Source organism: Ostrea edulis, chromosome 6, assembly GCF_947568905.1.
Source record: "Ostrea edulis chromosome 6, xbOstEdul1.1, whole genome shotgun sequence".
Classification (NCBI taxonomy): domain Eukaryota; kingdom Metazoa; phylum Mollusca; class Bivalvia; order Ostreida; family Ostreidae; genus Ostrea; species Ostrea edulis.
The window spans coordinates 51,592,816-51,703,381 of NC_079169.1; the positions used below are offsets into that span (position 1 = coordinate 51,592,816).

General features: G+C 35.0%; 1 protein-coding gene and 1 long non-coding RNA gene across 2 annotated transcripts; one reads left to right on the plus strand and one right to left on the minus strand.

Annotated features, from left to right (window-relative positions):
* Window positions 1-13,291: 13,291 nt before the first annotated feature.
* On the minus strand, window positions 13,292-19,480 carry LOC125648470 (uncharacterized). The gene is made up of 3 exons (XR_007360311.2): window positions 19,397-19,480; window positions 17,195-17,251; window positions 13,292-16,142 (listed from the first exon to the last, which is right to left on the minus strand). It is a non-coding gene; the product is annotated as an uncharacterized LOC125648470 (long non-coding RNA).
* Window positions 19,481-19,520: 40 nt separating this feature from the next.
* Window positions 19,521-101,787, plus strand: LOC125647484 (uncharacterized). The gene is made up of 42 exons (XM_056139872.1): window positions 19,521-19,581; window positions 24,717-24,809; window positions 25,035-25,148; window positions 27,152-27,199; window positions 30,835-30,906; window positions 32,120-32,182; window positions 35,605-35,649; window positions 37,815-37,889; window positions 41,146-41,217; window positions 43,179-43,247; window positions 44,440-44,502; window positions 44,963-45,007; window positions 45,274-45,342; window positions 48,694-48,774; window positions 49,961-49,996; window positions 51,437-51,502; window positions 51,958-52,029; window positions 52,116-52,157; window positions 53,222-53,314; window positions 53,509-53,595; window positions 60,430-60,502; window positions 63,527-63,648; window positions 64,348-64,443; window positions 65,336-65,398; window positions 65,858-65,902; window positions 66,165-66,233; window positions 70,301-70,381; window positions 71,572-71,607; window positions 73,054-73,119; window positions 73,575-73,646; window positions 73,733-73,774; window positions 74,839-74,931; window positions 75,126-75,212; window positions 82,082-82,154; window positions 85,795-85,916; window positions 86,612-86,707; window positions 89,651-89,723; window positions 93,835-93,956; window positions 94,646-94,741; window positions 99,532-99,701; window positions 100,032-100,151; window positions 101,593-101,787. The coding sequence occupies exons 2-42, from the start codon at window positions 24,764-24,766 to the stop codon at window positions 101,704-101,706; spliced, it is 3,189 nt and encodes a 1,062-aa protein (XP_055995847.1). The 5' UTR covers window positions 19,521-19,581; window positions 24,717-24,763; the 3' UTR covers window positions 101,707-101,787.
* The last annotated feature ends 8,779 nt before the right edge of the window (window positions 101,788-110,566 follow it).

The following is a 110,566-nucleotide window of genomic DNA, read 5'->3' on the forward strand; positions in this document are numbered from 1 at the left end:
GGGGCTTTAAATGCAAGGTGAAGATAACGATGTTTCCTATTTAGTCATTTGTACTATTTTCTATCATTTCTAATAAGGTGAAATTAATAACATGACGCAAATTTTAAGGGTTTTTTAAATAAACATTAAGTTTTCCCAATGAAGTAATTCAAGAAATCAAAAGATTTTGTTATTCTTATCCCTGGGATTGGAAGAAGTCATTGCTTTTTTTATCGGTTAGTACATTTTTCTAAACAAAATACCACGATTTACCTTAAATTTGAAAATTTTATGGGGTCGCCCCCCCCCCCCCTTAAATCCGCCACTGAGACAGAAAAACGGGCAGATATTGTTGGATTTCATTGCAGTGATTGATATATGTAAATGATTTGAACTGCTGCACTTACGCTTAAACTGAATTAAGCCAAGAAAACTTAACCAAGATGTAAGAGCTCATTAAAACGTAACATACATTTAAGCCTAAAAAGTATCATGACCCTAGCCCAAGTACTCTGGATGAAACATTTCAGCCAAATAAAAACGTAACCAGATGCGGACGGACGCAAAAGGGCAACACTTTTTCCAAATGTGCCGCTTACTTTGTGGCGGGCCATAGAAAATAATCTACACCAAAACTGAAAATGTCCGATGATATACAATAAATTAAAAATTTATAGACTTCTATTATAAGAATTCATTCTTTTTATATAAATCTCACAAACTTTAATCCATCTACCACATGAAAGGTGAATACAACGAAGAGTTATCAATCTCATAACTCGTATAAGGAATACAAAATAGAGTTGGGCAAACACGCACTCCTGGGTGTTACAGAGGTGTCTGGGAAGAGTAACTATTCCCTATCGATCGGTTACACCCATCGTGAGCCCTATATCTTGATCTGTTAAACAGAGTAATCCGTAGTCAAAATCAGTGTGCCAAGAACATATATATTGGTATTCTAATGTATCATTAACATTAAGCACATCTATTTAGTGACTATAGTACTTCAAAATATAAGTCCTCTTGGACTTGAAAGTTTTAATACTACAACTCACCTTACCTCCATGGATTACCATTTTCCACTTTATAAACTTATGATTTTCATCAATGTGTCACAGATAATGTGGACATGGAAGACAGTAGTGCCGGCGATTGATTGTAACCGTCCGTCGAGTCTGAACCCCAGCACTATCCATGAAGTGAATGGAAGCTCGAGCGCTGGATAACACAGGCCTTGGGGTGACCTTCCATCAGAACTTCACCATCGCTTGGGTGTCTTTGTTTGATCTCCATCACAATGTCTACCAGATCATCATCACTGATATCTGAGAATGGTATTCTCGTTATAATCTAAAACTCTTCATTCTTCTGTAGATTGTTTTAGTACAAGCATTAAGATATTGCGCAATCTGTTTGGTGTATCTTCATCGAGCAGCATTCGTAACCTTTTCTATAATAATATCTTCGTCAGCCATGCCTCTTGTTGGGGCCATCATTACGTTTAGTACCCGGTACTATCTTTATTTTCAAGTATTGCAATGAGCGGCCTCCTTACAAAATTGTAATGAGAGTTTGCATATCCATATTTGGATTGCATACAAACTTCTGTGACAACACTGATTTTTGTGACACAAAATTGAAATTTGTGTTCAATTTTCACTTTTTTCCAACAAAACTGAATTTCGTTCACACAAAAATGGATTTTGAGTTCAAAGACACATTGACGTCTCGAAATCAACATTTTGTGTACAAATTCAATTTTATCTCACAAAATTGACGTTTGTTATCTAATTTGCAAATTAGATAACAAAAGTCAATTATCTATACAAATAAAATTATATTTGCATACCCAATTGACAAAAATGAATTTGTCTACAAATAAGAATTTTGTCAAGGCAAAAATGATTTTTGTCCCCTGAAAGATATTTTCGTATTACAAATTCATTACGAAAATGAATTATCATAAAACAAGTATGTTTAACATATGTTTGTAAGACAAAAATAATTTTATCATGTTGGAATTGACTTTGGTTACAAAAAAGTTTGGTCTGGGAACGGAACGCTTTGATTTGAGAAAGGAACACGATAATAAAAATAACACAACGCCGATAGAGTATACTCAATTATTATTTTTTTTATTTCTTCAGGAGTATATGTACTTTTTATTACACTACTACTTGTATAGATTTTTCTATACCTATTTCTAGGTTACACCCTTCATTTCAAACACACCCCTACCATGGTAATTTCCTTAGTCATTTCACGATTTTGTGCGATAATACTTCATCCATACAATAAATTTAAAACTTCAATAATATTTCTTTCACTTCCAAATTATTTCACTCTTGATAATAGTCAATCACGCAGCGCCTTGACATGTATGCTTCTGCCCAATTATGGGTAAACTGCGTCCGGGTTTCGCACCCGTGAGTTTGGTATTCTCGTTCCATATACGGGACGGCGAGATCTTCTTTGAATTTGAAATTCGTGTAATAAAATAAATACATACATTGAAATCATATGCTTTAATTTTTCATTTTAAAGATCTTTATCCAATCAATACAATTTCTTTTAAAACGAAAATAAATTAGAATTTAGTTAAGAAAAAAGATCATTAATTTTGTATTCTTTATAGGATTTATGACACATATCACTGTTCGTTGTCTTATTTTTTTAATTGAATTATATCAACACTAAAATACCAAACATATTTCTTCAAGTTTAATACCAAGCATTGTGGAAACAGTGGCGGATCCAGAGGGGCGTGCTCCGGGGATTGGAACCCACCCCCACCCCTTGTCAGAAATGTTTGCTAAAAAGAGGTTAACATAACACATTTTAAGGGTGGACCCCCTCCCTTTAAAATCCAAAATTAATATTAGGACCCCCTTCAAAACTTCCTGGATCCGCCCCTGTGGAAAGTTTGTATGCAGTATTTCTAGGTACAAAGTCAATGAAATTTCTTATTCTGTCCATTGAGCTGTCAAAATAACTATTATAGCGTGTAGCAAATTAGAGTAGATATTATCCTTCTATTTTCATGAAGAGTGAAATATTAAAAACAAATACCCGTGCTGTTTCTTAAGATCTTTCAATAAATGTTCTATACAATAATAAATAACAATATAAAGATATATTAATCCTATTATCAATTTATCATTAAAGTATGTATATAAATACATATTAATCATGGAACTAAGATTTGAAATTTCATATTCTCTCTAGATGAAAATTACCTGGTCGCCGAATTCTGTTACGACCGAGCGGAGAGTGATTTGAAAATATGAAGAAAGCCCGGTTTGTATATACATGTAGGTTGAGATAAATCACATGTTCCCGTTTAGGCTTGAGCTTTCACAAGATCGGACAAGACGAAAAACTATCTAAAATCTAACAAACGGGTACATCTTTGCCACATGTTTGGGATTGGCTTGCAGTGGGATTGCCTCTCGTATTATATGTAGAGGTGGATAGTTTATCAATCAGAGTAATTTCGCAATACGTTTGTCACAATTTTAGTTAAACATCGTTTAACGATCTGCATTATTGACATTGTCAGCAGAAAAATTAATAATGAAAATCATCGATATTGGTAGTCCTATCCCTTTGAAAAGTTATACACAAAAAATGAAATGCTGCAACAGAGCAGTATTAGTTGTATATCGCAGAAAGTCTGTTTTCAATGTGTACTTTTTGTCACAAAAAAGAAACAATATTGAGCATTTTTCTGTGGGATTGTTTGTTCAAACATATATTCCTAGATGAGTTTGAACTTTAAGCAGAAGATAAAACAAACTTTCAATTGGTTTTTACCAAGAAATCGTTTATTTTAGGTATCCTGGATATAACAAGAGTATTTAAAATATTGGTTAAAATACTATATTTATATAACAAGATGTACTGAGAAATAATTGAGCATTCGTTTTACAATATCCTACTTAAAAGCAAAAATATTCATATTTTACAAAAATGGGGAAAAGGAAATATTTGATACTCAATGGAACAGATGGAACCTAACCATTTCATAAATCCTTAACTCTCTCCATTTCTTTCTCCTCCCTCCCCCTCTCTTTCTCTCTGTCTCACTCTTTCAATAGAAAACCTTGGATTTTGATTTGTATTGTATCTACAGGTATTTGAAAAAAAAGAAAGACTATTTTCAGATCCTCCTTACAGACTAGGTATTCGATGAAATACCTAAATTATAAAAACTTATTTCATTTCCTTACTTCTCTAAAATATTAAGTGATCATGAACAGAAGTTACAAATGAAGACAAATGGTTTTGGGTCCCCTACCGACGAACTTGAAGGGGACTTTAAGTTTGCACTCAGTCCGTCTGTCTGTCCGTCAATCCAGTAAATCAGTTTTTCGCACATTTTCTCTAGGGGCTGTAAGTCTCGTTTCTCGTCACTTTCGGTGAAGCGTTTCCGGTGACAAACAAATCCGATTCAGTATTACGAGTATAGAATTGGGCCAACTACACATCTGAAAAACCAACGCTTATGAGTAACTTAGAGAACGGTGTGTACCACAACCATTTATTATGTCCCTGTTTAACAAGTTTACGTAAATTATCAATGCAGAGGTTCAATTGTTGATGGAGAACAAGTTGTATAAAGTAGCCAGGTAACTGCAAGTATACGTTCATCTTCATGAATGATTATTCAATAAGTACGCAACTCATTTATACTTTTAATTCAACTTACTTCTTCTCTTTTAATTCAAACAACGAGGCCTATTATTGTTCATAATTAGACATACAAATGTACAATGTAACTCAAGTAGATAATTTTGTGATGTGGCTAAAATTGAAGGGGGGGGGTTATGGTTATATTATGACCTATTACTTCACTGGGTTTTTTTAATTATCATTATTTAAGCAATTTGGAGAAATTGGTAATATTAAGATAACTTTATCATATATGGCTTGATTAAGTTTGTATATATTTAGCAAGAAATTACAGGACAGTGGGGAGGGGGGGAGGGGGGGGCAACTTCTTGTCTAAAGATATCAGGAGGCAAACGCTGGAGAGAGTAATTGCAAGGGTTGCTCCTTCCAATAATGTGGTAGAGAATTTATAGAATGTGTATCTTCTGTATAATTAATGCCTGTTTATTGTGGATTCTCTTTTTATAATCTTCACTGTACATTATATATAAACTTTTTCTTACAATTAGAATGCAGTATTCTCTCCCTGTTTTGTTTTGAACATATTTTATTGTACATACATGATATACAAAAGGATCAGAAACAAGTTCAAATAACTTACGAGTTCTTCTCCTTAAAAATATAACAATATAATATTGTAGAAAATCATGTACAAAAAATATAAATTGAACATCAATTGAATCTTTTGGTTTCATGAATAAACGACTGAACATAAGAAGATAAAGCATTATTACCCCAAAGTAGAAGGTGGACATCCATAAAACTAGATCATTTAACCTCAGCAAGTTATCCATTAATTTATATCTAGCATTTGAATATTTACTGCAAATAAAGAAGAAATGATAAGCGTCTTCTTTCATACCACAAGAACATAACGGAGAATGAATTATATTCAGAAAACGAGTACCATAGGAAAAATATGCCGGTGGTTTGGGATTGTTGATATTTTTGGAGCTAACACTAAAAATTGCTTAACTGAAGTAGCTTGTCTTCATTCTATATCAAATGAATTCCATTTTGATAAAGCATCAGGTACAAATGATTTCTTATCAAGTTCAAGTCGGCATTTTGGTATTTTATAATTGTCTCCATAACGGAGATTGTACTTGAATGTATTATTTATTTTTCTTGGGATTGTTTCTTGTAGATACTCAGGAACATCATTATTATGAACTCTGAACATGGTAACTAATTTAGCGGTTGTTCGTCTAAAAGACAGAGGCTCTAAGCCAGTTTCTAAATATAAAGAATCTCTAGATGCTAATATAGGAAGGCCAGTAATTATTCGCGCTGCACATAGGTGGACGTTTTCTAACAAATCATGATCATATGCATTACAACCATCCCAAACCACTGAGGCATATTCTAAAGCTGGTCTAATAAAAGTAGTGTACATTTTTAATAGAGTGTTTCTTCCTAAAGTAAATTTTAGCTTTTTAAGAAGTCCTAAATTTTTGTAAGCCTTACTTGTTATTGTGTTTATATCATGTGACCAACCCAAATCACGTGAAATGAACAACCCTAAATGTTTGTGCACTGGCACATATTCCAACTGACAATTTTGAAAAAATAATTTAGGAGGATCAATATCCTTATGCAATGTAAAACTTATACGGTACCAATTTTGATGCACCAGATGCGCATTTCGACAAATAATGTCTCTTCAGTGATGCTCAACCGAAATGTTTGAAATCCGAAATAACTATGAAGTTTTAGAGCTAAATATAGCCAACAACAGCGTGCCAAAAAAGTGGCGTCAAATTCGTCCAAGGATAAGAGCTATGCATGAGGGAGATAATCCTTAATTTTGAAATGAATTTCTAAATTTTATAACAGCAATTAAATATACATCCGTATTTTCAAGCTAGTAACGAAGTACTTAGCTACTGGGCTGTAGAGACCCTCGGGGACTAACAGTCCACCAGCAGAGACCTCGACCCAGGGGTCATAATGTAAAACTTATACGGTACCAATTTTGATGCACCAGATGCGCATTTCGACAAATGTCTCTTCAGTGATGCTCAACCGAAATGTTTGAAATCCGACATAACTATGAAGTTTTAGAGCTAAATATAGCCAACAACAGCGTGCCAATGTAAAAAATACAGCTTTTGTTTTAGAGGGGTTAAATTTTAACAACCATTGTATAGACCACTCATCTAGAACACGAAGATCAGATTCAACGTAAATTCAATTTCATGTAAGTTCTTAGATGCATATTGAATGGAGTTATCATCAGCAAATAATCTACAAAAAGACAGCATATTATCAGCAACATCATTAACATAAATTAAAAACAATAGTGGTCCAAGAAGAGAACCTTGGGGTACCCCTGCATTTACACTTGCACTTGAAGACAAATGGTCTTTATACATAATTTTTTGGCTGCGGCAAGAAAGATAATCAGAAAACCATTCAAGAATATAACCTTTAATCCCATAAGTTTGTAATTTAAATAGAAGACCTCTGTGCCAAACTCTATCAAAAGCTTTAGATAGATCACAGAAGACCATGCAACAAGATTTACTATCGTCTATGCTTTTTGCAATGCTGTGATAAGTTTCTAATAGTTGAAAAACTGTAGAATGACCTGGTAAAAACCAGCTTGGTATTTGTAGAATAAGTTGTTTTTATGAAAAAAATTATATACATGTTTAAAAATTATTCTTTCCATAACTTTGCTAACACAGTTTAAAAGGGACACGGGTCTATAATTACTAGGCAAAGAAGGGTCATCCTATTTGAAAAGAGGTAGAACATGTGACTCTTTCCAGAAGTTAGGAAAAGATTTTTCGCGCAGAGATTTATTGAAAAGCATACATAGTGGTTTAGAAATGACATGTGTTATTGACTTTAGCATCCTATGACTTATACAATCGGGCCCAATAGCCTTGTTGACAGGAAGATTGGATATTATATCTATGACCTCTTGTTCTTCAATAAAAATATCAGTAAGGCTGTCATTGCCTAAGTAATTTGAATTGGGCAAAATGTGGTTTGTGTCGTCAATATTTGATATTGAGGAAAAATATTTATTTAATACTTCTGCCTTTTCTCTATCTGAAAAAGCTACCATATTGATACCGTCATCGGAAATATATTGGATGGGCGGAATTTCATTTCCGGCTTTAACCTGGAACACGCTTTTAATAAGTTTCCAGTATAATTTGTTATTATTTTTTTAGTAGTCATTCAAATGTGTTTCAATGTTATCATAGTAATTTAAAATAGCGTGCTTTTTCGTGTTATTAACTTTATTTCGAACTTTCATGTATTCTTCCCAATGTTCTTTCTTTTTTTACTTTAAAGCTTTATTACGTAATCGGTCTCTAGTCCGTATTGTTTTTCTTAATAAAGAATCGAACCACGGTTTATCATTCGGTCGAATTGTAACTGTCTTTTCAGGAATACATTCCTTCACAAAAAGATAAAAAAAAATTCGAATTTTTTTTGTTTTTGCTAGTTCTATTGCATGCGCGTCATTGATAATTATTTTCCTGTCATATTCTTGTATCAATGTATTTTATTTATCAATATTAGCATTTTTGTATACCCAAACTTTGCGTTTGTAAGCACACTTTAAGTTATATTTTAACGAGACTGAAATACATGTGGCTTTGTGATCACTAATTGAAGATCCTACTTCGAGAGTACCAGGCTCGACTACATTTAAAGTGTTTGTAGCTAAAATAGGGTCAGTGCGTGTTTGCGTGGTGTTCGAGACTCTCGTGGTCTCGCATATTTTGTTAACAAGGCTATTGTTGGATAATATATCTCGGAGTGGATGATATAAAGCCTACGTTGAGATCACCTACAATTATTATATTTTCGCTAATTTCTTGGACTTTCTCAATGGACCACGACAGATTGTTCCAGAATCCACCATCTGAATTAGGAGGACGATATATGTAGCATAAAAAGTAATTACAAGTAAGATTATCAATTTCAATCCAAATGCATTCAGTATAAGGGGGCTCAAAATCATAGCGACGATTCGCCTTAAGCATATTTGACTAATAAATCATAACTCCACCTCCAAAGGAATTTCTATCTTTGCGTAAAATGGAATTAAATCCATCCAATATTAAAGCGTCATTAGGAATTGCATTGTTTAAATGAGTCTCGGTAAAACATAGTATGTCAAAGTCATGCACAAAAGTATTTAAATAGGTTGTTTTGTTCCTAATGCACCTTATATTTAAATGAATAATATCTAGGACATAGGCGTAGCTTGGGTTCGAATAATACTAGTCTCAGGTCCGGGGTTGACTTCAATATCTCCACACAATAGACTGATAGAAGGATGTATGTACAAATAAAATTGATAACAAAAATTAACATAAAGTGAAAAATTGCTCATAAAAGACAAGCAGTGCACAAAGTTTTTGCATATCAACATTGACAAGGTATATAAGTATTCAAATATAGAGACATGAAAAAAGGCACGTTTAAATACACCACCACTAGCTTAGTAAAAATTTCCGATTGCGGCTCGGTACTGTTCTATCGAGTCACCCATTGTCAAAAATGAAACATGTCATATAGATGTGTGAACAATAAATTCCGCAATCGGATGGATATTTGTAGGGTAATAGTACAGACAACGCTAAATGTTCGGGACGTATACATGAGAGGAACCAACAACTATACTTTGTTGGCACCGATTCAAATGCAGATATGAAAAAATACAATAAAGTAATGCAAGTGTAAATTATGAATGCAAAACAACAAAAGTAATTAATGATAACGTGTGTAATAACAAAAATAACAAAATAAATAAAAACAGAAACACGTGGTTTGGCATGAAGCCTGTTGTTACATGCACAAGTACTACATATAGTGTGAAGAATAGCATACCTAGAAAGAAAATATGAGTGTATGACCTTTTTGAAGAAGAATAAAAAATAAACAAATAATATGCAGGCCTGGAAATGAAGACCAATTTAGAAGCAGTTAAATAGGCATTGTATTTAAACATACACAATATTAAGTAATGTGTGCTATACTACCTGAAACCTAACATTAATTGAAAATACACAATCGACTAATACTTGCTGTGACCATGGAGTTGCGTTAAGATTTCATATGAATACAAAAATAAAGATGTATTAGATTTAGATCAAACACGTTGTATGAAATGTCAAATTTAGTGTGATTAACACTCGAGAGTTAGTCCGGTGGAGCGAGTTCATGAAGTTCATTCACATAACAAATTATGTGTTTCCGCCCCTTATCTGAGAGTTTTAGGAATATCTGTCCATCATTGGTCCAGAAGGAGTAGATTTTCCCAGCTCGTTTGGCACGGACTAGTTCTTGAATGCTGGACTGTTTGTACTGAGTTAGATCCTCCGTAACGAAAATGTCAGTGTTCCTGCAGCTACGTTTTGCTGGGTAGATTTTGTTTTTAATCTTCCAGTTTTTGAATTTGCAAATGATCTGGTTGTTCCCTTTTCTGTTTGCTTTCCCGATTGGGTGGGACCGAGATCTATCATCATCCTGTAGTTCGATACCTCGGCGTTCTTTACAGATTGAAGTCAGCATTTCGCAAATTCTATGGTCGTTATAACGATCTAGTTCGTCAATACAACCTCGCATTGGGTCAAATGCTGTCTGACGTGTTTCATACGTAAGGGTTAATGTACGAGTATCGCTCCATTCCTTAAAGTAATGGACCGAGGCCCCGAAGGGGCCGAGATCCATTGCTTTTAAGGAATGGAGTGGTACGAGTACATTGACCCACTTAAAATCCACTGTAAACATTAATAAAAACTAAATTTTAATCATGTCTTACGTTTTTCATTCTTTTGTTGCATGCATTTATATCTACTTGTATAAAGGTTGACCTACTTTCCGAACTCTCCATTCCTGAAAAATAATGGAGTGTTTGAACAAAATAATGACGTAGGTGGATTTTAACGATTGTTAAGCCGTTTTTTGGCACACTGATTTTGACTGCGGATAACTCCGTTTACCTGATCAGGATATAGGGCTCACGGCGGGTGTGACCGGTTAACAGGGGATGCTTACTCCTCCTAGGCACCTGATCCCACCTCTGGTGTGTCCAGGGGTCCGTGTTTGCCCAACTACCTATTTTGTATTGCTTATAGGAATTATGAGATTGATCACTGTTCGTTATCTTCACCTTGCATTGACATAATAACTTCCATCTGTGCTCTTGTCTTGAGGGACGTGACAGTTATGGAACCTCAAGGAATTCCTCCTACCGTATTGTTCAAGATCATCCACAGTATCTTGCAGTCTCCAAATCTGCTGTTGTAGATCTTGGTTTACATCATGACATTCATTAAGTTGTTTAGAGAGTTTGTCAATTTGTTTACTCTGAATATCAATAGTGTTGGTTTGATCTTGTATTGTTTTGTGCAAAATGGCGAAGGCAGATTGTACAGCCTCTGCAATGACTGGTTTTAAACTTTCTGCTATTATTGGTACTAGTTGGTTCATGAAAGTTTGTTTCTTGAATGCATTAGGTATTAATTCAGGAAGACTATACGTTTGTTCGTTTGATTTTATCAGCGGTGGTTGAAGGTCACCCTGGGGATTTGATGACGAGTTTAAATTTTCATTCTCGTTATCGTTCATGCTATTTCATTTCACTCAAATTTGGGAGAGACGACGACAAATATCTTCTTCTAATAGATTTTGTCTCCTTTTCTACCGGACTACTGTTTTTACGTTTTGAATTGCGTTTGGATTCCACTTTTTTCCATTCACCAGACTGTTCACTGTGAGGACTACTCATAATGCACCGATTGCAATGTTTAAATCATCTATAATGCACAGATGGAATGAAAGATGATAAATTTAGTTCATGTCACACTCAAACTATAAAAGCATTTCTACTCACACATGTTTTCTGCAAGAGAAAAAAAGCACACAGATATCATTAAACCTGCTTCTTTCTTCCTGACCTGTCTACCCGACTGTCACCTCCGTCGCCATTTTTTTCTCCCTCAAGTCCAGCCATCCTTACTATCATCTGATACAGTGCCAGCTTTTATGCAATATGAATTATTGTGTTTCGATTGTTTGGACTACAGCCGACTGCATGCAAAAATATCCGGACCTTCAAGGACTCTTAGTGGACAAAGAAAATAGCACATTTTCGAGTTACTGCCGCAACGCGTGTTTAGTCTAGATTTTATACACCATGATCATGTGATTTAAAGATTTGGTTAGCCTTCGTTACTTCCGGTAAAATAGCGTCTGTTGTCAAGAAATGGAAGGATCTAAAGCGAGATATTACTGCTCTGCGGAAGGCTGTAGCGCGGACACGAGAAAAATAGGGAAGTATGGTTACATAGAGAACATCACGTTCTATCCCTTTCCAACACAGAAGAAGGATCCAAAGAGCCGAAAAGCGTGGTTAAACTTAGTAAAGCGAAGTGATTACGACCCTCCTAAACACCATAGACTGTGCTCCAAACATTTTGTAGATGGAAAGCCCACAATGGAAAATCCCTACCCTACCCTATTTCACTACAACAACTATTAAGCAACCCTTAAAGTGGAGAAGTGCAGGGTCTATTGACAAGCGAAATATCGAGCCATCTATTTCACAGTCTAATGATAAGGTGTGTGAATATTTTACAATGGCCACTTGCAATGTCATGTAAAGATTCATTCTCGTGTACTTTCTGAAAATGTTAAAAGTTCGTTACGCAAATTATATTATTAACATCTACAATGGATTTTATCAGTATGGTATAAAAGAAATTCTAAACACGTTTTTGGAATTGGAATCAACTTTAGTTAGTACCCCCTTTTTCTGATGAAATGGGGATAAAAGGCCTGTTTAGGTGTAGTCCTCTTCGTTGCACATTAAAATGCTATATACTGGAGTGGCCAAGGCAGTGCAGAGGAGCCAAATTATCAGCAAAATAAAGGACAGAAGAAGAGCGGACCTGCAAGAAAGCTATCAAAGTTTGAAGATTTTTTTACTTACGCTGGTTCGTCTTCGTCATGCTATCTTTACATTTACTTTAGCTGATATTTTTGGAGTTTCTAATGCACGTGTATCCCAGATTTTTACAACTTGGGTAAATTTGATGTACCATGTTTTGACGCCTTTGTTAATCTGGCCATCTACACCAGTTATTAAGAAGTTTTTACCAAAGTCATTTAAGCTTTCATATCCCAATACTGTTTGTATCATTGACTGTACAGAATTTTTCATACAAAAACCTAGATCCCCATATGCTCAGTCTAGAACTTATAGTAGTTATAAACATCACGACACTTATAAAGCTTTAATTGGAATTATGCCATCTGGTGCTATTATTTTTGTGTCAACTTTGTGGGGAGGAAGTACATCTGATAGATGCATTACTAAGTTCAGTGGTTTTCTTGACTTTGTTAAGCCAGGCCATGAAATCATGGCAGATCGAGGTTTTTTGATACGTGATTTGTTGTTAAAAAGGAGAGCTAAGCTTGTAATACCACCATTTACTAAAAAATGTAGCTGGGGAAAGGGTAAGAGATTATTGCAGAATGACATTATCAAGACCAGAAGTATAGCACGCCTGAGAATACATGTTGAGCGTGCCATTGAAAGGTTGAAAAAATTTCATATTCTAAGCAGCACTATGCCATTGACGTTGAAGTCATTGTTTACTCAAATGTTAAAGGTGTGTGCTTTTCTTTGCAATTTAGGAATGCCATTAGTTAAGAAATGAATAAAACTCATTGTATTTTTTTTTTTTTTTTTTTTTTGTTTACTAGGGCATTTACAATGTATTTTTCAAAAAATTTCTTGGATGTGTTAACAATTTTTTCATACAATTGGTTGTCAAAATATATTCTGTCAACAGCAACGCCCTTTTTTGTATACAAAATGAAATCACACCATGGTTTCTTGCAAACACCCAACTGACCTTGAATTTGAATGTACCAGGAGGAACTCTCCTTTAGTCTCACAGAATTGTTCTTGTCTAAATACACATGATAATGATGATCAGTACATGCTTCTTCTGGTGTTTTGTTTGAATACATGTATGAACATTTTCAATTAATCCATCCCCACAGCATTTACAACTAACTAGACCATCAGGAGAGGCCCCTAAAAATGGATGTGACTCATCAACAGGTAATCCACTGAGTTCTATCTTTGATTTTTGATGACTTTTTTTTAGGTCACCTGAATCATTCACTATCTGTTTTTGTCCGTCGTCGTTCGTCGTGCGTTAACATTTGAACATTTTCAGCTTCTTCTCTGAAACCCCTGAACCAATTTCAACCAATTTTGGCATATATCATCTGTGGGTGGAGGGGAACAAAAATTATGAAATTCGTGGTCCCTGCCTGGGGCCTGAGGGGTGGGACAAAAACCATCAAAATGAGTGTAATTTTAAAAAATCCTGGACATCAAGAAGCCAAACTGTGGGCATAATAATGAGCGTTGAACCCTCTACCAAAATTGTGAAATTCATGGCCCCTGGGGTTCTTGTGTTAGGGTGGGGCTCTTTTGGTCATATAGTGAAAATGTAGAAATTCTTTGAAAATCTTCTTCTCTGTCTCTGAGTATTAAGTAGACAAACTAATAGTATGGTAATGATGAGCAAGGATGCCTCTTTAAAAATTGTGAAATTCATGGCCCCTGGATCAGGGGTTCTGGTGTGTTAGGGTGGGGCTCTATTGGTCATATAGTGAAAATGTAGAAATTCTTTGAAAATCTTCTTCTCTGTCTCTGGGTATTAAGTAGACAAACTAATAGCATGGTAATGATGAGCAAGGATGCCTCTTTAAAAATTGTGAAATTCATGGCCCCTGGATCAGGGGTTCTGGTGCTAGGGTGGGGCTCTATAAGTCATATAGTGAAAATGCATTATTTCTTTGAAAATCTTCTTCTCTGTCCTTGGGTATTAAGTAGACAAACCAATAGCATGGTTATGATGAGCAAGGATGCCTCTTTCAAAATTGTGAAATTCATGGCCCCTGGGTCAGGGGTTCTGGTATTAGGGTGGGGCCCTATTGATCATATAGTGAAAATGCATTTTATTACTTTGAAAATCTTCTCCTCTGCTGCTGGGTATTAAGTAGACAAACGAATAGTATGATAATGATGATCAAGGATGCTTCTTTCAAAACTGAAATTTATGGCCCCTGGGTCAGGGGTTCTGGTGCAAAGGCGGGGCTGATTGATTATATAGTGAAAATGCAATATTTCTTTGAAAATCTTCTGTTTTTGTCCGTCGTCGTTCGTCGTGCGTTAACATTTGAACATTTTCAGCTTCTTCTCTGAAACCCCTGAACCAATTTCAACCAATTTTGGCATATAGCATCTGTGGGTAGAGGGGAACAAAAATTGTGAAATTCGTGGTCCCTGCCCCTCTGGGGCCTGAGGGGTGGGGCAAAAACCATCAAAATGAGTGTAATTTTAAAAAATCTTCTTCTTTACTCCTGGACATCAAGAAGCCAAACTGTGGGCATAATTATAATGAGCGTTGAGCCCTCTACCAAAATTGTGAAATTCATGGCCCCTGGGGCAGGGGTTCTTGTGTTAGGGTGGGGCTCTTTTGGTCATATAGTGAAAATGTAGAAATTCTTTGAAAATCTTCTTATATTGGTTTTATCTAAGGAGTAAATAACCCTTTTCTTTATGATGTCTCAGACCTAGGTTTTTTTTAAAAAGGATTATTGATTGAACATAAAAATGACACATGTACTTCATGACCACATAGCTATTCAATGTTTCTTCCATCCAAAAGTAAAATTCTTATATTTAAACACAAACCTAATTCAAACATTGGAAGGTTGTTACATGATACTCAGGTGACCTATAAGACCCCTGGGCCTCTTGTTATAATTCACAGAATATAATTGACGTGCCACATTTTCATATTGTTTTCCAAAGTTCACTGATGGTGTATCAATATGGGCTGTTGTGCCCATAACTCTCTTTGAAATGTAATTTTCCTTATTTTCAGTAAATCTGAAACTCAATATAGAAGAAAAATTTGATGCTGTAATTCTACCTTTGCGATGATTGAACCACTCTGGATTGTCACTTTGATCCTTTGTATTTTCTTCTATTTCCTGTATGACATCTTTAGTAAAAATACCTTTCAAAGCATCAAAAATAATTGAAGGATTTGATTTTGTCACATCTAAAATTGTTGGAATATTTAAACAATTTTCATCTTCAGATTGGTCACCTTCATCATATAATGTTTGTAGCAGTAATACATTTGTACCTTTACAAATATTTTTTAGCTTAATCTTGATTTCATTAGAAGATGGGGGTGTTCTTGGTTGATTTATAGTTTAGATGGGTGGGGGCTATCTTTTTGGGCACACTTGTATCTGTTCTTATGTCAATTTCATTTACTTCCATGGGGGTAGATTCATTCCTGGGTGTGTCCCATACACATTCAATATCGGTTCCTACTTCAGTTCCTCTATCTTTGTGTCCAGTACAAAAGTCATTGACAGCAAAGAGAAGTGCAACACAATGTTTGCATGTTCCATTATCACTACAAAAGATTTGAGAATATTCATGAAAATGCATTTTGTTTTTAAAATTATATTTGTGCATTATGAATTATTGATAGAATGTTATCATTTATGTTTTATTAAAACATATTGCACTGGAAAATTGTATTTTTAAAAGTTTCAAATGCAAAGTAGTACATTGTACTACTGTAATATTTCAAATAAACAAGAGGTACTGTGAGCAATGCTCACTAAGAATACCCCCCGCTTACCCCAATCTCCCAAAGGGTGTTGGTAATGGGTATAAACTACCTCTTTTCTGAGTGTAAAAAACAAATGGCATGACAAACCGAACCATATTGCTACTTCGATGTCCAGTGCGCATGACCTTTGACCTTTTGACCCCAAAATCGATAGGGAACATCTTCATCCCATGGGTAGTCCATATGTATGATATGGTGACTGTAGGTGGAAAGGATAACGCTTTAGAGCCCGGAAACCATATTGCTACTTCGATGTCCAGTGTGCTTGACCTTTGACCTTTTGACCCCAAAATCGATAGGGAACATCTTCATCCCATGGGTAGTCCATATGTATGGTATGGTGACTGTAGGTGGAAAGGATAACGCTTTAGAGCCCGGAAACCATATTGCTACTTCGATGTCCAGTGCGCGTGACCTTTGACCTTTTGACCCCAAAATCGATAGGGAACATTTTCATCCCATGGGTAGTCCATATGTATGATATGGTGATTGTAGGTGGAAAGGATAACGCTTTAGAGCCCGGAAACCATATTGCTACTTCGATGTCCAGTGCGCTTGACCTTTGACCTTTTGACCCCAAAATCGATAGGGAACATCTTCATCCCATGGGTAGTCCATATGTATGATATGGTGATGGTAGGTGGAAAGGATAATGCTTTAGAGTCCGGAAACCATTGCGTCTACAGACGGACGGACGGACAGACGGACAACCCGATTCCAGTATACCCCCCCCCCCCCCACAACTTGTTGCGGGGGGTATAATAAATATAGTGTCCACCATTTAACTTGATTTGTTTATTTCATGGAATAATTATGATGAAGCTCTTTACCGTCTTGGATTACTTTAATATCAGTTGCTTGGATATTCTTACCAATCCATGATCAATCTGTAACATGAAAATGACAGTGATGATGATGATAAACACATAGCCACCAATCAGAGTACAAAAATGCTTGCTTTGAAATATCAAGACATATTATGCACTGTGATCAACAGCTACAAAAACAAAAGGAACTAAACAGCAAATGAGAAATGGCTAAAAACAAAAGATTAAAACAAAAATGAAATATACACAATGGATGATTGGATGAAATAATACCACAATGGAAATGATATCTGCACTAAAATAATTTATCTCTCATGGTGCTATATATTTTTGCTTACCACTAATATAATTTATTTCTGATATAATGAAATATGACCAAATTTTATACAAGAAAAAAACTTACGCAACCCAAGTACAACCCCCAGACATACTGTAAATGTATTACATTTGGCTGTGTATTCTATTTAGCGCCTTTGGCGGAACTCAGCTTCCACTAAATCAAGTACATCGCTAAATGCCATCCGTAAATTTAGATGTTTAAAGTAATTAAAGAATGCGCTAAATCAAATCTACGCTAACTTGTTGAAAAAACGATTTCCGCCAAATATCGTACACGCCAAATATAATACGTTTACAGTAATTTGTCCTGACTGGTGTACCAACACCCATACTTTGTAAGGATCCGATGTTTGTCTTGTTTCTGGAATGCAGTCTGATTTAATGTAGAGGTAATTATTCTGAAGTATTTCAGACATCTGTACATTTTCAATATGATTCGAAGAAAATAATCTGAATCCATTTTCGTTTTATGTATGATTGTAAACGATGATTGTCCCACTTGCAGTAAGTCATAAAAAATATTAAAATATCGCAAGTTTGAACATCTGGCAAAGAATTGAGATTCTTGTTCCAGGTGATGCCTTCAGTGGGTGATGGAATGAGTGTATTTATCCCGTTTTCTTCGATAGTTCGACGATTAATGTCCATCACTTTATCGTCACCGTGGGCGTAGTCAGAAGTAGATATTACCTCAAGTTTCAGTTCGATTGCCAGCTCGCACAACTTAACTAAATCAAGTTTTCTACAAAACGAACATGAAACGCCGCGATCCGAAAGAAAATACTTAAGTTCTGGTACTTTCCATGAAACAAAAAATCGACTGAAGGAGTTGTTTGCATCATTTTAAAACTTACCGCTATATGTAGATTTTAAACCGGAAATACATAGGGCTAACCAAATCTGAGGGCGCGTGTAAAATTCGGGCAAAAACGGTGTTCCAGCAGTAACTCGAAAATGTGCTATTGCAAAGTGATAGAATTTTATATCTGCAACTTGATTATTTGGACAACAGCTGACTGCAGAATTATCCGGGATCATAAAGGACTCTGAATGGCCACACAACATTAACAGAATTATACTTTCAATATTTTCATCCCTGAATGGATTCAAAATCAACATGTACATGTAATAGTTACCCCATATGATATTGTTGGTTATGTGCAGATACCCGATGGGTGTGGTCATAATGACACGAGGGAGCGTAGCATCTTGCATCCGGCCGTCATGTTTTCAAATGCTGACTACTCCCGTATAAGGGAATTTGGGCGGACTTATACATATGGACCAATGAGAGTTTCTGTTGCATTTCGCAATTATATTACAAACAGATTCAATTGTGTCGTCACACAACGCAATACTATATCGGCCAAAGCCTTTTAAAAACAAATAATGAACATACATTTTTCGGTGATAGAAAGTCATTATGATAGAAATATATAGTGTATAAAGTGTAATGTAAAGACATAACAATTGGCATCATATTGTAAACAGGCGACCGCGCTTCCTAAAGCTATAATAAAATATAATCAATAATAGTAAACTATGGTACAAGTCACTTACCCCATATCATATTGTTGATTATGTGCAGATACCCGATGGGCGTGGTCATAATGAATTTTAAGTGCAAAAAGGTCATGTTTAAAACACTGTAGCTCAATAACAAGCATTATGATCTCAGTTTTTCTTTTCAATTTCCTAAATCTAATTTGTTCAATGTATAACTCAAAAATGCACTTTCCAAAAAATTGACAATACTACAAATCTCAGGTGCAAACCTCTTTAAATTACAAATCACGTATATTCTTATACCATTGCCACAGAACATAGAAGACGGATTTACATGTTGTCGAATCTTATTGCACTTACAGTATGTCTGTATGCTCCATTGGAATTAATTGTTCGATTAATGAATATAGTTTAAACCATATTTACTCATCTCTCTCGCCACACACACACGATAAGTGATAAGAAAGGACGGCGCTGTTATAAACTCACGTAAGGTTAGTTACCATCTGTGAAGAGGTGACGTGTCCATTATCATCTCTAAGGCAGTAAGTATTAATCATGCTTCAAGGTTTGAATACAGTAATTAAATAACAGAAGCTATTATCATATTTGCAAGGTTACATTTCTTTTTCATCAATTTGGATTTACATTGCACAATATTACTATGATAGTTTTGATTACGATGGCATGCAATGTAAAGGTCAGAAATTATTCTCTTACGAACCACAAGCGCTCAGGTCATGGATTATGTAAATATAGACTGTAGAGGAAATTCGAATTATGATGGTGACCTTTTTTGCATGTTATGGATGAATTTTCATATTCAGTAATCTATTTTTCTTAGATCCCGTGGGGATCCGGGTTAGAATTGGTCCTCAGTATCCCTTGTTTGTCGTAAGAGGCGACTAAATGGGGCAGTCCTTCGAATGAGATCGCAAAACCCGAGGGCCCATGTCACAGCAGGTGTGGTACAATTCAGACCCCTCCCTGCTCAAACGCCTCTGCATTTATATTTTAAAACAACATTTTTCTCGACCTCGGAGGCTATCCTACAACATAAACGAATTCTCGATTTTTTTTAAACATAGGTCAAAATCCCTTTGATTCCTTGCATATTAAGGAACATTGATTGATTGAATACTGTTTAGCGTCCCTCGAAAATCTTTCACTCATATGGAGACGTTACCATTGCCGGTGAAGGGCTGCATATTTAGGCCTATCCTCGGTGCTTACGGCCTTTAAGTAGGGTGGGGTCATTATTGTACCACACCTGTTGTGGTACAGGACCTCGGCTTTTGGCTTTTGCGGTTTCATCAGAAGCGTTAGCCGAGGCTTTTATATTTCAAATAACATTTCGAGACCGAGGAGGTTATCCGAGAAATCAAGAGCTTTATTTCTATTCTATTACGGTCTAGCAATATACAACTGATCGTTTACCTAACAGCTACGAATTAGGTCACCATGATATCATAGCAGTTTCTGAAACGGAATTTTTCCTGACGAAAAAGGTGATAAGGTAGAGTATACTAAATCTATTTTGAAAAACATTTCAAGTATTTAGTTTGATGTTAACTGCTTTGATTGATTGTATCTTGTTTAACGTCCCTCTCAATAATTTTTCACTCTTATGGAGACGTCACCAAGACTGGTGAAGGGCTTCAAATTTAGGCCATTGCTCGGCGCTTACCGCCATTGAGCAGTGAGGGTTCTTCTTCGTGTCACACCTACTGTGACATGGGACATCCGTTTTTAAAGTCATCTCCGAAGACCCGTGACATTCACACCTAATGTCGAGCGTTTGGCGTTGGAACTGTCACCATCTGCTTTAACGACTTCAGTCTGTCGCGGCCGGGATTCAAATCCCGGCCTTCCCCATGCGGGGCGAACGCTCTAACCTCTAGGCCACAGCAGCGGTTTAACTGCTTTGAATGTACAGTCCAAGAAACTACACGTGGAAGAGGGTTAACTTGTCTGTGCATCGACATGTTTGTTCTACACGTGTATCAATCTTGGAATGAAGACGATTGATTTATATCGAATGACAAATGTTCTTCAGCTTTTTGTCACTTTGTTTGTACACTGAGTGGCCAAAAATATTGCAACAAACATGGTCGACGTCGTCGCCGTACACGTCGTCTTGGTATTTATATTCTATTTTTATCGGGATAGTTGCGTGTTGGAACATAAAATCCTGGGTAAGCACCAGATACTGGATATAGGTCTATACTTCTCCTTCCCATCCCTTCAATATTAACGAAATGTATATTCCAAAAGTTTTCTTCGTAAAATCGAATAAATTTTGAATTTGTTATTATAAGAGATATGATACAACTGTTGAAACTCAGTCCATAATAAAAGATTTTAATACCGTAAGCTTTACAATACCCTATTTGTTTCTACTGTTTTATCTTAATCTTAGGATCTCATCAGTAAGCACGCCCTCTAATTCCAGTGTAACGGCAGTAACTGCAAAAATGAAAGTCATTTTGGTGACACTAAAAGACGAAAATATTGCAAACCTGATGAATTATTGTTTCTGTTTCAGCATTCTAGAATTTAACAAAAATAATGCTAAATTGACATACACTTGATTGAAAATCGTACTACTGAAGTATTTATTGAATATTGTAATTGAAATGTTAAGCAGAGGTATCATATGATGCATTCGTTGATCAGCTTGCCAAGTGTCAATTTTTTCTCAGAAAAAGAAACAATTCAATATCTTTAAAAAACATGAGTCACAAAAGATTTCAAATCTGCTAGACAGAATTTTAAAAAAAGCAAAACGATTGTTTAAATGATTTGGTGAAAGCATTTTCAAACAAGACCTGTATCAAAAAGAAAGAATGGATAAACATAAACTAAAATCAGCTCAAACTTGTCATAGGACAGATATGAGGAGGAGATTACAACACTGAATTCTGGCTGTGCAGATAAATGGTGACATATATGTAGAATTATCTGAATTGTATAAATTATAGAGAATGCTACAACCTAGAAATAGATGGAGAAAGCAGTCATGTATTACCTGAAGACGATCGAATTCAAAATATTATCAAGAACGTAATTACAGTGTTAATTAACCGAACACTCGTGATGAAATCATAAAATGTATAAGTGCTTTGAAAAACAATAAGTCAAGTGACCATGACAAAATTGTTAATGAATACAAAAAATGTATTGTATACTATGTAAAATTGTTATGTAATATTCATTAAACTTTTCGACTCGGGATTTAAACCCTCTCAATGGACATTTGGCAATATTATCCAATGTACAAAAACAAAGGAACACCACTGATTCAAAAACTTATAGACCTATTACTATAAGCTTAAAGACTAAATCAATTAAATGTAAATACAATCAAACTTATATACTTATTACTATGATAAGCTCAAATGAAAGACTAAATCAATTAAATGTAAATACAATCAAACTTATTTTATAAAATCAAGCTGGTTTTAGAAAAAAATTACTCTACCCTGGACCATATCTTTAACATATACGCATTAATTGAAATTTCAAAATATTACTGGAAAAAAGGGTTGTCTTGTACTTTTCGTAAATTTGAAAACGCCTTTGACTCGGTTTGGCGGTTGGAACCTTGGGAAAAGTATTATTGAATATCATAGATGACAAGTGTTTCAATGTCATTACACAGTTATATAACAGTATTCAATTAAGAGTTGTCTCAAATGGTTTAAGTTCTGACCTTGTTTTTGCACTGCAGATGTCAGACAAGGGGAAGATTGATGCCCGTTCCTGTTTGCATTACATTTAATTGATTTTTTGTACTCTAATAATGTAAAAGGTTAATCATCTTTTCCACGAAATTGGAAAAAGAATTTGATTTGTATCTTACATTCTTTGTTTTATTATTTGCTGATGATGTCAGAAACATCTGATTTATTGATTGGTTTTTTATGTCGTTTTGGCAATATTTCAGCCATTTTACGGCGGGAGAAACATCTAACATCTGAAGATCTACAATATCAACTTAGTATTTTAATGATCATTGTACATGCTGACAGTTGGCATTGATAAAACCAAGGTTGTAATTTTTTGGAAAAGATAATGTGAGAATAAAAACGCCATTTACATTAAATGGTGAAACATTAAAATTTGTTGATACTTTTAAAAATATAGATTGTACTATTTTGTAAAAATGGCTCATTTAATACAAATATCAAACAATTATTTAAAAAAGCAACAAACGTTGTGTATGGTGTTATTGGAAAATGTAGAAAACACAACTTTACTTCACTGTAAATTGTACATTAGAAATGATAGAATCTGTACTTTTGTATGGGGGTGAAATATGGGGTTATAATCAATCATCATTATTTGAAAAACTACATGTAAGATTTTGATTTTGTTAACATATTTTACATTTAAAGTCACAAAATCTTGGTAGATATCCTATTTCGATTAATATCAAGGTGAGAATGATTAGCTTCTAGTGTAAATTAGCTGCAACACAAGGTGATGATTGATTGGTGTTTTCCGCCACACTCCACAACTTTTCAGTTATTTGGTGGCGCCCAGTTTTTATTGGTGGAAGAGAGAACCCAGATACAATGTACCTGGGAAGATACCACCGACCTTCCGAAAGTAAACTGGGATTCGAACCCGCCCCGACCAGAGGTGAGAGGCCTTGTGATATTGAGCGCGATCCTCTAACCACTCGGCCACGGAGGCACAAGTTGATGTATTATAATCAAATCTGTTTAGTGTTTTAAGAAATACCCATTGCATATTTAAAGAAGAAATTTTTTTCTAGTGTGCAGTGGGTTAAGTCCAAAATAAAACGTACATCAAATTTATTTTTATAGCATTATAGTATATATTAAGAAAAAACTGATACACCCTGGTAGATATTTTATTGAACATAGATGTCACGGGTAAACTATGACAAACGGGATGACGTCAGCTTCTCCATCATCAACTACCCATATTTATGTAGCAACATTCCAGTATCACCAGCGTATGGTGTTTATATCGCTCAACTAATTCAATGCGCGAAAGTATGCTTTGCGTGTGATCAATCAATAAAATTGAGACAGGCTACTAACAAATAATATGATGTTATAGGGGTTTCAACAGTCTCGTTTAAAGTCAGCATTTCGCAAATTCTATTGTTAAAATGATCTAATTTGCAAATACAAGCTGTCGCTGGATCGAATGAAATATGATACGTTTAAGACCAATTGGTAGGCCGCTCTTCACATACTGATCATTGTTCACTTGTTCATTACAGAAAACTAACAGTCCACATCAAATGTCACAGATCATAGTTTAAATTTCTTCTATAGTCTTGAGTTACATTATCCATCTCCCAAGCACCTCCGCTAGAAACAATGAGATATTCTATAATATCTGCTTGATAACATGCATTTTGTTTTCAAGATTCACTAGTATTGATAAGAGATGGTTCACAGAGAGTTATTCTGTAAATATGGGCTTATCATGATCAAAATGAAATCCTCGTTTAATCCTATATCTTGATTATTGTAATTATCTCAGGCTTGTCTATTTTGGATAAATAAAGTATTCTGTTCTGTTCTAGAAAGAGCACCTATGTTTTTTTATATGAATTCTAATTTCTTTTTGAATAGTAAGCATATATTCACAACAGACATTATTCTGCAGAATACAAACTGTTAAACTCATTTTTTTTAAGGTCAACAACAGAATTTAACAGGGTCGTGTATTTCAGTGTTCGTCAGCATGGTACAACAGATTAGCATAGCGACACTACTGATCAGTCTTTTAGGTATGATTATATAACGCCTACTACTGAATAATGTATACTTTCCACGCCTACAAATGAATAATGTATACCTTTCATGCCTACATATGAGTAACAATGTCACTAAAGTTGTCTTATTACTGGCATACCATATGGAAATAAAGTAACAACGAAAATTACATACTTTGAATCAAACACTATTCTAACCCCTGTGTATACTCAGTTATCGTTTCTCATTTCCGATTGAAGGTACCTGCACTTCCGGAGGGCAGTCCTTGCACCAGACCGAGGATAGGTTGTCTTATCATCTCTCTGTGCGCGCCACCGACCACCATCGGTGTTTAAATATCAACGACTACAAACGTTAGTTTCTACAAAACTATTATTAAACCTGTCTTCGCCAATCATATAGGTTAAATCGTTTATAACAGATGACTGTGTGTTGTAGGGTTTATAACATATTGACTCTGTGTTGTAGGGTTTATAACAGATACCTGTGTGTTGTAGGGTTTATAACAGATGGCTGTGTGTTGTAGGGTTTATAACATATTGACTCTGTGTTGTAGGGTTTATAACAGATACCTGTGTGTTGTAGGGTTTATAACAGATGACTGTGTGTTGTAGGGTTTATAACAGATACCTGTGTGTTGTAGGGTTTATAACAGATGACTACGTGTTGTAGGGTTTATAACATATTGACTCTGTGTTGTAGGGTTTATAACAGATACCTGCGTGTTGTAGGGTTTATAAAAGATGACTGTGTGTTGTAGAGTTTATCACATATTGAGTGTGTGTTGTAGAGTTTATCACATATTGACTGTGTGTTGTAGGGTTTATAACATATTGACTCTGTGTTGTAGGGTTTATAACAGATACCTGTGTGTTGTAGGGTTTATAACAGATGACTGTGTGTTGTAGGGTTTATAACAGATAACTGTGTTGTAGAGTTTATAACAGATAACTGTGTTGTAGAGTTTATAACAGATAACTGTGTTGTAGGGTTTATAACAGATGACTGTGTGTTGTAGGGTTTATCACAGATGACTGTGTGTTGTAGGGTTTATGATAGATGATTGTGTGTTGTAGGGTTTATAACAGATGGCTGTGTGTTGTAGGGTTTATAACAGATGACTGTGTTGTAGGGTTTATAACAGATGACTGTGTGTTGTAGGGTTTATCACAGATGACTGTGTTGTAGGGTTTATAACAGATGACTGTATATTGTAGGGTTTATAACAGATGACTGTGTGTTGTAGGGTTTATAACAGATGACTGTGTTGTAAGGTTTACGACAGATGACTGTGTCGTAGGGTTTATGACAGATAACTGTGTTGTAGGGTTTATAACAGATGGATGTGTGTTGTAGAGTTTATGACAGATAACTGTGTGTTGTAGGGTTTATAACAGATGATTGTGTGTTGTGGGGTTTATAACAGATGAATGTGTGTTGTAGGGTTTATAATAGATGACTGTTGTAGGGTTTATAACAGATGACTGTGTCTTGTAGGGTTTATAATAGATGACTGTTGTAGGGTTTATAACAGATAACTGTGTGCTCTATTGTTTATAACAGATGACTGTGTGTTGTATTTTTATATAACAGATGACTGTTGTAGGGTTTATAACAGATGACTGTGTGTTGTAGGGTTTATAACAGATGATTGTGTGTTGTAGGGTTTATAATAGATAACTGTGTGTTGTAGGGTTTATAACAGATGACTGTGTGTTGTGGGGTTTATAACAGATGAATGGGTGTTGTAGGGTTTATGACAGATGACTGTGTATTGTAGGGTCTATAACAGATGACTGTGTGTTGTAGGGTTTATAACATATGACTGTGTGTTGTAGGGTTTATAACAGATGACTGTGTGTTGTAGGGTTTATAACATATTAACTGTGTGTTGTAGGGTTTATAACAGATGACTGTGTGTTGTAGGGTTTATAACAGATGACTGTGTGTTGTAGTTTTTATAACAGATAACTGTGTTGTAGAGTTTATAACAGATAACTGTGTTGTAGAGTTTATAACAGATGACTGTGTGTTGTAGGGTTTATAACAGATGATTGTGTGTTGTGGGGTTTATAACAGATGACTGTGTGTTGTAGGATTTATAACAGATAACTGTGTTGTAGGGTTTATCACAGATGACTGTATGTTGTGGGTTTATAACAGATGAATGTGTGTTGTAGGATTTATAACAGATGAATGTGTGTTGTGGAGTTTATAACATCTTTCTGTAATATTCTTGAAGGTTATAGGAATAAATATGGTATACAGAATATTTATCATGTGCCCTGGTTTTGGGTACAAGTAGTTTTTCACGTAGTCTTAATAAATATCCTAATCATAACCGATGTCTTTTCAGATATCTTCGACGATGCTGTGCAACAGAACTGTGAGCCTTCCATTGCTTGTAAGGACAATTCACTCTTCTATTACATACAAAATGTAAAATACGTCATAAGTATGTTACTAATTAGCTGAAAATTCATCCAGGTGATTTTTTTATGTACATAAGTCATTTCATTTGAATGTATCAAAATGTTGATGCAGGATAATGGAAATATCCTATGTGCGTGATTGTGGGGAACTTATATATCTGTGTGATATAGCCGTCTATCCGTGTGTGAATATACATATTCCACGAACTCAGCGACTTACTTCGCGGCATTGTTGAAATTCTTGGCAAATGTATTTTCCGGGGGGGGGGGGTTACCTTTTATTTGAATTTAGAATAAATAATGCTTATTTATATTATACGATGGTTTTCAACGCTTGTTTGTGTCTCCTGTCTGTTGATACAAGTAGTCTATCATGTTTATATCCGTTTTCTGTTTCTTTGACGCTGATTGGTGGTCTTTTTGTAACGTCATCCTCTTTTACATTTTTTAAAAATTTATATGGATAATTTTCTTTTCAGATATAATTTTGGGGTTGAGACCTGATTTTATTCTTAGTTCTTTTTAAGCCGTAAAAAGCCAATAGTTTGTATTTCTGATTTTTCCGTTGTTTCTTCATTCTCTATTATTATATATAAATGTAGGGTGGGGACCACAATAGGAGAACAGAGTTTTATACGGGAATTTATTACATATTTACCCCTTTATCCAGTGGATATCACTCACACGGTATTGTTCATATCCCATAGTATTTATACACCGCGTGACGTTATGTGCACAGGGACAGAATTCCCAAAACATTATTAAAAGTCAATGAAAGTGACATCTGTGTTGTTACATTCTTCAAAATTTGAAACAATGAATTTATGTGTGAAGTAAATTGTTGAGATCGAGGAAAAGGTCTGTTGTTTTCATTATTTAGCCTACATGTTAACATGAAAATCTGCAGCTCGGCTTTGCATACAACCCCTAATTATGTTTTGTATCGATCATAAAATGTTGTCAATGATCAAGTAAATAAAATTAAATGAAGAAAAACGATTAGGTGAGATGGACTGAAAGTTTTTCTTGAAACTCAAAATGAAAACGCTCTATTGAACACCAACACCCCCCACCCCACCCCCACCCCCCATGTCAGAACTGAATGACGTACATGTACTGTGTATATCTTTCTGAGTGTTAGAAAACCCGATAGTTCACATTAAGAAGCGAACACACAAAGATCGTTGATCACATACTTACCCCTTTTTCTAGTGGATATCAACTTTCCAACTTAACGCGGGATATGCCACATTCAACTGCACACAAAACCATTCCACCACAGATACAGGTGTAAGAAACACAAACACATCTAACAATGATAGATTGATTGTATCTTGTTTAACGTCTGCTATTCACTTATATGGAGAAGTCACCAATACTCTAATGTGCCACACCTAATGTGACACGTTTTTAAGGTCATCCCTAAGGACCCATGACATTTACACCTGATGCCGAGCGTTTGACGATGGAACTGTCACTACATGTACCAGCTGTTTTAACGACTTAGGTCTGTCGTGGCCGGTATTCGAACCCCGACCTTCCGCAACACTCTACCTCTAGACCAAACTCCATGATCCTCCATGTCACAATTTATTTATTTTTTAATTCTGAATGACGATATACATGGTGGAAATTTCATCGTCAACATTCACACAGGCGACTATGGGCAACAAATCCAAAAAGAACTGCGCGTCATCTATGACACAGATTCGGATGTCTGACATTTTCATTTTTTCTCATTTAAGAATTATCTTTATGTGAATCAAACATCGTGACAGTCAATATTTATTTTTATTTATATTTCCCAACGAAATATTGTAGCGGCGTAATGTTAACGTTACGAATGTAGTTCGGGTTTTGGTAAACAGAAGAGGATTTTTGAAATACAAATTCGATAGTCTTTTAGGATAAAATATGCGATAGAAAGAATCTCCCATAGTTTGTGGTTGGATATGATTATTAAGTTGGATATGATTATTATCAAACTCGTTGTGTGTTTTCTGCCCCCTAGCTAATAATCATATCTAACCACAAACCGTGGGAGATCCTATCTATATAGGAAATTAATTTAAACAAATCATTTTCAAGAGAAGATACACTGTAGGTTTCGCTTGATCAAATGCAGATGTCCCCAAGTTGTGCGGATTCAAGTCTTTACCTCATCCGCGCCGAGGGGCATATCTATTTGTCCTGTCCGTCTGAAAATGAACCTTCATAACTTTTGAATGGTGAGCGATAGGACTCTCATATTTCATATGCTCATTCCTTAACATTTTGAAAACTTGAGTTTTGACCTTGGAATTTGACGTACGTGTAAGACAACATAACCTATTCAATATCTCCTGAACTATTTAAGGAAGGACTTTCATAACTTGCCAATATATTTCTTATTGTAAGGCCTTATATTTAATGTTTGATATTTGACATTGTACCAATGTGATCTTGACCTTGGGGTTTAATCCAAATTTCAAATATTTAATCTTACTAACAACCTTTGAATAGTGAGCGACAGGGCTCTCATATTTCATATCTGCATTCCCCGTGACAAAACCATTTTTCCTAACCTTGTGACTTTGACCTTGGAGGTTGACATACTTTTTAGAAAACCTAGGCTATCAAATATCTCTTGAATTATTTAGAGTAGTGTTTTCATATTTTGTATGTAGATTTTCTATGGCAAGACCTTTCATTTGATTCTATGATATTTGACCTTGTAACTTTGACCTTGGACTTTGATTTCTTGCTAACTCAATATGAAGACCTATCTTTTCATACCATGGTCATCCTGTGGGGATCCGGGTTAAAAATAGGTCCTCAGTACCCCTTGCTTGTTGTAAGAGGTGACTAAACGGGGCGGTCCATCGAATGAGACCACAAAACCCGAAGCCCCGTTACACAGCAGGTGCAGAACGATAAAGATCCCTTCCTGCTCAAAGGCCCTAAGGACCGAGCATAGGCCTAAATTTTGCAGTCCTACACCGGCAATGGTGATGTGATGTATCCATATGAGTAAAAATTATATCGAGAGGGACGTTAAACAATATACAATGAATCAACTTACCATAATTTGTGACCTTGACCTTCTCCAGAACAGCAAGGGCATGTTAGTCATAATAGTGTAAAGTGTAAATTAGGTTCGGTTATATCATGCCCCTTTGGGGCCGATTTTGTGACTCCTTGTGGCTACGTTAGGGCCACATTACGAGGTCAGAATTTCTGGGAATAAAATTTGAAGAAAAAAAATTATGAACATTGAAACAGTCGAACAGCAGTTTTAAGGTGACTCATGTGAGCAATGTGGTCCATGTGCCTCTTGTTATGTATCTCCTCAATATGGATTGAGCAAAATTCAAGTTGTGGTGTGACGGGTTGTATTATGTACAACAAAAGGAGACAAAGATCCCAAAGTCCAGTGGCGGATCCAGAAAAAGAGGGTTGCGACCCAAGTTTGTATCTCTTCCTCAAATAAAAAGGGGGATGGGGTGAAGACATTAAAATGGCAAAAGATTACCATTTTAATTAAGGATATTCAACCAAAGGGAGTACGACCCTCGTAATCCCCCTCTAGATCCGCCACCGCTGTGTCCATTTCCGTTTTCTGTTCCAGTGTTCGATAAACTGGACAAGATACGACAACGTCACCACGAATGTTTGCGACCTTTAGTGATCAACATTAAAAGTAAGTACTGTCGGAAAAAGCCAAGTTTATCACCGCAAAAAAGTAAGTACTGCCGGGAAAAGCCAATTTAAGTTTACCACCGCAAAATCTCGCACACACAGATGTACCTGTTTAGGCACACAGTGATGCACCGATTAAGAGTAGGGCAGACGTGGATCTGTACCTAACAGATGTGGGATCAGGTGTCTAGAAGGAGTAACCATACCCTGTTGACCGGTCACATCGGCTATGAGTCGTATATATTTTGATCAGGTAAACGGAGTAATCGGTAGTCAAAGATAGTATTTAAAGGACGGCCTAAAAATTGGTATAAAAGAGGTCAGACAGCATTCGATCCAGTGATAGCTTGTATGTTTATAGTAAAACAAAATTTCAGACAAATGGAAATAAGTAACTGACAAAAATTACAGGGTATAGTAAATGTGCAGAGAATCCTACAATTGCTACCCCTACTGGAGCCCATTTGCATACGCTTACCGTAATCTTTTCTTACGGAAAAAATTGAAAGGGGTCCGTGTTTACCCTCCTCTTAATTTTGTATTTCTTTACTGGAGTTATGAGATTGATCACTGCTCCTTATCCTCAACTTCTTGAATTTGCCTATGTTTACTAGTTCTTTGCAAATAGACAGAAATATGTTTATACATAGTTATTCTGCTCCAAATTAAGACAAAATTTGAAATGCACCACAAGTATACACAATTTATATTTGCTGTAATGGAATTTCAAGGTCCTTTGGTATTAGAAGAGTGTGACCTTGAAATAACCTTGATACAACAACAAGAGCTGTGACTCATTTCTCTGTGGCAGAAGAATTTATACATTGTATAATCATTGTACCGTGCAATATATTGTCAGACCGTTTCTTGGCACACTGATTTTGACTACGGATAACTCCGTTTACCTGATGAAGATATAAGGCTCACTACGGTATAGTGACCGGTCGACAGGAGATGCTTACTCCTCCTAGGCACCTGATCCCACCTCTGGTGTGTCCAGGGGTTCGTGTTTGCCCAACTATCTATTTTGTATTGCTTTTAGGAGTTATGAAATTGATCATTGTTCGTTATCTTCACCTTTCATTACATCTCAACGCATCCAATGAATTTGGGAAGATCTTATCTTTGAATAGACGTGGAATAAGTGTTTGCCTAATACGGTGTTTACTTCCATTGTCCTACACACTACAGTATTTCATGTTTCAAACTTTCAGAGTTGAATCTAAGTTCCTGTCATTGTCACTCGAATGGATTTTCCTACAATTTTGTGTCCGTGCGTGAGTATTGTTGCCATAATCTTTGATATAATTTGATGCAACGAAATTATTAAGCACTAAGATAATTAAACTTTTAACAAGAGGCCTATGGGCCTTATCGGTCACCTGATTATTAGTTAAAGGTATCACTAGTGCCAATGGCTATGAAATCCTGCATATCTAAGTTAAATTCTAATATTTAGCAACAGTATAAAACAAGATGTGTTCATAAAATTTAAATACCATCGAAAGTGTCTTTACTGATGAAAGGCTTTTAAATTACTTGACATAATATATATGACATTAACACGATATGACAAATTTGGACCTCTCTTGAGTGAAAACCCTATAGTTGCAAAATTCATAATTTTGTTACATCCTTTCCTGTTTTTCCTAAATAAGCAGTTAGGTTTTATACGCCCATCGAAGACTGGACGTATTATGGTATGGTGTCGTCCGCCCGTCTGTCTGTCCCGACCTTGTGGGCATGATACAGACCGAATCGTAAGCTCCAGGATTTTACAACTTGGTACATTTGATCACCATGATAAGAGAAAGGTGTATATTGTTTTTCAAGGTCAGAAGTCAAGGGTCAAGGTCTCTTTGATCACCATGATGAGAGGAAGATCCCTATTAAATGTAAAGGTCGTAGTATTACTTAGTAGGAAAACTTTGTAGGCAGGATACAAATCGAACCGTAAGCTGCAGGATATTGCATCTTGGTACATTCGATCACCATGATGAGACGAAGATTTCTTTTGTTATTCAATGTTATAGGTCAAAGGTCAAAGTCGCAGTATCACTTAGTTGGAAATCCTTGTAGGCTGACGGATATTGAAACTTGGTATATTTGATCACCATGGTGAGAGGAAGATGCCGATTACTTTTTCAATGTCAAGGTCACATTATCACTTAGTAGAAAACCTTCTAGGCAGTATACAAACTGAACTGTTGAGACTAGGACCGTCAAACTTTGTACACACATACTTTATGTCAAGTGAAGGATGCCTATTGTTTCCATAGGTCAAGGTCATAGTCGCAGGATACAGACCTATTCCTTGGGGCAAGGACCATTACATTTGGTACACATACATCTTATGCCAAGTGAAAATATTACATAGATAGTACATGATTGGTCTTGTTTTTTCGATGCAAAGAAAATATGTGACACCCTGATGATTGCTGGTACTATTTGCAGGCAAGTTCTACAAATCATGGTGTAAGAAAAACTCCCTACATTAGCTTTTCACGGACGTATTATGTACCGTTGGCGGTACTCTTGTTATACCGTAACAGCAAACATAAAGAAGTCTTTAAAATTATTAATAATTTTGGCCGCACTTAGAACCAAAATCGCAACTCCCTGGGATCATGAAATTTGGGAAAGGTCGACCTACTCCTTCTGAACATCTCTTTAGTTTCAATTTAGTATCAATAGCATTAAAGAAGATATTATTTAGATGTTTTCCACATTTATACTATATATTATTATATACTTTCAATTTCATCTCTTCTTTTTTCTTTAAAAGTTTGCAGGCATATATCACACGATATATGCCCGGAAACATTCCGGCCCGCAAACATTACGTCACAATCAAATTTCTACGCTGTTAATTTTCAATTTTTTCGTGTTTTTCATCTTTTACTCAGTTAAACCGATAAAGTTATTGTTAAAAATAAAATTATTGTTAGTTTCTTAATGAAATTGAAAGTATATAATAAAAAGGTTATAGACTTTGTATGGGAAATATGACGACCTCGTTTTTTGTCGCGAACTGACCTCGCAAGCTCGGTCCGTCTACGCGCCAAAAAACTCGGTCGTCATATTTTCCCATACAAAGTCTATAACCTATAATTATTATACCTCATATAAAGAATCACTAGTAAAACAGAATCTGATTGGCCGAGAAGGTCACGTGACCGTCGTGTTTGCCCTGCAACAAAACATCGTGTTCCACCCCTTCGGATATCTCTTGTTCCACTTTCGTCCAGTTAAATGAACAAACCCGAGTGTTCCGAATGACGCAGGCAACAACAAACACAGCCTCGTGCATTTCCATATATTTAACGTCAAGGTAAACGAAGTTTATTGTGACGTCACAATAAGTTCGAGTCATTGTAATTTGATAGTTCGTAAGGCACAAAATATGCGGGTCTCTGATATACATTTACATCGCTTTGTTGTGGTTGGTAGAAAAAGCAAGCAAGTAAATCAGCATCCATGGAGAATGGAAATAGAAAGACTGGTTATCATATCACTGTAATTCGTTGTTTGTACCTTCTAATACGTTGACGTCGCGGTGTTACCGTTAGTGCGATCTCAGCTACATAAAATGTATAGATGAGCGGACTCCAATTTCAAATGCATTTTTATAATCTTGCTTTGTTTCGGTATAATAAACAATTTATTGCATGAATGTTGTCCTCGGGGAATATGATTTTTCTTGGGTGAATAAATCTTCATATCTCCCTCACTAACGTGCAATAAATGTATAATAACCACCCTGGGGTCAGAACCTCTACTCCAGGAATCATAAAATTTACAGTTTATGTAGAGGCCTTCTTAGTCTATGTACATCACTATGTATTTAGTTTTTCTTACACATATGTAGTTGTATAGAAAAAGATTTTTGAAAATTAGTCAATTTTTAGCAGTTTTTGCCCAACTCCTAACTAAGGCCCCAGGTGTGTGGGAGTCCTGAAATTTACAACTTATGCCCCCCTTGTCCTAAAGATGCTTCATACCAAAATTGAAAGGAATTGTATCGGTACTTTATCAAGAAGTTAAAAATGTTCTATTGTTCACATATATTATTAATAACTGGCCATTTTGGTCCTACCCTGATACGAAAATCCTTACCCCTGGGATCATCAAATTTACAATTTTGGTAAAGGACTACCTCTTGTTTCTAAATATCCATTTAGTTTCAATTTAGCATCCATAGCACTAAAGAAGATTTTATTTAAGTGTTTTACACATAAACCCTACATGCCAAGTTTGGCCTCCCCCTGAGGTCAAAACTTCTACTCCGGGGATCATAAAATCTACAATTTTGGTAGAGGCGTTCCTGCTCTGCATCACCTTGCATTTAATATTTCTTGCATATGTGTGGTTGTGGAGAAAAAGATTTTTTTTTTCGTTTTTGCCTCACTCCTAAGGGGTACAGAAGTCCTGAAATTTACAATTTATGTCCTCCTTGACCCAAAGATGCTTCATACCGAATTTGAAGAGAATGGAATAGTACAGTGTAGTAATCAAGAAGGAAGTTAAAAATGTTCAATTGTTAACGGACAAAGGCGGACGACAACCAATTGCAATAAAAACAAATATTATTTTAAAAATGTGATGTTTCATTAATCTAGTTTCGAATCGTTTTATTATCGCAAAAATTATTACAACTTCACACACACATACACACTTTCAATTGTTGTTATGAATTTAGGTAATGGGCGTTTCCAAGAGTGTCGAAGAGACGAACACTATAGAGGTGAGTGTTAATTGCATTGTATCTTATATTACTATAAGATATTATCACTATAAGTGATTGTTACTATTGAATAGTTTCATTGTAAATTAGTGTTACTATAATTAGTGTTACTAGAAGTGAGGTCCCATGGGGATCCGGGTTAGAATATCCTCAGTATCCCTTGCTTGTCGTAAGAGGCGACTAAATGGGGCGGTCCTTCGGATGAGACCGCAAAAACCGAGGTCCCCGTGTCACAGCAGGTGTTGCACGGTAAAGATCCATCCCTTCTCAATGGCCATAACTGCCGAGCATAGGCCTAAATTTTGCAGACCTTCACCGGCAGTGGTGACGTCCCCATATGAGTCAAATATTGTCGAGAGGGACGTTAAACAATAAATTCAATCAATTAATCAACTAGAAGTGAGTATTCCTATAAATTGGTATAATTATAAGAGATCATTGCTATAAAACAGTATTACGATGAGACAATATGACTATACGTGAATATTCTTAAAAACTAGTATTAGTATGAGATAGAATTACTGTAGGTTATTACAATAAAAGGTCACTATTAGTATTACTATAAGAGATTATAAAACAGTATTACAATAAGTGAATAGTACTCTAAGTGAGCTAGTATTACTATAAAAGATTATTACTATAAGAGATCATTACTATGAGATGAGTTGCTCTAGGTAAGCATTAATATGAGTGAATATTACTATTAATTAGTGTTACTCTTAGAGACCTCAGTATGAAAATTCTCCGCATCGCGTAATCTGATTGCTATATATGAATGTTGCTATCTATGTGAATATTGCTATATATGAATGTTGCTATATGTGAATATTGCTATTACATGAATATTGTTGTATGTGTATATTGTTATACGTGAATATTGGTATATGTGAATATTGCTGTACTTGAATATTGTTCTATATTAATATTGCTGTGCATGAATATTTGTTATATTGATATTACCATACGTGAATATTGCTTTATGTAAATATTACTATAACACTAACAGCATCACAATGATTATCACTGCCTATCAGTTGTACATTGTGCTTATAATCGGTTAGCAGATATACATCACGACTGCTGTATATTTCATTTCTTGCCACTTTATGTTCGCCGGTCTTATTTGTTTACAAGTAATAAAAAGGTTACATTAATTATCCCAGTTTACAGAAGCAAGTCAAATTTAAAAGTATTCATTAAATAAAATTCACATTAACAGCAGTGGTTACGCTTGTAAATTATGTATTAATATGCTTAATCGTTTTCCCAAACTTGATGAGGAAATACTTATACGGAGTAAAGTGGGTGTGTTGAAATCTGAAAGACTAGAGCTGATCGAACAATTATCTTTTTAAAAAGGCAAAATAGTGGCGTGGTTACGCATATTATTATACCGGTGAATTCAAAAAGAAACGTCAATGAGTTACAACAGCTAAGTGTCCAGTTTGTTCTCAATCGGCAATCCTCGGATTATTCCGCTACGAGCACGCAATGACCTCAGAATGATATTCTTTCCACCAAAATACCATGGAAGCTCACCATGGAATTGGTTGACTAATGAACATAAATATTCATGAAGACGGGGATTCTTTTTTAAATCATACAACCACGGCATTTGACATAGTGTAAACGGAGACAATAGGTGTGGTGTGCAACGATGGACTATAGTATGAACACGAACAATTTAGTTACCGACGAATGATACTTGTGTACGCGTACACGTCATCAGTAGATTAATTAGTCGTAGATTGTATTACTTAATTAGCCGTGTGGTATATTAATTAATTAATCGAGGAGTATATTAATTAATCAGCCGTGGATTATATCGCTTAATCACTCGTAGATTATATATTACATGTAGTTAATTGGTCGTGGGAAAATGGAAATATTATTCAATTATTATTTTTATGAAATTTTACACCCGACCTGGATGTTATAAAACTGTTACCGTACTTATACTCAAACTCAGTTATGTTTGTTTTGAGTACAACTTTGAGCGTGAAAAATCTTGAGCATGTACTCTATTTGAGTATGAGAATGATTTTATAAAAGTTTTACATCCTTCACTTTTGAGTATCAGTGCGATTTAGAGCATTGAGTTTGAGTATGAAAACGTGCTCAAAAAAGTTTTATAACCTCCAGACCCGATCTGTTTATTATTATAGCCGGAGTAGGGAGGTTTTTGACGGGTCGGGAAAACTTTCAAGATGATATCGTCCATTGTCACAGTCAACATATACGTAAGTGATATTTTTTAATTCAGATATTCCATACAAGTATAGCTTTTTAACAAAGCTTGCCATCTTTAGGAATAACCTTATGCAGTATACCGATATAAATGTATGATATGCTTTAAAGGGGCATGGACACGGTTGGAGCTGAAAATTTGCCAATTTTTTTTCTATTTTCATTGTTTACAATGCTTAACTAAAGTATTTCTAATGGTCAGCTAAAATTTCAACATCAGTTTTTGAGTTGCACGTGAGCTACAGCACTCACATTTCTTTGTTATGTAAACAAGGCTCGCGCTGTGTTTTTTGTTTACATACAGATTGCTTAATAGAAAAAAGCATGTTTAAAATAAAATGAGATGTGCTAAACACTAGAAACTATCTAATTGTGTTCAGAATTAACTTGTATATTGAAAATTCTGCTTTAAACGAACTTTTATTACTATGATTTAACCTATGTAAAGAAAAACAAGGCACGAACTTTGTTTACATAACAAAGAATTGTGAGCTCTGTACCTCGACAACTGACATCCAAATTTTTGCTGACAATTAAAGATACCTTAGTTAAGCATTATAAACATTGAAAATGAAAAAATAAAATTTTGAAAATTGTCTGCTCAAATCGTGTCCATGTCCCTTTAAAGGGAAAGGCAACCCTAACCACATTGTTGCCTTTATGAATAAAGTATTACATACTTACTGATATCGTAAATGGCAGTCTTTAACAACAAAAACCCTTGCTTAACAATTAAATCAATATTAATCCATCTTATATTTCAAATTACCCGCCGCTAACAGAGCGGCTATTGACGTTTAATTTATTACGTCACACCGTCGGTTCCTGTTTATTTCATCAGTAGCACTGTAAACATGACAAGTCACAAACAGTTAAGTTTGGAGTCGTATAGATTTGAGCCCGTCCTTTCGCAAGAAGAATTTAAGAAAAGAAAACGTTCAGTCGAGTCGCAGACCAGGTAGATGGTACTCGTTTCTTCATACATGTAAATGTCTCAAACCTCAACTTGTCATTACGCAAATGATGGATCGACAGTTTACATAGTATTTTCTTTTCAAATAACTTTGTTGGGTCAGGAATTTCGGGGTGGGGGGACTTTTTTCACATCTCCCCTTCGCATTAGAGTAATTAACTGCTTGACAAGAAGGCATCCACCTATTTACAATGTATTCGTAAAATCTACCACATGCACATTTTTGATGATCTTAGAATCTCATCAAAACCGGAATAGACGGTGTGAAGTCAAAATAATTGATTTTTGTGGTCTTTAATACAAGAGAGTTCCGCATCATGGTAGCCTCTATAGATGGCGGGAATTTCAATTTTTAACGTTTTCAAATTAGTACTGACGCTTATCTAGGCCGTATATCAACAGAGTATTATGACAAATCTTTATCATATAACTAATCCTATTATTTATCATGTAACATTTAGGGGGGCTGCCTTTCCCTTTAATTATTCATATTTTTATTAAATGACCACATAATCAAACTTTTCTTAAATGGTAAATCTTATATCAAATCAAGTTTAAAAAAAAAAAAACACCTACTAGAAACTACTGTACAATGAATTTTCTAGTTGGACCTAGAAGTAGACATGCTATTTTGTACTAAAAATAGAAAACATTGTTTCTTCTCAACTTCAAGAAAACAATAAAAGCAGATGTTCAGCTTGTTTAATTTTTCACACAGAAAGAAACGAAAACTAAAAGTACTAAATAGCTGGAAACTGCCCAAATTTTATCAAGAAGAATTTTAACGTTTGCGTGCAAAAAGAAAGGACCAATTCTGTTATTTGTTGGGACGTTTTTGATAGTTGGTATGAATAAGATAAAAATGTCAGTTTCATTATATTGCAGTTTTTATTCGTTCTTCTCTTCGTTTCCTCTCGTTTTTAAAGATTGAAAATCCTGTAAAATTATTAAGTCGTATGAAAATTAGATCATCACGAAAGTATCTCCCTTGCGTAGAACACAATTTCAACCGATGAAATAAATTAAAATTTTCACATCATACATTTTCTACCAATCACAAAGGAGAGGAAGTGCCTTGTCCGAAGACTGTAAAATACTTCAACTATATGATACCGTCATCCAAGGAAGACGTTGTCTGTTATTCCTAATGTCGTTCATTTTAGAAATAAATTTCATTTTTGAAAACTACATGAGGCATGAATCTTGAAGTTCATGACGTATGCTGGCGTGAAGCGTTGCAGTGTATATCCTCATGTATTTTTTGACTAAATGAAATTTTTCTTACTTTAATTTCTCTTGAAATTCCCACATAATTGTAGTATTGGCACCATAGGCAGTTGCTTCTTCAACAATAATGTGAAAAGGAAAGTTGAAATCTAGTGATCAGCCATTCCCAAAATTACTAGTCTGATTGTACGCACAAGTACTCTAATGTTGATATTAAAATTATGGAAAAAAGTTCCTCATTGACAATATCGTCGTGGTCGTTGGTGATCAGATATTCCAACAGTCTGTTAAAATTCCAATGAGCAGGAATTGTGCTCCTTTTTTAGTTGACCTGTTTTTATATCATTATGTGGCAAAATGTTTTCAAAACCCTCTACATGGCAAGAAAAAATATCTTTCTCTGGCCTTCAACTCGACATTTAGACATATCGACGAAGTTTTATCTGTCAATAATTTTCATTTTCATCCACATGTCGATTCGATATATCCCAGTGAATTCGAATAAAAGACACCACAGAGTCTTCCATATTTGCTTCGTACTTAGATATTTTATTGAACCTAGATGTTAACGGCAAACTAACAACTCACCTTTATGATAAACGGGATAATTTCAGCTACTCCATTGTGACTTCCCATAATTATGTAGCAATATTCCTTTATCGCCTACCTATGGTGTTTATGTTTCTCAACGGTTTCGATACGCAAGAGCTTGTTCTACGAATGATTAATTTTCAAATCGAGGCAGACTATTGACAAATAAGTCGATGTTACAAGAGTTTCAACAGTCTCGTTTGAAGTCAGTACTTCGTAAATTCTTTGGTCGTTATGACGATATAGTTTGCCAATACAATTGTCGTTCGGTCAAATGCTGTCTGACGTATACCATGCCGATTATTAGACCGTTCTTTACACACTGATTTTGACTGCGGATTACTCCGTTTACCTGATCGAGATATCGGGATCATGGCTGGTGTGACTGGTCGACAGGGTATGACTGTCATCAATTGGACGCAATGTAAATATCACTATGTTAGTCGCATCCATTTCAGTTTGGAGCACCCTGGATTCAATTCTCGCCTCTAGTACCCTTTGTTTTGAAGATTTTATCATTCACATGAGAGGTATGTATTTTGAACTTTAATGGTTTATTATTGCCCTACTAATGTCACTTAATAAGCTAATTAGTCCCCTACTGACGAAGTCGAAGGGGACTTTAGGTTTGCGCTCCGTCCGTCTGTCCAGTTTTCCGCACTTTTTTCTCTGTTCTTGCACACATTTATTTCATATTTGGTATGTAGCTTTGCCAAAACAAGTTACAAATCAAGTTCGAATTTCGTCTCGGTCCGTTTATTTTTCACTTAGTTGTGGCTCTTGGACTTAGAAAAATAGCATGAATTATCAGTTTTCCGAACTTTTTTTGTTGTGCTTGCAGATATTCATTCGATATTTGGTTCATTGCTTTCCCATGACAAGTTACAGATCAAGTTTGAATTTCGTCTCGGACCGTTAATTTTTCATTAAGTTATAGCCCTTGGACTTAGAAAAATAGCATGAACAATTGTTAGTCTGCATCCAAGTTTCTTATCTCTGTAGATAAGAGTACTGCACTCATTAAAACTTCTAGCATAGTAATACAACAATATAGCTAAATTATTCATGATCACCTACATGTCACAGTTTATTGACTTGGTTAAAGACCTAAACCTAAATATAAATTTGTCTTCTTTCTTGGTCAAGTCTCTACTCGAATAGTAGTTGATTTCTAACCATTCCTATCATGGTTCCCCAATTTTCCCTTTTACCATAACCTACTTATTATGGTACAGTAATTTTTGCAGCCGGTAGGGGACTATGTATTGCCATGCAATACTCTCAGAATGCCTGTTGTTATTACGTTAGTAGGACTGTGTGTTTATCGATTCATTTTGCTCTGTTTTTATTCTTTATTACTGTCAGTACTAGTATATCTGGAATGTTTTCTGATTTACAATGTCGGTACTGCACTCTTTTCTAGCACTCTCTCGTCAAAGAGTATTTATGTTATCAAGTAAGCTTTCTTCAAGGAGATGTTACGTTTTCGTACAGCTCACGTATCTTACGTTTCTTATCAAAGGTTGCTGATATAATTTCCGTAGGATTTTTGCGGGAGGCTTTCAATGAAATATTTCTTTGGTTTCGGAAACCTTTATTCTTTACCTTTACACTGTTTATGTGTGAATAGCGTCCGCGTTGGATATACACATTCCTCATAATAAAACCAATGTAAGGGTAAAACTAAAACTTGTTTCAACGTTTTGTGTTCTGAGATGGTATTTTCGTGAATAATCAGATAAAAATTAAATTGGTAACACTGTTAGTTAAAAGCAAATTGTCAAAAAGCATTGGCGGCTCGCTCCGGGTGAGACTGGTCAACAGAGGATGCTTACTCCTCCATGGCACCTGATCCCACCTATGATGTGTCCTGGCTTGGAGTTCTTGAAAGATATCAGACTTACGTTAGAAAAGTTGTCCTTGATTTGAGCTTTAAAATTTGAGTAAAATCTCTTACTTAGTCCAAGTTTTGAGTGACGTTTTTTCTCAGGAAACCCAGGTCAAGGGTCAGTGTTTGCCCTATTCTTAATTTTGTATTCTTGATGAGATTGACCACTACATTATTTTCACTTTTCATAATGCCGATAAAGTAAAACATGTATATGATTAACCGTACATGTACATATGCTTGGAAGAATATTGCTTGGTCCTTGTACATGTATGCTTCCGAGAACACAAACGACAGTTAAAGTTGAGAAACAAAATGCAAACTGATTCTCAATTAATTCAATACATCTCACTTCTAATATTAATTGTTTTTGCCAAAAGTGAAGGAAAAGTTGCAAAAATGTGCATCTTTGCTGGAAAAACAAAATAAACAAAACAAAGAAAAACTATATGTGTAAAAAGTGATAGATGCTGTACAAAAGGGAGGTTGATTAACTAATAAGAACATAGTCAAAATGATTACCGTTATAAAAATGATTGCCAGTAACCGCACACTGTGTTATCTGTAAATTTTGTTTGATCTAATTAACGTGGATATTTTTAGAGGCCTATCACACCCACGGGGAGCCTCGCTGTCATGGCGCCTGTTCCACTATCACCACAGCGTCAACAAGTGAGTATATTTCTCCATGTTCTGTTTGTTACATCATGTGTTAGCTCAATTCACTGCCACCATTACGTGTTAAAGTAGCTATAGGTATTTACTTTGTTATGGTTGAATTAGAAGCTAAAATTCATACCATAGTTACTTTAAGGTGGCTCGTTACACTAAAATTTTATTTAATGACCGTTTATGTACCTGGTATGAAGCATGATTTCACCTTCGAAAGAGAGATACAAGCTTTCAATTAATTCTTATGATTTTTGTACGATTTTGTTTTATGATAGAAAGGTGTTTGTTGTAAATAAGAGATTTTAAACTCCAAACTTGGCTTTGATGTTATGCATGATATCTGATAAAACCTGCTTAAAGAAGACAAATGTTCTAATTTTTTTTTAACCCATGACTAAATTCTTCAAGAAACATGTCATTTGGAAAAAAAGATATATTAGACCAGAGAAAAAAGTATCGATCCCGATCAAAATTGATAGAAATTACTATAATAATCATATTGTTGCTAATTTTATGTAATTTTCATCAAGAAATTCGTTTCCTTTATCCATCAATTTAATTGTAAACCATTTTACATCGAAGGGAGGTACTTTGTTCTGTATGACTATTTTTTATTGCATACAGTGTATGTGTTTCGATCGAGTTTGGTTCAAAGAAAAGTTGCATTATTCATGAAATTTTGTTATTTCATTTCAATTTTCTAAAGTTGCATTTATCTGATTTTTTTCTCTCTTCTAAATAACATGTTTGTAGGGTTGTTGTTTTTTTTTAAAGATTACGCCATAATTTTTTTTTCAAAAATCAAATTATAACGTTTTCAATTTTCATAAATATTTTTTGTTTAAAAAGTCGTTCTGATTCTTTCAGGCATGGTTTATTAGATATTTATACCGTGCATCAAATCATAGTGAATTTTGGACTCTAAAATCTCTTATTTGCAAACGAACCATCTTTTTTTATCATTCAAAGAAATATCATATATAATAATAGAGACATTTTATTACTCTTTCGATGGTGAAATCTTCCTTCACACAAGGTGTTTTAACGAGCCATTCAATAAGATGTTGGTGTAATGAACCACCTTAATCCCACACTAAAGGGAGGTAACAAAGTTTGTCATGTGATACATCGTGTCTCGGTATACTTGTTAGAACAACAAATATATTGACTCCATATCATTGTAATAAATAAGGTACAGTGGTTCCGGTTACTCATGGTAGCAGTCAACAGCTCCTCAATTCCACAGCCTCTGAACGTAAGAACGCTACGTCATTCTAAAGAACACCTCCCGTGATTTTACTCTGCTCAGCATCGACTTTTCCCCTGTTCTGCCCTATTTTTTGGATAATAGGCACTTGAAGTTCCCTGACTTTTACTCCGGCCTAAGTTTTACTTTCCTTTCACTAACGCTATTTATAAATAGCCTGATGTCTCTATATGAGTGAAAAAAAAATTTAAGAGGGAAGTTAAACAATATACAATCAATCATCGAATTATTTAGTATCTCTTCCACAGAGCTGAATATCTTCTCAAAATTCTTACTTTTCGTTGCAACACTAAAACATTAGACACTGAGTAGAATTTAAAGACCATGAAGTGAAGGGAAGAAGTGTTGTATAGGAAAGAACATGTACATGATCAGATTATTGGTCGAATTGGAATTGTCAGAGATTTGTTTGATCAGCATCTGATTATTTATTTTTTTCATTTTGTAGTTTACAAAGCATATCAAACTGGGGAGTGTCTTTCTCAACATACAGGTATATTTTCACTTTTCATACAAGTAAAATTATTATCACTAATCATCGGAATACTATCGATTTCAATCAGCAATGGTCTTCGTGACGGGGAAGTAAGTTTGTTACGTCTGTACCAAAAATTATCATCATTTTGAGAAACTTCAAGAATGAAATCTATAATACTTTTTAGACACCTTTTATGGTACAGTATCAAGTTTCAAAGATGATTGATAGTGCACTCTGCGAAAGTATATTTAAGAGTTAAGAGAAAAATAAATTCATTTCAGTATGGTCGTTTCTCCATGGCAACTTGCCGAGTGGAGTGAATATGAACACAGTTATCAACCACATGGCAGGTAAAATTACACGCTGATGACAGTAAACCATTTTTATGCTCCCCTTTGAAAAAGAGGGGGCATATTGTTTTGCAACTGTCGGTCGGTCGGTCTGTAGACCACATGTTGTCCGCTCAATATTTTGAGAACCATTCACTTGATGATAATGGTATTTCAAATGTGGGTTGGTTATGAGTGGAAGATGACCCTATTGTTTTTCAGGTCAAAAGGTCAATCTACTCTGGACATAGGAATATAATGCCCGCTCAATATCTCGAGAACCCTTTGCTTGGAAGACATCAAACTTGGCACACTGGTACATCCTAAGGAGTAGATGACCCCTATTGATTTTGAGGTCATATGGTCAAGGGTCAAACTGGGCATAGAAATATACTGTCCGTTCAATGTCTTGAGAACCCTTTGCTTGACAGACATCAAACTTGGTACACTAGTACGTCTTCAGGAGAAGATGACCCCTATTGATTTTGAGGTCACATGGTCAAAGGTCAAGGGTCAAACTGGACATAGGAATATACTGTCTGCTCAATATCTTCAGAACCCTTTGCTTGACAGACATCAAACTTTAAATAGTACACTGGTGTATATTCAGGAGAAGATGACTCCTATTGATTTTGAGGTCACATGGTCAAAGGTCAAGGGTCAAACTGGATATAGTAATATACTGTCCACTCAATATCTTGATAACCCTTTTACTTGACAGACATCAAACTTAGTACATTGGTACATCTTCAGGAGAGGATGACCCATATTGATTTTGAGGTCAAAAGTCAATAGTTGAACTGGACATAGTAATATATTGTCTCCTATATTTTAAAAATTATTTGCTTGATTGACACATACCAAACTTGGTACACCGGTACAGCATAAGGAGTTGATGACCCCTATTGAATTTTAGGTCACATGGTCAAGTCACTCTTGACATAGGAAGATATTGTCTGCTTAATATTTTGAATTGATGATAATACTATCAATTAAATGAGGTGTGTGTATAACACTTTTCAATTTTGCACCATGGAGGGGGGGGGGCATATGTGTTTTACAAGCATCTCTTGTTCATGAGAGTAATCTATTTAACATGAGAGTAAACCACTTATCATGAGAGTAAATTATTTACCACGAAAGTGAGAGTATACCATTTGCAGATGTACCATGAGAATGGGAGAAAACTACATAACATAAGCAAAACATTTTGAAGACAGTTTACCTTGGGAATTTACCTTCCAATACAAGTTAATCATTTACCCTAGAAATAATCTTCCAACACTGGTTAACAATTTACTCTGAGAATAACCTTCCAATAATGGCTAAACATTTACCTGAGAATAATTTTCCAATACTGGTTAACATTTCCTCTGAGAATAAATTTCCAATACTGGTTAACCATTTACTCTTAGAATAGCCTTCCAATAATGGTTAACTATTTACGTGAGAATAACCTTCCAGTACAAGTTAACTATTTACTCCGAGAATAACCTTCCAATAATAATTAAACATTTACCTGAGAATAACTTTCCAATACTGGTTAACCATGTACCTGAGAATAACCTTCTAATACTGGTAAACAATTTACCCCGAGAATAATCTTCCAATACTGGTTAACTATTTACCCTGAGAATAACCTTCCAATACTGCTAACTAATTCCAAGAGAAAACATTCCAATACTGGTTAACTATTTACCCTGAGAATAACCTTCCAATACTGGCTAACTATTTCCAAGAGAAAACATTCCAATACTGGTTAACTATTACCCTAAGAATAACCTTCCAATAGTGATTAACTATTTACCCTGAGAATAACCTTCCAATAGTGATTAACTATTTACTCTGAGAATAACCTTCTAACACTGGTAAACTATTTACCCCGATAATAATCTCCCAATACTGGTTAACTATTTCCAAGGGAAAACATTCCAATACTGGTTAACTATTTACCCTGAGAATAACCTTCCAATACTGGTTAACTATTTACCCTGAGAAAACATTCCAATACTGCTTAACTATTACCCTGAGAATAACCTTCCAATACTGCTTAACTATTTACACTGAGATAACCTTTCAATACTGGTTAAGCGTTTTCCTGACATTAGTTTTCCAATGATAGTAAAGCATGTACCTTGAGAACAACTCTCGAATGACCGTCAGTCAATTACCATATACTCTAAGAATAATCTTTCAATGATGGTCAATTATCTACCATTAAAACATGTAAATAAGGTCATCCTCGGGTGGGTGACCATCTTTGGAAGATTACTCCCAGGGTAAATTTGAATGGAAAACAATTAAGAATGTATGTGTGAAACTACTTATTTTGTTTTATTATTTTCGCTTTTGTTGTTATATTTGCTATCTATATGTTGTTTTTGTTTTTATAATTTTTGGCCGGAATGCAGAACGTGCAAACGTCTTATAGAATGGCGGATGAGCGTCCCCGTAATAGGGTACCTACTTTGTGTAATCAATTTCTCTCACATCTCTTACTTGTTGCTGTCCAAAGCAACCCGGCCATTTCTATTCTTGATAGATTTTTGTCGCAGTTTTATTTTGTATTTTTGTCGTTGGTGTTGTTATCACATTTTTGTGGCTATCATTTTTGTTGTTTTATTAGTGCTGTTGTTGTTACTTTTGTTGGTGTTGTTGTTGTTACTATTGTTGTTTTGTTGGTGTTGTTTTTGTTACTATTGTTGTTTTGTTAGTGTTGTTGTTACTATTGATGTTTTGTTGGTGTTGTTGTTACTATTGTTGTTTTCTTGTTGTTGTTGTTGTTACTACTATTGTTGTTGTTACTATTGTTGTTTTGTTGGTGTTGTTGTTACTATTGTTGTTTTGTTGGTGTTGTTACTATTGTTGGTGTTGTTGTTACTATTGTTGTTTTGTTGGTGTTGTTGATACTATTGTTGTTTTGTTGGTGTTGTTGATACTATTGTTGTTTTGTTGGTGTTGTTGTTACTATTATTGTTTTGTTGGTGTTGTTGATACTATTGTTGTTTTGTTGGTGTTGTTGTTGTTACTATTGTTGTTTTGTTGATACTATTCTTGTTTTGTTGGTGTTGTTGATACTATTCTTGTTTTGTTGGTGTTGTTGTTACTATTATTGTTTTGTTGGTGTTGTTAGTATTGTTATTGGTGTTGCTATCATTGTTGCTATAGTTGTTGTTGCAGTTACTATTATTGTTTTCAGTGTTGCTATTCATGTTAATTTTTACGTTTATTGTTGCTTTTGATATTGATAGTGTTGGTGGTGTTGTTGTTCTTATTGCTGTTGCTGTTACAGATGTTGTTGTCGTATATGTTTTTGTTTTTCTTGTTATCATTGTGGATGTTGATAAGTCTGTGGTGGTTTTTCTTTGATAGATCTATATCCGGAGGGAAGAGAAGGACACTGCGTGTGTACAAAAAAGTTTGACCTAGAGTTCCATAGCTTTCGCCATGATGGTGAGAACTTTTAAATTGGCTTAACAATAATATTATATCCATCATCATAAATCATTGCCATAACAAATAACATAATAACTTTAATAATTCACAGCAAGTATTTCACCTACATGTGGTTTTAGGATGTATAAATTTCATTCTTTGAAATTCAACATCTGATCCAAACTTCGATATTTTATTGAATATACATGTAGATGTTAGTAACAAAATGACAACTCAACTTCAAGACAAACGAGATGATTTCAACTTCTCCATCGTCAATTTTCCATATTTTTGTACAAATATTTTATTATCACCTACATATGGTGTTTATATCTCTCAACTAGTTCGATACGCGAGAGCCTGTTTTGCATACGATAAATTTTTAAATCGAGGATCGCTACTGCCAAAGACGTTGGTGCTACAATGTTCTCAACAATCTCGTTTAAAGTCAGCATTTCGCAAATTCTATAGACGTTATTATGATCTTATTTGCAAATACATCCTGTCATTGGGTCAAATACCGTCTGGTGTATTTCATGTCAATTGTTAGACCATCTTTACATCCTGATTCTGATTACGGATTACTCCATTTGCTTGATCGAGATAAGTGGGCTTACGGCGTTGTGACCGGTCAACAGGTGATGCATACTCCCCCTACGCACCTGATCCCACCACTGGTGAATCCAAGAGTCCATGTTATAATAGCCATATTCTTAATTTTGTATTCCTTCTTGGGTTTATGAGATTGCTTACTGTTCTTTATCTTCACTTTTCATAGAATTCTTTAGTTTTCCCAAGCAATTCATAGCAGTTAAACCGCTGCTGTGGCCTAGAGGTTAGAGCGTTCGCTCCGCATGCGGAAGACCAGTGTTCCAATCCCGGCCGCGACAAACCTTAGTCGTTAAAACAGGTGGTGACAGTTTCATCGCCAAGCGCTCGATATCAGGTGTAAATGTCACGGGTCCTCGGAGATAACCTTACAAAACGGATGTCCTGTGTCACAGTAGGTGTGACACGCTAAAGAACCCTCACTGCTCAATGGCCGTAAGCGCCGAGCAACGGCCTAAATGAAGTCCTTTACCTTGATGACGTCTCCATATGTGATATACGTTAAACAAGATACAATCAATTGTTTAGTTATCAACATAACCGTTAACATTTCAGCTGTCATTTACATATCTGCACGTTTTTCTTTTGATTTCAGCTTATGAGAAATGCATTCGACACCACACATATAGAGGTGAAGCTTCCGTTTTTCAATATCATTATATCGAGTTTTAGTGCTATTGATTGTGTTTAGTATGGTATTGAGTGTTCTAATTTTAGCTCATCTGCTGCGATAGCTCATACAGTATGAATATTTCTGATCAAATTCTGTCTGACATCCTTGTCGTTCATCTTTCATAGTTTCGACTTCTTAGGAACTTCTAGGTCAATTTCAACCAGATATGATACAAATACCCTTGTGTACAGAGGATTAAAGTTTTGTTCAAATAAAGGGTCTTTTTCTTTCAAATGGGGCATGATTAGAAACTGATAAAAATAGGTTGGGGTGTCTCAAACTTTCTTAAGGACCACTCGACCACTAGAACCGAAGCATGATTAACATCGTCCTTTAAATTATACTTTGGATTCTTTAATTAGTGTTCAAATCTCGTGAGTTTCAGGGCTAGAATAGGTCCTCAGTACCCCTTGCTTTTCGTAAGAGGCGACTAAATGGGGCGGTCCTTCAGATGAGACAGCAAAAACCGAGGCCCGTGTCACAGCTGGTGTAGCACGATAAAGATCCCTCCCTGCTCTAAGGCCGTAAACGCCGAGCATAGGCCTAAATTTTGCAGCCTTTCACAGGCAATGGTGACTTCTCCATATGAGTGAAATATTCTAGAGAGGGAATTTAAACAATATATCGATCAATCGGATGAGACCGCAAAAGATGATGGCCCTGTATCGCAACAGGCATTGCACGATAAAGATCCTTCCCTGCTCAAAAGCCGTAAGCGCCGAGCATAGGCCGAATTGCAGCCCTTCATCAGCAGTGATGACGTCTCTATATGAGTGAGAGATTTTCGAGCGGGATGTTAAACACTATACAATTCACCAATTGTCGCTAAAATGAGGCTATAATACGAGCCCCATCATAGAACCATTGACATATCTAGAGGGGGGTAATCAATCTAATTGATATATTATTACAAGATACAACCAACCCGTTAATTGTTATAGATTGTTTGTTTATTTGTTTTACGTCCGGTCAAGAATTCAAATCTAAATCTATACAAAGAAAAAGAATTAAAATTATTCTACTTAATTAAGGACAAAGGACTACAGATTTCCAATGTATACGCATCCTTATGTGGTGTAGATTCATTGTCTTTATCCCATGACCCCGAGGCAGGGATGGAGCTACAATAGAGGCTTATAGATTTGCAGAGGAATGTACAATAAAAATGACCAAAGAAAGTTCTAGTAAAATACAAGCATCTTCATAGAGTGTAGATTGGATCTTGTTGTAACCCTGATAACCGGAAGTCAGAGTGGGGCCATGAAAGGGCATTACATTTTACACTCTGAATGCTTCCAACTTAGAGGTCTTTATCTCTGACTAAACAAGGTGAACATTGTGGCGATAGGATTGATCGATATTTTATTGTGACCATAAAGGAGTTGATTGAATTTTCAGGTATAATCCACCATCTACTCAACGTCACTCATGCGTATCCTCAGACCTGTCACTCTCACATTGCTGGTAATAATTATGATATTTTTTCGGTTGTTGGGCCGTTCTTTGCATGCTGGTACTGATCGGCGTGGAGGGCTCGCGGCAGGTGTGGCCGGGCGGCAGGAGATGTTTACTCCTCCTAGGCACCTGATCCAATGATCCGTGTTTCCCATACACATAATTTGTGTTCCTTGTGGGATTTGTGAAACAGACTATAAATAGACACATTGAGAATTTTGTAGGTTTGTAGTTAGGTTGTTGATGCTGCATTTATAGACATGTTTTCATTTTCAGATCCATATACAGATATTCATGTTTTTATCCACATGAATAAATCACATGCAGTACTATAGTACATGTAGATAGGTTATGTGTCATGAAATAAATAGAACTTATAAAAAGGATTAGTTATACTATATGCGTAACAATGCATTTTAAACTAAATATAATCAGCTGGTTATCCTAATATCTTTATTTTTCAGGTTGGAAGGATATTGAACATCTTCATAAGAACGATCCTACCTGCTTTTCAAATCTGTTGTTCCACATGCGAAGTAATAAAGTGCTTTATTTTCCCGTAAACAGTTCGGTACTGCAACTTCGTTTTCTTTGTTTACAAAATATCAATGTTCTATTTTAGGTTCTGTAAGACAACAAGGTGATCCTTGCTCTTGTCATGCAGGTAAATATATATCAAATCACCCGGATAAATTTATGTTAAATCTTCCAAGTAAATATATGTTAAATCATCCAGGTAAATATATGTTAAATTATCAAGGTGCATGTAAATATATGTTAAATCATCATTCCATAATCCAGGGAAATATATGTTAAATCATCTGGGCAAATATATGTTAAATCATCGTTTCGTAATCCAGGTAAATATGTGTTCAATCAGCCAGGTATATATATATGTTAAATCATCCAGGCAAATGTATGTTTTAACATCCAGGCAAATATATATTAAATCATCGTTCCACAATCCAGGTAAATATATGTCAAATCATAAAGGTAAATATAGCATAAAATCATCTTGGTAAATATATGTTAAGTCATCCAGGTAAATAAATGTTAAATCACTCAGGTAAATATATATATTAAATGATCCAGGCAAATATACATTAAATCATCCAGGTAGATATACGTGTATGTCAAATCATCCAGGCAAATATTTGTTAAATCATCCAGGTAAATATATGTTAAATCATCGTTCCATAACCCAGGTAAATATATGTTAAATCATCCAGGCAAATATATGTTAAATCATTCAAGCAAATAATTAGATAATATTTTAGAATATCTAAGTCACAAAGCAGTTATTGTAACACGAAGAAAAATTACTGGTTTTAAGATAAATAATTCCAATGTTATTAATTACAATTGTTTTGATTGGACAAAGATAAAGCTGAACGAGAATTTACACTTCAATAAATCCGAAAAGAGCGATGTATTCATAAGCGCCTGAAAACAAATAATGAAGTGCGGGGATATTATCCAAGCTTTAGAAATTGAACGAATTGGAATTATAAGAATCAAACATTCTTTTTGAAGAATGTATCGGCGTGTAAACCATGAACGTTATACTTACACACTTGACATCAACGTGCTCACACTTTTATTAAGTTTGTGAGTAAAATGTCCAGAGTTTACACATCAATAAATTCTTCAGAAAGAATGTTTAATCTTATGATATTTACAATGTTTCGAGAAATAAATCAAAATATTATTTCGGTGCACTGATGTTAGTTACTACAGCGACGTTCAAAACCACTACACAAACTAGCCATACCCCACACAGTCAGACCACCCACTCTGTAACGACCGCCGCCCCTAGTTCAGGTCAGTGGTTTCCTCCAATACTCAAGTCAATGCTATTGTGAAATAAAGGTTTAAAGCAAAGTAAATGGTAATGTGTTGGAAGTCCTGATAGAAACGCAGATATACGAATGATTTCTAAAACACTATCGTGAGGATTTTGAATTTTGGAAATAATAAATTGTCTAAGAACTTACCAAGTATAAACTGTCATACAGCAACTACCTTAAAAACAACGACCAGACAGACATCGCCATCTTCAACTGCGACTTCCGGCTCCTCTACATCGGTCTTCACTAACCCAAGTAAGTGTTAAATTCATCCAAATTGACATAGAATATCCTCAAAGTACTCATAAAAAGTACAAATAAAAAATGAAATACTTCTAAATTTTCCATGATGTTCAAATGTTGAAATACATGTGTATTACACCTCCATACATTAGCAACCACCACCCATTTTTTAAAAATTACCCAAAACAATAAAAATCAGGTGCAATTACCAATTTTGAGTATGCTGATTTCAAATCTGGATTCCTTTTACTCCAATTTCTTATAGAAAATGAGGCATAGTGTCTTAAACACTCCTACCGTCAGGTTGCCAAAAACGGAAAATGTTTCATTTCGCATCAAAAAGTGACCCAACTTTATTTCTTGAAACACCATTACCCAAAACAATAAAAAGCAGGTGTAATTACCAATTTTGAGTATGCTGCATCCAATTCTGAATTCCTTTTACTCCACTTCCTTACAGAAAATGAGGTATAGTGTCTTAAACACCCCTACCGTCAGGTTGTCAAAAATTGAAAATGTTCCATTTCACATTATAAAGTGACCTGAAAGTTATTTCTTGAAATAAGGCATACAACAGATAAGGAAAACAATTAATACTAAATTGTTCCATGAACATTCTTAGTTGTTTTGGAAAGAATGTATCTCACCTCTGGACTTCACAGATACAGGAAAGGAAGACGAATACGGAGCGGATCAACGATCTTAAATTTAACAGATTGGGCCATAGCCTAATCAACTGATGAACAGGAGCAAAAGTAAAATTAATAGGAAAACTGATTTATGAAACATCAGCAAGTCTTTTCCGAGAACTTCTGGTAGTTCTGTCGGGGGGGGGGGGGGGGCTGAGTTGCATCATTATCAGAATTTACCGAAACACTGGGCTGTCTGGACAGTCTGGGTGATGAGCTAGTTGCATCAGAACTGACAGAAGCAGAACTCTCTGGCCAGTTGGGGGGCTGAGTGGTATCAGAATCTATTATTTATTTATTTTTATTTTTTCAAACTTCAGAAATTTAAAAACTGCATGATCAGGTTTTTTTGTTACACTAATAATTAATGTCCCTTTATTGCGATGACTCTTCAAGTACAAACCATGATATCAACAAAAAAAATGATAGATAAATAAATAAAATATTTGTAAGTTACTTTATTTAAGTAAGTCACTAATTAAGTGTAACTAGTGGCAGTGCAACTTGCAAGTGAAAATTGCATCATCTGTAGCTTATGACCCCTTTTGCCTTGCCTTGTAATTAATATTATTGTAAATTTGGCAAATAGCATTTTTAACCCCCCAGTCCATATCCCACTTTTCTTTAAACGTTAAAAATCCAGCTAATTCAGTGAGGAAGAAATGTCACTACCAAATTTCGAATTTCCTCTAGACTATATCAAATTAAATACCGCACTGCTATCAGTCACAGATTGACACTGGTAGGGGTATGGGGACCTGGTCTGTGAGTGTGATGGAAAAGATTCTGATGAAAATAAAGATTCACTCATCATTCAGAAATGTATAAACATTGTATTAATGTATACCACCGGTACGTTGTGAGTACGTTAATAATGGGAGTTATCTTTCCCTGGATATCTAAATCAATCAAATACTATATGAACACGGGCAATTATCGTCCATGTTTGACCTCAGTATAATTTATTCATGCATAAAATGTATTAATATGTCACTCTTTGTTGCGTATTCCACCGTTAAGTAAATGTTTACATATACTCGAGCTCGCTCTGCTTAACATGCCAAGAAATTCCGTCCAGTCTGAATTCGTTGGCTTCAATAGGGCCATATTACATGCTGATTAATAGTAGCCGTCGCTTATCTCTTAATTGCGGTCACTGATTTATAACGGTTTTTCTATACCGGAGATTTTGCTAAGAATTTCTTGGCATGATATAGATAGGACCTATTAATGAAAAGAAATGAAAAATGCGTAAAATCAAATCATTGGAATTAAACCTAAAAATAGAAACTCGATATGTTCAGAAGGTTGTGATTTTCGTAACTTTTCATTGGGGGGGGGGGGGGCATGAGGGGGGCATGGGGGAGGGGGGGGCAAGAATTATATGAATGTGTTTTTCATAAGATTTATGAAAAGCCTATATAATGAGTAAATAATAAATACATGGAAGACACTTTTAACTGAGTTACGGGTTATGTTTTAAAAAGTTAATCAGTGCCATAGCTGTTTTCCTTATGGTCCTATCTTACAGGTATACCTGGTAAACACATTCATATCGACTGGTCTATATTTGTACACTTTCTGTTTGCCAAACACCCATAATTTTCAATACCCTCCGTGTGCCAAATCCCCTCTAGGGGTTCTTCATATCAGATAGCTTTTGTTAACTGAAAATAAATTGCTATATAAAATAACAAAATTGATGAATCATATTTGTTTTGCTAGACAGTTCAAAATCTTGATTCCGATATCACGGCGACCTTTCGCACGGGAGATGTAACACATAAGTTACTAGTTACAGATACATGCTGTAAATTTTTACGTTTCTCTTACACCAAGATTACGGTTTTTGTTCTTATCTTTTTAAAACAAGAATATTCGAGTCTCGTACGATATCAATCTCGACATAATGATTGATGTATTTATTTAATTTCCAATAGTTGTAGGAACAACTGTCACCTTTGTGATGTAATGTGGGTTAATTTTTTCTTCTTCTTTTTCTTGTCTTCAATGCAAGGTGAAGATAACGAACAGTGATCAATCTCATAACTCCTACAGGCAATACAAAATAGATAGTTGGGCAAACACGGACCCCTGGACACACCAGAGGTGGGATTGGGTGCCTAGGAGGAGTAAGCATCCCCTGTTGACCGGTCACACCCGTCGTGAGCCCCATATCCTGATCAGGTAAACGGAGTTATCCGCAGTCAAAATGAGTGTGCCAAGAACGGCTTAACAATCGGTATGAAACACGTCAGACAGCATTTGACCCAATGCGAGGTTGTATTGACGAACTAGATCGTTATAACGACCATAGAATTTGCGAAATGCTGACTTCAATCGAGACTGTTGAAATCCCTGTACCATCAACTTGTTTGTCAGTAGCTTACCTCGATTTAAAAACTGACCATACCCAGAACAAGCTCTTGCATATCGAATCAGTTGAGATATATAAACACCATATGCAGGTGATAATGGAACATTGCTACATAAATGTGGGAAGTTGACGATGGAGAAGCTGAAATCATCCCGTTTGTCATACAGTTGAGTTGTTAGTTTGCCGTTAATGTCTACTTTCAATAAAATATCTAAGTATGAAGCAGAAGTGGACGACTCTGTGGTGTCCTTTATTTCGAGCTCACAGGGATATATCAAATCGACATATGAATGAAAGCTATCATTGTTAATAGACAAAACGTCATCGATATATCTAAAAGTCGAATTGAAGGTCACAGCGAGATATTTTTTCTTCTCACGTAGAAGTTTTTGAATAAATTCTGCTTCATATGAATATAAAAACAGGTCAGCTAACAAAGGAGCACAATTCGTGCCCATGGGAATTCCAACAGACTGTTGGAAGACCTGATTACCAAAGACCACGAAGATATTGTCAATGAGGAACTCGAGCATATTTTTTATTTCAACTTCAGAGTACTTGTGCGTGGAATCAGAGTGGTGTTTAACAAAGTAAGTTTTTGAATGACTGATCACTAGGTATGAATATTTCCGTTTTCCGTGTTTGTTGAAGAAGCAACTGTCTATGACGTCAAAAAGTCTAATCTTTAATTTATCGTGAGGAATGGTCGTGTATAGTGTTGAAAAGTCATAGGTTTTAATGCTATTGATTTGGGAAAAATTCTGTGATTTCAAGTTTACTAAAAGTTCTTTAGAATTTTTTAGAATCCACATTTGATTAACACCACTTCTGGCATATGTAGTCGCACAGTAAGTTTGAAGTTTCTCCTTCACAGCTGTTAACATTTTCGTGAGGAGCAAAGATAGGGGCTTAGTAGAGCACTTACTGGATCCAGCAATTTATCTTTGTTTGTAAGGGTTTTTATGTAGTTTAGGAATCCAGTATAGGTACGGTAACTCATATTCATTCGACCCATTGACTGGAATATTAAATGTGTCTAAAACTGAAGCATGGTTTTGAAGAATTTCGTCTTTTGAAAGGGTAGTTGGAGTATAAGTATGATTACCAAAAGTGGAATTAATGCCAAGTTCGTTTAAAATACAGTTGTAATAATGAGCCTTACAAACAAAGACAATGTTGTTACTAGCTTTGTCAGCTGGAACCAAAACATATTCCTCATGTAACCTATCTAATTCTTTTATCACTTCTGGTTTACTAAACGCAGAAGGATAGATGGTACGTACTTTTGTTTTCATGTGTCTAATGCGGGATTTTAATATCCCTCTTATGCTTTTAACCCATTCTGACAATGTATCAAGTTCTTCTTTTTCATATTTAGCCCATCGTCTGGCATAATCTTCGACAGAACTCATAATAGAGATGAAGTTCTGTCGCCAATTAAAAGACCGAGGTTCTCTGTATTTAGGACCTTTAAGAATAAGTGATTTGAGGTCCTCATTTTCAACTATATCAACATCACCAGTAATGACATGTCCAGCTGGACTGTAGTTGAAAGAAGATGAAGAACAAGAACATGTTGGTGGATTACATATAAGATGGTCTATATCTAAGCACTGCAAAGTTTGTTTATAATTAAAAAGTTTGGATGCAATAGTAGAAGTATAGCTGTAGGAAATACAGGGTGTAGACTTGAACTTGAAATAAGTTGGAATACACGACTGAACCCTTTTATGACGAAGAATGTTGCTTATGTTGACGGCATCTATTCCTTTGTTTGTAAATTTGAGCTTAAGGAACTGACGGCATGATTTGGAAGGAATATCATCCATGGTCCGTGCTGGTTTATAGAGCCTGTGGTAGGCAACATCCATAATCATAGAGTTAAGCCTATATTCAGGTGTTGAAAATCCAAGTATAGATTAGCCATAGCTTCTTCAAATAACGTATGTAAAACCCTCAATGGAATAGAGTAAAGTTTTGTACGAATATGATGTGGACCCAATTGTCTGTTGACGTGAGGCAAAAGTGTATCAAACGTGACATCATTTATACTTGGTATTTTATATGAACGATGTCCGTGACTGCGTTTTCGTCTTTGGGTATTGGGAAAGAGTCCCATCACATTAACATTATTTCCTTGTGGACTAGTCAAATTTCCCACATCATATACATTATCATTGCATCCATATGGAAATGCAGTGCCTAGGGTCCTGATCCAGTGATCTTCTCGTTGTCTACGAAAAGGGGTGCTTAATGTAGGATTCTTTGTGTGATGGTAAATTTTTTCTAAAATCCTTACCCTCATGGACAAGATGGAGTGGTCCGGTGCATTAAAATGCTTGTAAAGAAGTTGGTTACCACCATTATTAATTTGAAATCTGTGCCCCGATATTCTTTTATTAAGTGAACCCTTGGTTTCTCCCACATAAATTAAGCCACACAGGTTACACTCAATGGCGTAGACAACGTTAGAAGATTTACATGTCAGATTATCAAACGTTTTGGTACAGAAACTACGTCCAGTTAAATTACTACTAAATGAATTTTTAGTGATCAGTATATCACAAGTTTTGCAATTTTTTGCAGAACATTTTGAGGTTGAACACATGAGGTCTGAAAATGAATTATCAAATATATCTCTTAAAGGAACATAACAGTCTTTAATTTGGGTATAAGAATTTTGGTTTCTGTACCAAAGCTGACAATCTGACGATTGTACATACGACAAATCTTTGATGTCTCGAAGGATAATCCGAGGGACACCAACCGATCTGTAGGAACCTGTGTCCCTTATAGACTCCACAGAGTGACACCTTTTTATACTGGGCGACGTGTCAGCCAGTATTGTTTCCTTATTGTGTATATTCATGAAGGAACATATATCGAGCGACAAGTATCCTCGGGGACAGACTGTCCACCAGCAGAGATACAAACTCGATGGTTAAATGCAAGGTGAAGATAACGAACAGTGATCAATCTCATAACTCCTACAGGCAATACAAAATAGATAGTTGGGCAAACACGGACCCCTGGACACACCATTAAAATTAAGATCCCCCATCTTTTATGGTTGTTGAATTCAACATGATGTAGATTTAATCAATCTATCTCTCTCTCTCTCTCTCTCTCTCTCTCTCTCTCTCTTTCTCTCTCTCTCTCGTTCTTTTTTTTTTTAGAAAAATATATAAATATACAAAAAAGTAGGCAATCATTATCAATGTTGAAATTTCTTTGCTTTCTTCGTCAAACATTATCATATAAGAATACATAAATTATATATGTATATATAAATAAATTTTTGTCCTTTATTATTAAAGGGCTGTAATAGTGGACTTTATAGGCAAGTGTTTCTAACTGAAACTCACAGACAAAGGTCGCGTCATCAAGCTCCCGTGAAAATGCACATTTTTGTGTAAGAACATGCAAGCTGATTTCCCGGTTTCTTATAATATAGTTTCTTTTTCAAAATATCTACACACCGATGCGTAAGTTATCAAAAATATATATATCTAGGCCTAAATGAAAAAAAAAAGTAAATAAATTCAGTCATTATAATATATGATTATAGCTGGAGAACTGGATATTTATTATCAGCGGTAGATAAAATGGCGAGAATTTTATTACACTATATAGAAGCTGTTGTTTTTTTTTGTTTTTGTTTTTTGTTGTTTTTTGTTGTTGTTGTTTTGTTTTTGTTTTTTTTAGTTGTTTTGTTTTTTGGGTTTTTTTTTAAATTTAAGCATTTTATAATTAATTCCATGTACAACTTGTGTTTTGCAGTATCAGGGGCTTGCAAGCCTTTATCTCCACCAACGGATGGACAAATAAACTGTGGGGATTCAACCATATTTTAGTAAGTAACTAAATATCTGTCGGTATCACAAATCTGTACCATTATGATGTAGATATCCCTATAACAATACTGACATGACAGATGAAGGGTCATATTGCTGATCATCACTCGGCCTTTTCCGTTAACTTTTCGACTTGACGGAAAAGGCCCAGTACTTGTTCTGTTTGGGAACTTCGTGTCCTTTATCAGAATACAATTTAGTGCGGGGTTTATATGGATATAATGGATATAAAACACAAATAATCATGATGATATAGATCGGTTCATTATAATATCAATAATTTTTTTTTTTTAAAAGCTCCAGAATATATATTTCTTCAAATCGGAAGTTTTAACATCACCGTTTACATGCTGGTTTTGATTTCGTCGGACGTGTGTCCGGTTAAGAATATAACACAACATGAAAACATTTTAAAAGTAGCAGGTAAGCCTCCAGAGATCTTTAAAAGTACTAAAACGAATCAATCAAGGAATTATAAGTTTTAGTAAAGATTGATATAGATATCATTTTTTTTTAAAAGAAATTAAATTTCGGCAAATAAATTGATCACTTTCTTAATGAGTTGATATGTGATCACACTCGCAGGTAATCCGAGATTCCTCTGACTCTTACCCCCGCTTTTATATTATGACATGTGCGGGGCTCCCCCAGGCCTCAGAGTCATAGGAATCTCGGATTAACTCACAGTAGTCGGCAATTTTATCTATAAAGTAGAAATATATGTAACTTGATATTAAAAGCAAATATCAAGTCTTTTTGTGACACCATAAACATTGAATTGTGTGGGAATGCGAATAATACCGAGCGAAGCTCGGACGGGCCGAAGGCTCGTCTGCGAAGCAAGGCTCTAAAGGTAACACGTATACGTAAAATAAAAAATGAGAAAATCTGCAAATGAATACAGATAATCTCTATATACGTTCACTGAAAATTTTGTGATCCATATGGGCGCCGCCATTATGCTTTGTTCATTAGTTGCTTCTACAGTTGTTCGTGTTTTAATTTTGAATGCCAAAAATACAAGACTAACGTGCAATTTGTAATTCAAACACCCAGTTTGTTAAAAATGAATGGTATGATTATTATTGTTACAGTCTTTAGCCAATCATCAAATAGAAAAACAGAAATACGACTAAATAGATGAACGAGTTCATGAGTTTCTTTCATTAAAAATATACGATATTTAGGCTTACTTTTTAGCACTTTGAATTTATTGGTTAATTTGTTTTGTTTTAACTGTCTTTTAAATTGCAAACGGGGTGTAGTGTTGTTTATAATTGTTTGATTTGAAAGAGAAAAATGTCGAGGCTAAATGTGACGTCACAATGCATGATTTACGTCGGCTGGCGTTATATTCCTCGCTTTAAATGAATCGGCGGATCCTGTAGAACTGTTATCCTCGTATATCCCCCTTTAATATTTAGATGTTATTGGGCGTTTAGTGCAAGGAAAATTTCATAAATAATATATATTTTGAAATGAATTATTGTTTATAATTGTTTGGTTTGAAAGATGAAGAAAAAAGTCGAGGCTACATCTGACGTCACTATGCACGGTTTACGTCGGCTGGTGCTATATTCTCCGCGTTAAAGGAATAGGCGGATCCTGTAATTACATGTGTATCCTCATAGATATCCCCCTTTGATACTGGGCGTTTAGCGCAAGGGGAATTTCATAAATAATATATATTTTTAAATGAATTGTAATTTACCGTACTGAACAGAATTATGACTATCACTTGGGACACGCCAATGACCATATCATGCTTCGCTCGGTCCAACGGTCACACCGTATATATATTAGAGGGCGAAGCCCTCTCACGGCCCGAAGGGCCGTAAGAGCGGAGCTCTCCCTATACTGTAGGTAACACGTATATACATGTTTAAAACGAAAATATAGGAAAATAATGAAAAATTAAACCATACCTATGGAACTTGAAAAGTTTGGTACTAATGGCGTCGATTCGAATATTAGCGCGTGGACATGTATTCCTCCATTTTGAATCTCGTCTACCCTAGTTCACGTCGTTCTGAGATGTTACATAAAATTCGTAAAAGCATGTAAATCTTATTTTCTTAATCATATATAATCACTCCACGATTAAAGCCATGCTTTTTGTTGTGGTTCAAACGCTATGTTTGTAAATTTGCTAAATAACGACGCTGAATATGACGTCACAATGTACTGTTTACATCAATTGCCTTATATTTCCCACGTTCAATATATAGGCGGATCAAATATCCAAAATTAGGATGCTTTGATACAGTTTCGTCCTCGTGCTAACTTCGGGTTGTTTTTGCTCTGTTTTGGATATAGATACTAATGCCAAAATTTGTTTGCTTCGCCCTCAAACATGGTCACGCCGTAAAACATATTATTTCTTAAACTAGTTCTTTGTTCTATTTTTAATTAACTATGGAAAAAGTGGATTTACACGTGGAATACTGCTAATTTTGAGACATTGAGGTATATGTGTCACTGAGTGTAAGGAACGATAACTCTGAGTAGATATTGATTCATTTCTACCTCAATTTGTTATTTTTACAGATCCAAGGATTTTAAAAATTCTTTTTTGTGACAGCTCGTGTTAATTTGAAGAAAAAAAATGAAAGCTTTATGAAAATACTATGATTTTGATAAGAGTCTTTTTGTACAATGTTATCTGAAACAGTCCTTTTCAACAAATTTCAAATGACATTTCTGTTGTGAAACAAAAATAGTACTTGAAATACGAATCTTATAAAGTAAACATGATGGTAGTTTATAGTACTACAGGTAAGTTTAAAACGTATAAATGACATTGATGTGGTACTATTAATTGATTGTTTAACGTCCCCCTCAAGAATTTTTCACTCATATGGAGACGTAATCATTGCCATTGAAGGGCTGCAAAATTTAGCCCCCCCCCCTCAATTTCGTATGGGTGTGGATGATTTTAGATAATATGCCCTGATCATTTGAGTGGTGCCATTGCAAGAATGTGGATGGGATTTGACCCAATCAAAATTCTCATTATATTTCAGTCGGTGTACAGCACAATGTAATTCAGGGTATCAGTTTGACAATGGAGACACCACCATACAGAAGGATTGTGATCCTTTGACTGGGCAATTCTTCTATGGCTCATCGTTTCCAAAGTGTATACGTAAGTAAAATATAGATATTATTTTTATATGTTTATTTGAATTGGGGGGGGGGGGGGAATCCTAGACTGAGAAAAGAAACTAAATGAATAAATGTGATATTGAAAAAGAGGGGATGCAATATCCTATGACTATGAAAATGAACAGAGAGACTTGAGGAACTTTGTGTCATGCATGAGATACATTAATATTGCATAAAGATGTGCAAACATTACAAACCATAGGAAATTCTACTTTCTGACAGTGATTAGATCATTAATATTGAGACACAAAAATACAGCAAAAAAGTGGTGAAAGTATAGACATTTAGAAAAATGTTGTTTTGTATGAGATGTATAAGGAAATTGTCTGAATATATTTTGTATGTTTATTTAGTAAAACTGAATTAGGCCTGTTGACAAAATAGAAGTCACGTTTCTTCATGGTGACTCACTATTTCAGTAGATATGCATTTATATACCCTTTTATACATATAGCTGAAGGGGTTGGATAAAGATTTTAATCAGAGAAACAATGATATTTTTTTAAAGTAAAACATTTTTTCTTCATCTTTTTTTATCCAGTCACAAAAGGGAGGGGGGGGGTATCTTAGTACCTCTTCAGAGTCTCACAAACATTGGCTGTCCATATACGTTGCAGTCATTGTGTCTTAGTCAGAAAATGCTGGAGCTTTTATTACCATTCTTATTTCTGTGTTTCAGCAACTTGTAGCCCTGCCTGTCAAAATGGCGGAACCTGTGTTCAACCCAATGTCTGCTCATGTGCTCCTGGGTGGGGGGGAACTTTCTGTGAAAGTCGTAAGTTTTTTTTTCATGTGTGTATATATATCCATCTGTTGATCATTTGTGTTGAATGTATTAGCCAAAGTTTGCATTCAAATCCTCTATAGTAGATCTTAGCTACAGTGAACATGCTAAAAATCAGTTGTATACAAAGGAACTATTTGATGTTGGTAGCTGAGGTTACTTCCTGAGGTGCACTCAGGCTGTTTACACACATGTGAAAAACATGTGGATTCGAGTGTAGTATTGTTTGCGGGTAAAAACTTTCGAAAATTCTGCGTAGGATGTTGTTTTACGGTGAGACGAGACGGGTAACAATGAGCATTTCCAACAGCATTATTCGGCATTAGCGCGTTATTGGCATCAATTTAAACATTCAAAATATGTGATGAAGTGCAAAGGGGGGGGGGTGGTCAGAATTTGTAATTTTTTCCATTAATGTGCAAAAATAATTTTTAAAACTGACCAAATAAGCCGGTATGGAGTTATTTGAGTGTTTTAGTTGAATACACAAAAATCATGACCATGCCAAGAAATCCTGTCCAGTCTGAATTCGTTGGCTTCAATAGGGCCATATTACATGCTGATTAATAATAGCCGTCGCTTATCTCTTAATTGCGGTCACTGATTTATAACGGTTTTTCTATACCGGAGATTTTGCTAAGAATTTCTTGGCATGCAAAGAAATATCATATATAATAATAGAGACTTTTTATTACTCTTTCGATGGTGAAATCTTCCTTCACACAAGGTGTTTTAACGAGCCATTCAATAAGATGTTGGTGTAATGAACCACCTTAATCCCACACTAAAGGGAGGTAACAAAGTTTGTCATGTGATACATCGTGTCTCGGTATACTTGTTAGAACAACAAATATATTGACTCCATATCATTGTAATAAATTAGGTACTGTGGTTCCGGTTACTCATGGTAGCAGTCAGCAGCTCCTCAATTCCACAGCCTCTGAACGTAAGAACGCTACGTCATTCTAAAGAACACCTCCCGTGATTTTACTCTGCTCAGCATCGACTTTTCCCCTGTTCTGCCCTATTTTTTGGATAATAGGCACTTGAAGTTCCCTGACTTTTACCCCGGCCTAAGTTTTACTTTCCTTTCACTAACGCTATTTATAAATAGCCTGATGTCTCTATATGAGTGAAAAATTCTTTAAGAGGGAAGTTAAACAATATACAATCAATCATCGAATTATTTAGTATCTCTTCCACAGAGCTGAATATTTTCTCAAAATTCTTACTTTTCGTTGCAACACTAAAACATTAGACACTGAGTAGAATTTAAAGACCATGAAGTGAAGGGAAGAAGTGTTGTATAGGAAAGAACATGTACATGATCAGATTATTGGTCGAATTGGAATTGTCAGAGATTTGTTTGATCAGCATCTGATTATTTATTTTTTTCATTTTGTAGTTTACAAAGCATATCAAACTGGGGAGTGTCTTTCTCAGCATACAGGTATATTTTCACTTTTCATACAAGTAAAATTATTATCACTAATCATCGGAATACTATCGATTTCAATCAGCAATGGTCTTCGTGACGGGAAAGTTTGTTACGTCTGTACCAAAAATTATCATCATTTGGAGAAACTTCAAGAATGAAATCTATAATACTTTTTAGACACCTTTTATGGTACAGTATCAAGTTTCAAAGATGATTGATAGTGCACTCTGCGAAAGTATATTTAAGAGTTAAGAGAAAAATAAATTCATTTCAGTATGGTCGTTTCTCCATGGCAACTTGCCGAGTGGAGTGAATATGAACACAGTTATCAACCACATGGCAGGTAAAATTACACGCTGATGGTAGTAAACCATTTTTATGCCCCCCTTTGAAAAAGAGGGGGCATATTGTTTTGCAACTGTCGGTCGGTCGGTCTGTAGACCACATGTTGTCTGCTCAATATTTTGAGAACCATTCACTTGATGATAATGATATTTCAAATGTGGGTTGGTTATGAGTGGAAGATGACCCCTATTGTTTTTCAGGTCAAAAGGTCAAAGGTCAATCTACTCTGGACATAGGAATATAATGTCCGCTCAATATCTCGAGAACCCTTTGCTTGGAAGACATCAAACTTGGCACACTGGTACATCCTAAGGAGTAGATGACCCCTATTGATTTTGAGGTCATATGGTCAAGGGTCAAACTGGGCATAGAAATATACTGTCCGTTCAATGTCTTGAGAACCCTTTGCTTGACAGACATCAAACTTGGTACACTAGTACGTCTTCAGGAGAAGATGACCCCTTTTGATTTTGAGGTCACATGGTCAAAGGTCAAGGATCAAACTGGACATAGGAATATACTGTCTGCTCAATATCTTCAGAACCCTTTGCTTGACAGACATCAAACTTTAAATAGTACACTGGTGTATATTCAGGAGAAGATGACTCCTATTGATTTTGAGGTCACATGGTCAAAGGTCAAGGGTCAAACTGGATATAGTAATATACTGTCCACTCAATATCTTGATAACCCTTTTACTTGACAGACATCAAACTTAGTACATTGGTACATCTTCAGGAGAGGATGACCCATATTGATTTTGAGGTCAAAAGTCAATAGTTGAACTGGACATAGTAATATATTGTCTCCTATATTTTAAAAATTATTTGCTTGATTGACACATACCAAACTTGGTACACCGGTACAGCATAAGGAGTTGATGACCCCTATTGAATTTTAGGTCACATGGTCAAGTCACTCTTGACATAGGAAGATATTGTCTGCTCAATATTTTGAATTGATGATAATACTATCAATTAAATGAGGTGTGTGTATAACCCTTTTCAATTTTGCACCATGGAGGGGGGGGGGGCATATATGTTTTACAAACATCTCTTGTTCATGAGAGTAATCTATTTAACATGAGAGTAAACCACTTATCATGAGAGTAAATTATTTACCACGAAAGTGAGAGTATACCATTTGCACATGTACCATGAGAATGGGAGAAAACTACATAACATAAGCAAAACATTTTGAAGACAGTTTACCTTGGGAATTTACCTTCCAATACAAGTTAATCATTTACCCTAGAAATAATCTTCCAATACTGGTTAACAATTTACTCTGAGAATAACCTTCCAATAATGGCTAAACATTTACCTGAGAATAATTTTCCAATGCTGGTTAACATTTCCTCTGAGAATAAATTTCCAATACTGGTTAACCATTTACTCTTAGAATAGCCTTCCAATAATGGTTAACTATTTACGTGAGAATAACCTTCCAGTACAAGTTAACTATTTACTCTGAGAATAACCTTCCAATAATAATTAAACATTTACCTGATAATAACTTTCCAATACTGGTTAACCATGTACCTGAGAATAACCTTCTAATACTGGTAAACAATTTACCCCGAGAATAATCTTCCAATACTGGTTAACTATTTACCCTGAGAATACCCTTCCAATACTGGCTAACTATTTCCAAGAGAAAACATTCCAATACTGGTTAACTATTTACCCTGAGAATAATCTTCCAATACTGGCTAACTATTTCCAAGAGAAAACATTCCAATACTGGTTAACTATTTACCCTGAGAATAACCTTCCAATACTGGCTAACTATTTCCAAGAGAAAACATTCCAATACTGGTTAACTATTACCCTAAGAATAACCTTCCAATAGTGATTAACTATTTACCCTGAGAATAACCTTCCAATAGTGATTAACTATTTACTCTGAGAATAACCTTCTAACACTGGTAAACTATTTACCCCGATAATAATCTCCCAATACTGGTTAACTATTTCCAAGGGAAAACATTCCAATACTGGTTAACTATTTACCCTGAGAATAACCTTCCAATACTGGTTAACTATTTACCCTGAGAAAACATTCCAATACTGCTTAACTATTACCCTGAGAATAACCTTCCAATACTGCTTAACTATTTACACTGAGATAACCTTTCAATACTAGTTAAGCGTTTTCCTGACATTAGTTTTCCAATGATAGTAAAGCATGTACCTTGAGAACAACTCTCGAATGACCGTCAGTCAATTACCATATACTCTAAGAATAATCTTTCAATGATGGTCAATTATCTACCATTAAAACATGTAAATAAGGTCATCCTCGGGTGGGTGACCATCTTTGGAAGATTACTCCCAGGGTAAATTTGAATGGAAAACAATTAAGAATGTATGTGTGAAACTACTTATTTTGTTTTATTATTTTCGCTTTTGTTGTTATATTTGCTATCTATATGTTGTTTTTGTTTTTATAATTTTTGGCCGGAATGCAGAACGTGCAAACGTCTTATAGAATGGCGGATGAGCGTCCCCGTAATAGGGTACCTACTTTGTGTAATCAATTTCTCTCACATCTCTTACTTGTTGCTGTCCAAAGCAACCCGGCCATTTCTATTCTTGATAGATTTTTGTCGCAGTTTTATTTTGTATTTTTGTCGTTGGTGTTGTTATCACATTTTTGTGGCTATCATTTTTGTTGTTTTATTAGTGCTGTTGTTGTTACTTTTGTTGGTGTTGTTGTTGTTACTATTGTTGTTTTGTTGGTGTTGTTTTTGTTACCATTGTTGTTTTGTTGGTGTTGTTGTTGTTACTATTGTTGTTTTGTTGGTGTTGTTGATACTATTGTTGTTTTGTTGGTGTTGTTGTTACTATTATTGTTTTGTTGGTGTTGTTGTTACTATTATTGTTTTGTTGGTGTTGTTAGTATTGTCATTGGTGTTGTTGTTACTATTGTTGTTTTGTTGTTGTTGTTGTTGTTACTATTGTTGTTTTGTTGGTGTTGTTGTTGTTACTATTGTTGTGTTGTTGATACTATTGTTGTATTGTTGGTGTTGTTACTATTGTCATTGGTGTTGTTGTTACTATTGTTGTTTTGTTGTTACTATTGTTGTTTTGTTGTTGTTGTTGTTGTTGTTGTTGTTACTTATGTTGTTTTGTTGGTGTTGTTGATACTATTGTTGTTTTGTTGGTGTTGTTGTTACTATTGTTGTTTTGTTGGTGTTGTTGTTTCTACTGTTGTTTTGTTGGTATTGTTGTTGTTACTATTGTTGTTTTGTTAGTGTTGTTGATACTATTGTTGTTTTGTTGGTGTTGTTGTTACTATTGTTGTTTTGTTGGTGTTGTTGTTACTATTGTTGTTTTGTTGTTGTTGTTGTTGTTGCTACTATTGTTGTTTTGTTGTTGTTGTTGTTGTTGTTGTTGTTACTTATGTTGTTTTATTGGTGTTGTTGATACTATTGTTGTTTTGTTGGTGTTGTTGTTACTATTGTTGTTTTGTTGGTGTTGTTGTTTCTACTGTTGTTTTGTTTTTATTGTTGTTGTTACTATTGTTGTTTTGTTAGTGTTGTTGATACTATTGTTGTTTTGTTGGTGTTGTTGTTACTATTGTTGTTTTGTTGGTGTTGTTGTTACTATTGTTGTTTTGTTGGTGTTGTTAGTATTGTCATTGGTGTTGTTGTTACTATTGTTGTTTTGTTGTTACTATTGTTGTTTTGTTGGTGTTGTTGTTGTTACTATTGTTGTTTTGTTGGTGTTGTTGTTGATACTATTGTTGTTTTGTTGGTGTTGTTGTTACTATTATTGTTTTGTTGGTGTTGTTGTTACTATTATTCTTTTGTTGGTGTTGTTAGTATTGTTATTGGTGTTGCTATCTTTGTTGCTATAGTTGTTGTTGCTGTTACTATTATTGTTTTCAGTGTTGCTATTCATGTTAATTTTTACGTTTATTGTTGCTTTTGATATTGATAGTGTTGATGGTGTTGTTGTTCTTATTGCTGTTGCTGTTACAGATGTTGTTGTCGTATATGTTTTTGTTTTTCTTGTTATCATTGTGGATGTTGATAAGTCTGTGGTGGTTTTTCTTTGATAGATCTATATCCGGAGGGAAGAGAAGGACACTGCGTGTGTACAAAAAAGTTTGACCTAGAGTTCCATAGCTTTCGCCATGATGGTGAGAACTTTTAAATTGGCTTAACAATAATATTATATCCATCATCATAAATCATTGCCATAACAAATAACATAATAACTTTAATAATTCACAGCAAGTATTTCACCTACGTGTGGTTTTAGGATGTATAAATTTCATTCTTTGAAATTCAACATCTGATCCAAACTTGGATATTTTATTGAATATACATGTAGATGTTAGTAACAAAATGACAACTCAACTTCAAGACAAACGAGATGATTTCAACTTCTCCATCGTCAATTTTCCATATTTTTGTACAAATATTTTATTATCACCTACATATGGTGTTTATATCTCTCAACTAGTTCGATACGCGAGAGCCTGTTTTGCATATGATAAATTTTTAAATCGAGGATCGCTACTGACAAAAACGTTGGTGCTACAATGTTCTCAACAATCTCGTTTAAAGTCAGCATTTCGCAAATTCTATAGACGTTATTATGATCTTATTTGCAAATACATCCTGTCATTGGGTCAAATACCGTCTGGTGTATTTCATGCCAATTGTTAGACCATCTTTACATCCTGATTCTGATTACGGATTACTCCATTTGCTTGATCAAGATAAGTGGGCTTACGGCGTTGTGACCGGTCAACAGGTGATGCATCCTCCCCCTACGCACCTGATCCCACCACTGGTGAATCCAAGAGTCCATGTTATAATAGCCATATTCTTAATTTTGTATTCCTTCTTGGGTTTATGAGATTGCTTACTGTTCTTTATCTTCACTTTTCATAGAATTCTTTAGTTTTCCCAAGCAATTCATAGCAGTTAAACCGCTGCTGTGGCCTAGAGGTTAGAGCGTTCGCTCCGCATGCGGAAGGCCAGTGTTCCAATCCCGGTCGCGACAAACCTTAGTCGTTAAAACAGGTGGTGACAGTTTCATCGCCAAGCGCTCGATATCAGGTGTAAATGTCACGGGTCCTCGGAGATAACCTTACAAAACGGATGTCCTGTGTCACAGTAGGTGTGACACGCTAAAGAACCCTCACTGCTCAATGGCCGTAAGCGCCGAGCAACGGCCTAAATGAAGTCCTTTACCTTGGTGACGTCTCCATATGTGATATACGTTAAACAAGATACAATCAATCAATTGTTTAGTTATCAACATAAACGTTAACATTTCAGCTCTCATTTACATATCTGCACGTTTTTCTTTTGATTTCAGCTTATGAGACATGCATTCGACACCACATATATAGAGGTGAAGCTTCCGTTTTTCAATATCATTATATCGAGTTTTAGTGCTATTGATTGTGTTTAGTATGGTATTGAGTGTTCTAATTTTAGCTCATCTGCTGCGATAGCTCATACAGTATGAATATTTCTGATCAAATTTTGTCTGACATCCTTGTCGTTCATCTTTCATAGTTTCGACTTCTTAGGAACTTCTAGGTCAATTTCAACCAGATATGATACAAATACCCTTGTGTACAGAAGATTAAAGTTTTGTTCAAATAAAGGGTCTTTTTCTTTCAAATGGGGCATGATTAGAAACTGATAAAAATAGGTTGGGGTGTCTCAAACTTTCTTAAGGACCACTCGACCACTAGAACCGAAGCATGATTAACATCGTCCTTTAAATTATACTTTGGATTCTTTAATTAGTGTTCAAATCTCGCGAGTTTCAGGACTAGAATAGGTCCTCAGTACCCCTTGCTTTTCGTAAGAGGCGACTAAATGGGACGGTCCTTCAGATGAGACAGCAAAAACCGAGGCCCGTGTCACAGCTGGTGTAGCACGATAAAGATCCCTCCCTGCTCTAAGGCCGTAAACGCCGAGCATAGGCCTAAATTTTGCAGCCCTTCACAGGCAATGGTGACTTCTCCATATGAGTGAAATATTCTAGAGTGGGAATTTAAACAATATATTGATCAATCGGATGAGACTGCAAAAGATGATGGCCCTGTATCGCAACAGGCATTGCACGATAAAGATCCTTCCCTGCTCAAAAGCCGTAAGCGCCGAGCATAGGCCGAATTGCAGCCCTTCATCAGCAATGATGACGTCTCTATATGAGTGAGAGATTCTCGAGCGGGATGTTAAACAATATACAATTCACCAACTGTCGCTAAAATGAGGCTATAATACGAGCCCCATCATAGAACCATTGACATATCTAGAGGGGGGGGGGGTTAATCAATCTAATCGATATATTATTACAAGATACAACCAACCCGTTAATTGTTATAGATTCTTTGTTTATTTGTTTTACGTCCGGTCAAGAATTCAAATCTAAAGCTATACAAAGAAAAAGAAGTAAAATTATTCTACTTAATTAAGGACAAAGGACTACAGGTTTCCAATGTATACGCATCCTTATGTGGTGTAGATTCATTGTCTTTATCCCATGACCCCGAGGCAGGGATGGAGCTACAATAGAGACTTATAGATTTGCAGAGGAATGTACAATAAAAATGACCAAAGAAAGTTCTAGTAAAATACAAGCATCTTCATAGAGTGTAGATTGGATCTTGTTGTAACCCTGATAACCGGAAGTCAGAGTGGGGCCATGAAAGGGCATTACATTTTACACTCTGAATGCTTCCAACTTAGGGGTCTTTATGTCTGACTAAACAAGGTGAACATTGTGGCGATAGGATTGATCGATATTTTATTGTGACCATAAAGGAGTTGATTGAATTTTCAGGTATAATCCACCATCTACTCAACGTCACTCATGCGTATCCTCAGACCTGTCACTCTCACATTGCTGGTAATAATTATGATATTTTTTCGGTTGTTGGGCCGTTCTTTGCATGCTGGTACTGATCGGCGTGGAGGGCTCGCGGCAGGTGTGGCCGGGCGGCAGGTGATGTTTACTCCTCCTAGGCACCTGATCCAATGATCCGTGTTTCCCATACACATAATTTGTGTTCCTTGTGGGATTTGTGAAACAGACTATAAATAGACACATTGAGAATTTTGTAGGTTTGTAGTTAGGTTGTTGATGCTGCATTTATAGACATGTTTTCATTTTCAGATCCATTTACAGATATTCATGTTTTTATCCACATGAATAAATCACATGCAGTACCATAGTACATGTAGATAGGTTATGTGTCATGAAATAAATAGAACTTATAAAAAGGATTAGTTATAATATATGCGTAACAATGCATTTTAAACTAAATAAAATCAGCTGGCTATCCTAATATCTTTATTTTTCAGGTTGGAAGGATATTGAAAATCTTCATAAGAACGATCCTACCTGCTTTTCGAATCTGTTGTTCCACATGCAAAGTAATAAAGTGCTTTATTTTCCCGTAAACAGTTCGGTACTGCAACTTCGTTTTCTTTGTTTACAAAATATCAATGTTCTATTTTAGGTTCTGTAAGACAACAAGGTGATCCTTGCTCTTGTCATCCAGGTAAATATATATCAAATCATCCGGATAAATTTATGTTAAATCTTCCAAGTAAATATATGTTAAATCATCCAGGTAAATATATGTTAAATTATCAAGGTGCATGTAAATATATGTTAAATCATCATTCCATAATCCAGGGAAATATATGTTAAATCATCTGGGCAAATATATGTTAAATCATCGTTTCGTAATCCAGGTAAATATGTGTTCAATCAGCCAGGTATATATATATGTTAAATCATCCAGGCAAATGTATGTTTTAACATCCAGGCAAATATATATTAAATCATCGTTCCACAATCCAGGTAAATATATGTCAAATCATAAAGGTAAATATAGCATAAAATCATCTTGGTAAATATATGTTAAGTCATCCAGGTAAATAAATGTTAAATCACTCAGGTAAATATATATATTAAATGATCCAGGCAAATATACATTAAATCATCCAGGTAGATATACGTGTATGTCAAATCATCCAGGCAAATATTTGTTAAATCATCCAGGTAAATATATGTTAAATCATCGTTCCATAACCCAGGTAAATATATGTTAAATCATCCAGGCAAATATATGTTAAATCATTCAAGCAAATAATTAGATAATATTTTAGAATATCTAAGTCACAAAGCAGTTATTGTAACACGAAGAAAAATTACTGGTTTTAAGATAAATAATTCCAATGTTATTAATTACAATTCTTTTGATTGGACAAAGATAAAGCTGAACGAGAATTTACACTTCAATAAATCCGAAAAGAGCGATGTATTCATAAGCGCCTGAAAACAAATAATGAAGTGCGGGGATATTATCCAAGCTTTAGAAATTGAACGAATTGGAATTATAAGAATCAAACATTCTTTTTGAAGAATGTATCGGCGTGTAAACCATGAACGTTTTACTTACACACTTGACATAAACGTCCTCACACTTTTATTAAGTTTGTGAGTAAAATGTCCAGAGTTTACACATCAATAAATTCTTCAGAGAGAATGTTTAATCTTATGATATTTACAATGTTTCGAGAAATAAATCAAAATATTATTTCGGTGCACTGATGTTAGTTACTACAGCGACGTTCAAAACCACTACACAAACTAGCCATACCCCACACAGTCAGACCACCCACTCTGTAACGACCGCCGCCCCTAGTTCAGGTCAGTGGTTTCCTCCAATACTCAAGTCAATGCTATTGTGAAATAAAGGTTTAAAGCAAAGTAAATGGTAATGTGTTGGAAGTCCTGATAGAAACGCAGATATACGAATGATTTTTAAAACACTATCGTGAGGATTTTGAATTTTGGAAATAATAAATTGTCTAAGAACTTACCAAGTATAAACTGTCATACAGCAACTACCTTAAAAACAACGACCAGACAGACTTCGCCATCTTCAACTGCGACTTCCGGCTCCTCTACATCGGTCTTCACTAACCCAAGTAAGTGTTAAATTCATCCAAATTGACATAGAATATCCTCAAAGTACTCATAAAAAGTACAAATAAAAAATGAAATACTTCTAAATTTTCCATGATGTTCAAATGTTGAAATACATGTGTATTACACCTGCATACATTAGCAACCACCACCCATTTTTTTAAAAATTACCCAAAACAATAAAAATCAGGTGCAATTACCAATTTTGAGTATGCTGATTTCAAATCTGGATTCCTTTTACTCCAATTTCTTATAGAAAATGAGGCATAGTGTCTTAAACACTCCTACCGTCAGGTTGCCAAAAACGGAAAATGTTTCATTTCGCATCAAAAAGTGACCCAACTTTATTTCTTGAAACACCATTACCCAAAACAATAAAAAGCAGGTGTAATTACCAATTTTGAGTATGCTGAATCCAATTCTGAATTCCTTTTACTCCACTTCCTTACAGAAAATGAGGTATAGTGTCTTAAACACCCCTACCGTCAGGTTGTCAAAAATTGAAAATGTTCCATTTCACATTATAAAGTGACCTGAAAGTTATTTCTTGAAATAAGGCATACAACAGATAAGGAAAACAATTAATACTAAATTGTTCCATGAACATTCTTAGTTGTTTTGGAAAGAATGTATCTCACCTCTGGACTTCACAGATACAGGAAAGGAAGACGAATACGGAGCGGATCAATGATCTTAAATTTAATCAGATTGGGCCATAGCCTAATGAACTGATGAACAGGAGCAAAAGTAAAATTAATAGGAAAACTGATTTATGAAACATCAGCAAGTCTTTTCCGAGAACTTCTGGTAGAGCTGTCGGGGGGGGGGGGGGGGGGGGGGCTGAGTTGCATCATTATCAGAATTTACCGAAACAGTGGGCTGTCTGGCCAGTCTGGGGGATGAGCTAGTTGCATCAGAACTGACAGAAGCAGAACTCTCTGGCCAGTTGGGGGGGCTGAGTGGTATCAGAATCTATTATTTATTTATTTTTATTTTTTCAAACTTCAGAAATTTAAAAACTGCATGATCAGGTTTTTTTGTAACACTAATAATTAATGTCCCTTTATTGCGATGACTCTTCAAGTACAAACCATGATATCAAACAAAAAAAAATGAAATGAAATGATAGATAAATAAATAAATAAAATATTTGTAAGTTACTTTATTTAAGTAAGTCACTAATTAAGTGTAACTAGTTGCAGTGCAACTTGCAAGTGAAAATTGCATCATCTGTAGCTTATGACCCCTTTTGCCTTGCCTTGTAATTAATATTATTGTAAATTTGGCAAATAGCATTTTTAACCCCCCAGTCCATATCCCACTTTTCTTTAAACGTTAAAAATCCAGCTAATTCAGTGAGGAAGAAATGTCACTACCAAATTTCGAATTTCCTCTAGACTATATCAAATTAAATACCGCACTGCTATCAGTCACAGATTGACACTGGTAGGGGTATGGGGACCTGGTCTGTGAGTGTGATGGAAAAGATTCTGATGAAAATAAAGATTCACTCATCATTCAGAAATGTATAAACATTGTATTAATGTATACCACCGGTACGTTGTGAGTACGTTAATAATGGGAGTTATCTTTCCCTGGATATCTAAATCATTCAAATACTATATGAACACGGGCAATTATCGTCCATGTTTGACCTCAGTATAATTTATCCATGCATAAAATGTATTAATATGTCACTCTTTGTTGCGTATTCCACCGTCAAGTAAATGTTCACATATACTCGAGCTCGCTCTGCTTAACATGCCAAGAAATCCCGTCCAGTCTGAATTCGTTGGCTTCAATAGGGCCATATTACATGCTGATTAATAGTAGCCGTCGCTTATCTCTTAATTGCGGTCACTGATTTATAACGGTTTTTCTATACCGGAGATTTTGCTAAGAATTTCTTGGCATGATATAGATAGGGCCTATTAATGAAAAGAAATAAAAAAAATGGGTAAAATCAAACCATTGGAATTAAACCTAAAAATAGAAACTCGATATGTTCAGAAGGTTGTGATATTCGTAACTTTTCATTGGGGGGGGGGGGGCATGAGGGGGACATGGGGGAGGGGGGGCAAGAATTATATGAATGTGTTTTTCATAAGATTTATGAAAAGCCTATATAATGAGTAAATAATAAATACATGGAATACACTTTTAACTGAGTTACGGGTTATGTTTTAAAAAGTTAATCAGTGCCATAGCTGTTTTCCTTATGGTCCTATCTTACAGGTATACCTGGTAAACACATTCATATCGACTGGTCTATATTTTTACACTTTCTGTTTGCCAAACACCCATAATTTTCAATACCCTCCGTGTGCCAAATCCCCTCTAGGGGTTCTTCATATCAGATAGCTTTCGTTAACTGAAAATAAATTGCTATATAAAATAACAAAATTGATGAATCATATTTGTTTTGCTAGACAGTTCAAAATCTTGATTCCGATATCACGGCGACCTTTCGCACGGGAGATGTAACACATAAGTTACTAGTTACAGATACATGCTGTAAATTTTTACGTTTCTCTCACACCAAGATTACGGTTTTTGTTCTTATCTTTTTAAAACAAAAATATCCGAGTCTCCTACGATATCAATCTCGACATAATGATTGATGTATTTATTTAATTTCCAATAGTTGTAGGAACAACTGTCACCTTTGTGATGTAATGTGGGTTAATTTTTTCTTCTTCTTTTTCTTGTCTTCAATGCAAGGTGAAGATAACGAACAGTGATCAATCTCATAAGTCCTACAGGCAATACAAAATAGATAGTTGGGCAAACACGGACCCCTGGACACACCAGAGGTGGGATTGGGTGCCTAGGAGGAGTAAGCATCCTCTGTTGACCGGTCACACCCGTCGTGAGCCCCATATCCTGATCAGGTAAACGGAGTTATCCGCAGTCAAAATCAGTGTGCCAAGAACGGCTTAACAATCGGTATGAAACACGTCAGACAGCATTTGACCCAATGCGAGGTTGTATTGACGAACTAGATCGTTATAACGACCATAGAATTTGCGAAATGCTGACTTCAGTCGAGACTGTTGAAATCCCTGTACCATCAACTTGTTTGTCAGTAGCTTACCTCGATTTAAAAACTGACCATACCCAGAACAAGCTCTTGCATATCGAATCAGTTGAGATATATAAACACCATATGCAGGTGATAATGGAACATTGCTACATAAATGTGGGAAGTTGACGATGGAGAAGCTGAAATCATCCCGTTTGTCATACAGTTGAGTTGTTAGTTTGCCGTTAATGTCTACTTTCAATAAAATATCTAAGTATGAAGCAGAAGTGGACGACTCTGTGGTGTCCTTTATTTCGAGCTCACAGGGATATATCAAATCGACATATGAATGAAAGCTATCATTGTTAATAGACAAAACGTCATCGATATATCTAAAAGTCGAATTGAAGGTCACAGCGAGATATTTTTTCTTCTCACGTAGAAGTTTTTGAATAAATTCTGCTTCATATGAATATAAAAACAGGTCAGCTAACAAAGGAGCACAATTCGTGCCCATGGGAATTCCAACAGACTGTTGGAAGACCTGATCACCAAAGACCACGAAGATATTGTCAATGAGGAACTCGAGCATATTTTTTATTTCAACTTCAGAGTACTTGTGCGTGGAATCAGAGTGGTGTTTAACAAAGTAAGTTTTTGAATGACTGATCACTAGGTATGAATATTTCCGTTTTTGTTGAAGAAGCAACTGTCTATGATGTCAAAAAGTCTAGTCTTTAATTTATCGTGAGGAATGGTCGTGTATAGTGTTGAAAAGTCATAGGTTTTAATGCTATTGATTTGGGAAAAATTCTGTGATTTCAAGTTTACTAAAAGTTCTTTAGAATTTTTTAGAATCCACATTTGATTAACACCACTTCTGGCATATGTAGTCGCACAGTAAGTTTGAAGTTTCTCCTTCACAGCTGTTAACATTTTCGTGAGGAGCAAAGATAGGGGCTTAGTAGAGCACTTACTGGATCCAGCAATGTATCTTTGTTTGTAAGGGTTTTTATGTAGTTTAGGAATCCAGTATAGGTACGGTAACTCATATTCATTCGACCCATTGACTGGAATATTAAATGTGTCTAAAACTGAAGCATGGTTTTGAAGAATTTCGTCTTTTGAAAGGGTAGTTGGAGTATAAGTATGATTACCAAAAGTGGAATTAATGCCAAGTTCGTTTAAAATACAGTTGTAATAATGAGCCTTACAAACAAAGACAATGTTGTTACTAGCTTTGTCAGCTGGAACCAAAACATATTCCTCATGTAACTTATCTAATTCTTTTATCACTTCTGGTTTACTAAACACAGAAGGATAGATTGTACGTACTTTTGTTTTCATGTGTCTAATGCGGGATTTTAATATCCCTCTTATGCTTTTAACCCATTCTGACAATGTATCAAGTTCTTCTTTTTCATATTTAGCCCATCGTCTGGCATAATCTTCGACAGAACTCATAATAGAGATGAAGTTCTGTCGCCAATTAAAAGACCGAGGTTCTCTGTATTTAGGACCTTTAAGAATAAGTGATTTGAGGTCCTCATTTTCAACTATATCAACATCACCAGTAATGACATGTCCAGCTGGACTGTAGTTGAAAGAAGATGAAGAACAGGAACATGTTGGTAGATTACGTATAAGATGGTCTATATCTAAGCACTGCAAAGTTGGTTTATAATTAAAAAGTTTGGATGCAATAGTAGAAGTACAGCTGTAGGAAATACAGGGTGTAGACTTGAACTTGAAATAAGTTGGAATACACGACTGAACCCTTTTATGACGAAGAATGTTGCTTATGTTGACGGCATCTATTCCTTTGTTTGTAAATTTGAGCTTAAGGAACTGACGGCATGATTTGGAAGGAATATCATCCATGGTCCGTGCTGGTTTATAGAGCCTGTGGTAGGCAACATCCATAATCATAGAGTTAAGCCTATATTCAGGTGTTGAAAAATCCAAGTATAGACTAGCCATAGCTTCTTCAAATAACGTATGTAAAACCCTCAATGGAATAGAGTAAAGTTTTGTACGAATATGATGTGGACCCAATTGTCTGTTGACGTGAGGCAAAAGTGAATCAAACGTGACATCATTTATACTTGGTATTTTATATGAACGATGTCCGTGACTGCGTTTTCGTCTTTGGGTATTGGGAAAGAGTCCCATCACATTAACATTATTTCCTTGTGGACTAGTCAAATTTCCCACATCATATACATTATCATTGCATCCATATGGAAATGCAGTGCCTAGGGTCCTGATCCAGTGATCTTCTCGTTGTCTACGAAAAGGGGTGCTTAATGTAGGATTCTTTGTGTGATGGTAAATTTTTTCTAAAATCCTTACCCTCATGGACAAGATGGAATGGTCCGGTGCATTAAAATGCTTGTAAAGAAGTTGGTTACCACCATTATTAATTTGAAATCTGTGCCCCGATATTCTTTTATTAAGTGAACCCTTGGTTTCTCCCACATAAATTAAGCCACACAGGTTACACTCAATGGCGTAGACAACGTTAGAAGATTTACATGTCAGATTATCAAACGTTTTGGTACAGAAACTACGTCCAGTTAAATTACTACTAAATGAATTTTTAGTGATCAGTATATCACAAGTTTTGCAATTTTTTGCAGAACATTTTGAGGTTGAACACATGAGGTCTGAAAATGAATTATCAAATATATCTCTTAAAGGAACATAACAGTCTTTAATTTGGGTATAAGAATTTTGGTTTCTGTAAAAAAGCTGACAATCTGACGATTGTACATACGACAAATCTTTGATGTCTCGAAGGATAATCCGAGGGACACCAACCGATCTGTAGGAACCTGTGTCCCTTATAGACTCCACAGAGTGACACCTTTTTATACTGGGCGACGTGTCAGCCAGTATTGTTTCCTTATTGTGTATATTCATGAAGGAACATATATCGAACGACAAGTATCCTCGGGGACAGACTGTCCACCAGCAGAGATACAAACTCGATGGTTAAATGCAAGGTGAAGATAACGAACAGTGATCAATCTCATAACTCCTACAGGCAATACAAAATAGATAGTTGGGCAAACACGGACCCCTGGACACACCATTAAAATTAAGATCCCCCATCTTTTATGGTTGTTGAATTCAACATGATGTAGATTTAATCTCTCTCTCTCTCTCTCTCTCTCTCTCTCTCTCTCTCTCTCTCTCTCTCGTTCTTTTTTTTTTAGAAAAATATATAAATATACAAAAAAGTAGGCAATCATTATCAATGCTGAAATTTCTTTGCTTTCTTCGTCAAACATTATCATATAAGAATACATTAATTATATATGTATATATAAATAAATCTTTGTCCTTTATTATTAAAGGGCTGTAATAGTGGACTTTATAGGCAAGTGTTTCTAACTGAAACTCACAGATAAAGGTCGCGTCATCAAGCTCCTGTGAAAATGCACATTTTTGTGTAAGAACATGCAAGCTGATTTCCCGGTTTCTTATAATATAGTTTCTTTTTCAAAATATCTACACACCGATGCGTAAGTTATCAAAAATATATAGATCTAGGCCTAAATGAAAAAAAAAAGTAAATAAATTCAGTCATTATAATATATGATTATAGCTGGGGAACTGGATATTTATTATCAGCGGTAGATAAAATGGCGAGAATTTTCTTAAACTATATAGAAGCGGTTGTTTTTTTGTTGTTTTTTTTTGGTTTTTTTTTTTTTTGTTTTGTTGTTGTTGTTTTGTTTTTGGTTTTTTTAGTTTTTTTTGTTGGGGTTTTTTTTTTTTTTTTTTTTTTTTTTTTTTAATTTAAGTATTTTATAATTAATTCCATGTACAACTTGTGTTTTGCAGTATCAGGGGCTTGCAAGCCTTTAGCTCCACCAACGGATGGACAAATAAACTGTAGGGATTCAACCATATTTTAGTAAGTAACTAAATATCTGTCGGTATCACAAATCTGTACCACTATGATGTAGATATCCCTATAACAATACTGACATGACAGATGAAGGGTCATATTGCTGATCATCACTCGGCCTTTTCCGTTAACTTTTCGACTTGACGGAAAAGGCCCAGTACTTGTTCCGTTTGGGAACTTCGTGTCCTTTATCAGAATACAATTTAGTGCGGGGTTTATATGGATATAATGGATATAAAACATAAATAATCATGATGATATAGATCGGTTCATTATAATATCAATAATTTTTTTTTTTTTTTAAAAGCTCCAGAATATATATTTCTTCAAATCGGAAGTTTTAACATCACCGTTTACATGCTGGTTTTGATTTCGTCGGCCGTGTCCGGTTAAGAATATAACACAACATGAAAACATTTTAAAAGTAGCAGGTAAGCCTCCAGAGATCTTTAAAAGTACTAAAACGAATCAATCAAGGAATTATAAGTTTTAGTAAAGATTGATATAGATATCATTTTTTTAAAAAAGAAATTAAATTTCGGCAAATAAATTGGTCACTGTCTTAATGAGTTGATATGTGATCACACTCGCAGGTAATCCGAGATTCCTCTGACTCTTACCCCCGCTTTTATATTATGACATGTGCGGGGCTCCCCCAGGCCTCAGAGTCATAGGAATCTCGGATTAACTCACAGGAGTCGGCAATTTTATCGATAAAGTAGAAATATATGTAAATTGATATTAAAAGCAAATATCAAGTCTTTTTGTGACACCATAAGCATTGAATTGTGTGGAAATGCGAATAATACCGAGCGAAGCTCGGACGGGCCGAAGGCCCGTCTGCGAAGCAAGGCTCTAAAGGTAACACGTATACGTAAAATAAAAAATGAGAAAATCTCCAAATGAATACAGATAATCTCTATATACGTTCACTGAAAATTTTGTGATCCATATGGGCGCCGCCATTATGCTTTGTTCATTAGTTGCTTCTTCAGTTATTCGTGTTTTAATTTTGAATGCCAAAAATACAAGACTAACGTGCAATTTGTAATTCAAACACCCAGTTTGTTAAAAATGAATGGTATGATTATTATTGTTACAGTCTTTAGCCAATCATCAAATAGAAAAACAGAAATACGACTAAATAGATGAACGAGTTCATGAGTTTCTTTCATTAAAAATATACGATATTTAGCCTTACTTTTTAGCACTTTGAATTTATTGGTTAATTTGTTTTGTTTTCACTGTCTTGTTTATAATTGTTTGATTTGAAAGAGAAAAATGTCGAGGCTAAATGTGACGTCACAATGCATGATTTACGTCGACTGGCGTTATATTCCTCGCTTTAAATGAATCGGCGGATCCTGTAGAACTGTTATCCTCGTATATCCCCCTTTAATATTTAGATGTTATTGGGCGTTTAGTGCAAGGAAAATTTCAAAAATAATATATATTTTGAAATGAATTGTTGTTTATAATTGTTTGGTTTGAAAGATGAAGAAAAAAGTCGAGGCTACATCTGACGTCACTATGCACGGTTTACGTCGGCTGGTGCTATATTCTCCGCGTTAAAGGAATAGGCGGATCCTGTAATTACATGTGTATCCTCATAGATATCCCCCTTTGATACTGGGCGTTTAGCGCAAGGGGAATTTCATAAATAATATATATTTTTAAATGAATTGTAATTTACCGTACTGAACAGAATTATGACTATCACTTGGGACACGCCAATGACCATATCATGCTTCGCTCGGTCCAACGGTCACACCGTATATATATTAGAGGGCGAATCCCTCTCACGGCCCGAAGGGCCGTACGAGCGGAGCTCTCCCTATAGGTAACACGTATATACATGTTTAAAACGAAAATATAGGAAAATAATGAAAAATTAAACCATACCTATGGAACTTGAAAAGTTTGGTACCAATGGCGTCGATTCGAATATTAGCGCGTGGACATGTATTCCTCCATTTTGAATCTCGTCTACCCTAGTTCACGTCGTTCTGAGATGTTACACATAAAATCCGTAAAAGCATGTAAATCTTATTTTCTTAATCATATATAATCACTCCACGATTAACGCCATATTTTTTGTTGTGGTTCAAACGCTTTGTTTGTAAATTTGGTAAATAACGACGCTGAATATGACGTCACAATGTACTGTTTACATCAATTGCGTTATATTTCCCGCGTTCAATATATAGGCGGATCAAATGTCCAAAATTAGGTTGCTTTGATACAGCTCCGTCCGCGTGCTAACTTCGAGTTGTTTTTGTCCTGTTTTGGATATAGATACTAGAGTCAAAACTTTTTTCCTTCGCCCTCAAACACGGTCACGCCGTAAAACATATTATTCAATTACACTATGTAGGTAGATCTAGATACGCACTGTAATGGGAAATATAAACTACAATGAGTTACTTGCCATACATTTTCCTAATACAGGTAGAAGCCCTCCCAAAGGGCCGTGAGAGCGGAGCTCTCCCTATAGGTAACACGTATATACATGTTTAAAAGGAAAATAATGAAAAACTATACCATACTTATGGAACTTGAAAATTTTGGTACTAATGGCATCGATTCGAATATTAGCGCGTGGACATGTATTTCTCCATCTTGAATCTCGTCTACCCTAGTTCACGTCGTTCTGAGATGTTACATAAAATTCGTAAAAGCATGTAAATCTTATTTTTTTAATCATATATAATCACTCCACGATTAACACCATGTTTGTTGTTGTGGCTCAAACGCTATGTTTGTAAATTTGCTAAATAATGACGCTGAATATGACGTCACAATGTACTGTTTACATCAATTGCCTTATATTTCCCACGTTCAATATATAGGCGGATCAAATATCCAAAATTAGGATGCTTGTATACAGTTTCGTCCTCGTGCTAACTTTGGGTTGTTTTTGTTCTGTTTTGGATATAGATACTAATGCCAAAATTTGTTTGCTTCGCCCTCAAACATGGTCAGGCCGTAAAACATATTATTTCTTAAACTAGTTCTTTGTTCTATTTTTAATTAACTGTGGAAAAAGTGGATTTACACGTGGAATACTGCTAATTTTGAGACATTGAGGTATATGTGTCACTGAGTGTAAGGAACGATAACTCTGGGTAGATATTGATTCATTTCTACCTCAATTTGTTATTTTTACAGATCCAAGGATTTTAAAAATTCTTTTTTGTGACAGCTCGTGTCAATTTGAAGAAAAAAATGAAAGCTTTATGAAAATACTATGATTTTGATTATAGTCTTTTTGTACAATGTTATCTGAAACAGTCCTTTTTAACAAATTTCAAATGACATTTCTGTTGTGAAACAAAAATAGTACTTGAAATACGAATCTTATAAAGTAAACATGATGGTAGTTTATAGTACTACAGGTAAATTTAAAACGTATAAATGACATTGATGTGGTACTATTAATTGATTGTTTAACGTCCTCCTCAAGAATTTTTCACTCATATGGAGACGTAATCATTGCCATTGAAGGGCTGCAAAATTTAGGCCCCCCACCCCCTCAATTTCGTATGGGTGTGGATGATTTTAGATAATATGCCCTGATCATTTGAGTGGTGCCATTGCAACAATGTGGATGGGATTTGACCCAATCAGAATTCTCATTATATTTCAGTCGGTGTACAGCACAATGTAATTCAGGGTATCAGTTTGACAATGGAGACACCACCATACAGAAGGATTGTGATCCTTTCACTGGGCAATTCTTCGATGGCCCATCGATTCCAAAGTGTATACGTAAGTAAAATATAGATATTATTTTTATATGTTCATTTGAATGGGGGGGGGGATCCTAGACTGAGAAAAGAAACTAAATGAATAAATGTGATATTGAAAAAGAGGGGATGCAATATCCTATGACTATGAAAATGAACAGAGAGACTTGAGGAACTTTGTGTCATGCATGAGATACATTAATATTGCATAAAGATGTGCAAACATTACAAACCATAGGAAATTCTACTTTCTGACAGTGATTAGATCATTAATATTGAGACACAAAAATACAGCAAAAAAGTGGTGAAAGTATAGACATTTAGAAAAATGTTGTTTTGTATGAGATGTATAAGGAAATTGTCTGAATATATTTTGTATGTTTATTTAGTAAAACTGAATTAGGCCTGTTGACAAAATAGAAGTCACGTTTCTTCATGGTGACTCACTATTTCAGTAGATATGCATTTATATACCCTTTTATACATATAGCTGAAGGGGTTGAATAAAGATTTTAATCAGAAAAACAATGATAATTTTTTAAAGTAAAACATTTTTTCTTCATCTTTTTTTTATCCAGTCACAAAAGGGAGGGGGAGGGGTATCTCAGTACCTCTTCAGAGTCTCACAAACATTGGCTGTCCATATACGTTGCAGTCATTGTGTCTTAGTCAGAAAATGCTGGAGCTTTTATTACCATTCTTATTTCTGTGTTTCAGCAACTTGTAGCCCTGCCTGTCAAAATGGCGGAACCTGTGTTCAACCCAATGTCTGCTCATGTGCTCCTTGGTGGGGGGGAACTTTCTGTGAAAGTCGTAAGTTTTTTTTTTCATGTCTGTATATATATCCATCTGTTGATCATTTGTGTCGAATGTATTAGCCAAAGTTTGCATTCAAATCCTCTATAGTAAATCTTAGCTACAGTGAACATGCTAAAAATCAGTCGTATACAAAGGAACTATTTGATGTTGGTAGCTGAGGCTACTTCCTGAGGTGAACTCAGGCTGTTTACACACATGTGAAAAACATGTGGATTTGAGTGTAGTATTGTTTGCGGGTAAAAACTTTCGAAAATTCTGCGTAGGATGTTGTTTTACGGTGAGACGAGACGGGTAACAATGAGCATTTCCAACAACATTATTCGGCATTAGCGCGTTATTGGCATCAATTTATACAAGTGATAAATTACAACGTTCTCTAACGATTCATTCAAAATATGTGATGAAGTGCAAGGGGGGGGGGGGGGGTCACAATTTGTAATTTTTGTCATTAATGTGCAAAAATAATTTTTAAAACTGACCAAATAAGCCGGTATGGGGTTATTTGAGTGTTTTAGTTGAATACACAAAAATCATGACCATTTCAAGAAATCCCGTCCAGTCTGAATTCGTTGGCTTCAATAGGGCCATATTACATGCTGATTAATAGTAGCCGTCGCTTATCTCTTAATTGCGGTCACTGATTTTTAACGGTTTTTCTATACCGGAGATTTTGCTAAGATTTTCTTGGCATGGTAAACGAGTACGATATAGCCGAGTTTGGAGCGGAAAATTTGAAAGGGTGGGGTGGAGGGGAGGTAGTAAAAATAATTTTAAAAATATGAACTACTGTATCAATACACATTCTGCAGACAGAAAGGTATATTCAATATTCTACAAAATATGCCGGGATCGGGATCGATCGTCTAATGTGTATAGGTATCACACCGGTAATTGTTCAATCAAAATGAATGGTAGTTCCATATATTTTTAAAAGAATCATTTTTCCCCATCGTGATTCTTCTCATTTCCTCTTCTTTTTTTCTCTTAATTTTTGTACCCCTGATTAGGAAATTTTGTGTAATTTTCGGAAAAAATCAGTTGTATACAAAGGAACTATTTGATGTTGGTAGCTGAGGCTACTTCCTGAGGTGCACTCAGGCTGTTTACACACATGTGAAAAACATGTGGATTTGAGTGTAGTATTGTTTGCGGGTAAAAACTTTCGAAAATTCTGCGTAGGATGTTGTTTCACGGTGAGACGAGACGGGTAACAATGAGCATTTCCAACAACATTATTCGGCATTAGCGCGTTATTGGCATCAATTTAAACAAGTGATAAATTACAACGTTCTCTAACGATTCATTCAAAATATGTGATAAAGTGCAAGGGGGGGGGGGAGGTCACAATTTGTAATTTTTGCCATTAATGTGCAAAAATAATTTTTAAAACTGACCAAATAAGCCGGTATGGGGTTATTTGAGTGTTTTAGTTGAATACACAAAAATCATGACCATGATATAGATAGGGCCTATTAATGAAAAGAAATGAATAATGTGTAAAATCAAATCATTGGAATTAAACCTAAAAATAGAAACTCGATATGTTCAGAAGGTTGTGATATTCGTAACTTTTCATTGGGGGGGGGGGGGGGGGGGGCATGAGGGGGGCATGGGGGAAGGGGGGGGAAGAATTATATGAATGTGTTTTTCATAAGATTTATGAAAAGCCTATATAATGAGTAAATAATAAATACATGGAATACACTTTTAACTGAGTTACGGGTTATGTTTTAAAAAGTTAATCAGTGCCATAGCTGTTTTCCTTATGGTCCTATCTTACAGGTATACCTGGTAAACACATTCATATCGACTGGTCTATATTTGTACACTTTCTGTTTGCCAAACACCCATAATTTTCAATACCCTCCGTGTGCCAAATCCCCTCCAGGGGTTCTTCATATCAGATAGCTGAAAATAAATTGCTATATAAAATAACAAAATTGATGAATCATATTTGTTTTGCTAGACAGTTCAAAATCTTGATTCCGATATCACGGCGACCTTTCGCACGGGAGATGTAACACATAAGTTACTAGTTACAGATACATGCTGTAAATTTTTACGTTTCTCTCACACCAAGATTACGGTTTTTGTTCTTATCTTTTTAAAACAAGAATATCCGAGTCTCCTACGATATCAATCTCGACATAATGATTGATGTATTTATTTAATTTCCAATAGTTGTAGGAACAACTGTCAACCTTGTGATGTAATGTGGGTTAATTTTTTCTTCTTTTTTTCTTGTCTTCAATTTAATTAAAATTAAGATCCCCCATCTTTTATGGTTGTTGAATTCAACATGATGTAGATTTAATCTCTCTCTCTCTCTCTCTCTCTCTCTCTCTCTCTCTCTCGTTCTTTTTTTTTTAGAAAAAAATATATATATACAAAAAAGTAGGCAATCATTATCAATGCTGAAATTTCTTTGCTTTCTTCGTCAAACATTATCATATAAGAATACATAAATTATATATGTATATATAAATAAATCTTTGTCCTTTATTATTAAAGGGCTGTAATAGCGGACTTTATAGGCAAGTGTTTCTAACTGAAACTCACAGATAAAGGTCGCGTCATCAAGCTCCCGTGAAAATGCACATTTTTGTGTAAGAACATGCAAGCTGATTTCCCGGTTTCTTATAATATAGTTTCTTTTTCAAAATATCTACACACCGATGCGTAAGTTATCAAAAATATATAGACCTAAATGGAAAAAAAAAAGTAAATAAATTCAGTCATTATAATATATGATTATAGCTGGTGAACTGGATATTTATTATCAGCGGTAGATAAAATGGCGAGAATTTTATTAAACTATATAGAAGCGGTTGTTTTTTTTTTTTTTTTTTTTTTTTTTTTTTAGTTTTTTTGGTTTGTTTTTTTTTTTTTAAATTTAAGCATTTTATAATTAATTCCATGTACAATTGTGTTTTACAGTATCAGGGGCTTGCAAGCCTTTAGCTCCACCAACGGATGGACAAATAAACTGTGGGGATTCAACCATATTTTAGTAAGTAACTAAATATCTGTCGGTATCACAAATCTGTACCATTATGATGTAGATATCCCTATAACAATACTGACATGACAGATGAAGGGTCATATTACTGATCATCACTCGGCCTTTTCCGTTAACTTTTCGACTTGACGGAAAAGGCCGAGTACTTGTTCTGTTTGGGAACTTCGTGTCCTTTATCAGAATACAATTTAGTGCGGGGTTTATATGGATATAATGGATATAAAACACAAATAATCATGATAATATAGATCGGTTCATTATAATATCAATAATTTTTTTTTTTTAAAAAGCTCCAGAATATATATTTCTTCAAATCGGAAGTTTTAACATCACCGTTTACATGCTGGTTTTGATTTCGTCGGCCGTGTCCGGTTAAGAATATAACACAACATGAAAACATTTTAAAAGTAGCAGGTAAGCCTCCAGAGATCTTTAAAAGTACTAAAACGAATCAATCAAGGAATTATAAGTTTTAGTAAAGATTGATATAGATATCATTTTTTTTAAAAAGAAATTAAATTTCGGCAAATAAATTGATCACTGTCTTAATGAGTTGATATGTGATCACACTCGCAGGTAATCCGAGATTCCTCTGACTCTTACCCCCGCTTTTATATTATGACATGTGCGGGGCTCCCCCAGGCCTCAGAGTCATAGGAATCTCGGATTAACTCACAGGAGTCGGCAATTTTATCGATAAAGTAGAAATATATGTAAATTGATATGTTTTACGGTGTGACCGTGTTTGAGGGCGAAGCAAAATAGTTTTGGCATTAGTATCTATATCGAAAACAGGACAAAAACAACCCGAAGTTAGCACGCGGACGGAGCTGTATCAAAGCATTCTAATTTTGGACATTTGATCCGCCTATATATTGAACGCGGGAAATATAAAGCAAATTGATGTAAACAGTACATTGTGACGTCATATTCAGCGTAGTATTTTAGCAAATTTACAAACATAGCGTTTGAACCACAGCAAAAAACATGGCGTTAATCGTGGAGTGATTATATATGATTAAGAAAATAAGATTCACATGCTTTTACGAATTTTATGTGTAACATCTCAGAACGACGTGAACTAGGGTAGACGAGATTCAAAATGGAGGAATACATGTCCACGCGCTAATATTCGAATCGACGCCATTGGTACCAAACTTTTCAAGTTCCATAGGTATGGTTTAATTTCTCTTTATTTTCCTATATTTTCCTTTTAAACATATATATATGTGTTACCTATAGGGAGAGCTCCGCTCTCACGGCCCTTCGGGCCGTGAGAGGGCTTCGCCCTCTATTAAAAGCAAATATCAAGTCTTTTTGTGACACCATAAGCATTGAATTGTGTGGAAATGCGAATAATACCGAGCGAAGCTCAGACGGGCCGAAGGCCCGTCCGCGAAGCAAGGCTCTAAAGGTAACACGTATACGTAAAATAAAAAATGAGAAAATCTGCAAATGAATACAGATAATCTCTATATACGTTCACTGAAAATTTTGTGATCCATATGGGCGCCGCCATTATGCTTTGTTCATTAGTTGCTTCTACAGTTATTCGTGTTTTAATTTTGAATGCCAAAAATGCAAGACTAACGTGCAATTTGTAATTCAAACACCCAGTTTGTTAAAAATGAATGTTATGATTATTATTGTTAGAGTCTTTATCCAATCATCAAATAGAAAAACAGAAATACGACTAAATAGATGAACGAGTTCATGAGTTTCTTTAATTAAAAATATACGATATTTAGGCTTACTTTTTAGCACTTTGAATTTATTGGTTAATTTGTTTTGTTTTAACTGTCTTTTAAATTGCAAACGGAGTGTAGTGTTGTTTATAATTGTTTGATTTGAAAGAGAAAAATGTCGAGGCTAAATGTGACGTCACAATGCATGATTTACGTCGGCTGGCGTTATATTCCTCGTTTTAAATGAATTGGCGGATCCTGTAGAACTGTTATCCGAAACTCCCCGTCGAGGCCTCATTACGTCACCTACGAATATACCTCTCCTATATGACGCACCACAATATACAGATTTGTATATTGTGAGTCCGCGATTATCACGCAGGCAAATAACATTAAAGAAGTAATTCGCAGTTAAAAGTTTGAAGATATTAATATTAAGAGCATTAATATAAATGTATGGATTTTATTTTAAACATAAAATGATCAAAAGATCATTAAAAAGTAGGGAGACTGTTCAAATTATTTTGTAAACTAATGAACTTGATGTTTACGTTCTTGTTTTGAAAGTTGTTTGCGTTTGACGTTATGTTTTTTCGTCATTCTACAGTGACGCCACAGTATATGCGGCCTAAGAAATCGCTATCCCATAATGCCTAAGTGGAAGAGTTTGGTTTGTGAGCAAACGAACTCTGGTGGAAGTTTGCTGTTATCCTCGTATATCCCCCTTTAATATTTAGATGTTATTGGGCGTTTAGTGCAAGGGAAACTTCATAAATAATATATATTTTGAAATGAATTATTGTTTATAATTGTTTGGTTTGAAAGATGAAGAAAAACGTCGAGGCTACATCTGACGTCACTATGCACGGTTTACGTCGGCTGGTGCTATATTCTCCGCGTTAAAGGAATAGGCAGATCCTGTAATTACATGTGTATCCTCATAGATATCCCCCTTTGATACTGGGCGTTTAGCGCAAGGGGAATTTCATAAATAATATATATTTTTAAATGAATTGTAATTTACCGTACTGAACAGAATTATGACTATCACTTGGGACACGCCAATGACCATATCATGCTTCGCTCGGTCCAACGGTCACACCGTATATATATATTATTCAATTACACTATGTAGGTAGATCTAGATACGCACTGTAATGGGAAATATAAACTACAATGAGTTACTTGCCATACATTTTCCTAATACAGGTAGAAGCCCTCCCAAAGGGCCGTGAGAGCGGAGCTCTCCCTATAGGTAACACGTATATACATGTTTAGAAGGAAAATAATGAAAAACTATACCATACTTATGGAACTTGAAAATTTTGGTACTAATGGCATCGATTCGAATATTAGCGCGTGGACATGTATTTCTCCATCTTGAATCTCGTCTACCCTAGTTCACGTCGTTCTGAGATGTTACATAAAATTCGTAAAAGCATGTAAATCTTATTTTCTTAATCATATATAATCACTCCACGATTAACGTCATGTTTGTTGTTGTGGTTCAAACGCTATGTTTGTAAATTTGCTAAATAACGACGCTGAATATGACGTCACAACGTACTGTTTACATCAATTGCCTTATATTTCCCACGTTCAATATATAGGCGGATCAAATATCCAAAATTAGGATGCTTTGATACAGTTCCGTCCTCGTGCTAACTTCGGGTTGTTTTTGTTCTGTTTTGGATATAGATACTAATGCCAAAATTTGTTTGCTTCGCCCTCAAACATGGTCACGCCGTAAAACATATTATTTCTTAAACTAGTTCTTTGTTCTATTTTTAATTAACTGTGGAAAAAGTGAATTTACACGTGGAATACTGCGAATTTTGAGACATTGAGGTATATGTGTCACTGAGTGTAAGGAACGATAACTCTGGGTAGATATTGATTCATTTCTACCTCAATTTGTTATTTTTACAGATCCAAGGATTTTAAAAATTCTTTTTTGTGACAGCTCGTGTCAATTTGAAGGAAAAAAATGAAAGCTTTATGAAAATACTATGATTTTGATTATAGTCTTTTTGTACAATGTTATCTGAAACAGTCCTTTTCAACAAATTTCAAATGACATTTCTGTTGTGAAACAAAAATAGTACTTGAAATACGAATCTTATAAAGTAAACATGATGGTAGTTTATAGTACTACAGGTAAATTTAAAACGTATAAATGACATTGATGTGGTACTATTAATTGATTGTTTAACGTCCCCCTCAAGAATTTTTCACTCATATGGAGACGTAATCATTGCCATTGAAGGGCTGCAAAATTTAGCCAGCCCCCCCCCCCCCCCCCCTCAATTTCGTATGGGTGTGGATGATTTTAGATAATATGCCCTGATCATTTGAGTGGTGCCATTGCAAGAATGTGGATGGGATTTGACCCAATCAGAATTCTCATTATATTTCAGTCGGTGTACAGCACAATGTAATTCAGGGTATCAGTTTGACAATGGAGACACCACCATACAGAAGGATTGTGATCCTTTCACTGGGCAATTCTTCGATGGCCCATCGTTTCCAAAGTGTATACGTAAGTAAAATATAGATATTATTTTTATATGTTCATTTGAATGGGGGGGATCCTAGACTGAGAAAAGAAACTAAATGAATAAATGTGATATTGAAAAAAGAGGGGATGCAATACCCTATGACTATGAAAATGAACAGAGAGACTTGAGGAACTTTGTGTCATGCATGAGATACATTAATATTGCATAAAGATGTGCAAACATTACAAACCATAGGAAATTCTACTTTCTGACAGTGATTAGATAATTAATATTGAGACACAAAAATACAGCAAAAAAGTGGTGAAAGTATAGACATTTAGAAAAATGTTGTTTTGTATGAGATGTATAAGGAAATTGTCTGAATATATTTTGTATGTTTATTTAGTAAAACTGAATTAGGCCTGTTGACAAAATAGAAGTCACGTTTCTTCATGGTGACTCACTATTTCAGTAGATATGCATTTATATACCCTTTTATACATATAGCTGAAAGGGTTGGATAAAGATTTTAATCAGAGAAACAATGATAATTTTTTAAAGTAAAACATTTTTTCTTCATCTTTTTTTATCCAGTCACAAAAGGGAGGGGGGGTATCTTAGTACCTCTTCAGAGTCTCACAAACATTGGCTGTCCATATACGTTGCAGTCATTGTGTCTTAGTCAGAAAATGCTGGAGCTTTTATTACCATTCTTATTTTTGTGTTTCAGCAACTTGTAGTCCTGCCTGTCAAAATGGCGGAACCTGTGTTCAACCCAATGTCTGCTCATGTGCTCCTGGGTGGAGGGGAACTTTCTGTGAAAGTCGTAAGTTTTTTTTCATGTGTGTATATATATCCATCTGTTGATCATTTGTGTTGAATGTATTAGCCAAAGTTTGCATTCAAATCCTCTATAGTAGATCTTAGCTACAGTAAACATGCTAAAAATCAGTCGTATACAAAGGAACTATTTGATGTTGGTAGCTGAGGCTACTTCCTGAGGTGCACTCAGGCTGTTTACACACATGTGAAAAACATGTGGATTTGAGTGTAGTATTGTTTGCGGGTAAAAACTTTCGAAAATTCTGCGTAGGATGTTGTTTTACAGTGAGACGAGACGGGTAACAATGAGCATTTCCAACAGCATTATTCGGCATTAGCGCGTTATTGGCATCAATTTAAACAAGTGATAAATTACAACGTTCTCTAACGATTCATTCAAAATATGTGATGAAGTGCAAGGGGGAAGGGGGTCACAATTTGTAATTTTTGCCATTAATGTGCAAAAATAATTTTTAAAACTGACCAAATAAGCCGGTATGGGGTTATTTGAGTGTTTTAGTTGAATACACAAAAATCATGACCATGCCAAGAAATCCCGTCCAGTCTGAATTCGTTGGCTTCAATAGGGCCATATTACATGCTGATTAATAGTAGCCGTCGCTTATCTCTTAATTGCGGTCACTGATTTATAACGGTTTTTCTATACCGGAGATTTTGCTAAGAATTTCTTGGTATGATCAGAATTTACCGAAACAGTGGACTCTCTGGCCAGTCTGGGGGATGAGCTAGTTGCATCAGAACTGACAGAAGCAGAACTCTCTGGCCAGTTGGGGGGCTGAGTGGTATCAGAATCTATTATTTATTTATTTTTATTTTTTCAAACTTCAGAAATTTAAAAACTGCATGATCAGATTTTTTTGTAACACTACTAATTAATGTCCCTTTATTGCGATGACTCTTCAAGTACAAACCATGATATAAAAAAAAAATGAAATGATAGATAAATAAATAAATAAAATATTTGTAAGTTACTTTATTTAAGTAAGTCACTAATTAAGTGTAACTAGTTGCAATGCAACTTGCAAGTGAAAATTGCATCATCTGTAGCTTATGACCCCTTTTGCCTTGCCTTGTAATTAATATTATTGTAAATTTGGCAAATAGCATTTTTAACCCCCCAGTCCATTCTTTAAACGTTAAAAATCCAGCTAATGCAGTGAGGAAGAAATGTCACTACCATATTTCGAATTTCCTCTAGACTATATCAAATTAAATACCGCACTGCTATCAGTCACAGATTGACACTGGTAGGGGTATGGGGACCTGGTCTGTGAGTGTGATGGAAAAGATTCTGATGAAAATAAAGATTCACTCATCATTCAGAAATGTATAAACATTGTATTAATGTATACCACCGGTACGTTGTGTGTACGTTAATAATGGGAGTTATCTTTCCCTGGATATCTAAATCAATCAAATACTATATGAACACGGGCAATTATCGTCCATGTTTGACCTCAGTATAATTTATTCATGCATAAAATGTATTAATATGTCACTCTTTGTTGCGTATTTCACCGTTAAGTAAATGTTTACATATACTTGAGCTCGCTCTGCTTAATCGCTTCAATCTCAAAGGGATTTTCTGGAATGTGCCTAATCACGTGAGATACGCTAAATATAGCTATTTTAGATCCGAACGATCAACTTCGCATCATCCGTAGGCTCTAGGTATATCCATACTAGCCCGTAAAATTTAGGGTGGAACCTCGTCCCACTTTTCCTGTAGAAATAAAAATAGAACATGACGCGCCACCTAGCGAGCGTGGTTATTGCTACATACATGTATTTGATTTGAACATATTTTATTGTATATACTATATACAAAAGGATTAGAAACAAGTTCTTGCAACTTACGAGTTCTTCTCCTTATAGAAAATAGAATAACACACAATTGTCATTAATATACAGTAAATAATGGTTCATATAGGTATATTCTATAAGTAGTAGTACAATATAGCATTAATTGAATCTTTTGGTTTCTTGAATGTACGTCTGAACATTTGAAAAATAAATTTATTTAGTTCAATAGATAAAACATTATCACCCCAAAGTAGTACATGTGTATCAATTATTACCAAATGATTTAACCTTAGCAATCTATCCATTAATTTATATTTAGCATTTGAATACTTATTACAAGTAAAGAAATAGGGGTATGCATCTTCACGCATGCCACATGAACACAACGGGGAATCAACAATATTGCGTCTATACAGATCATAATTCAGAACACATGCATGTCTTAGTTTGGTATGAATTATATTCAGGAAACGAGAACCATATGAAAAGTATATAGGTGGTTTAGAATTATTGATATTATTCGAGCTAATACTTTTACGGCATTGTTTAATTGAAGAAGCCTGTCTTGATTCAATACTAAGAGAATTCCACATTGATACAGCATCTGGAACGAATGATTTTTTATAAAGTTCAAGTCTACATTTTGGTACTGTATAGTTGTCTCCATTACGGAGATTGTACGTGGACTTTTTGTGTGTTTTATTAGGTATTGTTTCTTTTAGATACTGCGGAACCTCATTATTATGAATTTTGTATATAGTAACTAGTTTAGCGGTTGCTCTTCTAAAAGACAGAGGTTCTAAACCAGTTTCCAAATACAAAGAATCTCTAGACGCTAGTATAGGAAGGCCAGTAATAATTCGCGCTGCACATAATTGGAATTTTTCTAGAATATCACTATCAGATGAAGTACATCCATCCCAAACAACAGACGCATATTCTAAAACTGGTCTTATGAAAGTAGTATACAGTTTTAAAAGAATGTCTCTTCCTAATGTAAATTTTAGTTTTTTAAGAAGTCCTAGTTTTTTGTAAGCCGTACTTGTTATTGTATTTATATAATGAGACCAACCCATATCGCTTGAAACAAACAATCCAAGATGTTTGTGCACTGGCACATACTCCAACTGACAATGTTGAAAGAATAATTTAGGAGGATCAGTGTTCTTATTCAATGAAAAAAATACAGCTTTAGTTTTAGAGGGATTAAATTGTAACAACCTTTTTTTTTTACCATTCATCTAGAACACGAAGGTCATGATTTATCGTAAATTCTATTTCTCTTAAATTCTTAGATGAATGTTGAATTGAGTTATCATCAGCAAATAATCTGCAGAAAGACATCATATTTTCCGCAACATCATTAACATAGATTAAAAATAATAGAGGTCCAAGAACAGAGCCTTGGGGTACCCCTGCATTTAAACTTGCACTTGAAGATAACTGGTCTATGTACATAACTTTTTGGCTACGACAAGACAGATAATTAGTAAACCATTGGAAAATATTGCCTCTGATCCCGTATGTCTGTAGTTTAAATAAGAGACCTTGATGCCAAATTCTATCAAATGCTTTAGATAGATCACAGAAGACCATACCACAAAAATTTCCATCGTCAATACTTTTTACAATAGTATGATAAGTCTCCAATAATTGGAAAACTGTAGAATGACCGGGTAAAAAACCTGCTTGTTATTTGTAAAATACAAATGTAGGTTGTTCTTGTGAAAAAAAATTGTATACATGTTTAAAAATTATTCTTTCCATAACTTTGCTTACACAGCTTAAAAGAGCTACAGGTCTATAATTACTAGACAAAGAAGGGTCGTCTTTTTTGAAAAGAGGAAGAATGTAAAGATTTGTTGAAAAGCATACAGAGTGGTTTAGAAATGGTATGTGATGTTGATTTTAGCATCCTGTGACTTATAGAGTCTGACCCAATAGCTTTGTTTACAGGGAGGGTGGAAATTATATCTATGATTTCTTGCTCTTCAATAAGGATATCATTTAGACTGTCATTGCTTAAAAAGTGTGCATTTGGCAGATTGTGGCTTGAGTCATCGATATTTGAAGTTGAAATACATGTATTTAACCCCTCCCCACTGTTTGGGCTGAAAGTATTGCCACCCTCCTGTGACGTCATCAGATTTTGGAAAATCAATGATTTATTTACATTTATGCATGATAGGGATATCAATTTTGTTGGAGTCTTTTCCGATACTTATTGTAAAATATTTTGTTAAACATAAAATATTTCAAAAGCTTAAGTTATATATGAACTCACAGGGGCTAAGCCCGTTTTGGGCCCGAACTCTGTGATACCATAAATATAGATCTATATTTATGGTATTACAGAGTTCGGGCCCAAAACAGGCTTAGCCCCTGTGTATGAACTATCAATGATATGTTTCAAAATATTGAATCCAGGGGCAATAACTCTGTGTTCGGTTATTTATTTATCAAGTCCATTATGCGATAGATGTTCTTTATTTTTTACAGACATTTTGTATAATTTTGTAAAGAAACAGTTTCATGACATTGTTATGAATATCATGACATGTATATCGTTATAAACAATTTGATGTTTATCAAAATTAAATTTTGATGACGCTGTTTAAGGAAAATTACAAATCTCTGACGTTGATATATGATTCGATTTATGTATGTCTTACATTTATGTCTTACATCTTTAAAAAAAAGTGTGATGACCTACATATTTTATTTGATAATTTATTTTTTTTAACTCTAATAAATGGAAATTAATGCACTTTCAGTTTCTATACTTCTATCAAATAATGAGAGCATGGAGTTACCTTAATTGAGAAATCATGGGAATAAATTACATTTCAAATGATAAATTATATTCATCTTACTTATTCAAAAACATAAATTTAGTTTTTGTTTTCATCATTTTTGGAGGGAAAAGAGTTTGTAGCTTTAATTCATTTGTACTAAATTTATTTCTGAAAGCTGAGACAATGAATTGTTCTAAGATCCTGACGGTGACAGAACTGGCTCGCTTCCAGCAGCTGTACCCCCATTTTAACACCGACTGTTCCAACAACAATTCAGTGTCCAACCTTATCATGAGTGACCTCTGTGATGTACCTGTCTCACAATTTTGGCGTCCTGGACAACGGGTCTGTATCAGCGTCTGTAAGAATTATCTAATACTCAGTCCTTGTCATTAACCATATCTATAAAGAAATCAGTCTCCAGTGCCATTCATTAAGATTTCTCTTTTGATGGAATTTAATCTGGTGGTTATATGTTTTTTTTGTTTTGCGTATTTCGTTAGCATTTTGAATTCGTCGGATAGGGGTACCAACGATCGAAATTCAACAAAAATAAGCACCATCGAAATATAGCACTGTGATTCCACAATAATGTGAAAATATTTGGAAGACTAAGGGCAATTGAATGTATAAACATACTCATAAAAAACCCATTACACATCATGTTCGTTTTAGGTGGTCGATTCGTGTGGTACACTGAGTCTGTACAGCGCCGTTGCCACATTCACGGCCGGCGGCTACCCAGCGGACGGTTTGGCGGGGGTGTTTGTTGGATGCACAAGTTCCACGATCAAGGTAACGATTAAGTGTATCAAACCTATATGTACTGATATTTCTGTTTAACTTCATCATAATGTATACTGCAACACGACCGGGAAGACGCTACGTTCATTTTATGTAGTTCCATTGTCATTACTTCACAGGTAAGGTTACGTCAATTTCCGTACGTTTTCTTCGCCTTACATACAAAATTATAGCGCTCACCTGGCCGTGTACAACTTTGATTGATTGATTACAAGCTCTTGAACAGTAGAACATGTACCTAACTCACCCTTACATTTAGGAAATATGTGTGCTTGATGTCTGTCTCATCCGATCTGTATTGGGGGATACATTTTGTGAAGAAAATAAAAGTGTATGAGATAGTACTATAAAAAGGAGGAAAGAAAATTTCAAACGAGAGTCGTATTTCTGGATTCGCCCTGGGTCGTATTCACAATAAATGAATTACACAAGTGTCGGAATAGACAGTAAATGAAACAAATGTGAACGACAAATACAGCAAATATGTGTTCATATCGTTGTATGTGTTCGTATCCTTGTAGGAACAGTCAATAGCATTGTAGATATTCATGTAGGAGGAATCGATATATTTGTAGGAAGAGTAGATATCCATGTAGGAGGAGTCGGTATATTTGTAGGAGGAGTAGATATCCATGTAGGAGGAGTCGGTATATTTGTAGGAGGAGTAGATATGTAGGAGGAGTCGGTATATTTGTAGGAGGAGTAGATATGTAGGAGGAGTCGGTATATTTGTAGGAGGAGTAGATATCCATGTAGGAGGAGTAGGTATATTTGTAGGAGGAGTAGATATCCATGTAGGAGGAGTAGGTATATTTGTAGGAGGAGTAGATATCCATGTAGGAGGAGTCGGTATATTTGTAGGAGGAGTCGGTATCTTTGTAGGAGGAGTAGATATTTATGTAGGAGGAGTCGATATCTTTGTAAGATTGATTGATTGATTCTATATTGTTTAACGTCCCTCTCGAGAGTGTTTCACTCAAAGTGAGACGACACCACTGCCGGTGAATAGCTGCAAAATTTAGGCCTATGCTCGGCGCTTCCAGCCTTTGAGCAGGGAGGGATCTTTGATGTGCTACACTTGCTGTGTCACGGGGTCTCGGTTTTTGCGGTCTCATCCAAAGGACCGCCCCATTTAGTTGCCTCTTACAGTAAGCAAGAGGTAATTAGGACCTATTCCGACCAGGATCCCCACGAGTATATCCTTGTAAGAGGAGTCGATATCTTTGTCTGATGTGTTACTGCCACAAATCCATCAAATATGTGTCAACATCCTTGTATCCATCAGTTTGATCAAAATTAAAAGAAATTCCAAGGAAATCATCGATGATTTTGATTGTTCTAAGCGGCAGTTTGATAAATCGTCATTTTCAATAATTTTTGAAAAGATGTTATATACTTTGGAATTTATTACTTTCTTTTGCTTTCACTTCAGATTGCGACTCAGGAGTGTGGCGGTAAATTTGAAATCCTAGAGATTTCCCGTCATTCCATTCATCCTACAAGTTTTATCCATACTGCCTCCAACTACTTTACCGTCACGTTTTGAATTACTAGAATTATGGAATAATTCAATGATCAGACAAATCGCAACCTCTGGGAAAATAAAAGTTATAGAACAAAACAAAAACTGTTTTCCATTCTCCCTACATAGATACTTTTAACAGACCTACACATGCACACAAGTAACTTTTAAATGATGCTATTTGTGAGGGACGTATACAGCGTTACATTTATAGATCTTTTGTACATGTACCTTTCTCTATTTCGCAACGAAGTAGGTGGAGATAGTTATAATTCAATCAGCGAGCAAATATAGTTAATCTTCGCTTAAAATAGGGGGAGGGGAAAATGAACTGGTTGAAATGTCAGTCTGGCATCCGGCAAGGATATATCTCTCACCAACACTGTTTGCATTGTCCATCAATGATCTTCCAAATTAAGTTAAGAAGGATGTGTCGCATGGGAAAAGTTATTAGTATTTATATTCTATTGCACTGTATACGCAGATGATATTGCCTTGATATCAGATTCAGTAAAAAGCATGCAGGTTATTGTTGATATATTTTCCATGTAACGCCTGACAATTGCTGTTGACAAATTAGTATTCTACATTTTAGGAAAAGTGGTGGTTGAAGTGAATTTAATTTCAAACTCTAAAGTCCAAATCTTGGGGTAATTTTCAATGTACGATGTAGTTTTCAATGTTTTCATCAGACTTGGATTTTACCGTATTTCACCATGCAATACCGACGAAGGGCTTGAACAAATTTAGGCCTATATTCGTTGCTTACGGCCATTGAGCAGTGAGGGATCTTTAACGTGCCACACCGACTGTGACAAGGGACATTCGTTTTTAAGGTCATCTCCGAGGACCAGTGACATTCAACCTGATGCCGAGCGTTTGTCGACTTTGTGGTATCTTAAGTGAGGTCACTGTGATATAGTGAATCAACATATTAATGAAAATGATTATTGTTAATAGACAAAACGTCGTCGATATATATTAATTGTATATGTCTGCGGAATTTGTAACATGTATAACACATGTCACTATAGGAAACTAATAACTTACTTAGTTATAGGTTGTTTAAAAGTTTCTTTACGGCCAGTTGTCGCAAGGGATCCGATGAGTATACTCGTAAATATGCGAACATTTTGAATAGTGGACAGGATCATCATTGGGTCGGTTCGTTGGATTTTACGAAGTTGTCAATGTAAACAAGTACTATGGGACTGTTGCAGGCCACGCAAGAGCAAGATACGGAATTTTTCAAGCTGTACATGCGTTTCTACGGTATTGATATTTTGTTTCTGCGGGATTGATGTGAATGTATTTTTGTTTAATTTTCCGAAATTAATGTAATACATACTTAATTTGCGATTGAAGTTATTTTCAATATTAGCCTTTGATTTGTATAATCTTCAGAAATAATTCAGCGCATTAACAAAACTATGTAATATCATTAGAGTTGTCAACTTGTACTGCATTTGTTTCGAGTTCTGTATACATTTCATTTTAAATAACTTTAAATCTGTTTATTCATCATGAAATACAAAAACGGTGTGCAGTGTTTTGTGGATGCAAGACTATTTTGCGGATTCACACAAGTAGTAATATATTCAGGTGGTCTTGAGGTGACGGGGAAGTAGTAATATATTCAGGTGATCTTGAGGTGACAGGGGGAGTTGAGTCCCGATAAAGTGAAAACGCCAAACATATTTACATATATACATGCACATGTATTTACATATGTACTATATATCCCTTTTAAAATTGTTACCTTTCTGCGTAAAATAATTTCTACTAATTTTGCTTACTATAGCAATTAAGATAGCTTAATTGAATTGTGATTAAACAATTAATTTTCCCTTATTAAGGAATGTACAAAATGCATATCTTCGGTGTGGTCCGATCAAAAAAAAAGTTAGACATCAATAATTTCTGTCATCTTCTGCAACCCGATATCTTTCACGCTTGCGTCAAGTTTTTTCTTGTATTCTGCTGAAATACATCGGTATTTTCTTTTTGGGGGTAGTTACTACAGCGTTATAGCAATTAAAAGTACTACCCAGTTCAAAAATTTAAATATATAAGAAACTTATATAAGTGATCCATTACGTGACCGAAGATGGACTATATAGAATCTAACTGTAGTTACCTCCCGTGGCAGTGATAGAATCTAACTGTAGTTACCTCCCGTGGCAGTACACAGATTTTGATAACATATGTTGATCATAGCACGTGGTTCAGGGTTATTTATATTATATTACTATTACATTTATCAATCAAACTATCAAAATGATTCCTCTGCGTAAGATTTTGAGAATATTTTTGTGATAAGTGAGTTTTTACTCTAAATTTGACACGGTGGCGGTCCATAATTAGTAAGTATTTCATGCTATCATATTCACTCATTTCTAATTATTTTGTTTTACTTTCATATCATTACTGTATGTGTACATTGTTCATTTCTGCGTAAAGCCTATTTGACGCTGTCATGAGTTGGCGCTCTTTTTAATGATAAAAAAATAAATGGAGATTTTCATATTTAAGCACAATCTCGCTTCACCGCCCAAACACGCTAAAATATGAATCCTGATGAAATGAGTACACGTACGCATGCAGTATTTATTTCGTAAGATGATATCGATCTATCATATTGTAATATATTTTTGTTTTTTAAAATAACCGTATATACATGTATACATGTCTGATATTAAAATGCAGCCATTATCATTACAAAAAAATGTTAAATTTACTTTTGCCGAACTTGTTTGAAAATAAGAAAATTAAGTGGAATCTTTCAGACACATTTGAAATCTTCACATATTTATCGAACTCTGTATCATTTACTATACTGGTTTCGTATATCAAGTTTTAAAGGGACTGATTCACGATTTCCCCCAAAATTTTGTTTTTCACTTTTGATGATCAGAATCTCCGGTCTAATGTGTTTAAAAGATTTCACACGAAAGGTTTTACATTATCACAGAAGCTCATTTTAGAGAGTTCATTCTTTTTGTTTTGTAATGATTGCGGTATGTTTTGTTTACGAAAGTTTCAAAAGAAATGGTTATCGATCTAAGTTTATTATATCTTTCACATTTCAAGCATTCTTTTGGTAAAATGTGTCATCTAAAAGTTAACATTTGTGACTATGCAAAATTTAGATGCTTTATATTACAAAATTAACATTTCACTGGTGTTTTTGTATACATGAAAAGACTCGAGTCTTTGTTTACATAACACAGATTTAAGGCTAAAATGTTGCTTTTATTTTTACATTCATTCAGGTCAAAATGTTGGCTGTCAACATTAAATGAGTTATATTCTTAATGTTTCACATAAGAAAATTAAAAAAATATTTTGTTCAAAAATCGTGAACCAGTCCCTTTAATCGTCCTGGGCCGAGGATGTGTAATTTATCACACTCAATAACTTCATTTTAAATAGATCGACATTAGATAATGTATATGTTACAATAGAGATGTGAAATCAGTAAAAGCAGTATAAGTAATCAGTAAATCGATGTAAGATTACAGGCCCCTTTAGTTCGTTATAGTCATTGCTGATTCTCGTTATTAGACGTATTTTCTGAAGTACAGTCAACTCTCGATAAACCGCCACCTTTTGTTCTTATGAAATTATGGCATTATAACGAATTTGGCGATGAATTGAATCACTGCCATCTTGAAGAAATAGAGTTACTGTTCTTTTATATGCAAGTTATCTTTCCTCTATTTACAATACTTGTGAGCGATCCTTTGCTGCTAAGATGTTGCCCACTGTCCTTCTTTTTATATAGACTTTTCCCATAAAACAGAAAAATGATTTGCAATATCCTGATGGGTACATTTTTGATGATGTCCTTGGTACGTAATGATTTGCTTTTTCTCATCGAAATTTAACAGGACCCTCTTTCGTGGCGAAGCCATAGCTAAATTGAAATGTGTTTCTTTGATGTACAGTATAAACAACTTGAGTATTGTTCATCTCGAGTATTGTTCTCGTTTATTCAATACAACAATTACTGGGATCCTTCTGTCCAGGTGTACGCCCGAGATTGATAATGACCAATTTACTGCTTCACTGACCACGTGCACCCATGGCGGTTTATCGAGATAATTAACACGTTGAAATAGACTTTTGTAATGAAAACACTGCGGCAAATGGCGATAACGAATTTGGCGTTTTAATGAGAGTTTTAAGTAACAGGAAAAATGTTCCTAGAAAAATGCGGCGTTATAACGAAAATGGCGATGAATTGAGTGGCGATAATTCGAGAGTTACCTGTAGTTGGTAAGTATATTATATTTACTTACACGTATTTTGTTTCCACCCAGCATACTCCCTCAAAAAAATTGAAATTAACAGCATCTAGTTATCAAATAAAAATATTTCCAATTATAGTTTGAAATCGTAAAATCTTCACAAAATAGAATAGAAACTAGATGTGTCAACACGACACGAATGTCCCCGCCTGCAGTAAAGTCAAATGTAGGAAATCCATCGAAGTATAACATTGATTGTGGTATTCATATTGTATGTTATACACATTTAGTACAATGAAGAACTCGACAACAATCCTTTATATGTTTTAACAGCCATAGAATAAATAAAACTCCATCAAAAATCAACCAACCAATACAAAACTCAAACGCGATCTGTAACTCATCAATATACATCTGCATACAAAAAATCAGTTCAATATCTCAAGGCATGTAGAAAAACAGTCCCAGAAAACTGGTAAATCTTTTTTTTAAATTACGTTAAAGGGGCACAACTCCATAAAAATCAACGAACCGGAACAAAACTCAAACTCAATCTGTAACTCAACACACTTGCTCATGTAAAACATAATTATTTAATGACATTTAAGTATGGTAGAGAGCAGAGATTTAAATTTCCGAAACCCAGTAAAATTTAGACGAAATGATAAAGTAATAAAAACAACATAGAGACTTGAGCAAAACTGAACAATACACACCTGCTTACAAAAAAATCAATTCAGTAGATCTACCTCAAAGCGTTTAGAAAAAAGAGTCCGGAAAACTGAGTGTCGCGGAAGGACGGACAAAGGTAAAACTATATATGTGTCCCGACCACTTTGTTGGGATTTTAGAAGTCGGCATAACTTCTAGACTTCTACACAGTATTGTTTATGAATCTCGGCCCAACAGATTCCTCAGTATTTTTTTTCTTGGGGGGGGGATTACAAGTGGAGTCTGGAATATCATAGTCAGAAGTCTCTCTATCTATCTCTCCCTCCCCCCTTCTCTCTCTCTCTCTCTCTCTCTCTCTCTCTCTCTCTGCGGTCAGGGATGTGGAAAATGCCTTTTACTCTCTGAACAAATACAAATGAGTCTACAGATGGCATGTTATTTTCCTACATGAATCCATGCTACTATAACAAATCAAATTGATTAAATACAAATCTTCAACAACAAAAAAAGACAAATAATGTGGATAGACAGAAATACTAAATACTGAGATAGAGAGAAACATCGGTTCTGAGATGGATAGAAACACTCAGAGATCAGCAATCTGAAGAGAATATAGATCCCTGAAGTAGTGAAGAGGGACAGGCTGGTTATGTCTGTTTGATAACGGAAACCTAACTTGGGAGAACATATACTGTATACTGTTGCATGGTCAATATTTTAGAAAGCGGGTATAATTTTATTTCACGAATGATGCCCCTCGCGAAGTTACGCGATAATAAATTTTCCGCGTATATTTAGGAATCCACAGTAACCTCAGTTCTGTGGGTTTTTTTTAAAAAGTATGAAGGAATCCATAATAAGAGAGATGAAGACCAAGAACATCACCATATCTTGATACATTATGTGATTTTTTCATGGTGGTCTGCGGGATAAACATCAGCTGCATCTCCATATAGAGGTGTTATTGACTTGTGACGTCATAGGGCGGACAAATAAAGATATCGACCACTCAGTACTGGTCAGTACATAAATATGATAAATCTATAGTTATAAAGTAATGATAGAAAGTAAAAACTCAGTACTGGTCAGTACATAAATTTGATAAATCTATTGTTATAAAGTAATGATAGAACGTAAAAACTCAGTACTGGTCAGTACATAGATCTGATAAATATATAGTTATAGTGTAATGATAGAAAGTAAAAACTCAGTACCGGTCAGTACATAAATTTGATAAATCTATAGTTATAAAATAATGATAGAAAGTTGAACAGGATAGATTCCCTTCTGTTGATATTGATAATATACACCTGATTCAAGGTCATTTGGACGAGATTTCGTTGTGTTGTCTAGACACTGAATCAATACGATTCAATAGCGACCTATAGTTACTACGTCATTAACTCAGACAGTGCAGCAATACCAACTGAGTACATCTGCACTGATTCATTGAAATCATTTCATAAATATATATGCATTGTATTTGTTTATTTTACTACATAAATATTGTACACGTTTGTAGATAATGCACGACATGACAGTGTCCTAATTTGAGTATCAGGTTTTTAAAAATAATATTTACATCAGATAAAAATCATAAAACGTTTATCTCTCTATCCGTATATCTAACGTACGGTATCGTTATCCACTGCTCAAGATAGTGATGACAATCTGGACCAAAAGGCTGATCAATGGCTATCTGGTCGTCTGTCCGTGTTTACTTTTGTGCATTATAATCAAATTTGTGCGTGTAGGAATTCGCAACCTCCATGTCTTGAGAACATAAGGGACTTGCCACATAGTAAAATTATTTATTATAATGATTCAAATCCAAAATGCGCAATAGCAATATTCCTCCTATATATATTTGCCTCAGATCAGCGGTACGTGTGACAAGTATATGTGTATGTACTACGTGCGGCTTAATATAAGAGTGACCAACACCAGGTTATAACTAGATCAGATACTTTGTTACTCAAGTTATTCTTTAGAAATTAAATCATATTTAAAAAATGTGATTTCAATTAGTTTTATCTTATCTGACATACAGGTATAGAGCATCATTATAGCCACAGTCTTATATCACTGAAAAATGAATAAATATGTTGCTCATGCAGCCAATCAAAATCACAAAATAAACATATCATTGTCCATTCATCCTAGAAATAATAAATTTTCAATAAAATGGATTATTTCATAGGTACATGTTAACACTCTCGGTTTTCAACATTTTCGAAAACAGCAAATTACGATGATTGCTCATTTTAAAATTCAGTTAATCACTATCTGTACATGTACTACTCGCAAACAACCTAACTATTTAGTGTCTGTCTAGTAAACTTAATTTGCCTTTAGCGCAGCACTCAAAATGGCGAGATTTAGCAACAAACGTGCAACACTTTCCACCAATAATAGACAGCAATGTTGCTCAATTTTTGTCGTCACGTCTGTAGACAAAGTTGCCAGGATTCGGCCTGCACTCTGATCATCATTCAAAACTCAACATGCTAGAAGACATTTCTGGTATCGTAGTACGTATTTAGGCATGATATGAACACTAAACCACACAAATAGCCTATATCTATAATAACCATCTGGATACTCATATGCAAAGGATGTTTTCAATATACTTCAAACCTGTGAATTTGAAACATTACATCAATTAACTGGCGCAGTGTGCATGTTCAGTTTGTTATAACACTATGATAGATATATATATATATATATATATATATATATATATATATGTCTTTCGCAATAAAAGAATTGAAATTGAAAACGAATGAATATAGGCCTACCAGTCATTGAAGGATGAATGGATGGGTAAATAATAGTTACCGTGGCTACACTGGATTCCTAAACTTCACAAAACCCCTTATACAAAAACAAATTGTTAAATTCTGTAAATGTTCTTCCAAATCCTATCTTAGCACGTCACGAAAATATTAACAGCTGTGAAGGAGAAACTTCAAATGTACTGGCCACAACATATACAAGAAGTGGTGTAAATCAAATGTGGATTATAAAAAATCCTAAAGAACTTTTATTAAACTTGAAATGGCAAAACTTTTCTCAAATCAACAACATCAAAACGTATGACTTTTCAACACCTTGCACGACCATTCCACATGATGAATGGAAGTGTAGACTTTTTTTTTTTTTTTTTTTTTTTTACATCATAGACAGTTGCTTCTGTAACAAAAATGGAAAAAGGATTTATTCATATCTAGTGATCAGTCATCCAAAAAATTACTTTGTTGAACACCATTCTGATTCCACGTACAAGTACTCTAAGTTGAAATAAAAATTACGCTGGAGTTCCTCATTGTTATGCATGTTAGAATGGAAGTAAATGTAAATACACGTAACACTAAGCAATTATAATATAATTCTATATAATAATTCTATCATTATCATTTACAATATAATATAATTCTATATTATAATTCTATCGTTATCATTTACAAGTGTGGATGTCCGGCAGGGAATGACAACTAATGAAGCCTATGCATAGTTCCTCATTGGCAATATCTTCGTAGTCTTTGGTGATCAGGTCTTCCAACAGTCTGTCGGAATTCCCATGGGCACGAATTGTGCTACTTTGTAAGTTTACATGTTTTCAAAAAAATAATTCCTTATTATGAGGCAGAATTTATTCAAAAGATTTTACATGAGAAGAAAAAAATATCTTGCTGTGACCATCAACTCGACGTTTAGATATATCGATGAAGTTTTATCTATCAACAATAATGATTTTCATTCATATGTCGATTCGATATATCCTAGTGAACTCGAAATAAAAGACACCACAGAGTCTTTCACATTTGCTTCTTATTATTTTATTGAAAATATATGTTAACGACAAACGAACTACTCAACTTTTTGACAAACGGGATAATTTCAGCTTTTCCGTGGTCAACTTGCCATATTTAAGTAGCAAAATTCCATTATAAATGATAATA

Excerpts from the sequence above, each read along its gene's own strand:
- LOC125647484 (XM_056139872.1), top strand. The coding sequence starts at position 24,764 with ATGGTACAACAGATTAGCATAGCGACACTACTGATCAGTCTTTTAG. Across the intron at positions 71,608-73,053 it reads TCGACACCACATATATAGAG|GTATAATCCACCATCTACTC; the intron begins GTGAAGCTTCCG and ends TTGAATTTTCAG. Across the intron at positions 74,932-75,125 it reads GACCGCCGCCCCTAGTTCAG|CAACTACCTTAAAAACAACG; the intron begins GTCAGTGGTTTC and ends ACTGTCATACAG.